The sequence below is a fragment of the Lepidochelys kempii genome, chromosome 5, assembly GCF_965140265.1.
Source record: "Lepidochelys kempii isolate rLepKem1 chromosome 5, rLepKem1.hap2, whole genome shotgun sequence".
Taxonomy (NCBI): Eukaryota; Metazoa; Chordata; order Testudines; family Cheloniidae; genus Lepidochelys; species Lepidochelys kempii.
Window position 1 is genome coordinate 136,453,555 of NC_133260.1, and position 123,746 is coordinate 136,577,300.

At 51.3% G+C, this 123,746-nt stretch overlaps 2 protein-coding genes and 1 non-coding gene across 6 annotated transcripts; all 3 read left to right on the forward strand.

The window, feature by feature from the left end:
* The first annotated feature begins 5,875 nt into the window (after window positions 1-5,875).
* On the forward strand, window positions 5,876-38,996 carry LOC140911917 (class I histocompatibility antigen, F10 alpha chain-like). 4 transcript variants are annotated; one of them, XM_073346075.1, is made up of 9 exons: window positions 5,876-6,019; window positions 15,637-15,732; window positions 19,535-19,798; window positions 30,276-30,551; window positions 31,758-32,033; window positions 33,694-33,795; window positions 34,210-34,242; window positions 37,182-37,223; window positions 37,768-38,996. In XM_073346075.1, exons 1-9 carry the CDS (start codon window positions 5,956-5,958, stop codon window positions 37,770-37,772), a joined length of 1,158 nt encoding a protein of 385 aa, XP_073202176.1. In that variant the 5' UTR covers window positions 5,876-5,955; the 3' UTR covers window positions 37,773-38,996. The 4 variants fall into 4 exon arrangements, with proteins under 4 accessions (XP_073202176.1, XP_073202177.1, XP_073202178.1 ...); XM_073346076.1 differs by lacking the exon at window positions 37,182-37,223 and having other exon boundaries at window positions 5,877-6,019; XM_073346079.1 differs by lacking the exon at window positions 15,637-15,732 and having other exon boundaries at window positions 5,878-6,019.
* Window positions 38,997-47,272: 8,276 nt separating this feature from the next.
* LOC140911986 (uncharacterized) lies at window positions 47,273-116,652 on the forward strand. Its single transcript, XM_073346141.1, has 6 exons — window positions 47,273-47,623; window positions 74,220-74,363; window positions 74,746-74,922; window positions 76,329-76,451; window positions 80,323-80,374; window positions 113,880-116,652. The coding sequence occupies exons 1-6, from the start codon at window positions 47,273-47,275 to the stop codon at window positions 115,148-115,150; spliced, it is 2,118 nt and encodes a 705-aa protein (XP_073202242.1). The 3' UTR covers window positions 115,151-116,652.
* Window positions 95,387-95,460, forward strand: TRNAV-AAC (transfer RNA valine (anticodon AAC)). The gene has a single exon. It is a non-coding gene; the product is annotated as a tRNA-Val (tRNA).
* Window positions 116,653-123,746: the final 7,094 nt, after the last annotated feature.

Consider the following 123,746-nt stretch of genomic DNA (forward strand, 5'->3'; position numbering starts at 1 on the left):
AGAGAGATGCACTGAGGGGGATGGGGGTGGGACAAGGAGACATGCAGTGAGGGGGATGGGAGTGAGGCGATGCAATGACGGGGGTGTGAGGGAGGTGAGACGGGAGGGATGCAGTGGGGGATGGGAGTGAGGCGATGCAATGACGGGGGTGCGGGGGAGGTGAGATGGGAGGGATGCAGTGAGGGGGATGGGAGTGAGGCGATGCAATGACGGGGGTGCGGGGGAGGTGAGACGGGAGGGATGCAGTGAGGGGGATGGGAGTGAGGAGATGCAAAGATGGGGGTGCGGGGGAGGTGAGACGGGAGGGATGCAGTGAGGGGGATGGGGGTGCGGGGGAGGTGAGACGGGAGGGATGCAGTGAGGGGGATGGGAGTGAGGCGATGCAATGACGGGGGTGCGAGGGAGGTGAGACGGGAGGGATGCAGTGAGGGGGATGGGAGTGAGGCGATGCAATGACGGGGGTGCGAGGGAGGTGAGACGGGAGGGATGCAGTGAGGGGGATGGGAGTGAGGCGATGCAATGATGGGGGTGCGAGGGAGGTGAGACGGGAGGGATGCAGTGAGGGGGATGGGAGTGAGGCGATGCAATGACGGGGGTGCGAGGGAGGTGAGACGGGAGGGATGCAGTGAGGGGGATGGGAGTGAGGCGATGCAATGACGGGGGTGCGAGGGAGGTGAGACGGGAGGGATGCAGTGAGGGGGATGGGAGTGAGGCGATGCAATGACGGGGGTGCGGGGGAGGTGAGACGGGAGGGATGCAGAGAGGGGGATGGGAGTGAGGCGATGCAATGACGGGGGTTCGAGGGAGGTGAGACGGGAGGGATGCAGTGAGGGGGATGGGAGTGAGACGATGCAATGACGGGGGTTCGAGGGAGGTGAGACGGGAGGGATGCAGTGAGGGGGATGGGAGTGAGGAGATACAAAGATGGGGGTGCGGGGGAGGTGAGACGGGAGGGATGCAGTGAGGGGGATGGGAGTGAGGCGATGCAATGACGGGGGTGCGAGGGAGGTGAGACGGGAGGGATGCAGTGAGGGGGATGGGAGTGAGACGATGCAATGACGGGGGTGCGGGGGAGGTGAGACGGGAGGGATGCAGTGAGGGGGATGGGAGTGAGACGAGGCGATGCAATGCCGGGGGTGCGGGGGAGGTGAGACGGGAGGGATGCAGTGAGGGGGATGGGAGTGAGGCGATGCAATGACGAGGGCGTGGGGGAGGTGAGACGGGAGGGATGCAGTGAGCGGGATGGGAGTGAGGCGATGCAATGACGGGGGTGCGGGGGAGGTGAGACGGGAGGGATGCAGTGAGGGGGATGGGAGTGAGACGATGCAATGACGGGGGTGCCGGGGAGGTGAGACGGGAGGGATGCAGTGAGCGGGATGGGAGTGAGGCGATGCAATGACGGGGGTGCCGGGGAGGTGAGACGGGAGGGATGCAGTGAGGGGGATGGGAGTGAGACGATGCAATGACGGGGGTGCGGGGGAGGTGAGACGGGAGGGATGCAGTGGGGGATGGGGGTGAGACGATGCAATGACGGGGGTGCGGGGGAGGTGAGACGGGAGGGATGCAGTGAGGGGGATCGGAGTGAGGTGATGCAATGACGGGGGTGCGGGGGAGGTGAGACGGGAGGGATGCAGAGAGGGGGATGGGAGTGAGGTGATGCAATGACGGGGGTGCGGGGGAGGTGAGACGGGAGGGATGCAGAGAGGGGGATGGGAGTGAGGTGATGCAATGACGGGGGTGCGGGGGAGGTGAGACGGGAGGGATGCAGAGAGGGGGATGGGAGTGAGGTGATGCAATGACGGGGGTGCGGGGGAGGTGAGACGGGAGGGATGCAGTGGGGGATGGGGGTGAGGCGATGCAATGCCGGGGGTGCGGGGGAGGTGAGACGGTAGGGATGCAGAGAGGGGGATGGGAGTGAGACGATGCAATGATGGGGGTTCGAGGGAGGTGAGACGGGAGGGATGCAGTGAGGGGGATGGGAGTGAGACGATGCAATGACGGGGGTGCCGGGGAGGTGAGACGGGAGGGATGCAGTGAGCGGGATGGGAGTGAGGCAATGCAATGACGGGGGTGCCGGGGAGGTGAGACGGGAGGGATGCAGTGAGGGGGATGGGAGTGAGACGATGCAATGACGGGGGTGCGGGGGAGGTGAGACGGGAGGGATGCAGTGGGGGATGGGGGTGAGACGATGCAATGACGGGGGTGCGGGGGAGGTGAGACGGGAGGGATGCAGTGAGGGGGATCGGAGTGAGGTGATGCAATGACGGGGGTGCGGGGGAGGTGAGACGGGAGGGATGCAGAGAGGGGGATGGGAGTGAGGTGATGCAATGACGGGGGTGCGGGGGAGGTGAGACGGGAGGGATGCAGTGGGGGATGGGGGTGAGGCGATGCAATGCCGGGGGTGCGGGGGAGGTGAGATGGGAGGGATGCAGAGAGGGGGATGGGAGTGAGACGATGCAATGATGGGGGTTCGAGGGAGGTGAGACGGGAGGGATGCAGTGAGGGGGATGGGAGTGAGGCGATGCAATGACGGGGGTGCGGGGGAGGTGAGACGGGAGGGATGCAGTGAGCGGGATGGGGGTGAGGCGATGCAATGACGGGGGTGCGGGGGAGGTGAGACGGGAGGGATGCAGTGAGGGGGATGGGAGTGAGACGATGCAATGACGGGGGTTCGAGGGAGGTGAGACGGGAGGGATGCAGTGGGGGATGGGGGTGAGGCGATGCAATGACGGGGGTGCGGGAGAGGTGCGCACCACGGGACCCTTCAACAGCCACCTGCTGAGTGCTTGAGTGGCGCTAATTCCTCCCCTGCCCTGACCCAGCCAATGGGACCTGTGCCTGAGGGCGGGCGGAGGGAGGGAGGGAGGGCCGCATGCCTCCCACCCCCAGCAGCCTGAAGGCTAGGAGCCGGACGTGCTCCTTGGTGCGGTGGCTCGCGGGGAGCCTGCCAGCCCAGCTGTGGTGCTGTGCGAACCGGACATTTAACTGCCCAGTCAGCCGTGCTGACTGGAGCCACCAGGATCCCTTTTGGACTGGGTGTTCCAGTCCGACCAAAACCAGGCACCCTAACTAACACCCACAGTGACTGTAATCGCAAAAGGAAACGGAGGACTTGTGGCACCCTAGAGACTAACCAATTTATTTGAGCATGAGCTTTCATGAGCTACAGCTCACTTCAGAGGCTCGTTCACCTGCACATCCACCCATGTGATCTATGCCATCATGTGCCAGCAATGCCCCTCTGCCATGTACATTGGACAAACTGGACAGTTTCTACGTAAAAGAATAAATGGACACGAATCAGATGTCAAGAATTATAACATTCAAAAACCAGTCAGAGAACACTGCAATCTCTCTGGTCACTCGATTACAGTCCTAAAAGTTGTAATTCTTCAACAAAAAAACTTCAAAAACAGACTCCAACGAGAGACTGCTGAGCCTTGGTACCTCCTCTCCCCGCAAGAGGAGGAGACATACCAAAAATAGTTCCCAGAAATGATGTAAACAGCCGAGTGACTTGCAAAAGCAGAGAACATAAAGGGGTTAGGTCATCCTCTGCCTGTGCGTAGATCAGGGGGTGGAGCCAGGACTCCTGGGTTCTCTCCCTTGCTCTGGCAGAGAAGTAGGGCCTAGTGGGTTAGAGCTGGGGGCTGGAGCCAGGACTCCTGGGTTCTAGCCCTTACTCTGGGAGGGAAGTGGGGTCGAGTGAGGTAGAGCAGGGGTCTGGAGCCAGGACTCCTGGGTTCTCTCCCTTGCTCTGGGAGAGAAGTGGGGCCTAGTGGGTTAGAGCCGGGGGTTGGAGCCAGGACTCCTGGATTCTCTCCCTTACTCTGGGAGGGAAGTGGGGTCGAGTGGGGTAGAGCAGGGGGCTGGAGCCAGGACTCCTGGGTTCTCTCCCTTGCTCTGGGAGGGAAGTGGGGTTGAGTGGGGAGAGCAGGGGGTGGAGCCAGGACTCCTGGGTTCTCTCCCTTGCTCTGGGAGGGAAGTGGGGTTGAGTGGGGAGAGCAGGGGGCTGGAGCCAGGACTCCTGGGTTCTCTCCCTTGCTCCGGGAGAGAAGTGGGGTTGAGTGGGTTAGAGCTGGGGGCTGGAGCCAGGACTCCTGGGTTCTAGCCCTTGCTCTGGGAGAGAAGTGGGGTGTACTGGGTTAGAGCAGGAGGCTGGAGCCAGGACTCCTGGGTTCTCTCCCTTGCTCCGGGAGAGAAGTGGGGTCGAGTGGGGTAGAGCAGGGGGCTGGAGCCAGGACTCCTGGGTTCTCTCCCTTGCTCTGGGAGGGAAGTGGGGTTGAGTGGGGAGAGCAGGGGGCTGGAGCCAGGACTCCTGGGTTCTCTCCCTTGCTCTGGGAGGGAAGTGGGGTCTAGTGGGGTAGAGCAGGGGGTTGGAGCCAGGACTCCTGGGTTCTCTCCCTTGCTCTGGGAGGGAAGTGGGGTTGAGTGGGGAGAGCAGGGGGCTGGAGCCAGGACTCCTGGGTTCTCTCCCTTGCTCTGGGAGGGAAGTGGGGTCTAGTGGGGTAGAGCAGGGGGTTGGAGCCAGGACTCCTGGGTTCTCTCCCTTGCTCTGGGAGGGAAGTGGGGTTGAGTGGGGTAGAGCAGGGGGCTGGAGCCAGGACTCCTGGGTTCTCTCCCTTGCTCTGGGAGGGAAGTGGGGTTGAGTGTGGAGAGCAGGGGGCTGGAGCCAGGACTCCTGGGTTCTCTCCCTTGCTCCGGGAGAGAAGTGGGGTCGAGTGGGGTAGAGCAGGGGGCTGGAGCCAGGACTCCTGGGTTCTCTCTCTTGCTCCGGGAGAAAAGTGGGGCCTAGTGGGTTAGAGCAGGGGGCTGGAGCCAGGACTCCTGGGTTCTCTCCCTTGCTCTGGGAGAGAAGTGGGGTCTAGTGGGTAGATCGGGGGCTGGAGCCAGGACTCCTGGGTTCTCTCTCTTGCTCCGGGAGAGAAGTGGGGTCGAGTGGGTAGATCGGGGGCTGGAGCCAGGACTCCTGGGTTCTCTCCCTTGCTCTGGGAGGGAAGTGGGGTCGAGTGGGGTAGAGCAGGGGGCTGGAGCCAATACTCCTGGGTTCTCTCCCTTGCTCCGGGAGAGAAGTGGGGTCTAGTGGGTAGATCGGGGGCTGGAGCCTGGACTCCTGGGTTCTCTCCCTTGCTCTGGGAGGGAAGTGGGGTCGAGTGGGGTAGAGCAGGGGGCTGGAGCCAGGACTCCTGGGTTCTCTCCCTTGCTCTGGGAGAGAAGTGGGGCCTAGTGGGTTAGAGCCGGGGGTTGGAGCCTGGACTCCTGGGTTCTCTCCCTTGCTCTGGGAGGGAAGTGGGGTCGAGTGGGTTAGAGCAGGGGGCTGGAGCCCGGACTCCTGGGTTCTCTCCCTATACTTATGGCTTCCATGGCAAATCACCGGCCTCTCTTTGTGCCTCTCTCCCGGGCCCCAGGCTGGGGGCAGGACGCTGTGGCGGGGCCGGGGGCACTGGGGGGTCACCCAGCGCCAGGGAAGGGCTCAGTTCAGGCCGTGCCGAAGTCCCTCCTGCGAGAGACAAGGTCCCAGCAGTGGCGGGGAGGTCTCAGGCCGGGGGCTGCGGGGGTCAGAGTAGAGGGGCGCACGGGGCTGGGGTGCACAGGAGCAATGGGAGGGGGGCTGAGAGCCCCTGGGCCGCGCTGTGACCCCTGTGTGATGGGCCGGCTGGCCCCAGGACCCCTCCCGGAGAGGATCCTGCAGAGCAGGGCCCGGCCACGGGCCGAGCATCACTGGGCTGGGCCGTAATTGCCGCTCCGGTCGTTACAGCCCCGGGGCCCAGTTCTCCGCGGCGCCAACCCAGCGACCGGTGACGCAGGCGGGTCTCCGCCACGCTATTGGTGGGATGTTCCCCTCTCAGCCAATCCCTGCGGACTGGAGGCTCTCACGGCCAGGAGCTGGCTCAGCGCCCGGGGAGCTCCCGGGTCCCGGCGCCGCGTCCGGCCGCGCAGCTCGGGGGGTCCGGGATGGCCCTGGCGCTGCGCCTGCTGCTGCTGCTGGGGGCCGCCGCCCTGCCGGGGGCCCGCTCCCGTGAGTGTCGGGGGGGGGCAGCCGGGCCGGGAGGGGGGAGCTGGGTGTCGGGGGGGGGGCAGCCGGGCCGGGGGGGCGGGGAGGGGGGAGCTGGGTGCTGGGTGTCGGGGGGGCAGCCGGGCCGGGGGGGTGCGGGGAGGGGGGAGCTGGGTGTCGGGGGGGGGCAGCCGGGCCGGGGGGGGTGCGGGGAGGGGGGAGCTGGGTGTCGGGGGGGGGCAGCCGGGCCGGGGGGGCGGGGAGGGGGGAGCTGGGTGTCGGGGGGGGCAGCCGGGCGGGGAGGGGGGAGCTGGGTGTCGGGGGGGGCAGCCGGGCCGGGGGGGCAGTTCTGGGCTCTGCGTTCAGAGGTGTTGGGAGACCCCCCCGCGTCCCCCCCCCCGGCACTGAGCGGTCGCTGACAGGGATCGGTGACGTTGCTATAGTGACCGGGGGGGGGTCCTGGCCCCCTTGTGCCCGGCGCTGCCGGGGGCTGTGGGGACAATGTGCCGTGGGGGGCGGAGCGCCCCTGACCCGAGCGGTGACCCCGGCATCCAACACCGACCGCCCCCAGCCGGTGGTGCGGCCCCGCTCGGACCGGCACCCATGGGTGCTGCACCCGCTGACAAGCCCCTCCCGGCCCCGTGAGGCTCCCGGGCTGCGGGGAGTCCCCGGGGCCAGGCGCTGCCCAGGCCGGGTCTGTGCCACGTCTCCGGGCCGGCGGGGCTCTCAGACCCGAGCCCTGTGGGCAGAGCCGGGCTGACAGAGGGGGGTAAATTGACCCCCCGTGGCCCAGGGTTCAGTGACGGGACTCTCGGGCCGTTCACGGCTCCCAGAAGGTGCTTCAGTTTGACCCCCGGGGCCTGGACTCCTGAGCCTGGCTTGTCCTCGGCTACGTGGGGCTGAGCTGTGTCCGCCCCCCTCTCCTCGCACCCCCAGTCAGCCATGGGCCTGGGCAGCGGGTGGGTGGGTGTGGGACCCCCTCTCTAGGGGAGGCGAGCCCCCAGCCTGCTCCTTCTGCTTGTGTCCCTCTCCCAGCGGCCGGGGCCACGAGTCCCCCTCGGCCGGAGGAGTCCGGGGCCAGCCCACGCCCTGAGTGTCCGCCTTGTCCCCCACCCCACCTGCCTGGAGCTGCCCCGGGCCAGCCAAGCAGCAACTCCCCTCCCCAGACCCCAACCGCTGAAGCCCCTCGCTCTCCTCCGGCAGAAGCATTTGCTGTGCCCCATGCAGGTTCCCGGGCAGCCGAGGAGGCTGGGTTTGCTGCTCGGCTTCCGGGAGTCCAGGGAGGTCACTGATGAACCCAGGAAGCTGAAGAGCACATCCAGCCTCCTCAGCCCCCCGGCATTGCAGGGGGGATAATAAAGCAAAAACTTCCCTCCACAATCGTGCAACTGGGGGTCTGGTGGCAGCGGCAGGGGAAGACGGGGCCTCCACTGGCCTGATCTACCCGCCACGCCTGCCCATGGCAATGGGTCTCATCTGTCCTGGAAGCACATCTTTAGAGGTGTCATCCTAGGGAAGAGATGTTAACCCCCTTTCTGTCTCTGGCTGTGTGTTGGTGCCATGGGGGGGGACACGACTTTGGAGCCCCTGGAAACGTGCATTAATCAGGTCTTAGTTTGAGCGTGAGCTCCCGTTGCAGAGAACAGAACAGGTGCTGCGTTTGTGCCGTTAGGATGTCCTGTAGCTGCCGGATAAAGAGCTTCCGGATCCCATTGAGGGTGGGATGAGGAGAGGGGAAGGCACATCCTGCTTTTCCAGGCATGGATTTGAATCTTCTTTGTTCTCCATGAGGCAGGGACAACAACTCCAACCTCCACAGAGGCTGGGCAGGGGCAGGACATCAGCTTGGAGGGGAGGGGTGGGTGGGGCAGTGACATCACAAAGGCCTTTTGCAGGAACTCAGCCCATTGGGCAAAGGTGGTGGGGAGGGGGTGACCTCACAGAGAGACCCCGACATCAGCCGGGCAGGGCCGATTGAGCTGGGTGAGGCTGTGGGGTGGGGTTGGGGTATGTTCGAAGTGGTTTAAGGTGCATTGGTGCCCTCGTGTCACCTCAGTAACAGGCTTGGTTTGACGTAAACTGGATTAGGCCCCAGTGCAGCCTGGCCCTACAGGGTCAAGTCATGTCAGGGACCAGGAGGGAAAGCAGAGAAGTGGGGGTGTATGTGTCGGGTTATCCCTGCAGCAATGAGGCAGGAGGCCGTCGTGTCAGGAGGTCACACCCAGAACTGGTGTAACTCCAGTGGTGCAGAGGTTTGGCCTGGGGCCTGCAGGGCTGGGTGTGTGTGCGTGGGCAGAGGAGGACGTTGATGAGGATCAGAGAGAGTCTGGGCCAAGCTGACATTCTCACTGGCTGGTTTGGCTTTTTTAATGCGTTACATCCAGCACCAACTGCCGTGGGTGCCTGGCTGGGCCTTCGCTGAAAGAAAAATCCTCTGTGCCCATTACATTAGAGGTGACCTGACAAGGGGGAAATAGGGTGTCCATTTCTGTTGCTGCCTAAGGGATAGCAAAGGCCCGAAAGGGTTTTTTCCCCTCCTTGTTTTCTTGTAAGCATCATCTGCCCTGTTTTGCTGGAGGTCTGCTTGGAGCAGCAGAGACCTGGGGTGGGAACTCTCAGCCCTCAAATGGAGGGCCACTGGGTGTAGAATCTTTACCAAGGACAGCTTTTCTTTCTTCTGCTCGACAGGTGTTTGGTTGGGTAGGGCCTTTTCTACACTTCAAACTTGCTCTGGTTTAATTAAACTGGTGCAGATAAATCAGTGCCAACCCCTTTGTGGGCCCTCTTATTTTGGTATCACCGTGGCCTTTTTTAGATTAGCTTAAACTGATTCCCAGCAACTTAACCTGAACTGAAAAAAGCTTCTGTTACATCAGAATACAAGTGTCCACGTGGGGCTTTGTGCCAGTTTAGCTGAATCAGTTGTGTTTAGTTACACTGGTGCAACTCTCCATGTGGACAAGGCCCAACCGACGTAAGGTAAACAGAAAAAAAGCCACTCTTAGGCTAAGTCTACAGTAGATGGCGCAAAGTGCTGCCATGGGAGCTCTCCTGCGGCCGCGCTTTGAACTGTCAGTGTGGTGATCCGCGAGCGCTGTGGAGAGAGCTCTCCCAGCGCTCCTGGTAAACCAGGTTGACGAGGGGAATAGCTCCGAGCGCTGGGAGCCTGTCTACATTGGCGCTTTACAGCGCTCTAACTTGCTGTGCTCTGTGGGGGGGGCGGTAATTTTTCACACACACACACACCGCCGAGCCAGCAAGTTAGAGCGCTGTGAATTGCCAGTGTAGACAAGCCCTTAAACTGGAAAAGGAGGGTCCACAGAGCCTCTTGCACTGGTTTAACTAAACCAGTTTAACTCACACCTTAACTTAAACTGGTGTGAATTTGTGGGTAGAGAAGTCCACGGTTTGAACAATGAAGTTTAAACAGTTGGAATAAACTTTTTAGGGCTGTTTTACATGCAGGGTTTGTACTCTTTTTACACCAATCACTTAGGCTGTGTCTATGGTGCACACCTTACAGCGGCCCAGCTGTGCCGCTACGGCCATGCCGCGGCAAGGCACGCAGTGTGGCTGCTCTTTGTTGGCAGGAAAGAGCTCTCCCGCTGACAAAATAAAACCACCCCCAATGAGGGGCAATAGCTTTGTTGTTGGGAGAGCGTCTCCCTCCCACAAAGCGCTGTCCCTACCGGTGCTTTTCATCGGTAAAACTTTTGTGGGTTGGGGTGTGTGTTTTTTCACACCCACCGATGAAAGTGCAGTTGGACATAGCCTTAGTGTGGACACAGTTGTACTCAAGGCTTAAATTGTCATAGGAGTATTTCCCGGAGCCCCCAGGCCTCCCCCATGTTCAACAGCATCAGGCTGGAGTCAAGGTTTGAAATTATTTACTGGCGCTCCGCTCCTGCTGAATGTAAACCCTGGTTATACAGATTATTCCCCTACATTTACTGGTGTAAAGCATGGCTGTACCGATAGCACTGCACTTGCCGTAGGGATTTTAATTATTTTGAGGAACTAAAACTCTTTTGGTATTGAACCGATTTAACTATTTGGGTGAAAAGAAACAAACAACCAAATTCAATAGTTAAAGCCAAAGAAAAACGGTGTGGAGCTGACCTTGGCATAGGGTTGCCAACCCTCCAGGAATGTCCTGGTGTCTCCAGGAATTAAAGGATAATCTGCAATTAAAGAGTGTGTCCTGTGATGAAACCTCCAGGAATGTGTCCAACCAGAACTGACCATTACGATGAGTGTAATGTGTTCGGGGCAGGGACTGTCCCTTGCTCTGTCTGCACAGCCCCAGCCCCAGCATGGTTAAAGCTGGGTTGTGCTACCATGACATGAAATAATAATTCCTTCCCCTCTCATGTTCTCGGGTTACACGCCCGCCCCTCAAGTTCTCCAGCTCACTGTCGAGTCTTTCACGAAAAACAGGGCCAACAAGACGGGCCTTTCTAGTGGGAAAAGCAAGCCAATTTAAAAAGTAAAGCTCCCTGCTATCCTCATCCTCAGCGTTATTTATTATTGTTTTATGGCGGCACCCAGGCACCCGAGTCCTGGACCCCACCGTGCCAGGCGCTGTACAGATACAAAACAAAATATGGTCCCATTGGAGTGTAAGGCAGATGGGGGATTATAAGGAGACTGCACTGACCAGAGTGACAGGCTGTGGTTTCAGAGCACCAGTGGTCTAATGGTTATCCGGGTTTTTAGGCATCCTGCCAGAGGAGAGTGTTGAGAAGGGCGTGGAGGATAATGAGATAGTTTTGCAGACATTTACCAGGAGCTCCTCCGAGGCATGAGGGGGTAGCATGGGACACGGCACAAAGGGGCTTGTGTGAAAATTTAACAAGTGGGTGATGGAGGCTGGGATCATGTGGCGTTGAGAGTTGACATTTCGGTAGCGAATGAGAGATGACAGGTCTGTTGGGGATAGGCTATGAAGGGCCTCACAGCTGAAAATAGGCAGCTTCTATTTGATGAGAAGGAGGAGCCAGTGGAGAGAGGCAAAGAGAGAAATGACATGGTCAGATCAAGGAGCTGGGAAACGATCTTTTCAGCATCTTCTGAAGGGATCTGAGTGGGCTAAGTCTGCGTTTGTCAAGGCCAGAGAAAAGGATGTTGTAGCAGTTGAGACACGAGATGCTGAGAGCCTGAACGAGAGGTTTAGCTGTGGGGGTGGATAGGAAAGGCAGTGTCTTAAAGATGCTCTGCTGAAAGAGTCAGCAAGATTTAGACATAACCTGGATGTGAGGACCTAGAGAGAGCTCCAAGTCAAAGATGACACCCAAGTTACAGTCTTGAGTGGCAGGCAGGATGATGGCGTCGTCCACAGTGACTGACAAAGGAGGTAGAAGTGAGGTCTTGGGAGGAAGATTGGGAACTCTGGTTTAACCACATTGAGCTTGAGCTGATGACGAGAAAGCCACAAGGAGATGTCAGAGAGACAGGCCAAGATTTTAGTTTGTGCTGAAAGAGACAGATCTGAAGTGGATAGGTAGATCTGTGAGTCATCAGCATTGAGATGGTAGTTGAATTTGTGTTTGCAGATGGCTTTGGTATAAGGTGTAGAGGGAGAAGAGAAGGGACCATGACAGAACCCCACAGAAAGCTGGAGGGGGATGAGGAAGATCCTCTGACGGACATGGTGAAGGAGTGATTAGAGAGGTCAGAGTAGACCCAGGAGGGGACAGAGATAAAAAAGCCAAGGGGGACAAGGTATCAAGAAGAGCCTGGTAAATGGTGTCAGAGGCGGCTGGCAAGCCAAAGAGGGTGAGGATGGAGCACTGATTTTGAGTGTTAGTTAGGAAGAGTCATTAGAGACTTTGGCAGGAGCGATTTCCCTGAAGTGCAAGGGGTGGAAGCCGGGGTGGGGAGGGTCTTGGAGGGAATGGAGGACAGGAACTCCAGACAGTGATTGCTGAGGCACATTCAATGAGTTGAGAGATGAAAGGGAGGTGGGGCTGTAGCTGGAGAGGCAAACCGAGTCAAGGGTCTTTACAATGGAAGGTGCTGAAGTGTGTTCATATTGTGAGGGGGAAAGAGCCAGAGGAGAGTGAGAGGTTAAAGAGAAGAGTAAGGGAGGGAGGAGAGCGGGTGTGAGGGAGATCAGGAGATGGGATGGGGTCTGTGGGGTGAGTGGAGGGGTTAGGAGGAGAGCAGATGGAAAAATGTCCACATCTGCAAGGGAGAGGGAGGTAGGAATTGAAGGAAGGGAAGGAGAGGGGAGGAGGACTGTCATGTTTTATTGTCATGGATCCACGTGACTGGTGTTGTCACACATAAGAACAGCCATACTGGGTCAGACCAAAGGTCCGTTTAGCTCAGTATCCTGTCTTCCGACAGTGGCCAATGCCAGGTGCCCCAGAGGGAATGAACAGAGCATGTAATCATCAAGTCATCCATCCCCTGTTGCCCATAGGGACACCATTCCTGCCCATCCTGGCTAATAGCCATCGATGGACCTGTCCTCCCTGAATTAATCTAGTTCTCTTCTGAACCCTGTTAAACCCTGTTTAAACCCTGGGCCTTCACGACATCCTCTGGGAAGGAGTTCCACAGGTTGACACTGTGTTGTTTGAAGAAATACTTTCTTTTGTTTCAGAGTAACAGCCGTGTTAGTCTGTATTCGCAAAAAGAAAAGGAGTACTTGTGGCACCTTAGAGACTAACCAATTTATTTGAGCATGAGCTTTCCTGAGCTACAGCTCACTTCATCGGATGCATACCGTGGATCCGATGAAGTGAGCTGTAGCTCACGAAAGCTCATGCTCAAATAAATTGGTTAGTCTCTAAGGTGCCGCAAGTACTCCTTTTCTTTCTTTTGTTTGTTTTAAACCTGCTGCCTATTACTTTCATTTGGTGACCGCTAGTTCCTATGTTATAAGAAGGAGTAAATAACACTTCCTTATTTACTTTCTCCACATCAGTCATGATTTTATAGACCTTTATTATATCCTCCCTTAGTTGTCTCTTTTCCAAGCTGAAAAGTTCCAGTCTCATTAATCTCTCCTCATACAGAAGCCATTCCATATCCCTAATTATTTTTGTTGCCCTTTTCCAATTCCGATATGTCTTTTTTGAGATGGGGCGGCCACATCTGCACGCAGTATGCAAAATTTACCATGGATTTATTACTCCTATTGGAATTCTGCAGTTGTTGCATTTGGAGCCGTAGTAAAATTGCAGAATTCCAACAGGAGTAAAAATTTATGTAGAGGCAATATGATATTTTCTGTCTTATTATCTATCCCTTTCTTAATGATTCCCAACCTTCCGTTCGCTTTTTTGACTGTCGCTGCACATTGAGTGGATGTTTTCAGAGAACTATCCACAATGGCTCCAAGATCTCTTTCTTGTGTGGTAACAGCTAATTTAGACCCCGTCGTTTGATATGTATAGTTGGGATTATGTTTTCCAATGTGCATTACTTTGCAATTCCCAGCACTGATCTTCATCTGCCATTTTGTTGCCCAGTCACCCAGTTTTGAGAGATCCTTTTGTAGTTCTTTGCAGTCTGCCTGGGACTTAACTTTCTTGAGTAGTTTTGTATCATCTGCAAATTTTGCCACCTCAGCGTTTACCCCTTTTCCCAGATCATTTATGAATATGTTGAATAGAACTCGTCCCAGTACAGGCTCCTGGTGGGGCACCACTATTTACCTCTCTCCATTCTGAAAACTGACCATTTATTCCTGCCCTTTGTTTCCTATCTTTTAAGCAGTTACTGGTCGGTGAGAGGACCTTCCCTCTTATCCCATGACAGCTTACTTTGCTTAAGAACCTTTGCTGAGGGACCTTGTCAAAGACTTTCTGAAAATCCAAGTACACTATATCCACTGGATCCCCCTTGTCCACATGCTTGTTGACCCGCTCAATGAATTATAGTAGATTGGTGAGGCATGATTTCCCTTTACAAAAACCGTGTTGACTCTTTCCCAACAAATTATGTTCATCTATGCGTTTTACAATTTTGCTCTTTACTGGAGTTTCAACCAGTTTGCCCTGTTCTGAAGTAAGGCGTACTGGCCTGGAATTGCCAGGATCACCTCAGGAGCCCTTTTTGAAAGTTGGCGTCCCGTTAGCTATCCTCTAGTCATTTGGTACAGAAGCTGATTTAAATGATAGGTTACAGACTAGGGTTAGTAGTTCTGCAATTTCACATTTGAGTTCCTTCAGAACTCTTGGATGAATGTCAGCTGGTCCTGGTGACTTATTGCTGTTTAGTTTATCAATTTGTTCCAAATGACACCTCAATCTGGGACAGTTCCTCAGATTTGTCACCTAAAAAGAATGGCTCAAGTTTGGGAATCTCCCTCACATCCTCAGCTGTGAAGACTGATGGAAAGAATTCATTTTGTTTCTCCGCAATGGCCTTATCGTCCTTGAGTGCTCCTTTAGCATCTTGACCGTCCAGTGGCCCCACTGGTTGTTTAACCGGCTTCCTGCTTCCGATGTACTTAAAACAAGAAATGCTTTTAGTTTTGGAGTCTTTGGCCAGCTGTTCCTCGAATTCTGTTTTGGCCTTCCTCATTGTATTTTACTCTTCCTTTGCCAGAGTTTATGCTTCTTTCTATTTTCCACACTGGGATTTAACTTCCACTTTTTAAAGGATGCCTTTTTGCCTCTCACTGCTTCTTTTGCTGTGTTGTTTAGCCAGGTTGGCACTACTTGGTTCTCTTACTATGTTTTTTTAAATTAATTTGGGGTATACATTTAAGTGGAGCTTCTATTATGGTGTCTTTAAAAAGTTTCCATGCAGCTTGCAGGGGTTTTACTTTTGGCGCTGTGTCTTTTAATTTCTGTTTAACTAACACAGCTCTGGAACAGTTCCTGGGGGTGGATTTGATTTAAATCCTGATTTAAATCACTAGTCAGGAGGACTCAATTTAATCATGGTTTTCCACATAAAAGTGCATTCTTGTTGTTTGTTATAACCTTAATACATATTCCACAAGACTCAGAGGTAGATGTAGGTTTCATCTTTAGAAGGTACACACTATACATTTTTAAACAGTGATTTATTTTGAAAACGTTTCAGATTAGTTTTACAGCAGTTAAGGTTTGACCCTGGTACTGAGTATTGAGACTATTTGGAAGAAAATGAGCGAGAGACAGTGCTTGTCCCATTCGTGTTTTTTAATGTTTGTAATTTAACTCTGTCACTGCATATTTCTCTGTTTAAGATCTCGCTCAGTTTAGCCCACTAAAGCTAATGCCAAAATAAATTTGTTAGTCTCTGAGGTGCCACAAGGACTCCTCGTTGTTTTTGCTGATACAGACTAACACGGCTACAACTCTGAAACAGGATCAGTGTGGACATTGCTCCACCCATCAAGACTCAGGTTAACAATTTTACCCTCTAGACTTTTTGCACACGGCTCAATTTCCCTTTCATACACTATCCAGGAATTTGCCTGCAACATCTGCTCTGTTGGGTGGACTGTATCCTGGTCTTAATGACTGAACCATGTTAATGAAGTGTGGGTTCTCAATCATGTGGAAAGGAGAGTTTGTTGCATAAACAAACTGGGTAATGTTTTCATCAATTACCTCTTTTTGTAATCTACTGGTTCTTCTCACAAATTTATGTATGGTGGTTTCTGGATGATGGAGATCTTTTTTTCCTTTTTGCTACAGGTGATACACTGTGGCTATATGACATACATGATGTGACTGAAACACTGTCGTTGGCAGATAACTCTGAAACTATAGAAAATGATGGTGATCTTGAAGGTGGATAGTGTTCAGAATCCTGTATGTTGAGGATGGAGGAACCATCTAGGGCGGGGGCGGGCAAACTTTTTGGCCTGAGGGCCGCATCGGGTTTCGGAAATTCTATGGAGGGCTGGTTAAGGGAGGCTGTGTGTCCCCAAACAGCCAGGTGTGGGCCGGCCCCTGTCCCCCGGTACCGCTGCCCCATCCAAACCCCCTGTTCCCTGCTGGCCACCCCGGGACCCCTCCCCATTCAATCACCCCTTCTCCCTGTTCCCTGACTGCCCTGGAACCCCTGCCCCCAACTGCCCCCCGCTGCCCCGTCCAACCCCCCGCTCCTTCCTGACTGCCCCCCCAGGACCTCTGCCTCCATTCAACTCCCCTCTTCCCCACCCTCTGACCGCCCCAGCCACAGCCCCGAACTTCCCTGCCCTCTATCCAGCGCCCACCCTGCCTGCCCCCTTGCCGCACTGCCTGGAGCACCAGTGGCTGGCGGTACTACAGCTGAGCTGCCCGGCTGGAGCCAGCCACGCACTGCACAGCACGAGCCCCAGGTCCAGCCGGGCTCTGCAGCTGCACTGCCCCCGGAGCTCACAGCCCCGCCGCCCAGAGCATTGATCAGCGGCAGAGTGAGCTGCGGCTGCGGGGCAGGGGGAAGAGCAGGGGAGGGCCAGGGGCTAGTCTCTCGGGCCAGGAGCTCAGGGGCCGGGCAGGAGGGTCCCGCAGGCCGGATTTGGCCCGCGGGCCATAGTTTGCCCACCTCCGATCTAGGGGCTGTGCCCCTCTTACCTGCTGCTTACAAACAGGGAAGAATTGGCAGGGGAAGTAGAAGTGGGTGGCAACCTGGGCAGCAGTGACCATGAGATGGTCGAGTTCAGGACCCTCACAAAAGGAAGAAAGGAGAGCAGCAGAATACGGACCCTGGACTTCAGAAAAGCAGACTTTGACTCCCTCAGGGAACTGATAGGCAGGATCCCCTGGAAGGCTAAGATGAGGGGGAAAGGAGTCCAGGAGAGCTGGCTGTATTTTAAAGAAGCCTTATTGAGGGTGCAGGAACAAACCATCCCGATGTGCAGAAAGAATAGCAAATATGGCAGATGACCAGCTTGGCTTAACAGTGAAATTCAGTGAGCTTGAACTCAAAAAGGAAGCTTACAAGAAGTGGAAATTTGGACAGATGACTTGGGAGGAGTATTAAAAAAAAAAAAAAGCTCAAGCATTCAGGGGTGTAATCAGGAAGACCAAAACACAATTGGAGTTGCAGTTAGCAAGGGATGTGAAGAGTAACAAGAAGGGTTCCTACAGGTATGTTAGTAACAAGAAAAAGGTCAGGGCAAGCGTGGAACCCTTACTGAATGGGGAAGGCAACACAGTGGCAGGTGATATGGAAAAAGCTGAAGTACTCAATGCTTTTTTTGCCTCGGTCTTCACAGACAAGGTCAGCTCCCAGACTGCTGTACCGGGCAACACAGTATGGGGAGGAGGTGAGCAGCCCTCAGTGGTGAAAGAACAGGTTAAGGACAATTTAGAAAAGCTGGACATGCACGAGTGCATGGGTCCAGATCTAATGCATCCAAGGGTGCTTAGTGAGTTGGCTGATGTGATTACAGAGCCATTGGCCGTTATCTTTGAAAACTTGTGGCAATAAGCTGGATCTGAGTCAGCAGTGTGCCCTTGTTGCCAAGAAGGCCAACGGCATATTGGGCTATATTAGTAGGAGCATTGTCAGCAGATGGAGGGAAGTGATTATTCCCCTCTATTCGGCACTGGTGATCTTACAAAACTGGTTGATTGGGCAACAAAATGGTAGGTGAAATTCAGTGTGGATAAATGCAAAGTAATGCACATTGGAAAACATAATCCCAACTATACATATAAAGTGATGAGGTCTAAATTAGTTGTTACCACTCAAGAGAGATCTTGGAATCATTGTGGATAGTTCTCTGAAAACATGCACTCAATGTGCAGTTTCAGAGGGTTAGCTGTGTTAGTTTGTTTCAGCAAAAACAACGAGGAGTCCTGTGGCACCTTCAAGACTAACAAATTTATATGGGCATAAACTCTCGTGGGCTGGAACCCACTTCGTCAGATGCATACACAAAAGCTTATGCTCAAATAAACGCGTTGGTCTTTAAGGTGCCACAGGACTCCTTGTTTTTTCAATGTGCAGTGGCAATCAAAGAAGCTAACAGAATGTTGGGAACCATTAGGAAAGGGATTAATAAGACAGACAATATCATATTATCCTCTATATAAATCCATGGTACGCCCACATCTTGAATACTGCATGCAGATGTAGTCACTCCATCTGAAAAAAGATATATTTGAATTGGAAAAGGTACAGAAAAGGGCAACAAACATGATTGGGGTATGGGACGGCTGCTACATGAGGAGAGATGAATAAGATTGGAACTTTTCAACTTGGAAAAGAGACGACTAAGGGGGATATGATCAAAGTCTATAAAATCAAGACTAAGGCTATGTTTTTTTCACGAAGGTCACGGAATCTGTGACTTCCAGCTAACTCCATAACTTCAGCCCACGGCGGCCAGAAGCTGTGGGGTCCCCCTGCCACCTATAGCAGCTGGGAGTGGTGGGGTGGGCTCCGTGGGCTGTGGGGGGAACCAACCGCTCCCAGTTGCCGTGGCAGCAGAGGGGACCCCGGACCTCTGAGTGGCCCGCAGTTGCCTGGCCCCTGCAGGCAGTGTGTGTGTCACGCAGCTGAGCTCCCCATTTTGCCATGGATATTTTTAGTAAAAGTCACAGATAGGTCATGGGCTTCCATGAGCTTTTCTTTGTTGCCCGTGACCTGTCTGGGACTTTTACTAAAAATATCCATGACCAAATCAAAGTCTTCGTCATGGCTGGTATGGAGAAAGTGAAAACCGAAGTGTTATTTACCCCTTCACGTCACACAAGAACTAGGGGTCACCCAAGAAAATTAAAAGGCAGCAGGTCTAAAACAAACAAAAGGAAGTATTTCTTCACACATTACACAGTCGACCAGTGGAACTCCTTGCCAGAGGATGTTGTGAAGGTCAAGACTATAACATGATTCAAAAAAGAACTAGCTAAGTTCATGGAGGATAGGTCCGTCAGTGGCTATTAGCCAGGATGGGCAGGGATGGTGTCCCTAGCCTCTGTTTGCCAGAAGCTGGGAATGGGCGACGGGATGGATCACTTGATGATGACCTGTTCTGTTCATTTCCTCTGGGGCACCCGGCATTGGCCACTGTCGGCAGACAGGATACTGGGCTAAATGGACCTTTGGTCTGACCCAGTATGGTCGTTCTTATGTTCTGAATAAATGACAGTAAATTGTGTGCACAGCTGGTGTCCTGGCTCCCACCTTTCCCTTGGACACATCCTGCTGCCCAACTTGCCTTCCCCAGCATCAGCTCCTGCATCCCCCATCTCCTATCCCCCAGTCCTCCTGCTCCACCCTCTCCCATAACACCGCCTTCCTTTTCCCCACACCGCACTCCAGCCCTGCCCCTCCTCCTGGGCCTCCTTTCCTTTGTCACACTCCCCTGAATCCTAAATACACTCTCCCTATATGCTCTCCTACTCCTCACACACGCTTCAGCCCCCCTATATCTCCCGACCCCTTCCCCTTCTCACTCCCCCTCCAGCCCTGCCTCCCTTTCTCCTTCTACCCCACGATCTCTCTCCCCGGTCAGGCCGTTTTGTGAGCTCTTTCCCAGGTCTCCCTCCCATAGGAGCGCTCCTGAGGGCTGGCGCCGCCTCTTGTGTATTGCCAGGGGCTCCCTGGCAGGGTCTGGTTGGGTCTGACCTCCCTGCCCCCAATCTTCCCCCCTCCCAGGCCTGCACTCCAGGCGCATATTGGACACGGTGGTGTCGGAGCCCGGCCCGGGGCTGCCCTGGTACAGCCGTGTTGTGTACGTGGACGATCAGGTCATCTACGTCTACACCAGCGAGATGCAGGGGGCGAAGCCTGGCCCAGCGTGGATGGCGGAGAACGAGGGTCCGGAGTTCTGGGACGAGATGACCTGGTGGGCACAGCGCCACCAGAAATGGTTTGGAGCGAGTCTGAACACCCTGAGTCAGCTCTACAACCAGAGCGAGGGTGAGTGCGGGACACGACCCAACCTAGGGACGCAGGGACATGGGGTCGGGGGGCGCGGTTGATGTAAACAGGGTGAAGGGACACAGGGATGCATGTTGGGGATGGGGGGAAGGGACCACCCTCAGGGACATTTTCTCACTAGAGTCAGTGTAGGGGAGGTTTAGATTGGATATTAGGAAAAACTTTTTCACTAAGAGGGTGGTGAAACACTGGAATGCGTTACCTAGGGAGGTGGTAGAATCTCCTTCCTTAGAGGTTTTTAAGGTCAGGCTTGACAAAGCCCTGGCTGGGATGATTTAACTGGGAATTGGTCCTGCTTTGAGCAGGGGGTTGGACTAGATGACCTTCTGGGGTCCCTTCCAACCCTGATATTCTATGATTCTATGAATGTGGGGGACAAAGGGACATGGGGTGGGGAGGGGCTGCAGGATGGAGGGTTCATGCAAAAGATATTTTTTGACACCCTCCAACGTGGGACACTCATACTGTCCCCTCCCCAAACACCCCAGATTTCTGCTACCAGTCCCACTTGCAGCTGCCCCTGCTGCCCCTCGGGGGACCCCCCCACCCCTTGTGTTCAGAGCTCACAAGTCAGGCCCCAAAAATCCTGAGTTTGACTTAAATGTCATGAGTATTTTGGGATTAATATTGGAGTTTATTTTTCTTTGAGCTGTTAAGGAACAAATTTCCAGGGTTTTCCCTGCTGCTAGAAAGGCTAGAAGTTACTGCTGTAAAAAAACAAAACAAAACTCAGACTCTCCCCTAATCCCATGAGTCCAGGAACTGGGGATTTAACGCCCCCCCACCCCATCATGAGAGACACAGTAAAGTCACAAGATCAGGTACGCTGCATTCACCCCAGCCCTGGGGAAAAGCTGCTCACCAGTGAGTCTCCTTCATTGTTCGCTTTGTCTTATTTCCCAAGTGAGTTTATCGAAGGTCAGACTCCACAGAGCGAGGGTCTGACATTGACTTGGGCTGGAGAGTTAGTGAGAGAATCAGCCCCTGCAACGTGCAGAGACTCCCGGGCTTCCAAACCCCAGCACATGTCCCCGGGTTGGAGCCTCCAGGGTCAGCCAGGTTCCCCTGCACATTATCGATAGATGTGTAAAGAGCCGTTCTTCCTGCTCAGTCCCTAATGTGGGGGGGTGTAGCCATGTGGCCAGGCTCCCGATTGTTCTGTCTCACTTAAGACTGTGATGATCCATCCATAAGCATTCAGTGCCGGGCGCTGCTGAACTGTCCCTGGCAGGTGAGGGTCTCTCTGATAAAAAGAACAGGAGGGCTTGTGGCACCTTAGAGACTAACCAATTTATTTGAGCATGAGCTTTCGTGAGCTACAGCTCACTTCATCGGATGTAGCTCACAAAAGCTCATGCTCAAATAAATTGGTTAGTCTCTAAGGTGCCACAAGTCCTCCTGTTCTTTCTGCGAATACAGACTAACACGGCTGCTACTCTGAAATCAGTCTGTCTGATGTAATTGCTCTGCCCTTCCTGACGAGATTGGCGAGTGAAAATCCCTGATTCCCCCATCTCAGTAATACTGGCCTGTCGCATTGGTCCTCACCCAGGAGTGTCCCCAACCCCTTGTTGTAATCACCCCATCACCCCCCCGCCCCCCGCAATCCCTCCTGGCTCCCGGCACTGAGACAGCAGCAATGAGAACTAATTCCCATCCTGCCCTGGACACCTGAGTTTCTGGTGGCCCTGCCCCAGGACTAGGCAACAGGGAGGAGGGTTGCCAAGTGTCTACCCCCCTAGCCCGCCCCCTCTGTAGCTAGTTTAACCCTCTCCTGACTAGTCTCGACCATTGGTCTCCAGCTGCTGAGCCTGTCCAGCCTGACCTGCTCACACGGACACCGGCCTCCCCAGTGCTGAGAGAGGGGCTCCGCTCGCCTGCCCCTAACCCTGCCAGGGCTGGGCAAGCTGCTGTTGTGTCCCCTCTGTCCCTTCCCCAACCACTGTCCTGGCTGCCCCTTCCTTCCCCCATTTACCCCCTCCTCGCAGTCCTGGGGCTGCCAGCTCGCCAGAGACTGTCCTGAGTCCTGCATTTTGTCCACCAACAGTGTTCCCCTCTCTAGCTGCATCTGCCCCCAACACGCACATGGGGGAATTCGGGGTCTGGTCCCCCTGAGACCCCATCGGTGCCCCCACCCTGCTCATCCCTGTGGAGTGCAGCACAGAGGAGAAGAGGGATAGGTGGGGAGGTCTGACCCACCCCACTTCTCTCGGGTGCCTGGCTTGGGATCTCTGTGTGTCTGACCAGCCGCCCTGCACCTCTCAAGATTCTCAGTGGTTCTTTCCCTGTTACTCCATCCCTTTTCCCCTCCGTTGTTTTCTCACCTTTTGACTTTAGTTGGTGTAAATAGTTAGTTGGACTCTCGTAGCAGAGTTTCTTTGGCTCCTGAAACTGGGCAAGCCTCGGTCTCCGGGCTTCAAACCCAGGTCCTCCTGCAGCGAGCCCATGCCTTTGAGTGACCTGCACTCTAGCTGTCTAAAGTGCTTGGATGAGACTCCTCTTGCGGATCGCTGTGAGCTCTGCCACCAGTTCAGGCCACATGTGAAACAGGACAGGGAGGCCAGGCTGAAGTCCCTCCTGATGGAAGCGGCATTCAAACCTTCTTCGGAGCCGAGCCAGTCAAACTTGGCACCATGTACTTCTGTGTTGGTATGAAGAGCTGCTGCAGAGAGAGTCCATACAGGACTCTCGGCACCGTTCCCCAAGCCCAGGGCCAAGAAAGAAACATAAGCAGCAGCTGTCTGAGAGGTTCCCCATTTGTAAGAATGGCCAAGCATGGGGAGTGCCGGGGGACCAGCATCTGGCCAGTCCTCTGCCCCTGCTCCGCAGGCGGTACCGTCGACTCCGCCCTGTCCACAGGCTCTGTGGCGTCCAGTGCCCGACCAGCCGCCGGCACCAGAGGGACCGCGAGGCAGCAGCAGGGTCGCGGTGCCGGCCACCCCGGAGGGGTTTGCGGTGGCCAGGGACTGGCTGGCAGTGCAGCAGTTGGTGCCAGCAGTGGGGCAGGCAGAAGGGAGCGTGTTGGCCCGAGCTCCCGTCTGGTACCAGGCCCTTGCTCTCTGCTTATGTCAAAGCAGCTTCCCCATCTCGGCCCGATCCCTGGATCCTGAGCACCGTCCCAGGGAGCCGACGGGTACCACACCCCCCTCGTCCCCACAAGATGACTCATCATCCAAGTTGGCGTTTGAATCTTGCACTCAGCTGAGGGACCTAGTACCAGTACCCCACCAGTCAGCCCTACGCAATGGTGGATCCCAGGGTGGGGGATCCTCTGAGCACCTGGCCCAGTGGGCAATGGCCCATGCAGATACAGTGGCCTTTTTGGAACCCCTGGGGTTTTCCTCTGCTTCCTGCCCCCCCCATCTCCCATGTAGATGCTCCTACTCAGTGGTGTCTGAGAGAGGGATTCCTCTGTCACACTGAACAGCAGCTGATCCGACTAAGATATTGAGCCAGGTACTGACTCTCAGAACCTGGAGCTACAGGATCTGGTTGGTGCAGAAGGAGAGAAGGAAGGTCCCATGCTGATGCAGGCTGCCTCCTCCCCAGAAGAGGCAGGGATGGGTGTTTCCCCTTCCCAGGACACTTCAGGGCTCTCCAGGAGTTAGAATCATAGAATATCAGGGTTGGAAGGGACCCCAGGAGGCCATCCACTCCAACCCCCTGCTCAAAGCAGGACCAATCCCCAATTAAATCATCCCAGCCAGGGCTTTGTCAAGCCTGACCTTAAAAACTTCTAAGGAAGGAGATTCTACCACCTCCCTAGGTAACGCATTCCAGTGTTTCACCACCCTCCTAGTGAAAAAGTTTTTCCTAATATCCAACCTAAACCTCCCCCACCATTACTCCTTGTCCTGTCCTCTTCCACCACTGAAAATAGTCTAGAACCATCCTCTCTGGAACTACCTCTCAGGTAGTTGAAAGCAGCTATCAAATCTCCCCTCATTTTTCTCTTCTGCAGACTAAACAATCCCAGTTCCCTCAGCCTCTCCTCATAAGTCATGTGTTCCAGACCCCTAATCATTTTTGTTGCCCTTCGCTGGACTCTTTCCAATTTATCCACATCCTTCTTGTAGTGTGGGGCCCAAAACTGGACACAGTACTCCAGATGAGGCCTCACCAATGTCGAATAGAGGGGGACGATCACGTCCCTCGATCTGCTTGCTATGCCCCTACTTATACATCCCAAAATGCCATTGGCCTTCTTGGCAACAAGGGCACACTGCTGACTCGGATCCAGCTTCTCATCCACTGTCACCCCTAGGTCCTTTTCCGCAGAACTGCTGCCTAGCCATTCAGTCCCTAGTCTGTAGCGGTGCATTGGGTTCTTCCATCCTAAGTGCAGGACCCTGCACTTATCCTTATTGAACCTCATCAGATTTCTTTTGGCCCAATCCTCCAATTTGTCTAGGTCCCTCTGTATCCTATCCCTGCCCTCCAGCGTATCTACCACTACTCCCAGTTTAGTATCATCCACAAATTTGCTGAGAGTGCAATCCACACCATCCTCCAGATCATTTATGAAGATATTGAACAAAACCGGCCCCAGGACCGACCCCTGGGGCACTCCACTTGACACCGGCTGTCAACTAGACATGGAGCCATTGATCACTACCCGTTGAGCCCGACAATCTAGCCAACTTTCTACCCAACTTATAGTGCATTCATCCAGCCCATACTTCTTTAACTTGCTGACAAGAATACTGTGGGAGACCGTGTCAAAAGCTTTGCTAAAGTCAAGAATCAATACATCCACTGCTTTCCCTTCATCCACAGAACCAGTAATCTCATCATAGAAGGCGATTAGATTAGTCAGGCATGACTTGCCCTTGGTGAATCCATGCTGACTGTTCCTGATCACTTTCCTCTCATGCAAGTGCTTCAGGATTGATTCTTTGAGGACCTGCTCCATGATTTTTCCAGGGACTGAAGTGAGGCTGACTGGCCTGTAGTTCCCAGGATCCTCCTTCTTCCCTTTTTTTTTTTTTTTTTGGCACCTTCCCACGGCCAAATGCTCCATCTGCCTGACAGCCCCATGGTTAAACCTGCAGAACGGGCCTGTTCAGAGCAGGTCGGCTAGGTCTTGCTAGGCAGTAGGAAACCTTCTAGCAGTGCTACTTACCTCACCGAGTGGAAGCGTTTCTCCATTTGGTCGACCCAGCAAGGCCTCTCACCGGGGTGCCAGAACCTCCCTATGAGTGGTGAGACCGGTGCTGAAACTGTGACTCCGCCTCTTCCCCGACGCTCCCCCCCCGCCCCCGCTCCACCTCTTCTCCTGAGTTTCTGCCCCCTCCCCCCTGCTCTCACCTGCTGCTGAAGTGGCAGGGCCATGGCCCCTTGGTCCCCCTGTTCCGGCACCCTTGCCTCTCGCCCACTGAGTCATCTCTCAGATGAAGCAGATACTCCAGAACAGTCTGGAAACAGCGGACACAATATGGACAAGAGTACACAGAAATTACAAGAGCAACTTGCTGGAAGCGCCAACAGTTGGACACACTTACAATACACACTGCAGGATGGCACTAACAAAATTTTAACCCTATCAAAGGAGGAGAAGCTGTGTTTTTGGTGGTGGCCAGGATGTTGGACCATACTGCAGTGGTCAGGACTCTCAGTATTGCTGTGGATTATCATAGCAGCTGGTGTATTGATAACTCTATCCGTGTTATGTTGCATATGGAAACAATCAAGGGGGGCACAACCCCCTAGAGAACAGCCACTAATTATAACCTATAAGTAATGTAGTAAGCCTTCCCCCTCAGTGTACTAGACAGCCTGGACCCAACGTTCTCAGGCCCACTATAATGGGAAGTCTGGAACACTAATTAGAATAGGTGTGGTATGCCTGTACGAGAGAAGTTGCAGGGTATTGTACTACACAAGGGGCAGTGGGACAGGTGGAATATCGACACCTTCCAACTTGATGGCTGGCCCTATCAGGAAGTGTGTCGCCATATGTCCTGGGGGGGAGGGATAGCTCAGTGGTTTGAGCATTGGCCTGCTAAACCCAGGGTTGTGAGCTCAATCCTTGAGGGGGCCATTTAGGGATCTGGGAGTTGGGGATTGGTCCTGCTTTGAGCAGGGGGTTGGACTAGATGACGTCCTGAGGTCTCTTCCAACCCTGATATTCTATGCTTTTCCAGGGATACCTGGGCAGGAGGATCCCAAAAGGGGGAGGGGTATGGAGTGCTAGGATATAGATATTCAGTCCAGTCTGTAAAGGCCTGTACTTTAAGAATTTAGGTATATGTTTATCATTTAGCTAGTTATAGAGGTACAAAAGAAAGAATCACTGTCTGCCAGTGTAAGGGCCTTCTCTCACTGTGACGGTCTGGGGCCCTGTTTTTAAGCTAAGGCCTCTGGCTAAGCAGTGAGAGCAGCCATAAGCTGGAAAGCATACAGTCATGTCGTCACACATTTCAAACCAGTCCTATTGAAATAAGGCAATCTGGGGCTGTTAAAAAGGTGATCACCTCCAGATAAAGGGAAGAGCCTAGAGGATGTACAAGAAAATTTAGTTTGATAGTTTTCTGTTTGATAAGAAAAGGAGTACTTGTGGCACCTTAGAGAGTAACCAATTTATTTGAGCATAAGCTTTCGTGAGCTACAGCTCACTTTATCGAAAGCGTATGCTCAAATAAATTGGTTAGTCTCTAAGGTGCCACAAGTCCTCCTTTTCTTTTTGCGAATCCAGAGTAACACGGCTGCTACTCTGAAACCTGTTTGATAAGAACTCACTTATCAATAGACACACCTGGGAAACCCTTATGTCTTTATAGATGTAGTTGTAAAATCCTCACTTCTGTATTGTTTTGTCATTATAGTTCCCACTTTGCTGTTGTTTATTTGCATGGTCTCTGTCTGGTTTTGTGATTAATTATACAGCAGGCAGAAACAATTTTGCTGGGTGTAAACTAATTAAGGTGGTGGCAGATAATTGCTTATCTAATCATGTTACAATATGTTAGGATTGGTTAGATAAATTTCAGTAAAATGATTGGTTAAGGTATAGCTTAAAATATTACTTTATAAATTAGGGGCAAACAGGAAGTAAGTTGGGATTCGAAAATGAGGAAAAAGGAACTTGGATTTAAGCTTGCTGGAAGTTCACCCCAATAAACATTGAATTGTTTGCACCTTTGGATTTTGGGTATTGTTGCTCTCTGTTCATGCGAGAAGGACCAGGGAAGTGGGAGGGTGAAGGAATAAGCCCTCTAATAAGCAAGATTTAGCAGTTTCATCTGTTAAGGTACACCTACCAGCAATCTCAGCATTCTAACCCCTGCTGGGTGGGTGGTCAGTTTTTTCACATGAAATGTCCATTCACTTCCTCAAGGGCTTTGAAAGGCTATATCCGCTGTCATAACCGTACAGCTAAGGATAGCCTAGAATTCCTCCTTACCTGTAAGGGTAAATAACCTGGTTGGCACCTGACCAAATGGACCAATGGGGAAAGAAGATACTTTGAAATCTTGGGTGGGGGAAGGCTTTTTTTGTGTATGTTCTCTTGGGAAGCAGAGAAGCATCAAGTCAGAAAACTCCTTCTCCTATAAACCATCCTAAAAGTCTCTCATATTACAAAAATTAAAGGAGACTTGTGGCACCTTAGAGACGAACCAATTTATTTGAGCATAAGCTTTCATGAGCTACAGCTCACTTCATCGGATGCATCAAAAATTGTAAGTAAAAGCCAGGCAAGGCGTGTTAGATTATATTTTGTGAATTTTTCCTTTGCTGGAGAGAGGTTTATTCCTGTTTTCTGTAACTTTGAAACTAAGCTTAGAGGAAGTTCTGCTGTGTTTTTGAATCTTTTGTTACCTTGTAAAGTTATTTTCCATCCTGATTTTACAGAGGTGATTTTTACCTTCTTTTTTAAATAAAATCCTTCTTTTAAGAACCTGACTGATTTCTCTATTGTCCTAAGACCTGGGGGTTTGGGTTTGTGATCACTTTGTAACCAACTGGTTAGAATATTATTCTCAAGCCTCCCCAGGGAAGCGGGTGTAAGGGCTTGGGGGGATATTTTGGGGGTATAGGAACTCCAAGTGGTCCTTTTCCTGATTCTTTGTTAAATCACTTGGTGGTGGCAGCATACCTTCCAAGGGCAAAGTATTTTTGCCTTGGGGAAGTTTTAACCTAAGCTGGTAGAAATAAGCTTAGGGGGTCTTTCATGGGGGTCCCCACATCTGTATCCTAGAGTTCAGCGTGGGGAGGGAACCCTGACACCCACAAATCTTGGAACCCATCCCCCTGGGGGACTTAAAACTGGTCCTGTCAGAGCTCACGGGGCCTCCCTTTGAGCCACTGGCATTGTGCCCTCTGTTGTTCCTTTCCTGGAAGGTCGCCTTTCTGGTAGCAATTACCTCAGTCAGGAGGGTCTCGGAGATTAGAGCTCTTCTGTCAAAACCTCTGTATACAGTGTTCTTTAACAACAAGGTACAACGTCGCTTCCACCCCATGTTCCTCTCAAAGGTAGTCTCGCAGTTCATGTAATCAGGCTATTGTCCTTCCTATTTTCTTCCCGAAGCCACACAAGAATAGGGAGGAATGACATCTCCATACTCTGGATGTTAGGCACGCCCTAGTGTTCTGTATAGAAAGGACTATATAGAAAGTCGATCCGTCAATCCACGCAGCTCTTTGTGGCAGTAGCTGATAGGATGAAAGGCTCAGAGAATTTCATCCTGGATCACATTGTGCAGTCACATGTGGTACGAGGAGGCAGGTGTCCCACCACCCGCCTTCCTGACGGCCCGTTCTGTGAGAGCACAAGCTTCCTCAGTGGTGTTTGTGGCCCAGGCCCGATCCAGGACATTTGCAGAGCAGCCACCTGAGCGTCAGTACGTACTTTTTCTTCCATCTACGTCATCGCTCAGCAAGCTAGAGATGACACTGGGCTTGGTTGGGCAGTGTTGTAATCCACGTGTCCATGAACTCCGAGCCCACCTCTTAAAGTACTGCTTGGTAGACACCGAACGTGGAATGGACGTTTTTGAAGCAGTTGAAGAAGAAAAAATGGTTACTAACCTTTCTGTAACTGTTCTTCTTTGGGACATGTTGCACACGTCCATTCCCCGAGCCACCCTCCTACCCCTCTGTTGGAGTTGCTGGCAAGAAGGAACTGAGAAGGTGCGGGGGGGTCAACCGGTCCCCTCGCCCTGCGACATGAGTGCATCGTACCAGGGGGCGCTAGAGCCGGCCTGAGGGGTATCACGGAGGGAAAATTCCCGGGGACTGTGGGTGGGGCCCACACACCTAGCGTGGAATGGACGTGTGCAGCACAGCTCTGAGAACAGCCGTCACAGGAAGGTTTTTGTCCAAACCTGGGGCATGGTTCAGGGATGCAGCTTAGTAGGCTTGGCTCTCACCTGTGGCTGTGACACCAAATTTTATTTGTATTTTAATCCCTTGGCCGACATTTTTCCAGAAGTGATTAGTGATTTTTGGGTGTCTGAGATTCAGAGGCCAAGTGCTTCCACATTCTGATAAGGTCCCTTTAAAAGGTCTCAGTTGGGCACCCAAAATCACTAGTCATTGCTGAAAATCCAGGCATTTACCTCGATGTATCTAATGCAGGGTGGGGGAGGGGTGAAAATATTTGGGACCCTGTTTGGGTTATTTTTGTGCCCCCACATTCTGTCCTGTTTGCCAAGCGAGGGCTCTGATCCGTTCCTCACACGTTTCAGTCTTCCTTGTGATCCCCACAGTGATCTCTGTTCACCACAGCCTCCCTCCCTCTCCCCTAAATTCTCCTTCCTGTCCCCATCCTCACCTCCCACCCCCCAGTCTCCCTCCCTGTCTCCTGTCAGCCCAGGGGTGGCTGTATTAACTGAGTCTGCTCTTGGTGGTGTGCGAGATGGGGGCCGTTGTGAAGATTCGTCTGGCTGTAGGAAAATGGTGGCCAGCTGTACTAAAGGCCGTCAATGGCCTGATCCTTACAGGGAATCACCTTGAGACAGTGGCCATGTGAAAAAGAGGCCAAGCGCATCCGAAGCTGGTGCTTTGCCATTCCTAGATTGAGTTGGGAGGACGGGGAAGAGGGGGCAGGGAAACAGAGGGACCCTGGGGATTCTGTGAGGTCATGAAACCAGAGCAGAGGTTAGTGTCGGGGACAGACCTCCTGTACCCCGTCCTCACGGGGACATGGGGGTACTGTGAATGGAGGAGGTGGGGGACCAAGTGACCCCGAGGACCTGCAAAATTAATACAACCAGAGCAGAAGAGAGTGGGGAACAGACCCTCTGCACGCTCTCTTTCCCTAAAATGACCCTGACGACAACAGGCTCCCTCCTGAAAGGAGCTGGGAGGGTTTAGGACCCCACAGCATAAGTGGGAACCCCATTTCTCAGGGGAGGGAGGGCCCAATAACAAGGGGAGGATCCACTGGGCTACCTGCAGTGGTGTCTTGGTGAGATTTTCAGAGAGAGGCTGCTGCTGACCCTCAGCTGTGTTTTAGGGTTTCACATTATTCAGGTGATAAGCGGCTGTGATCTCCAGGAAGACGACGTCATTCAGGGGTTCTACCAGGATTCATATGACGGACAAGACTTCCTTACCTTCGATAAGGAGACCATGACTTGGGTAGCAGCAGACATTGGGGCTCAGATCACCAAGAGGAGATGGGATACTGAAGTACTTGACAATCAGCAGTGGAAACGCTACCTGGAGGAGAAATGTATTCCCTGGCTAAGGAGTGCTCTAGAGTACGGGAAGGAGACTCTGCAGAGGAAAGGTAAAATGGGGGACAAGCCCCACCCAAGAGGTCACTACAGGTTACATCTCCATTCCCCAGCCCCAGTTCCAAAATGGAGCAGGGGGGTAGGGGGCCGTTCAACTAACCTCGCATCAGGGATGGGTGGGGAAACAACCCCCCCCCCCCCCCGCCCACCCTCTGCCCGCTCTGGTGGAAAAAGATATAAGAAATTGATAAATGATAAAAGCAGCTCACTGTAGAGGAGCTGTATCTCCAGAGCCACTTGACCAAATGAGCCGAAATTCACAGCACAAATTCCTCCTCTTCCCCTGGTGTGATGCAGCAGTTATCAAGGCAATCTGCCTGTGCCTGTGCATTTTAGAGCACTCTGAAAAATAGACTCTGTAGAGAAAGCTCCACTGAACTTTAATTATGGAAGTGCCACCACTTCTCTGGACACCAGCTTCAAACACCATATAACTCTTCCTCATTCACTGTCGCACCATCATATTTGTTGTGTTACCCCCAGCCCCTCTGTTCCACCAATGACGGTAGTTTTGTCCTTGTTGCCTCTTTGTCCAACTTCTCCCACGGTCATCTATGTGCTTCCTTCCATGCCATCCCCTACATTGGAATTGCCCTCCCCATACTAATGTAGAAGAAGGCTCCCCTTGTCCTTGAAGTCTTCCTTCTCAAGACCTACCTTTGCTGCAACACTTCCTTACTTATTACTTGATTCTTTTATCAATAAGACCTCAGATAATCACACTCAGTCACATTTATTACCAAAGCTTTTTAGTTAAAGATTAATCAGCACAAACATAGAAGGGAAGAGGATAAATGCTTTACCACTCCGACTCAGGAGGACAGTTGCAGGATAGGATAGGAGATGACCACAAACGTAGCGTGTGATTAAGGATTGACATCTGTGACACCTGTATCTGGAGCTTAGTGAGGCCTTTTAAGGTACTTGTGTCACTCTGGCTGGGAGCAGAGGCTTCTGGTTTCCACACTCATAAAATCTGGTCAGGGACCTGGATTCGGGGTTCACCGTTGCTGATGCTGTGAATTGGGCACAGAAATCCTCTAACACGGTGGTTCTCTCTCATCAGAGGGATTCCGTCTCATGGACTTTCATCCTCTCCCCCTGCTCGGGTCTGAAAATTTCATGCTGCAAAGCTCCAGCAAAGGCTGCCTGGATTAGAGCTTGGAAACAACTAACTTCAATTTCTTCTTTTTTCCCAGTGCGCCCAACAGCTAGAGTGAGTGACAGGTCATCTCATGACGGCCTCATCACCCTCTCCTGTAAGGTCAGTGGGTTCTACCCCCGGGACATCACCGTGACCTGGCTGAAAAATGGGGAGAGCAGACAGCAAGAGACCTACTCTGAGGGCATCCTACCCAGTGGGGACGGGACCTACCAGACCTGGGTGACAATGGAGATTGATCCCAAGATCAAAGCCCATTATTCATGCCATGTAGAGCATGAAAGCCTGTTGGAGCCACTCTCTGTCTCCTGGGGTAAGGCATTTGTGTGTTTGTCTGTTTTTCTAGTGGGAGAGAGGGAATCCATTAAACTCAAACCCTGAAAATTCTCATTCGGATTTCTAGGCTGAAGCTGGAATTTCCTCAGGGTCTGTGAGGCCCTGTCCCCTTTGGCCCTGTCCCTCTGCAGTCAAGTTCTTGTGCTAGAGTTGGGACCCACAGTGCTTGGGGCTCATGTCTGCTCTCCAGTTTTCTGCCTCTGGGGCTGTTGGATACATCTCAGCAATACAGTGTCTCCGAAGGGAGAAGATTAGTCATGAGGCATTAATGCTGGAAGAGAGCAGTCTGAGCTCCTGCATAGGCCAGGGCAGGGAATCACACCAGGGACCAAGCTGGTAGCCTGTGGGCAAGCTAGAACTGATCCTTCAGAAAGAGATGCCCATTCCAGATGTAAAGTCTCTAAGGGATGGAGAATTTACCACATCCCAAGGGGAGCTCAAATCTGCCCCTTACTTGCAGTCAAAATTCGTCTTGCTTCAGCTTCCAGCCTGTTCTCAACTTCAGCAGGTTCTCAGAAACACGGCTCTGGGGGCCCTTCATCCTTGCCCATGTGGCCAGAGAGAGAGGTTTAATTTTGGGAGCAGCTTGTTTCTGTGTGCAGTGATGCTGGAAGGGGGGGTATGGCCTTGGAATGGAGCGAGGAGGCAGATAAGAGCCCTGCATCAGGAGGGAGAGTCTGCTAGTTCCCTAGCACAAGAAAGTCTTGGAAGAATTTTTTACCCATGGAGCTGCCTTCCAGCCATCTTTTTGCGTGTTAATTGGGATGTGGAAAAATGCAGCATTTGGAAGTGAAAACAATTTCTGAGAGGGCAGCCTGCACCGGGACTCTCATCAGCAGATGGTTTCGCATCATAATCTTGTTACCACACCCCCTGCCAATTTTTGTGTCATAAACCACATTTCCTTATTCTCTTAGAAATATTTTTCTTTTTGCTGTTTTATTACGTGCCTCTTTCTGACAACAGGAGAAGCTGATTAGTGAAACTGAATGTGTATGGAGAACTCGGGGTTTAACGGGCTTATATAAACCAAGAACAGTATTAAAATATCTCTGTCTTCTCCTGTTCAATTCCTGCCTCCTCTAAAAACACGCATTGTGTCTGTAACTCCATTCTTGGCAGGGAAATCCAGAACTTTGAGGTCAGTTTCCAGTTTGTCACCAGAATCACACAATGGGACTTTCCATTAGTCATTAAAGTCAGCGTGGTCAAGGGCGGGGGGGTGAGGGGCTGGGAGCCAGGACTCCTGGGTTCAGTTCTTGGCTCTTGCACTGACTCGCTGTGTGACCTTCAGCAAGTCTTTCCCCCCTCCAATTTAGGGACGATACTGACATCCATCCTCCCCCACACAGAGGTTTATGAGGATTGGTTAATGTTATAAAAGTCTTCTAGTTTAAGTGCTACATATGTATTATGATTTGAAGGGGTAGAGGCTGTGTCCAGGACTTTGTATGGTGGGGTGCAATGCATGGTAGGTGTATGGTGGCTGCGTGGAGCTCACTGGAAGGGGTGGAGGGTTGCAGGACTTAGCCCTAACCTGGGGAGCTGACTGACGGATCCCTGCAGTGGGATGGAAAGGGGGTTCAGTGGGGGGAGGGGATTTTTCCCCATTGATCATTCTCTCTATTCCATTTCAGAACGAAATAACAATCTGTTTCCCGTTTTGGCTGGCGTTATCACTGCAGTTTTCCTGATTGGTGTTATAATCGGAGTAGTCATCTGGAAAAAGAAACGCCCGGGTAAAGAATTGGAATGTGGGAACTCCCTGGACTTGCTGGGCCCTGCACACCCACCTAAGGACAACAGCAGTACAGGAACCAGTGTCAGTCTGGTGTAACTGCCCCACTGTGGTACTGAGCTAATGACCCCCAATGGGAGCTGCTGGAGAGAGAGACCCAGAAACTGGGTGCAGGTTACAGTTTATATGAGGCTAGATTTTTCCAAAGAGCACCCAGTGGGCTGAGTTCTTTGGAAACTCTGTCTCATTGTGTCTTTCCCTCCTGCCGATCATGAGTGCCTCGGACCTTGAGTCCATTACTGAGCGCCAGGGGTCTGTGCTGGGCCAGGGGCCCGGTTTCTAAGGTGCGGACACAGATCAGAGTCGGTTCCTGCCTTGGGAGCTGCATTCACTGAAATTTGCCTTTTCTCTGCAGGGAGGAAGGGAGACGGCTATGCTGTAGCTCAGGGTAAGTGACGAGAGACCCATCGCCTCTTTTCAAGTGGCCATCCCTGAACAGCGATCAGTGTTTGCTTGTGGATTTTAGCCTAGAGGCTCTGACAGGAGATCCTCACTCCCACTCATAGGCCTTGTCTACACTGAGGATTTTAAGGAAATCTCCAACTATTGCTCTAGTACCATAGAATCATAGGACTGGAAAGAACCTCAAGAGGACATCTAGTCTGGTTCCCTGCACTCAGGGCACGACTGTTTCATCTCTAGACCATCCTTGACAGGTGTTTGTCTAACCTGCTCTTAAAAACCTCCAATGATGGAGATTCCACAACTTCCCTAGGCAATTTGTTCCAGGGCTCAACCACCCTGGCAGGAAGTTTTTCCTAATGTCCAACCTAAACCGCCCTTGCTGCAATTTAAGCCCATTCCTTCTTGTCCTGTTCTCAGATGTTGACGAAAACAATTTTTCTCCCTCCTCCTTGTCACAACCTTTTATGCACTTGAAAACTGTTATCACATCTCCCCCTCAGTCTTCTCTTCTACAGACTAAACAAACCCAATTCTTTCAATCTTCTCTCATAGCTCATGTTTTGTAGACTGTTAATTATTTTAGATGCTCTTCTCTGGACTTCCTCCAATTTGTCCACTATCCTTCCTGAAATATGGTGCCCAGAACTGGACACAATACTCCAGCTAAGGTCTTATCAGCGCAGAATAGAGTGAAAGAATTACTTCTCATGTCTTGCTTTCAACACTCCTGCTGATACATCCCAGAAGGATGTTTGCTTTTTTTGCAACAATGTTACACTGTTGACTCATATTTAGCTTGTGATCCACCATGACCTCTAGATCCCTTTCCTCAGTACTGCTTCCTAGGCAGTCATTTCCCATTTTGTATGTGTGCATGTGATTGTTCCTTCCTAAGTGGAGTACTTTGCATTTGTCCTTATTGAATTTCATCCTATTTACTTCAGACCTCTTCTCCAGTTTGTCCAGATCATTTTGAATTAGAATCCTGTCCTCCAAAGCACTTGCAACCCCTTCCTGCTTAATCACGTCAGCCACAATCACATCAGCCACAATATCAGAGGCTCGTTCACCTGCGCATCTACCCATGTGATATGTGCCAGCAGTGCCCCTCTGCCATGTACATTGGTCAAACTGGACAGTCTCTATGTAAAAGAATAAATGGACACGAATCCAGACGTCAAGAATTATAACATTCATAAACTAGTTGGAGAACACTTCAATCTCTCTGGTCACTCCATTACAGACCTAAAAGTGACAATTCTTCAAGAAAAAAACTTCAAAAACAGACTCCAAGGAGAGACTGCTGAATTGGAATTAATTTGCAAAATGGATACAGTTAACTTAGGCTTGAATAGGGACTGGGAGTGGATGGGTCATTACACAAAGCAAAACTATTTCCCCCCACTCCCTCACCCCCCACTGTTCCTCAGATGTTCTTGTCAACTGCTGGAAACGGCCCACCTTGATTATCACTACAAAAGGTCCCCTCCCTCCCCGCTCTCCTGCTGGTAATAGCTCACCTTAAGTGATCACTCTGGTTACAGTGTGTATGGTAACACCCATTGTTTCATGTTCTCTAGGTATATAAATCTCTCCACTGTATTTTCCACTGAATGCATCCGATGAAGTGAGCTGTAGCTCACGAAAGCTTATGCTCAAATAAATTGGTTAGTCTCTAAGGTGCCACAAGTCCTCCTTTTCTTCCTGCTTAGTATCTCCACAAACTTTATCAGTGTGCTCTCTATGCCATCATCTAAATCATTGCTGAAGATATGGAATAGAAGTGGACCCAGAACTGATCTCTGTGGGACCCCACTTGTGATGCCCTTCCAGTCTGACTGTGAACCATTGATAACTACTCTCTGGGAGCGGTTTTCCAACCAGTTCTGCACCCACCTTACAGTAGCTCCACCTAGGCTGTATTTCCCTACTTTATGAGACGGCCATGTGAGACCGTAGCCGAAGTCTTAGGCTTCGTCTACATTAGCAACGTAAAAGCGCTGCCATGACACCAGCGTGTAATCGTGGCACCGTCGCTAGGAGACAGCTCTCCCAGCGCTCTAAAAAAGCCACCCCCCACGAGGGGCGTAGCTGAAAGCGCTGGGAGAGCGGCTCCCCGCGCCGGTGCTGTGACCTCACGGGCACTTTAGAGCACTGAAACTTGCATTGCTCAGGGGCGTGTTTTTTCCCACCCTGAGCAAGGAAATTTCAGCGCTCTAAAGTGCCAATGTAGACAAGGCCATACTAAAGTCTAGAGATACCGTATCTATCGCTTCTCCCCCATCCACAAGGCTTGTTACCCTGTCACAGAAAGCTATCAGGTTGGTGTGACACCATTTGATCTTGACAAATCCATGCCGACTGTTACTTATCACCTTGTTATCTTTTAGGTGTTTGCAAAGTGATTGCTTAATTATTTGCTCCATTTTCTTTCTGGGTACTGAAGTTAATCTGACTGGTCTGTAATTCCCCAGGTTGTCCTTATCCCCTTTTCAAGAGGCGGGAATTGCTGTTCATTGGCAGGGGGCGAGGGTGACGTCTGTGGTCTGCATGAGGGACCCCTCTGGGAACAGACCAAAGGGGGCAGAGTTGAGGTTGTTTGGCCTGAGTATCCTTAGCCCAGCATCTCCTACTTTGCCAGCCGTTGAATGTTGAGTGTTCCGGGCTCCCGTTCTGACGAGGCATGAAGAGCACAGAGCAGTGCTGACCCCCTGCAGTGGTGACATTTTTTGCGTGGGAATAATGGAAATCCTGGGCAGCTGCCCTGTAGACTGGTCTGTGCACCAACCAGCTCACTGCTAGGGAAGAGTGAGGTGATGACTGTTCCCTTCGGATAGGAGTCCCCGTATCTACTAACTCCGCTGAAACCCTGCCTTGTGAGAGACGCTAATATCCTCTCTCTTCTCCTCCTCCTCTGCACAGAAAATGACCAAGGCTCTAGTGGCTCTGACCTATCTGCCAAGGGTAAGTGATGGAGGCTGTAGCCTAGGGGTTCACTGCTCTCACTGAGGCCTCTGGAGAGAGACACCTAGTCCAAGTCATTGGACCCTCTAGCAAACCAGCCCCAAGGAGCAGGACAGGGGGGTTCTGGATCTCTTATTTCCCTTTTATTCACATGAGGGTGCAGGAACAGGTTTGTAGCCAAATCCCCCTTGTTTTATCTGTGATGAATTTAGGTGTGAAAGACTCTAGTGAGAGGGATTTCTCTGTGGCTGCTGACACAGCGTGGGCTGAGCTCAGCTTTTGCAAGGATAACTCCAGCTGCTTCAGAGAACAGTCTCCAGTGAAACTGCAGGGAGGAAGCAGGAGGGACAGAGCCCGGCACTTGGGGCTCCAGGAACCCGGGTCTGTGACCCTGGAGCTACAAGCTTTGTCAGTGGGGTTCGAGATTTTGTCCACTGAACCCTGCAGCCACTAGGGCGACCGTCCCACAGCAGCGTGCACTGTCATTGCAAAACATTCTGGCAGGTTCCCTTTAATAGACGTTGCCTGTGTTTAACTTCTGCAGCTTAACTGAGCCTGTTGGAGTCTGTGCCACGACGTGAGGGGAGCCCAGAGAGGAAGACGGATGAGCTCTGCTCTGTCTCCCTGCAAGAACCAGTCAACCCCTCCCTAGCTTTTCTCTGGCACTTGGAGTGTCCTGTGTGGGATTTCCGGCCTCATCTGTCTGCTCACTGAACCACTTTTTGCTTTTCAGATGTCATAGTTTTTTGTAATAATGTTTTATTTGCACAGAATAATTTCCAAAATGTGAATGGATAAAAACTCTGTTAGTCCGAGTTCAGTGTTTGCTAGCGTTCAGTGATGCACTCAGTGCTCTGGCTGCGCAGTGCTGTCTGCACACCCTGGGCGGTGCGCGAGATCTGTGAGCAGTAGCTGGTGTGTGTCTATGGTGGGGACGTCTGTCTTTTCTGTAGAATTTCATGATTATAACATGGTAAATGGCCGGGTCTACTCGCAGCTGGCAGCGCTATTGCTCTCATCGGCTGAGGCATTTTGCTGGACAGGAATAAGTGTCTGTGTTTAGTTTATAAGTGCCTCTAATGTCCTTTTCACCATTGATAGAGCCATAGAAATGCTGGGCTAAAAGGGCCCTCAAGGTCATCAAGTCCAGCCCCAATCTCAGGTAGCACCAAGTTAACCTAGACCATCCCTGACAGATGTTTGTCCAACCTGTTGTTAAAAACTTCCAATGACGGGGATTCCATATCCTCTCTAAGCAACCTGTGTGGTGAAGTGGAACATTTTCCTAATGTTGCGTGTGTATACTGTGTGTGCCTCAGTTTCCCCCATGTGCTGCATGTCTACCCAAGGTGGGGGGGGTGTCTGTTGTTGTAGAGGACCAGGTACCCAGTCTAGCAGCCTGGACCCCAGACCATGGCCTGGACACTTTGTAACTCAGCGACTGATGACCCGAAGGCCCATCCGAACTTGGAGCCAGCCAGTTATGGGCAGCGGAGAGAACAAAGAGCTGAAGAGAGAGTCACCTGGAAACCTGTTTGCCCGGGAAAGAAGACAAAGATGGAGGCGGGGCCTTAGAGGTGAGATGGGGTGGGCCACAGAAAGGAGGAGTCACTTCTGGGCTGGGAACAAAGAGTGGCCTGATTCCACCTAGGCGGGGACAGACCCAGATGGACGCCCCTGAGAACGTCTTGTAATCTGCTCCAGACGTACAATAAACCCGTCGGTGGGCCCACAAAAGCTTATGCGCAAATAAATCTGTTAGTCTTTAAGGTGCCACCGGACTCCTCGTTGTTTTTGGGGATACAGACTAACACGGCTACCCCCTGATACTTGTCTCCAAGAAAGATGTAATTTATCTGAAACGTTGAGAAAGTATTTAGAAAAACGTCAAGTAGATGCAAGTATTAGCATTAAAAATACTTTCAGGAAACAGGTTTAAGTTTGCGTGTGAGTTTTGTCAAATACGGTTATTGTAGGTGTATCTGCATAGAGAGAGAGAAACAGATTCAAAACTTTTTCAGCCTTTTGTGGTTTATTTACCATAAGTATCAGAGTTTGAAAGAAACACTTAGTACACCTGAACTCTTCATCTTTTATGATTCAAGCCTTTCCACTAACAAACACCCACCCACCACCACTCCCAGATCCTTCTCAGCAGCGCTGCTGCCGAGCCAGTTTGCCTCATTCTGTATTTGTGCATTTGGTTTTCTTTCCCTACGTGGTGCACCCACATTTCTTTGTCGAATTTCATTTTGTTGCCTATTGCCCAGTTCTCCAATTTATCCAAATCCCTCTGAATTTTAGCTCTGTCCTCTGAAGTGTTGGCAACCTCCTTCCCCACACCCCGCAGCTTTGTGTCATCTGCAGCATTGATCAGTCTGCTCTCCGTACATACATCCAGGTCATTAATAACGATGTTAAACACTGGACCCAGAACAGATCCCTGTGGAACCCCACTTAAGACCTCCTCTTTTGCCCTCACAATTTACAGCTCTCTCCTCCCCCTCGGGGTGCAATGACCCTCTACGGGTTAACAGGACCTTTTTCCAGTGAAAGAGCCTTTATCACACGGTGAATATTCTTAAGCATGTACATGTATTTATTAGCAATCAACAACTGATCAGCAGACTACTAATGCTCACCACTCCCAATAAAGCAGACAGACGTCTCCTTATGGCCAGTCAGCGTTGTGTCATCTGGGGCTCTGGCTTCTCCACAGTCTGGTCATGCAAGAGTTAAAAATCCTAGCAGTTCTGGTCTTGAGCCGTATCCCCGAGTTACGTTCCAATGAGCTTGTTTTCTCACCCTCATATAGTTAAAATGAGAATTCTTCTTATAATGCCTTCGCCACTTATTTTACTCAAATCATGACTATACCCTGCATCAGACCAATCATAACCCCTAATGGGCTATAACAATTTCTCTAGCAACAGCAAAACCTTCTAATTTCCGCTTATCAGCAAAAGCAGCTTTTAACTAAAACTCTCACGGGCGCCCAGTAAGAACCTTGCAGATACTCCAGGTTAGCGTGTCCATACTCCCTTCTGTTCCAGTGAATCTGTGACGTTCCTGGATCTGTCCCTGTGAGTGATGCTGCAGCTGCACCTGGCACTAGTTGTCCAGTGTGCTCAGGAGCACAGCAGGGGAGCTGCCTCATTCCTTCCCCCGTGGTGGGCTGCATGGACCCACCACAGGCTGGTGAGAGCTGCAGGTGAGAGACAGAGATGGTCTGGAGACCCCTCCCTGACCAGCTTCCGCAGACTGGGCCAAGCCCCTCTGCCTGTCCCATGGAGCCTGCAGGGCTTGCTGGGTTAACGCTAACCTCCTGGGTGAGTCTGTATCACACCACAGTGTAACCGGGACGTGTTGGTGGCTCCTCCCTGGGGAATTTGGGTGCTTGGTGCCCAGGGTTCGTCTCTGCTAGTGGCAGAGAGTACAGGAGCAGCCAGTGCAAACTTTTTGCCTTCCCCTCTGCTCATGGGTGGCCGGTCTTAAAGATGCCTCTGAACCAGGCACCTTCACCCAAAAGGCAGCTGATTCCTGGCCCATCGCAGGGCGTGAGCTGGCATCAAAAAGCTCACTCTGGGCAGGGCCTTGTACCCTTACTACCCCTATTTCTCCAGAGTTGAAAGGTCAAAATCCTCCTCAACTCTTCCTTTGAGATGAATAGCGTCTGAGCTGCGTGAACAGTGATTTGCACTAGTTGGTGTGGGGATGGGGGAGCTTGGTGTTGGTTGGGGTTGGGAAGCTCCCTGTGCATATCCCCCATCCCAGAGCTGGGGCTGCCTCCTCTCTGTGTGATGAGTTCCCTTCTTGATGGAAGGCTCTTGCAGCTGCTGTGATCTGGTGTAGTTTCACTCTGTTGTGGCTGTGATGATGACTGTGCTGGTTTCAGGCAGCCCAGTGGCTGTGTGTGAGGGAGCAGTTAATGGGCTGTTTTGATCTAGAACAGGGGTTCTCCAAATTCATTGCACCATGGCCCCTTTCTGACAACAAAACTTACTACATGTCCACAGGAAGGGGACTGAAGTCCAAGCTTGCCTGAGCCCCACTGCTCTGGGTTGGGGGGTTGAAGCCCAAGGGCTTCAGCCCCAGGAAGAGGGCCTGTAACCTGAGCCTCATTGCCTACCAGGCAAGTCTAAGCCAGCCTGGTGACCCCATTAAAGTGGGTTCACAGCCCACTCTGGGGGCCCGACCCACAGTTTGAGAACAGCTGATCTAGAAAGTTAAAAAGTTTCAACTGGTACCTAAGTAGCAGCTGCCCTTAATGACTTTATAAAAGAGAATGTTTTACATAGTCTATTCTGATATGCCAGTAGTAGCCGTGAAATACAAGAAATCATGTAAAAATAATCTTCTAAAATAACTAAATGAAATTTCAAAATTGTTATATTTTCTAAAATGATTTTTTTTCTTTTTTTAAAAATTCTCTCTCATTGGCAGTTTAAAAAAAATTATTTTCATTCTGAATTGGATCAAAAGCAAATATAAATATGTTTAAAATTCCCCATAAAATAGAAATTCCAGGTTCTGACTAGCTCTCCCCATAATTCCTGCCTCCCAACCCTCATTATAACAGCCAATGCTGGTCAAACTATAATGCAATTAAGACACTTTAATAGAGCTTGATGAAGAAACCAGGGATAGTCTGTTCTCTGTTTGTACAGCGCCTAGCGCAATGGGACCCTGGTTCATGCCCATGGCCACGATGGTAAACATAGGATAAAGGACAGTTCTGTGGGCAGAGGGATCTGGAATGTGGGGAGTGGGGTGTGACGCATCCTGGAGCCAGCAGAGGGCAGCAACGACCTCCTAGCAGACCTGTACTCCGGCTCCTGTCTCCGGGGTCCTTAGTCCTGGTTCTGTCCCCAGCCTGTGTTGGGAAATGCACAAAGAGCAGGACTGACCTGCCTCTCCCGCCGTGTGATCCTCACACAGAGACTCCAGCTCCGGCACAACACTTCACAGGGCAGCTGAATTTTCTGGGGGAAAATTAGCTAAATATAGGGTTAAAAACCAATCATTTCTTAAAACGTCCCCTTGTGTCTGACTTTCCTAATCTAGCCTTTCTGAAAGGCCAGATGAGATGATCAGAATGGGGCCTTCTGTCCTTAACATCTTTGAATTGGGGGAAAGGTGCAAAGCTGAAATGTTAGTAGCCACTTAAAAGCGTCAAAGAGTCCCGTGGCACCTCGTAGTCTAACAGACGTCTTGGAGCATGAGCTTTCGTGGGCGAATCCCCCCGTCGTCGGAGGCACGGAGTGCAAATTTCCAGAGGGGGGTGTAAATGTGCAAGCAAGAATCAGGCTAGGGATAACGAGGCTGCACTTGTGCAAGTCTGTTCATGAGGTTGATGGAGTTCCGCTCCATACAGCTAAATGCAGTGCCTTGCATGGTGTCAAGTATCGTACTTTAGCTGTATGGAGCAGAACTCCTCAACCTCATGAAGAGACTTGCGCAAGTGCAGCCTCGTTATCCCTAGCCTGATTCTTGCTTGCACATTTACACCCCCCTCTGGAAATTTCCACTCCGTGCCTCCGACGACGGGGGGATTCGCCCACGAAAGCTCATGCTCCAAGACGTCTGTTAGACTACGAGGTGCCACGGGACTCTTTGACGCTTTTACAGATCCAGACTAAAACGGCTATCCCTCTGAGAGTGACCATTTTTTGTTCATTCTAACCGTAATTTGCCCACATTGATTTGTATTTATTTATTTAAATATGCTGCTAAATCGTGTGAAGGGGGCAACCTGCATTCATCACCTGCTCCATACTAAGTGGCCATCAAGGTCAGCAGTGAGAATATTTGGAGCTGGCCCCAGCAATCACTTCCGTCAGCACTGGTTTGGTTTTGGCCGTTTTCTAGTAGGGATCTATGAGGAGAGAGGACCAATGACTCCCAAAGCGTGTTTACAAAGGACCCCTGGCACTACACAGAGCGGCCAAAGGCTTCAGGGGTCTGATAAGATCGCCAGCAAAGAACATAGACTGAACTTCCTGTGGAACCATCTGCAGGACTGAGCTGGAGATCGATACGGCTGGTGCTCAGTCTGCAAGGAGGCTACAGCCCTGTGGGATTTGTCTTGGGGAAGATTAGGATGATTTAGTGGGAAATTGATCCAAGACAGTAATTCATTATTCTACACAGAGGGAAGCCAATAGCTATTGCATGGCTGGCTACTTCCATTTTCTGGTGCGCTCAGCCTGGCTCAGCACAGCCAGTCTGCTGGTGTAGGGTGTGTCCACACTAGACAACAGGTGTTTCTCACAGTGTGTCAGGGAACATGGGCTAAAATCCTAGTGAAGACAAGGCCATGTGTAATCTCCACTCACGTTAACAGGTCAAGGGACAGCCTAGCGGGGAGCCTTGTCTTTAACTTGACCTGCTAACTCGTGTTAAACTGACACCTACCTCATCTTCACTCAGATGTTAGCTCCTGTTAGTCACTGTGTTTGGTGTAAGACATGGCAGGAAAACAGCTCTTCTCCTGGTACAGACAAGGCCCTAGGGAGGCAGGCTCAGCACCATGGGAGGGGGAACTGGGACACAGGGGTCCATGGGCTGTGAGATGGGGAGAAGGGGGAGCTGTCTGAGGCCAGTGAGAGGAACCCGTGAGCTGGGTGGTTTCCTGGCGGGGAAGCTGTGGGAACCTCTCAGCCGGCAATTACTCTCCCCATGTAGGTTTCCGTACGCTCCCCCTCCCCCACACATCGGGGGAGGGGAAGTCATGCAGCTGACGCTGTGTGGGTGCAGCAGTGAACAGCTCTGCACCCCCCTTTGGCTCCCCCAGACAGGGAACTAGCTACAGCTCTCCAGGGGCTCCCCCAGCGCAGGGCACTGGAGGCTGTGATGGCGGGTGGGGGGAAGGGGGACATGAATGGGGGCATGGATGGATGAGGGGGCTGACCGTCTTGTCCGTCACAGATTGACAGGCTCTGTGCTCTGCTCAGCCTTTAAACAGGCTCCTGGGAGTGACCAGGCCCCAAGGTTCACACTGACCCACAAGGACAGGCCTTGTAGCCTGAATGACTCTGGGACTGGGCCTTTGTCCTCCAGCACCTCCTGCTTCCCACCGTTCACACCTACAGAGAATCCACTTATGTTTAGATTCCTGCACAGACTTTACCACCCAGATCCTCAGTGATGTTTCAGCTCCCAGCTCCTGCTCATTTCAATGGGAACGAGGCACCTAAATCCCTTTGAGGTTCTGGCCCCACTGTCTTAGGAACCCAGTCAGTATTCTGCAAAACAGCCTTTGAGAACAAAGGAGCATTTATTAATCCCCTGGAATCCAGCAGGAGAAGGTATGTAGGTTAGTGTGGCAAAGGGACGCTCAAGGCAGAGTCCATATGGGTAGGAGCAAGGCCCCAAGAGACCAGGCAGTTCTCAGCTCCATCTTCACTCTCTTTGTGTGTCTGCAACAGCCGCATTAAGACTTGTCTCCTCACACCTGCCCTTCCTTTAGCTCCAGGTGCAGCCTTTTCACTTTGCTTCTCTGCAGAGTTGGGGGAAGTCACCTGCTCTGAGACCGCGTCTACACCTAAAATTTAGATCAACCTAAGCTTCTGAAGCATTCATGGCCTGTGTGACAGACAGGCTGACCTAACCCCCACTGAAGGCACCTAGGTGGATGAAAGAAAAAACCCTGTAAACCTGTAGCTGCTAATGGTGTAGACATGCCCTTAGTTCCAGTAGCTCTTAAATACAATCATACCCTGGGCTGCTCCCCTTGCCCAGGCATTGCCCAGCTCTGTCCCAGCAGTGACCCGAGTTTCTTTGAAAAGGCAGAGACCTGTCTCCTTCTCTTCAGATGAAAATCTTGGCCTGTGTCTCTGTCTCCTTGTAGATGTCTCACCATCAGTTCAAGTTAAATGTGGCTAAAACAGAGCTCCTAATTTACACCACCCCGCCCCCAGTTCTCCCTGCTACCGCCTTTCTCAATCACTGTGGACACCACCAGCCTCTTGCCTGTCACTCAGGCCCATAACTTGGGTGTCATTTTGGTCTCGGACCTCTCTGTAGGTTCTCACATCGACGCTCTGTCGAAATCTTGCTGAGTCAGAATTCTCAGCTCACCCGCCCAGCTGTAACTCCCACCCCCCATGCTGCCCCCCACACTTGGCAGAAGCCCCCATCAGCACCCGCACGGCTACCTTATTAGCCTCCTTCAAATCCCTCCAAGGTGTTTGCAAAAAACCTGACTATGGTGAGTTGCTGGTGTCCTGTTATCACAGCTGATCGTGCTGACCAGTGTTGTCCCATTGCTTCCTTGTGCTCCTCTGTCTGTCTCCATCTATTGTTTCTTGAATTAGTGTCGTGCCCCCTCCCCACCCGGTTACCTTCTTTCATGCTAATCTGCGAACAGGTTTTGATGGACAGGTCTGGGCTCTCCTGGATCCCGCCACCCACCCAGCAGGGTGCATCTTCTTTATGTTTCCCTGTGAATGTATTTGTTGGTGCCTCCAGCACCCTCACTCCTTCCTGGCAGGGTCCCCAGGGCGGCTTGGGAGGAAAATGCCAACCACAGGGTAACCCCCACTTACCTGCCAGAAAGTCGGAGACTTCCAAGAAATCACACAATATACTCAACACAGTAATTATATTAAACGGGAGACGAATATAACATAACCGGGTAAAACACTATTCTTCGTGCCCACGCTGACACTATCCGTGACTTTCCCCAGTCACGTGACCTGATGTAGCAAATGTAAGATCAGTGTCCCGTTGGTACGTGTACTTTGTTGGGGCCCTTGATGACCTATGACCGCGATATCTTCTCTGCAGTGGTTTAGCAGGATGGGTGACTGGGCTCAGTACACCACAAAGGACTCACAAGTGGGAGGAGGTGGTCAGTCCCTGCACAGGTTTAATATGCAGTTGGTGATAAAATCCCCAAACCCGTACTCCCTGGCTTGAGGCCACAGTTCAAGGAGTAGGGGGTCCCCAAAACAAATTCCCGGACTGACTAACTAAAAGATGGTGCATTCACAAACTCCATGAATGATCCTCGGATTCAGAGATGACTCTGGACCCCTCGGTCACGGCAGAGGGGCTGATCTCTGCTGGCAGGGCCTCTTCAGGCCCGAATCAGGCGGCTTTGTCCCAGGATTTCCCCTCACCACCCAGGGGTGCAGGGCTCAAGGTGCAGATTACAGAACTGGACTAAACTCCAAACTGTCGTCTCCTAGCCCAGCGTCCAGACACACTCCCAGCCGGCCAGCCCTGGACTAGCAGCCGGAGCAGAGCTGGCCATGTGGTGACTGGTCTCCCCTAGGGAGCTGGGGGTGAACTCAGCCTGGCTGGGGAAGTTTCCCAGCAAAACTCTACGAACTGGGAGTAATCAGTGGGGAAGGAAAAGCCCAGCGGAGGGATCTGCTGTCAGGTCCCTAGAGGCCAGTTGTCAGGGGAACCTTGCATGCTGGCCTGGGACTCCCCAGCTCCCCACACAGCCAGGCCTGCCCTTGCCCTGCCTGGCTCCAGACTGACTCAAAAATGGATTCTCCCCTTTCCTGAGCTCCCTGGCAGGGCATCTCACTCCCTAGTGGTTGTCAGGCAGACTCTGAATCTGCTTTGGCTTTGCCTCCCTGCCAGGGACAGTGCCCCTCCCTCAGCTGCCTGCAGACAGAGCCCCAGGTCAGCTCCTTGGGGGTTACACTGGTAAAAAAAACAAAACAAACAACAACAAAGCAGAAAGCAAACCCGTGACCGAGAGGGGAAGTGAAAGCAGCTGTATAAAATCACTTTGTCACTGGGAGTCCTGAGGAAGTGGAACCACACAGGACAGTTTGGGAAGAGCCAAAGGGGATGTTTGCTGGAGACGAGGGATGGGAAGAACTTGGAAGACTCAGCCCACAACACGGGGCAACAGGGAAACAGCCAGGGCAGAGACAGGGTGAATCCACTCACCGGAGCAGAGGGGTTGGAAAAATCAAAGAAACTGCTCAGCAGAGAATCCCCACTGGAGACAGATCCGGTATGCTTGGTGTCTGTGGGAAAAGCTTTGCTGGGACTTCAGCCCACATTACTCCGCACAGCAAACAATCCACATGGGAGAAAAACGCTATCGATGTGCCGAGTGCAGGGAAAGCTTCAGTCGGAGCTCCCAGCTTATTTCACATCAGAGACAGCACACCAGAGGGAGACCCTGTGGATGCCCTGCCTGTAGGAAATGCTTCTCTCGCAGCACTGCCCTCATTAACCATCAGAGAATCCATATAGGATTGAAGCCCTACAAATGCCCCCGGTATGGGACGAGCTTTGCTCGGCACTCACACCTTGTTGTACGTCAGAGAATCCACACGGTGAACAACGCTGTGGAGAAAGCTTCCAGTACAGTTCAAAGCTTCTCACACATAAGAGAAAACACATGGGAGAGAACCCTTATAAGTGCCCTGAGTGTGGGGAAAGCTACAGTGACAGCTTTAATAGGCATTGGAGGGTGACACTGGAGAGAAGCCCTTCAAATGCTGTGATATTTGGAAAAGCTTCAGTAAGAGCTCAGACTTTATTGCACATCAGAGAATACACACAGGTGAGAAACGCTATAAATACCTCCCTGATCTGGGGTGGGATAGGGTGGGATCTGAGTTACTACAGAGAATTCTTTCCTGGGTATCTGGCTGGTGAATCTTGCCCAGACGCTCAGGGTTCAGCTGATCGCCATATTTGGAGCCGGGAAGGAATTTTCCTCCAGGGCAGATTGGAAGAGGCCCTGGGGTTTTTTCGCCTTTCTCTGTAGCATGGGGCACGGGTCACTTGCTGGAGGATTCTCTGCACCTTGAAGTCTTTAAACCAGGATTGGAGGACTTCAATAGCTCAGACATAGGTGAGAAGTTTATTGCAGGAGTGGGTGGGTGAGATTCTGTGGCCTGCATTGTGCAGGAGGTCAGACTAGATGATCATAATGATCCCTTCTGACCTTAATATCTATGAATCTATGAAACTATGGTAAGAAATTCCATTATAGCTCAGACGCGACTGAACATCAGAATAATAGACTCATAGAATATCCGGGTTGGAAGAGACCTCAGGAGGTCATCTAGTCCGACCCCCTGCTCAATGCAGGACCAACACCAACTAAATCATCCCAACCAGGGCTTTGTCAAGACAGGCCTTAAAAACCTCTAAGGATGGAGATTCCACCATCTCCCTAGGTAACGCGTTCCAGTGCTTCACCACCCTCCTAGTGAAATAGGGTTTCCTAATATCCAACCTAGACCTCCCCCACTACAACTTGAGACCATTGCTCCCTGTTCTGTCATCTGGTACCACTGAGAACAGCCGAGCTCCATCCTCTTTGGAACCCCCCTTCAGGTAGTTGAAGGCTGCTATCAAATTCCCCCTTACTCTTCTCTTCTGAAGACTAAATTAAACCCAGTTCCCTCAGCCTCTCTTCCTAAGTCATGTGCCCCAGCCCCTAGGCATTTTCGTTGGTGTCTGCTGGATTCTCTCCAATTTATCCACATCCTTTCTGCAGTGGGGTCCCAAAAAACGGGGCACAACAGACGTGGCCTCACCAGTGCTGAATAGAGGAGCATAATCATTTCCCTCCATCTGCTGGCAATGCTCCTACTAATGCAGCCCAATATGCTGTTGTCCTTCTTGGCAACAAGGGCACACTGCTGACGCATATCCAGCTTCTCATCCACTGTAATCCCCAGCTGCTTTTCTGCAGAACTGCTGCTTAGCCAGTCGGCCCCCAGCCTGTAGCAGTGCATGGGATTCTTCTGTCCTAAGTGCAGAACTCTGCACTTGTCCTTATTGAATCTCATCAGATTTCTTTCGGCCCAATCCTCCAATGTGCCTAGGTCACTCTGGACCCTACTCCTACCCTCCAGTGTATCTACCTCTCCCCCCAGTTCAGTGTCATCCACAAACTTGCTGAGGGTGCAGTGCAACCCAGCATCCAGATCATTAATAAAAATGCTGAACAAAACCAGCCCCAGGACCAACGCCTGGAGAACTCTGCTTGATACCGGCTGCCAACTAGACATGGAGCCCTTGATCACTACCCGTTGAGCCCGACAATCTAGCCAGCTTTCTATCCACCTTATAGTCCATTCATCCAGCCCATACTTCTTTAATTTGTTGGCAGGAATACTGTGGGAGACCGTATCAAAAGCTTTGCGAAATTCAAGGTATATCACGTTCACCGCTTTCCCCATATCCACAGAGCCAGTTATCTCATCATAGAAGACAATCAGGTTGGTCAGGATGATTTGCTCTTGGTGAATCCATGTTCACTATTCCTGATCACCTTCCTCTCCTCCAAGTGCTTCAAAATGGAGTCCTTGAGGACCTGCTCCATGATTTTTCCAGGGACTGAGGTGAGGCTGACCAGTCTGTAGTTCCCCAGATTCACCTTCTTCCCTTTTAAAAAGATGGGCACTATATTTGCCTTTTTCCAATCATCCACGACCTCCCCTGATCAACATGAGTTTTCAGAGATAATGGCCAATGGCTCTGCAATCACATCAACCAACTCCTTTAGCACTCTCGGATGCATTGCATCTGGCCCCATGGACTTGTGAATGTCCAGCGTTTCTAAGTAGTCCTTAACCTGTTCTTTCTGTAACCCTTCTGCCTGTCAGAGTTGGCAGCAACAAGGGCTGGGTTCAGTGTCTAGGGGTTCCATTCCAATAACACAATGCAAACCGGCTCGAGCCCCCACCCAGTGACCCGGGACAAATATATACCACCCCCGCTGGGCGCCTCCAAGAGGCAATACGTCCCCTCTCGCAAGCACATAGTCTGAGTGTAGCAAAAAGCCTTTTAATAATAGAGAGAAACAATGTGACATTATGTTGGGGAAACACCCCCAACCGGATTCCTAACACAACCCATGAGCAAAAAACCCACCCCAAGCAAATTGGGGCGTGTCCTTTCCCTTGGGTTCTTGAGTCCAGCAACCCAAAATCACCCGAAGTCCCAAAAGTCCAACGACCCAAAAGTCTCTGTCCCTGGTCAGGGCAGCCCCAGAGTTCGAAAGTTTATCTGCAGAGTTTTACCTCCCAAGCTGGGTGGAGATGGGGGGGTGTGTGTGTTAAGGGGCACCTTACATGGTCCAACGCTGATGGCCCCACCTCTCCATGGGGCTCCGCTCTGCCAGCCGCCCCATGAGCTGCTCTAGGCATCCGACAAACTGCTCTGCTCTGCTCCACCAGCCGCTCTGCTTACCCCTCCGCAAACTGCTCCACCATAGATCTTCAGGATCCGCAAGTAATGGTAATCCGCAAGTAATTACAGCATCCGCAAGTAATGGTCTATATAATCTCCCCTTAGCTAGGAGATGCTGTTCCTTCCTGGCAGACAAACATCTGGCCTCAGTTACTTACAGCTTTGTCACCCCTCAGCGGGGCTGCAGGAATGTGATCTGCGTGGCCATGAAACCATCAGTGCCGGGGGACCTTCAGCTAGTGCAGAATGCTGCAGTGCATCTTCTCTGCAACACAAGCTCCTGTGAGCATATCACGCCTGTCCTCCACTCCCTGCATGGCCTGCCCACCGAATATCAAATTGTGTTCAAGATCTTGGGCCTTGTCTTCTGGGTGCTCCATGGCCTCAGCCGAGGTTATATAAAAACTTCCTAAAGCTCTGTGATGAAGACCACACACAGCAACTTTCATTGCTACTCAAGCACAATGAAACAGGCCACAATAAGTGTAATGTTTATTTGTGCGGGAGAGAGAACTGTCTTTGTGGCTGGTCTCAGGTGGTGGAATGAACTCCCCCAGGAACTAAGGATCGTCACCAACCTGACCATCATTTACTCCTAGTGCTTGGACTTTGCTTTCTCTAGTATAAATACTTATCAACACGCTCACTTATCACAACAAACATAGCAGAACTGTTCCACTGCACACGCTTCTCCCCCAGAAAGGATGAAAGAACAAAAAACATGGGACAGAAGGTTGCTTATCACACTACTAAAAGGTGCTCAGACACTGTAGGGAGGAACATGGTATGAGCACCAATAGAGAACAGAAGAGACTTTTGCTGCCACTCAGCTACAACCTTATTATCTTATTCTCTGTGACTTTTCATTTATACTTGACAGTAAATTATTTAATGAAATGGATATATTCAGAAGCAATAATGGTCTCCACTAGGTTTGAAATGCAATGCCCTGACCAAGGCTTAGTGGGGATGATGGTTTATTTGTGATTTTCTTGCTTTGCACGAGGAGGAATAATATGGGTCTGAGTTTCTCAGAATCATTCATCTGCAGAGGAGAAGAATGCAAAAATAGGCCTTCATGGGGTGAGACGGGACCTTCAGAAAAGTCTCTTGACATGTTTCTTTTAAATTACAGAGTCTAGGAGGGCTCTGCTGTTTATTCCCTACAGGTACCATGCATTCCTAGATCTAGACGGGTTATCTAGATGACTGAGGTTCTGATTGTTCTCTTTAGAGTTACACACTGCCACTGTCATGGGTCTGTAGTTCTCCTTCATGATACATGTCTCCTCTACAAAGCCCTGGACTAAGAATGTGAAATCCATGACCACATTTCTTGTACCTACTCCACAGGGTTGGGGGATTAATCCGCAGACATTTAGAATCCAGATGCATTAACTACAGTATGTTTCGTTTCTGATTAGCTTTCTACTTCATTTTTTTATACAGGCACTTATCAGAAAAAATATCAAAATGTTCACTTCAGAGTCATGACAGAGAAAAGATATTGAATCTAATTCCCTGGTATCTCAAAATACCTGATCAACCTAGAATGGAACAAAAATGATCATTAGAGATTCTGTTAGACAGTTAACTGGCTGCTTTTATGAACTCGTGGTAATGTCGAGTGAAAGGAACTTCACAGTGTACTTACAGCCCCTGGGCTACAAAGGGAATCCAGGTGGTTTCATCTAAAGGGGAATAGGAAAGAAACTCTGATCTTAGGCCTTGTCTGCACAGGACAGGTTTTCCTGTCTATGTTTTTCTACCACACCTGTGTGAGTCCAGAGGCAGGGCACAAGCAAACAACTTCCCTTCTGAACCAGTGCGTCTGGTGTTGTGATGTTGTTAAATTACTTTGCCGCATTCTGAGCAGGTATCCCATGATGCAATGTTCTACCCACCCCCCTGCACCTGGACCACCCCGCCAAGCTCCCCCAGGGCCCGGATCCCTCCACTGAGTCCCCCGTACCCAGACATGCCTGCCAAGCCCCAACCATCTTCCCCGGACCTCCCTGAAGAGTCCCCTTCCCCCTGCACCCAGATGCCCCCCACACCCACATTGAGGCAACTGCACTCACAGTGCCCCACACAGAACCTTTTCCCTGCACATCTGCATCACCCCGTCTGAAGCCCCTCCCCACTTGGATCCTGCCAGACTGAGCCTGCCTGCCCACACCTGGATTGGGGGGCAGGGCTGGGCATGTGTGCGAGACTCTGTCCCTCTCATTTGCTATCTCGGTGCACCCAGCACGGAGGGGAAGGCAGGGTCCAAAGGTGTTTCTGGGGCAGGCCTGGCCCTTGTGCTGTTTCACTGCTGTGCAGATTGCTGGATTGGGGCTGGAGCCCGGGCTCTAGGACCTTACAGGGTGCGAGTTTCTCCGAGCTCTGGCTCTAGTCTGAGCCCAGGAGTCTGCACAGCAATGAAACAGCCCCATAGCCAAGCCCCAGAAGCCTAACTCAACTCAGCTGGCATGGGCCAGCCTGTTGTATCAACCAGGCAAGGTACGAACAAGCTTCAACAGGACTTTATTTTCAAAGTGGAAACCTCTTTACCAAGCTGCTGCTGCACCCTCTGTAGCTCTCTCCCAGCCTCTCAACTCCTCCCCTCTCCTTCCTGTTTCCTGTCCTTTCAGACTCCCAACAGCCAGAGCTCCAAATTCTAATAATTACAAGCAACATCTAAACACCACACAGCCACAGGGTTTTCTTTGCTTGGTAAACATATCCTTCTGTGCTTGACATACATGGAAATATATTAATATTGCCATCTGCCCTGTGGAGCCCTAGAGATGTGCCTGGTAAGCAATCTATTTATCAAAACCCATTTCCTGAATCTGCTTTGTTGTCTGTATTGTTGACAGCTATTTTGAAATAAATTACCAAAACAACTGAAAATGGTATGATTATATTGTGCTGCTTTGACAAATGAAAGATGCAGAATTTTACAATATCGTGCACTGAATTTTTATTTTGGGGGGCACAGAATCCCCTCAGGGGTAGCATATGAATGTTAACACTATGCTATATGCTACAAATGGTAATGCTATGTTAATAAGTTTTGGTTTTGTTATGTAGCACATGCTTTACTCTTCTATTACTTCATTCTAGTGTTCTTCATTCTGACAATGTTAGTTGTGCTTGTTCTGCAAAACCAATAAACTTTTTTAAAAATTAAAGATTTCATGACTCCTTTGCATTGATCTCAGAAAATATAATTATTTTGCTATCTCACAGGTTTTTCAAACGTGTGTCTACAATCAATCTGTGATGGGTTGGATCCCCCCATGTACTGGGGGGTTCTCCTGCTCCACCAGCCTACATTCCCTCTCCCTGTTTTGCTGAATTCGGCTCTCCGGTCTCTTGCAGCACACACACACAGGTAGGGCCACACCCCACTGCAGCCACAGACTGAAGTCAGCTCTGTGTGAGAGGATTCACCCAGCACTCACCTGCACACCTCTGCTGGGGGATAAACCCAAAATAATATTTTCTTGCACTTGTCATAAATATAAAGGGAAGGGTAAACCCCTTTAAAATTCCTCCTGGCCAGAGGGAAAATCCTCTCACCTGTAAAGGGTTAAGAAGCTAAAGGTAACCTCGCTGGCACCTGACCAAAATGACCAATGAGGAGACAAGATACTTTCAAAAGCTGGGAGGAGGGAGAGAAACAAAGGGTCTGTGTCTGTCGGTATGCTGCTTTTGTTGGGGATAGAACAGGAATGGAGTCTTAGAACTTTTGGTAAGTAATCTAGCTAGGTATGTGTTAGATTTTGATTTCTTTAAATGGCTGAGAAAAGAGCTGTGCTGAATAGAATGACTATTCCTGTCTGTGTGTCTTTTTTGTAACTTAAGGTTTTGCCTAGAGGGATTCTCTATGTTTTGAATCTAATTACCCTGTAAGGTATCTACCATCCTGATTTTACAGAGGTGATTCCTTTACTTCTATTTACTTCTATTTCTACTAAAAGTCTTCTTGTAAGAAAACTGAATGCTTTTTCATTGTTCTCAGATCCAAGGGTTTGGGTCTGTGATCACCTATGCAAATTGGTGAGGATTTTTACCAAACCTTTCCCAGGAAGTGGGGTGCAAGGGTTGGGAGGATTTTGGGGGGAAAGATGTGTCCAAACTATGTTTTCCAGTAAACCCAGTTAGAGTTTGGTGGTGGCAGTGGATATTCCAAGGGCAAAGGATAAAATTAATGTGTACCTTGGGGAAGTTTTAACCTAAGCTGGTAGAAGTAAGCTTAGGAGGCTTTCATGCAGGTCCCCACATCTGTACCCTAGAGTTCAAAGGGAGGAACCTGACAGCACTGTATAGAAATATCTGTACAGCACAAGCTCATAAAATGTCGCCCTCCTCCTCAATGTGAAGAGAGATGTGGACCCCCCTGACCCCGTTAGAAATTACATAAACTGGGTTTAATAATAAACAAAATAAATTGTATTAACTATAAAAGGCAGATTTTTGGTGGCTAAAGAGATAGCAAACAGAACAAAGCAGACTACTAAGCAAATAAGACAAAACACACTAACTAAGCTTAGAGACTAACACATTTATTTGAGCATAAGCTTTCGTGAGCTACAGTTCACTTCATCGGATGCATGTAGTGGAAAATACGGAGGGGAGATTTTATATACACAAAAAGAAAAGGAGTAGTTGTGGCACCTTAGAGATTAACCAGTCCTCCTTTTCTTTTTGCGAATACAGACTAACACGGCTGTTACTCTGAAACCTGTCTTTATATACACAGAAAACATGAAACAATGGGTGTTACCATACAGACTGTAACAGGAATGACCAGGTAAGGTGAGCTATGACCAGCAGGAGAGCGGGGGCAGGGGGGGAACCTTTTGTAGTGATAATCAAGGTGGGCCATTTCCAGCAGCATTTCCAGGGCTGAGGGTTCCCCAGATGGCCCAGGGATGGCTCAGGTCACCAGTGAGGAGCACTCTCAGAGCACGCTTCCTGTCCCATCTCTTTGGGAGGCCTTCCACCATGAGGGCTAGAGAGCAGCCCCCTCCTCGCCAGTGGAGGGAGGGAAGCAGGAAAAGGGAAACCAAAAAAGACAAACCCCAATGACTCTAAGGGACAAAGACCGAGCTGGAGGAAAATTGTCCCACCTTAACCTAGTGTTTTCCGTGCCTAAAATTTGGCCAGCACCGGGTGGATCAGGCTGCCTAGGTACCAAACCTCTCTGGGGCTCTTACCTTCTCCACAGGGACGTCTGTCTTCTCGCTCAATGAGCAGTGGAAAAGGAGAAAACTCCAGAGAGGCTCCACCTCGCGCTCACGTACGAGACCCTGAATTCTCTCTCAGTCCTCAAGGAGACACCTCAAGAAGGAGACTCCCTGCAGCAAAGCCCCAGGGGTCTCTGAGATCCCCCTGCCCTGCAGCCTGTCCTCCCTGGCCATTGTCGTGGACTCTCTGTGAGGTCACCGCCTCCCACCTCCTTTGACCAATCAGCTGAGTGCTGCAAAAGGCCCTTGTGATGTCACTGCCACACCCACCCCTGCCCTGCGCGAAGTATGTACACGTGACCTTAACTCTCATGTTTCCTAACGTTTAAAGGCCTGGTCTCCATGGTGTTCTTTGTGCTTATAGATCTATTTTGGGGAGAGATGCAATCCTTTATTTCAGAGCAGTAGCCGTGTTAGTCTATATCAGCAAAAAAACCAAGGAGTACTTGTGGCACCTTAGAGACTAGCAAGTGTATTTGGGCATAATCTTTCCTGGGCTAAAACCCACTTCATCGGATGCATCCAGTGGAAAATACAGTAGGAAGATACATATTCACAGAGAACATGATAAGATGGGTGTTGCCATACCAACTCGAACAGACTAATCAATTAAGGTGGGCTGTTATCAGCAGGAGGAAAAAAACTTTTGTAGTGATAATCAGGATGGCCCATTTCAAAAAGTTGACAGGAAGATGTGAGTAACAGTAGCGGGGAACTTAGCATGGGGAAATAGCTTTTACTTAGTGTAATAACCCATCCACTCCCAGTCTTTACTCAAGCCTAATTTAATAGTGTCCAGTTTGCAAATTAATTCCAATTCTGCAGTTTCTCATTGGAGTCTGGTTTTGTAGATTTTTTTTGTTGGAGAATTGCAACTTTTAGCTCTGAAATTGAGTGACCAGGGAGGTTGAAGTGTTCTCCGACTGGTTTTTGAATGTTATAATTCTTGACGTCTGATTTATGTCCATTTATTCTTTTGCATAGAGACGGTCCAGTTTGGCCAATGCACATGGCAGAGGGGCATTGCTGGCACATGATGGCATATATCACATTGGTAGATGTTCAGGAGAACGAGCCTGATGTGATTAGGTCATATAATGGTGTCCCTAGAATAGATATGTGGACAGAGCTGGCAACAGGCTTTGTTGCAAGGATATGTTCCTGGGGTAGTGTTTTTGTTGTGTGGTTGTTGGTGAGTATTCGCTTCACGTTGGGGGGCTGTCTGTAAGAGAGGACTGGCCTGTCTCCCAAGGTCTGTGAGAGTGAGGGATCATCCTTCAGAATATGTTGTAGAACCTTGATGATGCGCTGGAGAGGTTTTAGTTGGGGACTGAGGGTGACGGCTGGTGGCATGCTGTTCCTTTCTTTATTGGGCTTCTCCTGGAGAAGGTGACTTCTGGGTATTCTTCCCTTCAGCAGGTGGGTATTGTAGTTTTAAGAACGCTTGATAAAGACCCTGTAGGTGTTTGTCTCTGTCTGAGGGATTGGAGCAAATGTGGTTGTATCGTAGAGCTTGGCTGTAGACAATGGATCATGTGGTGTGGTCTGGATGAAAGCTGGAGGCATGTAGGTAAGTATAACGGTCCGGTATAGGGTGGTGTTTAAGTGACCATTGCTTATTAGCACTGTAGTGTCCAGGAAGTGGGTCTCTTGTGTGGCCTCTCCTTCTGCCCCTCCACCCCCACGAACATGATACAGTTCTGCAGTGACCTGGAATCCTACTTTCGACATCTCCAAGGGAAGGAATATTTCCAACACACCTCTGAACAACACACTAATCCACAGAGACCTTCCTACCAACACTACAAAAAGAAGGATTCTGCGTGGACTCCTCCTGAAGGTCGAAACAGCAGACTGGACTTCTACATAGAGTGCTTCCGCCGACGAGCACGGGCTGAAGTGGTAGAAAAGCAGCATCACTTGGCCCATAACCTCAGCCGTGCAGAACACAACACCATCCACAGCCTCAGGAACAAGTCTGACATCAGAATCAAAAAGGGTGACAAAAGAGGTGCTGTCGTCATCATGAATAGGTTGGAATATGAACAAGAGGTGGCTAGGCAGCTCTCCAACACCACATCCTACAGCTCATTCTCCTCTGATCCCACTCAGGGTTACCAAGAGAAACGACTCCATGTGCTGAAGAAACTCCCTGAAAAAGCACAAGAACAAATCTGCACAGACATGCCCCTGGAACCCCGAGCAAGCGTCTTCTATCTGCTACCCAAGATCCATAAACCAGGAAATCCTGGACGCCCCATCATCTCAGGCATTGGCTAGGGGTGCTGGTCGTGTAGGGCCTGAGGAGAGAGTCGACACAGCCAGTTAATCCTGCTGTCTGGATGCCAATGCCTGAGAGGATTTCATCGCAGTCTCTGACTAGGGGGTTCAGGCTCCAGTGCTCTGCTCTGTTTTCCCAGCCCTGTCCAGGGGGTTGTTTCCAGTTTCAGAAATGGGGCAATGTTCACACACTCCCAATGGGACTTTGCATAAACCAGGCCCTAAGCCAGGGGCAGGCAAACTTTTGGCTTGAGGGCCGGATCCGGTTTCAGAAATTGTATGGAGGGCCAGTTAGGGGAGGCTGTGCCTCCCCAAACAGCAAGGCATGGCCCGGCCCCTGCCCCCATCTGCCTCCCACCCCGCTTCTTGCCCCCTGACGGCCGCCCCGGGCCTCCTGCCCCATCCAACCCCTCTGTTCCCTGAGCAGCCCCCCAGCACCCTTTCCCCATCCACCACCCCTGCTCTCTGTCCCCTGACCGCACCTGGATCCCCTCAGCCCCTAACTGCCCCTGCTGCCCCATCCAACCCCTCCATCTCCTTACTGACTGCCCCCCTGGGAACCCTGCCTCATGCAACCACCCCTTCTCCCTGTCCTCTGACCGGAACTCCCTGGGACTCCTACCCTGACTGCCCCCACCGCCCCATCCACCCCCTCCTCTGCTTCCTGACTGACCCCCGGACCCATCCAACCACCCTTTCTCCCTGACCGCCCTGGGAACTCCTGCCCCCATTCAACCCCCTGTTCCCCGCCCTCTGACCGCCCCGACCCCATCCGCCCCCCGCCCTCTGACCACCCCCGAACTCCCCTCCCCCACTCCCTGCCCCCTGACCGCGCTGCCTGGAGCCCCGGGGGCTGGGGGCGGCTGCCCCAGGACCGGCTGCCGGGCCGCGCCGACAGAGCCCCGGGGCCGGCCCGGCTGCGCTGCCCGGAGCATGGCTGCGCTGCCGGGAGCGGAGGCTGGGGGGCGGGGAGACAGCAGGGGTGGGGCCGGGGGCTCTCCGGAGCTCGGGGCCGGGCGGAGCGGATCAGAGCCCCCGGCCCCCCTTCTGCTCCCCATGTGTTGCTGCCCCCCAACCCTGGGGAACTGCAGCAGCTTCCCTCTGCCCATGGCAGGGACTCGCAGCCCCCGCTGGGAGCAGCCTAGGGCCACCCGCCCCGCAGAGGCTGCCCTGGGAGCTGCTCCCTGGGGGGCAGGTCTCCCCTTCTCTCCGCGGGGGCACTGCCAGACCCCAGGCCCCACTGTGGCCGAGCCTCTCCCCAGTCCCCCCCGACTGCCCTCCTCGCCCCAAGCCAGGGTGCAGCCGCCCCACCCAGCTGTGCCACCCCTCCACACCCCCCTCCACAGCCCCCCACAGCCATGCTGTGTCCCCCTGGGGCCATGGTGCTGCCCCTCACTACCTCCCAACCCAACCGCCACAGCCATGCCATTGACCCAAGTCCCCTATAGCCTCTCCCTCCCCCAGATCCCTCCCAGACCCAGTCCCCATCCCTACAACCCAATCGCCCCCTGCCAACAACCCCCCTCTCGTCCTCCCACAGCACCAATCCATCCCCTACCCTCCCACAGCTCCCACCACACAGACCCCTCCACCTCCCAGCTCTGCCACCTCCCCCCACCCGCCACCCCACCCACCCTGTCAGACACCCTCCCCCGCTGGTGCACCAGGGTTTCCCCAAGAACCACCAACAGCTATGGATTAAAAACCCCATAGTGTTGGTTGGGGCCTCCTGGAGCCATGGTCCCTACCTGGAGACGCTGAAATCTCACTCTTGTCTCTCTCCTCCTGCCTCCAGCTCCGAGTCAGGCTCTGGACAGTTATGTGGTGAAGTGATGAATTGATGATATCAGAAGAAAAAAATCAAAACCCAAAAGTGAAGCCAAAAGCGCAAGCCGGGCAGGCAAGGCAAATCGCAGGCTGCTGCCATAGACTAGTCCTCCCCCTCCTCCAATAACCCACCCAAACCGGGACACCACAGACCCCATGGACCTCAAACCAACCACCTGGAAGCAGCAGCAAAAAGGCAGCAAGGACACAGGCCGGCAGAGCGTGGAAGGAAAATCAAAACGGAAAGAGCCCAGTCTTTGAAAGCTTTTTTAGTTCTCTGCACATGCTCCCAGAAGAGGATGGGGCAACCGACAGCCAATCATGCTTTCTAAGCAGGGGAAAAAAGCTACTTCTGGACCAACAACAAAGAAAAAGGAGAAGGAACGGGACAGTGAGCGGGACAGAGAGATTTATTCAAGTGAGATGGTAATTCATTAATTCCCTGTGTTACTTCCTGGCCATTTGTGTTACTTTAGTGCCATTATGGAAACTGTTCTCAAAATCTCTGGGTCTCCTTGCCCTACGCTGTGGTTATGAAAGCTCCTTCTCAGCTCCTTTTACTTTCCTGCTTTCCAGTTACTGTAAATATACCATTAACAAAATTCTTCCTATTTCTTCCACATTCATGTCCTAGTTCCAGTTGTTGGGGGCAGAGTCATGGGATGTGTTTGTGACACTCTATGCCTTGGGGGAGCGTTATGCTTATAAAAAGCACACGGGATCTTTTCAGGGGAAAAGGCAATATGCCACATTTCTTGAAAATACAACTCTTAGCGTGTGCATTTATTCACACACACACACACACCCTGCAGATGGTCTTACAGTTACCAGTTTGCTGCAGCTCTTGTCAATCTCATGGCCAGTTAGATGGAACACAAGCGAGGAGCTGGGCTCCATAGGTTGCGATCTGATGCTCAGAGGCGTTCCAGGACTGAACCCTGAATCTTATGGCAAAACACCCCAGCTTTATACTTGTCAATTCCCACTTTATGGATTTTGCAATGTCATTCTGTAATCGTTAGTCCTTAAATGGGGTTAATCTCCGGGTTTTCTGCTGTTATCATTTGGTGGTTTTGTTGGCTTCCCATCGTAAGCTCTTGTTTGTTGTCTTGCATTCAGGGGTGCCTGCCTCGCCTGTGAGGTCATCAATGCTGCCACCATGTTTAGCGTTGGATACAATGGATGTTTTCTAATTGTCTCCTGGTGTTTTCAAGTCTCTCACTTCTTCTTGACCATCTGGACATTTGTGATGGCTTTTCACACTTATTCTGAACTATGCACACATTTCTCACTCACACCAAACAATTTGACGGAGACTTTCAGACAGGATAACATTTTAGAAAGGATGATACGGTTACTAAAGGGATTACAAAAGAACCTTACGCAACTTAGTTTGCAATGCAGACAAGAAACACAACTTAATTTGTAATGCAGATAAGAACAAGACCTTCTAGCAAATCCTGTAATGAAACCTTGTCCTAAAACAAAAGGTGACCAGGACAGTTCTGGTCTATTGCTGCCTGAAATCAGCTTCAGACACCAGAACCTGGCTGATGCCTCTTTACCAATGGCACATGAGGCCGTTTCTTCCTGCTCTCAGAAAGGGTGACTGGCAGAATATGGTCAAATCCTATCATACATCAATCCATTTAATACATGATTATCCCTTATCTTTCATTATGCCAAATGCAAACATAAAATCCTACTCCTCTAGGTGCCCTGTAACCCCCATATTCCTCATCTTGGATTGAATTATGATATTACACGTAAACCATGCCATACAAGGGATCAGGGGAAAGGTTAGGAGCTGCCAAAAGTCACTCTTCTCTCTGTCTAGATATGTGTCTCCTCAATGCCTATGAAATGACAAGAATTGTATGGTTTTCACTGAAACATGCTGTAAGTTGTGAAATCAGCCAAAAATTAGCTTCCCCAGAGGTACCAGCAAGGAAGGTCAGCAACCCCCGGGTGGGGTGTGAAACAACCCATCAATAGCCATTGTCCAGCAAGGAAGCTCCCATTCAATGATTCACCTGCATGAGACCACAGAAAGGGAATTGCTCTGAGGAAGTGAGCTGTAGCTCACGAAAGCTTATGCTCTAATAAATTGGTTAGTCTCTAAGGTGCCACAAGTACTCCTTTTCTTTCCACCTTGCTGGGAGATTGAGCAATGCCCCCCCCCCCCAACATGCCTGGATTGGTGCTTCCCAAGCACATGGACTGAGGGTATAAAAACCAAACCCAAACACAGGGGCCCATGCTTGGCCTTTCTCCTTCACCCACCTACACTGCAAGCAAGAAGGACACTGAAGAATTGAGACTCCAACTGAGGGGTCTGGCCCAGATTTCAAGGGAGAAATCTGGATGCTATGGACTGCAAAATCCAGGAGAGGGATAAAAACTGCTTAGTCTTGTTGTTGCCCAGTCTATGAGGGTTGAGAGTTCAGACTGTGAGCTTAGGTGTTTACTTCTTTTGGTAACTAACTCGGATGTTTTGCCTATCAGTTAATACCACTGAAAATCTCCATTTTGTAGCCAATAACTTTGTTGACCTGTTTAACTTTACCAAAAAGAACAGGAGGACTTGTGGCACCTTAGAGACTAACAAATTTATTTGAGCGTAAGCTTTCGTGAGCTACAGCTCACTTCATTGGATGCATCTGAAAGCTTATGCTCAAATAAATTTGTTAGTTTCTAAGGTGACACAAGTACTCCTTTTCTTTTTGCGATTACAGACTAAGACGGCTGCTACTCTGAAAGCTGCCCAGCGTAGCTCAGGGTGTGAGTACTAACCTCAGGGCAGAGTGTTACACACCAGGGCACACACCCCATGGGGATTGGGAGCTCGATATTTTGATTTCACCCACCAAGAGCCAACTCCCCAGGCACGGGTAACAGCCTGAAGAGGGAGTCCCAGACACTCCCCTTGGGTACTCTGCTCTGTTGCTACCTAGGCAAGCCTGCCTTTGTGCTCGATCTGTGGTTCAGTGAGGCCTGAGCATGAGCTGGTGCTGCCAGCATCACCCCCCACTGTCTGCAAGGGAGGAAGGATTGAACCAGGGTCCCCGTGTTCCAGGTCAGCGTGTGAAGCACGGTGCTGTGGTGGGGCTCTCTCCAGCGCTCCTTTTGAAGTTGTTTCCCTGAGGCTAAATAATGAAAGAGCTTGGGTGTAAACTATTTCCCTGAATGAAGTTTCCTGTGGCAGCTCAGTCCACCATTTCAGCTAGCGAAGAGTTGCGGTCCCTGGGCATTGGGCCACCCGGGGCCTTTAACACCACAGCCCTGGGAAGGGGGTGCTGAGATGGACCATCCAGTGAGGAACACAAGTCCTTCAACCATCCACCACACCCTGTTTTGGAACTGCTGCTGATGGCTCACCCCATCTGTGGTAACTGTTATCCCCTCTGCCACCCTCAATCTGGGGGTTTCCCCTTCTGCATCTACCTGGCAGGGCAGCCCCCCCCATCTGAACCCCTGATCCTGTCCCTGTTTTGTCCCTTTGCCCATCCCTCCCCTCCAATTTCCCCCTTCAGGGGGAGTTTCCCTGCCTTTGGTTGCAGGGAGCAGATGCTTGTGGTGAGTGACGGCAGCAACTTGCAGATGTTACTGAGCATGTGATAAGAACATTAGAACATAAGAAAGGCCAGACAGGGTCAGACCAAAGGTCCATCTAGCCCAGTGTCCGTCTGCCGACAGTGGCCAGTGCCAGGTGCCCCAGAGGGAATGAACAGACAGGAATCATCCCGTGATCTATCCCTTGTCACCCTATTCACAGCTTCTGACAAACAGAGGTTAGGGACACCATCTCTGCCCATCCTGGCTAATCGCCATTAATGGACCAAGCCGCCATGAATCTATCTCATTCCCTGTTGAACCGTTTGGTCCCAGGACCCTGTTCAGGAACAGTGAAGTAGCAAGTTCTAATAAAGAAGCAGCTTCTGATACCAGGGGAGCTGCTGTTCCCCCTCCCCTCCCGTGGGGATGAGAAGCCCCCCAGCTGTCTCTCTGCCTCTGGCCCCCTTCACCTCATCACCCCTTCAGCCTCCCTCCAAATGTCCCCTTCCCCCCCATCACCTCTTCAGCCCCCCATCACTCCCTTCAGTCTCTCCCAACTGCCCCGGTCCCCCTCCCATCATCGCCCCCCTCAACCTTCCCCCTGCCTCCCAGGCTCTTCCCCAGCTGCCTTTCAGTCTTCCCCCCCTACAACCAACTGCCCTCCTTCAGCCTTCCCCCCAATCCTCTCACCCAGCTGCCCCATCTGACCCCCTTTAGCCTCCCTCCCACGCAACTGCCCCTTCACCCCCTCACCCACTCCCCTCCCTCTGCCTCTCCCCAAATTCCCAGCTCCACCACGTTGAGGTTCCCTTCCCCTCAACCATCTGCTTCCTTCCCCTGGGGAACAGGGGCAGGAAATGCTTTTGAAAAAAACTTTTGTAAAGTAAAAAGTAAAAGAAACCAAGCAAGCCCCTCCCTTGCTTTGTGCTGGGCGCCCAGCTGTGGGCTTGTGTGTGTTCGGGTGAGGAGGGGTTGTTCTGAGCACTCTCCCTTCAGAGAACGGGTGGAGTTGACCAAAGGGGCATGCTGAAACTTTAGCAGAGAATTCCTTTCTCCATTATGTTAGCTAAGCGTTGCTGTTAAATGTCAGCCGACGAATGCAGCATTTGAAACAATCTGACTGTACATCCCTTGCCCTCTCAGTTGCTGTAGTTCTCACACCCTCTGCTCTTGTGAGCTCACCACATGACACGGTGTCTTATTACCATAGCATCTTGGAGATTACACGGGACCTAAGTTTATGAGGTAAAAAATGAAGCATAACTCCTTCCCTTCCCCTTTTTGACTTAGGAAAAATAAATCCTGTCCCCTCCCCCAGTCCCAACCCAGCCCCACCAGAGCTGCTGCGGCCAGGAGAGAGGTGCCTCTAACCTGGCCCTGAGCTGCTGTGGTGAGAGAGGGCTGGGGGGAGCCCTCTCTCCCTGGGGCAACCTGCACCCTAAACCCCTCATCCCCAGCCCCACCCCAGAGCCCGCACCCCCAGCCGGACCCCTCACACTCTTGCACCCCAACCCTCTGCCCTAGCCCTCAGCCCCTTGTCCCTGTCCCCGCCCCACAGCCCACACCCCAACCCTCTGCCCCACCTGAGCCCCCTCCCACACTCCGAACCCTTCAGCTTCACCCCTACCACACACTGTCCATGTGCAGAATGAATTTTGGAATCTGCACCAAGAGACAGGTGAGGGGTCACACCTCACTTCCCTATTGGTGCACATAACAAAATTCATTCCCTACACGGACGTAACAAATTAGAGGAAACACTGCTCCTGACTTTCAACCTGTCTGTCACATCTTGAATCTCATACATTGACCGATGGGAATAAAGTGCTCTCAGGTGACCTACAGACCAACAGTTGTTCATAGGAATTATTCAGCAAGTATTTTAGAAGACCTAGAACAAGAGAGGAGATCACGAACTGCTCAGAGACAATTAATGGAGAGAAGCAGCAAGATTAATCCCATACATTGGATTGGTTGTGACGCATTTGCCTGATTTGAAAAGAGACTAAAAGGACCTGAGTCTCCTCGCTGTCGATAGCCCCCTGCTCGGCCAGTCAGCATTGAGACGCTGAGCGGTGGGAGGCTGAGAGGTCTCACCAGATGTCTCAAAGGATGGCCCAGGTCACCATCAGAGGGGATCACTCTCAGATCCGGACCCACCTCTTTGTGAGGACCTCCCGCAAGGAGAGCAACTCCCCCTCCCTTGCCCACACGCCACACACACCCCTCCTTGGTAGAGGGAGGGAAACTGGGAAAAGGGAAAAAAGAAGCAAGAGAAGAGGAGAAAGGAGGAAGGAAAGAGGAAAAGGGAAACCAAAAAGGATAAACTCTAAGGTCCCCAGTGATGCCAAGTGTCAAAGTCCTAGGTAGGAAATCAAATTCTGCCCCCTTAAGCCAGTGTTTTCTGTGCCGAGAAATTCTGCCTGCAGCAGGTGGATCAGACCCAACAGGTTCCAAACCTCTCGGAGCCTCTGCCCTTGTCCAAGGGAAGTTCGTTTTCTGGCACAACCAGTGGTGGGAAAGGAGAAAACTCCACAGAGGCTCCTCCTCATGCTCACAGACGTGAATCCTAATTCTCTCCCCGTCCTCGAGGGGAGACCTGGAGAAGGAGACGTGCGGCTGCAAAGCCGGGGGGGTCTCAGAGACTGCCCTGGCCCTGCACCTCGGCCCTGCCCGGCTGATGTCGGGGTCTCTCTGTGAGGTCACCCCCTCCCCACCACCTTTGCCCAATGGGCTGAGTTCCTGCAAAAGGCCTTTGTGATGTCACTGCCCCACCCACCCCTCCCCTCCAAGCTGATGTCCTGCCCCTGCCCAGCCTCTGTGGAGGTTGGAGTTGTTGCCCCTGGATCTAGGGTTGCCAACTTTCGCACCCCACAAAACTGAACACCCTTGTGCCGCCCTTCACCGAGGTCCCAGCCCGCTCACGCCATCTCCCTCCCCTCCGTCGCTCCCTCTCCCCCACGCTCACTCACTCGCTCATTGTCACCGCGCTGAGGAGGGCTGGGGAGGGTCCCTTTTCAACTGGGTGTTGTCGGGACGGACCTGGGAAGGAGGGCTGCCTGCCAAGCACCTTTAGGAGGAGGCATCCCTCCCTCAGCTCAGTGATGGCCTGAATTGCTCCTTCTCCCGGCAGAGCCAGAGGATTGAAAGCAGCAACATCAAACCCCTGTGTAGCTCGCAGGAATGAACACAGAGACACCCTTGTATCTCAACAGATGGTTACTTTTACCCTTGGGAAACTACAAGCCTAAAGGAAACAAGCAAAGAGAACTGGAGGTCCTGGTGATGTCAAGGAACTATGACGTGATCGGAATAACAGAGACTTGGTGGGATAACTCACATGACTGGAGTACTGTCATGGATGGTTATAAACTGTTCAGGAAGGACAGGCAGGGCAGAAAAGGCGGGGGAGTAGCACTGTATGTAAGGGAGCAGTATGACTGCTCAGAGCTCCGGTACGAAACTGCAGAAAAACCTGAGTGTCTCTGGATTAAGTTTAGAAGTGTGTGCAACAAGAGTGATGTAGTGGTGGGAGTCTGCTATAGACCACCGGACCAGGGGGATGAGGTGGATGAGGCTTTCTTCCGGCAGCTCACGGAAGCTACTAGATCGCATGCCCTGATTCTCATGGGTGACTTTAATTTTCCTGATATCTGCTGGGAGAGCAATACAGCGGTGCATAGACAATCCAGGAAGTTTTTGGAAAGCGTAGGGGACAATTTCCTGGCGCAAGTGCTAGAGGAGCCAACTAGGGGGGGCACTTTTCTTGACCTGCTGCTCACAAATCGGGTAGAATTAGTGCGGGAAGCAAAAGTGGATGGGAATCTGGGAGGCAGTGACCATGAGTTGGTTGAGTTCAGGATCCTGACGCAGGGAAGAAAGGTAAGCAGCAGGATACGGACCCTGGACTTCAGGAAAGCAGACTTCGACTCCCTCAGGGAACGGATGGCCAGGATCCCCTGGGGGACTAACTTGAAGGGGAAAGGAGTCCAGGAGAGCTGGCTGTATTTCAAGGAATCCCTGTTGAGGTTACAGGGACAAACCATCCCGATGAGTCGAAAGAATAGTAAATATGGCAGGCGACCAGCTTGGCTTAATGGTGAAATCCTAGCGGATCTTAAACATGAAAAAGAAGCTTACAAGAAGTGGAAGGTTGGACATATGACCAGGGAAGAGTATAAAAATATTGCTCGGGCATGTAGGAATGTTATCAGGAGGGCCAAATCGCACCTGGAGCTGCAGCTAGCCAGAGATGTCAAGAGTAACAAGAAGGGTTTCTTCAGGTATGTTGGCAACAAGAAGAAAGCCAAGGACTGTGTGGGCCCCTTACTGAATGAGGGAGGCAACCTAGTGACAGAGGATGTGGAAAAAGCTAATGTACTCAATGCTTTTTTTGCCTCTGTTTTCACTAACAAGGTCAGCTCCCAGACTGCTGCGCTGGGCATCACAAAATGGGGAGTAGATGGCCAGCCCTCTGTGGAGATAGAGGTGGTTAGGGACTATTTAGAAAAGCTGGACATGCATAAGTCCATGGGGCCGGACGAGTTGCATCCGAGAGTGCTGAAGGAATTGGCGGCTGTGATTGCAGAGCCACTGGCCATTATCTTTGAAAACTCGTGGCGAACCGGGGAAGTCCCGGATGACTGGAAAAAGGCTAATGTAGTGCCAATCTTTAAAAAAGGGAAGAAGGAAGATCCTGGGAACTACAGGCCAGTCAGCCTCACTTCAGTCCCCGGAAAAATCATGGAGCAGGTCCTCAAAGAATCAATCCTGAAGCACTTGCATGAGAGGAAAGTGATCAGGAACAGTCAGCATGGATTCACCAAGGGCAAGTCATGCCTGACTAATCTAATCGCCTTCTATGATGAGATTACTGGTTCTGTGGATGAAGGGAAAGCAGTGGATGTATTGATTCTTGACTTTAGCAAAGCTTTTGACACGGTCTCCCACAGTATTCTTGTCAGCAAGTTAAAGAAGTATGGGCTGGATGAATGCACTATAAGTTGGGTAGAAAGTTGGCTAGATTGTCGGGCTCAACGGGTAGTGATCAATGGTTTCATGTCTAGTTGACAGCCGGTGTCAAGTGGAGTGCCCCAGGGGTCGGTCCTGGGGCCGGTTTTGTTCAATATCTTCATAAATGATCTGGAGGATGGTGTGGATTGCACTCTCAGCAAATTTGTGGATGATACTAAACTGGGAGTAGTGGTAGATACGCTGGAGGGCAGGGATAGGATACAGAGGGACCTAGACAAATTGGAGGATTGGGCCAAAAGAAATCTGATGAGGGTCAATAAGGATAAGTGCAGGGTCCTGCACTTAGGATGGAAGAACCCAATGCACCGCTACAGACTAGGGACCGAATGGCTAGGCAGCAGTTCTGCGGAAAAGGACCTAGGGGTGACAGTGGATGAGAAGCTGGATCCGAGTCAGCAGTGTGCCCTTGTTGCCAAGAAGGCCAATGGCATTTTGGGATGTATAAGTAGGGGCATAGCGAGCAGATCGAGGGACGTGATCGTTCCCCTCTATTCGACATTGGTGAGGCCTCATCTGGAGTACTGTGTCCAGTTTTGGGCCCCACACTTCAAGAAGGATGTGGATAAATTGGAGAGAGTCCAGCGAAGGGCAACAAAAATGATTAGGGGACTGGAACACATGACTTATGAGGAGAGGCTGAGGGAGCTGGGATTGTTTAGCCTGCAGAAGAGAAGAATGAGGGGGGATTTGATAGCTGCTTTCAACTACCTGAAAGGGGGTTCCAAAGAGGATGGATCTAGACTGTTCTCAATGGTAGCAGATGACAGAACGAGGAGTAATGGTCTCAAGTTGCAGTGGGGGAGGTTTAGATTGGATATTAGGAAAAACTTTTTCACTAAGAGGGTGGTGAAACACTGGAATGCGTTACCTAGGGAGGTGGTAGAATCTCCTTCCTTTGAGGTTTTTAAGGTCAGGCTTGACAAAGCCCTGGCTGGGATGATTTAACTGGGAATTGGTCCTGCTTTGAGCAGGGGGTTGGACTAGATGACCTTCTGGGGTCCCTTCCAACCCTGATATTCTATGATTCTATGAAAGGAAAAGGCGGTGGCACCAGATCTGAGGAATAAACACAACACAATCATCATCGTTATGCCCATTGTGACTGCAACATCTTTTTATACACATCTCATTATCATTCGTGCATTCTTTTCTCTGGAGCCCAGACCTTGACTAGACCTTGATCAAGAAATCTGGATCTTGATGAAAATAATCGCCCGCCCCTGGTTAATGCAATGGAGTTGACACCCAGGGGGTGTCCCTACGTAGGTTCAAGTAGGAACAACAATGGCTGCCTTTTAGCCATAGTTTTTAAACAGGGCAATACATCGATACAGACCCCGGGTAAATCATTTCTCAGCCTGAGGCCTTCACCCACATGCCTTCGGGCATTGTGCTACCATGGGGATGTTTCATTTCCCTCCTCAATTTCACACAGAGACACAATTTCCTTTCCTTTCCTTTGGATGATCTATGAACAGTAAAACCTCCCTGTGTCTCTTGTCTGAGCCAGGGCATTCAATTCCTTTGACACTTTCTCCCCTGCAATAGCAAAGGGCAAACGGGGGACGTGGCCACCTTCAGCCCTAACACTGAGATATCGGCTCGGCTCTTTCTTTATACTGCTGTTGTTAGTCCATGAAACATCAAGGATGGAATGCAAGGCTGAGTTCACTCACCAACCCCCTGACAAATGTCAGTGCCCCAGAGAAACCCTGACCCCTGCTATTGGAATGATATGCTGGAGATCTGAAGGGGAAAGGGACTGTCTGAATTGTCAAGGTGGGGAATGAACAACGATCTACAGCAATGTCATTAACACAAACACACTCTAATCATGCTCCAGATGGAAGGGAAATGGGCAGGAATTCCTGCTGTCCAGCAATGGACACACTTACACCCCCGCACAGCAGTGAGTATGCCGGGGAGGCTGGTCTGAGCAAACAATTTGAAGTGATAATTCAGTGAGAAGAGAATCATAGTGTAGTGAGACAAATGTCCATCAGGTACTTGTGGCTGAGTGGTTAAGGGGATGGACTAGAAATTCCCTGGGGCATTCCCATGTAGGTTTGAATCCTGGCACCCATGGAAACATCGAACTTTTGTCATTGCTGTAGTCTTCGTGCCGGAGCATCCAGGTGCCAACTGGAGGTAGATCTGGTCTCACTCTTAGGCTGGCTACACTTAAAAAGCTCCTATAGCACTTTGGAGTAGAGAGTTGCTACAGTGACTGGAGGGGATTTCCCTCTGCTCTAGCTACACTGACAGAATACAGAGACTGAATTCCCACCCCACCTCCATAGGAGCTCTCTGCAGTTGAATTGTTCTGCAGCCAGCTTCCCATTAGAAATGCTGTTGTGGGACATTCCCAGACCTGGACGTTTACGAACGAGAGAATTTGAAGAGCAAACCTGGCTCCTCCCACCAGGAGGGATTTGAGTGTTTTGTCCCTGTCACTTAATCTTTTTCAGTAGTACAGACCTCCCATGTCAAGCCAGGAAATAAACTTGGGGAAAGATTACAGGACTCAGAGACCTTAGAAGCAGTGAAATGACAGCAAGCACATCACTCAAGTTGGCCTAGTAATTAAAGCAAAGGTCTGCTAATCTGATGCCATTCTTGTTGCCCCTTTATTCTTCTGCTGTCTCTCTCCGACCACCGTCACCCTCAGTCAGTTCAGTGAGAGTGCCACACTCATTGCTTCCTACACACAAAGACTCACTCACACACCTTGCAAGGAAAACCTCACCAAGGAATCAGATGTACCTGTTGGTTCCCTGCACCCCTGCAGAGAAATAATGGGAAATAATGTCATCCAGACTCTTCTGATCTTTCCATCCTGCTTCCGTTCCAGGAATGGGTGAAGGTTCAGGAGCCTCCAAATGTCTCCACCCCTCTCAGGAGCCAATACTGTTTTTTAATACACTGGAGAGGAAATGACACATGACAAAAGGACAATAGCGAATGGCAATGGGGGCAGGTGGCAGATTGGGAGAGCTGAGTGGAATTCTTTCCCCCCTCCAGGCAATTAAGACCATTTACGAGGTCCTTGTCCTATGGAGATACCGAGAAGCCATCCTGGAAATGTATCCCCAGATGCTCATCCTCTGCGTCAGGCAAGTGCAGTATGTGATGGATCTGCACTTGCCAGGGGCCTACATGGCCAGGCAGACATCCAGCCCCAAGGACGGATCCAACTGCCTCAGCCCCCTAAGGTAATGACTGAAAGGAAAAGGAAGAACAGATTTGTTCGGTTAAACACATGGGGTCTGTTCATGGCCATCAGTTGTTCGGGTGCTGTCGTTAGCCCAGGCTCAGTCGGGTGCAGGTCTCTCTTGAGGGAAAAGGGTTGAGAGCCGTGCATTCTTGTGAGTCACACTCGCTCATCTGACGCTGTCCACAGGCCAGCTGCTTTCCCTAGAAAGTCAGGCAGCAGTCATGTTTGTGCATCCATCCACGTCTGCCACCCACCAAAGGGTCAGTGCTTTCATCAGTGCCTGCTGAGCAAATCTGTGGGCCTCTGTCCCCGAACGCGGACAGAGCCACACCGGCAGCACATGGGGCCAGGCACGGCAGAACGTCAGCCTCACAGGCAGACAGGAGGAAGAGGGACCAGTTCATCTGGTTCTGTGGGCACAGTCTAGGGGCTTCCATCTACACGGGAAAGACAGAGTGCCAGAAGACACCTCAGGTGGCATAAACTGATAGAGCTTTGCTCGATTACACCAACTAAGGATCTGGACCCACATGCCCGCTTGAGTCCTGTTACCTATCACAGTAAAGTATCAGCAAAAAGAAAAGGAGTACTTGTGGCACCTTAGAGACTAACAAATTTATTTAAGCATAAGGTTTTGTGAGCTACAGCTCACTTCATCGGATGCATGCAGTGGAAAATACAGTGGGGAGATTTTATATGCACAGAGAACATGAAACAATGGGTGTTACCATACACACTGTACCGGGAGTGATCAGGTAAGGTGAGCTATTATCAGCAGGAGAGAAAAAAAACCTTTTGTAGTGATAATCAAGGTGGGCCACTTCCAGCAGTTGACAAGAACGTGTGAGGAACAGTGGCGTGGGGGAGGGTGGGGGAATAAACATGGGGAAATAGTTTTACTTTGTGTAATGACACATCCACTCCCAGTCTTTATTCAAGCCTAAGTTAATGGTGTCCAGTTTGCAAATTATTCCAATTCAGCAGTCTCTCGTTGGAGTCTGTTTTTGAAGTTTTTTTGTTGAAGAATTGCCACTTTTAGGTGTGTAATCGAGTGACCAGAGAGATTGAAGTGTTCTCCGACTGGTTTTTGAATGTTATAATTCTTGATTTGTGTCCATTTATTCTTTTACGTACAGACTGTCCAGTTTGGCCAATGTACATGGCAGAGGGGCATTGCTGGCACAGGATGGCATATATCACATTGGTAGATGTGCAGGTGAATGAGCCTGATAGTGTGGCTGATGTGATTAGGCCCTATGATGGTGTCCCCTGAATAGATATGTGGACACAGTTGGCAATGGGGTTTCTTGCAAGGATAGGTTCCTGGGTTAGTGTTTTGTTGAGTGGTGTGTGGTTGCTGGTGAGTATTTGCTTCAGGTTGGGGGGCTGTCTGTAAGCAAGGACTGGCCTGTCTCCCAAGACCTGTGAGAGTGATGGGTCGTCCTTCAGGATAGGTTGTAGATCCTGTATCAAGTATTCAACCATAGTGAGTGATGACACCAACCATCTTAAGAAGCTACAGTGTCACTAATTGGTTACAAACTCAATGAAACTGCAGTGTAGACAGGGTATCACACTGGATCTATCCTTGGGGAGGCTAGCTACTGCTGACCATGCTATGTGTCCCAGGACTTGTGCAGATTTGCCATGCTTGGGGCTGATCTCGTTGCTTGACAATGGGGTTTTTTTTTTGCTTTTTTTTTTTTTTTTGGTCTTTAGCACCTCAGTGGAGGCTGTGAAGACTCTTTTCTCCATGCCTGGCTACTGGAAGGAATTTGCCAGCCTCCAGTTTCAACGGGGTTGGAACATGATAGCCTCCCGATATTACTACTCACAGGGTGTCGGCCTGATTGCAAGGTGGGAGCCCAAAGTTTCCTCTTCATTGGGTCTCTCTTGGGAATGGAATTTCCGTGTGAAATATTCCTCTGTTCCAGGCTGCCAGCTCAGCCCAGCAACTAGAAAGGAACTCTCTCTCCCCCTTGATAATCACACGGGACTTTCTGTTCCATGTTCCAGAGCCATGATCGAGTTTGAGAAGCCTCAGCTCCCTGCAGTTTTCAGACAGGCAATCACCATCGTCCAGAGTGAGAAGGAGGAGGAGCAGAGAAATATTGCAATGGCTTTCTGCACTGAGGTGAGATTCATTAGTTGGCAGGCACAAGTGGGCTTTCTGGAGAGCAGCTCAGGCCAGTAAGTTCTGGGCTACATTGTCAGCAGCTTAGCAGCCTTTCCGCCAGCTGGCTCCTCTCTGCACAGGGATGGTTTTGGAGCATGGCAAAGAGAGGGAGGGAGAGACAGAGTGAGATTGCTCCTGGCTGGATGTGCTAGATGGGGTTATGGGACAAGAAGCCATGTTTCTCCAGTGCCCCAAGGCCATACTTCTCGCCTCACCTTTTCCTGGGGTTCTGCTTTTCTTCTGCCCCACGGCTCTCTACATGGTGCTCAATGAGGCCTGGAGAGTCCCCTTTCCCTGGGGGCTTATTTGTGATGTGTGCATTAGTTTAACTTTGAGGAATGAACCAACTGAAACAGCAGCTACTGGCTCCCTACACACCAGAGACTTTGCATAGGAGTAAGTGGCCCTTTGGTAAAGACGACTGTCCAGGGAACAGGCCCCCACAGGAAGACCTCTGCCCCTCAATCTGATGTTGATTTGACTCTTTCCAGTTTCTCCAGAGTCCTTCCATTGACACCATCCTGACAAGATCAGACCTCCAGGCACAGCTCATGGAATGGACTAAAGACGCAAATCCCATCATACGGTGGCTCAGTCTGCGATGCCATGGCAGTATTGTGTTCCAGCCAGGAAAGGTGAGAGCCGTGGATTGCCCAGGGGACCCAGGAAGCCGATGTCGATCAAATAGCTCAGAAATGAGAGCGAGATCCCCACACAAGCCTTATTGTTTAACACACAACCCTCAAATGGTGGAGGTGCTTTCCTGAGCAAATCAAGGCATGATGTGGTCCCTGCTCCTGTGAGCTTACCCTTGATTGCAGATGTGATGCAATGGGGGAAGCAGGGTGAGCAAAGACAAAGGTTTCAGAGAGCAGCTGGCACAGAGTGACAGGAGAATGACTTTCTGCCCTGTTGGGAGGCTGTGCCATCCAAGATTTCTCATAGGTGTGAGTGGTCCAGCATGTGCTCCAGGCTGTCACCCAGGATAGTAATGAGCTGCCTTCTTCATTCCTGCAGGTGGAATTGTTACGGGCCCAGCTGCCAGCAATTGTGGCCATGTTTTGTGACCAGGATGGAGGGAGTGTCATGGAGGCCATGCATAAAGCTGCAGACATCATCTACCTTCTCAACAGGGAGGGGCTTGGCTCCATCTCCCAGGACATTGCAGTCAGCCTTCACCCCTTCATTGATGATGTAAGGCTTGGAACCCCAAAAGAAGCCCATTCCCCCCCCCTCCACCTGTCTCTGATACCCTTGTCTCTCCCGCCCCATCCCCTTCCTCCTGCCCCTCCGGCCTGCCATGGAGCCTCCAAGGAGTGCCCCTGCCATGGGTAGAGAATCTCCTACTGAGCCACCCCCTGTCACAGCTCTTCTTGGCAAAGCTCAGCCTCAGCGCCATGCTCCCAGCCCCTGCTGCAGCCTGGCCTGGGGGAGAGGGGGCCTGGCACTGGGCAGATGACCAGCTGTCTGGAGAACACAGGCCCCCAAAGAGGTGGAGATTCTCAGCAGGAAAGAGGTGGGTTGGGAATGGCCCAGCTCTCAGGAGCACCAAAGAGCAAAAGAAATGCTGTGCTTTGTAGCAGCGCATCCCTGCCAGGCTCCAGCAGCTGCTTCTCCCCTTCCCCAGACCAGTCTCCAGCAGCCTTCCCTCCCTCTCCCCTCATCTTCTCGGGTTCTAGGATTCTGTGCTCTCCAGACAGAAACTGCCTCTGGGACACCCTGGGGCTGCACTGTCCCGCACAGGGTCTCAGGCCCTGCACAAGATGTCCATGGCGCTGGCCTGGTGGCCTCCCTGTTCCCACCAGCCAAGTCAGTTCACACAGGGGGAACTGGAGCAGCAGTGACTGGTCCAGTTATTATGACTCTGTCGCGTTCTGCTCTGATACTGCCTGGCTTTAACCGGGGGTCCCCACCCCTGTGTGTCATTGCCAGGAGAAGGGCAGTGTGCGCTCAGCTGCCATTTTACTGCTTGGCAACGTGGTGAGCAGGGTGCAGGACCCCGACAAACCCATCGTGCAGCAGGAAATCATCAACTGCTTGCTCCCACTGCTGCTGCATCTTGAAGACCAGGATAAGAGTGTGACACTGGTAAGCGCCACGGTCATTATTTCCTTAAGAGCAAAGAGCCAGAATCTCCTGGGGCCCCCACTCCATTCATCGCCAAAGCACCTTGCCCAAGCAGAGTCTTCTCCTCCCTGCTTCATTCCATGCTGGAGCCTAGTGCCTCATCCATCCTCACAGCACACAGCACAATTTGGAAGAAAGCCTTCTTCTGGGAAAGAGATGGGGCATAGAGTAGCAGGGCCGGGAGTATTGCTGCTGGCCCCAGTACGGCCCAGGTCCTGTGTCCCCCTGAAGTGCGGGGCCCCCCAAAGCACGGGGCCCTGGGCAACCGCCCCAAACCATCCAAAGGATGGGATAGCTCTGGCTTTCTCCAGCCAAGTCTCAGTTTCCTCTCCTGAGCACAGTCCTGTGTAGAACAAATTACAGGAATCTCCACTAGCAGGAAAAGCAGGAGAACAAGGGACGGGGAAGGTTCGATGTCCCCCAGACTATCCCTCTCTCAGGGAGAACCCTCTTGGTCTCCCCTTCTCTTGCAGCCATGTAAACTGATGCTCTTCCGCTGCGCAGTATTCCTCAGGTGGGCTCATTTGAAGACGCTGTTCCGCAGCATGGCCTGGGATGGCTCCTCACAGCTCTTGAAGTGTGTCTGGATCTGCTTGGTAGATGAATTCCTTGTGCCTTGAGAATGGTGAATGGGGACCTGAGGGAGACCTTTCTAACCCCACACCCTGAGTACCCATCCGCTTCGGTCGGGCTGCAGGACTCCGTTCCAGGCTCTCTGCTGGGTCATTTCTGCAGGAGTTACAATCCGTTCACATTCTTGAAATTTTTCTCCACAACTGTCTGACCTCCAAATGTTTGTCTTTTCCAATGAAAGCTGAGGTTCTGGAGAACACAATAGTAACTTCAGAGAGGTGCTACTATGGTGTATGGGTTCATATTGGCGGTTGCCATGGCCTGGCTATATGCTTTGGCTTTCCTGGACTATTCACTGTGGGAAGAACATGTCATTTGTATATTGTGCATTTCTTCCTTCTTTCTTCCTAGATGCAGAACAAGGAGAGCCACATCCCCAAATTCCTGTTCCAGGCCTTACAGTACCTGGAAAGCTCACAGACAACAATAAGACATTCAGCAGCCCTATTCATTGGTAAGCAAAGCAAATTCACTTGATCTTTTCTAGATGCTTCCTTCAGAGCCCTTTTCTAGACTGCTGCTCTGTTCCCTCCAACAGCACCAGAATCTCAAAACGGAGTGTGTGTGTGTGTGTGTGAATTAACATGTATTCCAAGATGAAGGGAGCAACTTAGCTGTATCGACTGCACCAACTTCCCCTACCCACAACAACTCTTTGGCTGCGCCTAGGGGAAACCAGAATGATGTGAATTCAATCTCCTTTGCAAATCAGCCTCTCAGTAACTTCTGGCCATCTGATGCTTTCTCTAATGTGCTTTGTGAACAGATATAAGGAATGTATTGAATTTCCCAAGGGTGTCTTGGGGGAATGGCTGCATTTTTAGCAGTTTTCAACAAAGGATTTGAAAAGCAATGAGAGCCACTGTATTCATTGTATGTCTAGGAAATACTATCCATCATTATTGCGCTTTGTTGTCTGAAACAGTGAATGAAGATGGCATCTCCCGCCTGTATGAAGGGAAGGAAATACCTCTGTGTGTTTGTGCCTCCATGGGAAGTACAGGGGTGCAGCACAGGGCTTGAACACAGGTTTGAATGTGTCCCTCTCAATCTAAGGACAGCGTTTACAGAAGAAGGATGGTCATGCGAGCTTTCATTGAGGTACCACAATATATGTATGGGAGCAGGGGAATTCCATCCCTAGCTCCTAGTGTAGACATAGCCTTACAGCTGTGTGGGAAGACCTTCTTCATAAAGGTCAGAAAGTCTCTAAAGGAAGGCCTGACTGAATTGAAAAGGGCTGTTGTTATTAAGGTTGATGATGATGATGACGACGATTACCCTCTGTAGGGTAAAGATTACTTTGTGTAATGACACATCCACTCCCAGTCTCTATTCAAGCCTTAGTTAATTGTATCCAATTTGCAAATTAATTCCAATTCAGCAGTCTCTCGTTGGAGTCTGTTTTTAAAGTTTTTTTGTTGATGAATGTTATAAACCAGTCAGAGAACTCTTCAATCTCTTTGGTCACTCGATTTCAGACCTCAAAGTGACTATCCTTCAACAAAAAAACTTCAAAAACAGACTCCAAGGAGAGACTGCTGAATTGGAATTAATTTGCAAATTGGATACAATTAACTTAGGCTTGAATAGAGACTGGGAGTGGATGTGTCATTACACAAAGTAAAACTATTTCCCCATGTTTATTTCCCCCACCCCCCACTGCTCCTCGGACGTTCCTGTTAACTGCTGGAAATGGCCCACCTTGATTATCACTACAGAAGGTTTTCTCCCCCTCCCTCTCCTGCTGGTGATAGCTCATCTTAAGTGATCACTCCACTTACAGTGTGTATGATAACACCCATTTTTTCATGTTCTGGGTGTATATAAATCTCCTCACTGTATTTTCCACTGAATGCATCCGATGAAGTGAGCTGTAGCTCACGAAAGCTTATGCTCAAATAAATTGGTTAGTCTCTAAGGTGTCACAAGTCCTCCTTTTCTTTTTGTAATGGAATGGTTGCAGGCCAGGGAACTTCACTCAGAGATTGGTTATAAGCTCATAGGAAATCCCATGAGGGCACATGGGAAACACTTTTCCCTGTGAGCTCTTAGGGAATGAAGGCACAGGGCCACAAAGGATTTCAGTAGACATTAGGAGCCTAAATCCCTTTGTGGATCTCAGCCTAAATGTTTGATGGTTTAACGTCACTGCTGTTGTCACTTTACTGTTCCATCCAAAGAACAAGTGCCCCCAACCGTCTGTGTGTACGTGTGTGTGTACGAGTGTCTGCCAGCGGAGGGGGAAGTTATGCAGGAATGGGGTCTCTTCTCTGTCCAGGGCTATCTTGGGAGTAGCTGAGATGTTGTTGTTGTGCCCTTAGACTCTTGGGGAGCTAATAGTAGGGGGCAATGGCCATCGGAAGTGGAGGTTTCCTAGGTACCAGTCACATCAGCATCACGGGGTTTTCAACCCATTTCCTCTTTGTTTCAGCTTTTCACGAAGTGCCTTTGAAATCGGACAGGACCACGTGGTACATCCTCAACAGATATTATAAATGGTTGCAGAAGCTTGGAAATCTCATGTCGGGTTCTGCATTCGACTAGGGAACTGGGACTGACACTGAAGAGCTTTGTCCTGCTATGGTAAATACAACAGACGCTTCTCAACTTTTTGGTGTCCCTAGCCTCTGTTTGCCAGAAGCTGGGAATGGGGAACAGGGGACTGATCACTAGATGATTGCCTGTCTGTTCATTCCCTCTGGGGTACCCGGCATTGGCCATTGTTGGAAGACAGGATACTGGGCTAGATGGACCTTTGGGCTGACCCAGTATGGCCTTTCTTATGTTCGGAACTGGGGCTGAACTACGAGGTGGCTATCAGCAGATGACCCAAAATTATGTAGATTAGTCGGGCCTAGAGAAGACTTTGAAGAAGTTCAAAGGGATATAAGAAAGCCATGTCACTGGGCAGCACCATGGCAGATGAAAACCAGCGCTGACCAAGGCACATGGAAAGCAGTGAGGTGAACGACTCCTCCATATCGCTGGTGTCAGAAGCCAAAGCACGGCTGGTTGGGCCCAGTGGTTGGAGCAGGGGCGCTGGGGCCTAGTGGTCAGAGTGGTGGAGGCCGAGCCGAGGGGAGCCAAGGGTTGGAGCCAGAGTCAGGCGTCAAGAGCAGGATTGGAACAGGCTGGGGAGTAGGGCAAGGGCCAGAATAACAATTCCCGAACAATGGGAGCTGCGGGGGGGCAGAGCCTACAGGTAAGATCAGCCCCCGGGACAGAGGTTCCCGGTGTGGTGCTCGTCGTGGTGACGTGGCTGGCGGGGATGAGGAACAGCAGCGTGTGGAGCCGCCTCGCCCCCACCCCAGCCAGGCAGAGCCGGCCCGGCCGCAACGCAGCACGCAGGGGTTTAGTGGCTGCAGCCTGGGCCCCCCTTAGCCCTACTCCTTTCCTGAGTGCACCATTGCCCCACTTCTGCCCCATTCCCACGCAGGGTTACAGGGTGGAACCCTGTAGCTGATCTCTGAAATCTCTCTCACTAGAAGGAAGTCACTGCAAAGGCAGGACAACCCCACCTTTGGGCACCATGTAGGACATCTCACCCCACCGCACAGAGCCCGACATTCACACAGCTTCTCGCATGTGATTCCCTCACTCATCAGAGCCAGGCGGAGAGAGGAGAAATTCTCCCCGACTCCCTTTTACCATTGCCAGCCCACAGGGTAGCGGAGGTTGCGGGGGGTGGGTGCTCTCTTTAAGAAATGCCAGCTCTCAGGGAAGTTGCAAATAAGCATTAGCAAAGTGGGGTGGTGTTGTGCCATGGAAAACTACTCTGCTTGAAGGTTTTGTTCTTCTCATTTGTGTCCCTGCCCTTTCTCCCTCTTCCAGACATCGAGAGGCGAACAGGAGCCAATTGAGCTCACCACTGATCCCATCTCTTGTGAGACAGCAAAGCAACTTTGCATGGGAAGGAGGAGACAGAAGAGGCCGAGCAGCATGTGCCAGGCTGAACCAGCCACACATAACCCCATAGTCTAGGTGGAGAAAGCCAAGCCCCTCCCCAGCCCTGCCGGACATGCTCCAACTGGAGCACCAGTGTGAAAGGGAGCAGCTCAGCTCACGCTAGGCAGACCGCTGAAAATGGAGGATGCACACTGTAGGCTCCAGTCCAGAAGCAGCTGAAACCCTTGACTGCAGAGCCCCAAGGCGCTGAGACCCAGCCGCATCCCCGGGTGCTTGCAGACATGCAAAGGAGATTGGAGAATCTGGGAGTTTCCCACGCCGGGAACCCAGAGACCCCCAGACCATAGCCGAGAGACATCTCATAGGAAGTAACCTGGATGAACTAGCCATTGTCATGCTGAGTGACATTAGCATGTTCTGGTTGGATCCCCACTGACTCAATGGCAAACACATTTTCCATGGATGAGGCCCTAGGCTAGGACCTGGTGGAGTAATGAGGGCCTGGGTCCCCCTGCCCTGGCCGCCATCCATCCTTGGGTGGCAGCCCACCTCCCCAGTGTGCCACTAGACTGCACAGCCCCAAGAGGAGGGCAACCATCTTGCCTCTGAACTCTCTGCACTGAAGGGCAGCTATATTGATTCTGGCCGTTGGGCCACACAGCACTGAGGGAGAGAGCAGCCATATTGTCTGTTGCCATCAGGCCACACAGGCGTGAGAGACAGGATAGCCGTATGGACTCTGGTCGTTGGGCCACACAGCCCCGACGGGGAGGACAGCCGCATGGACCCTGGTTGTTGGGCCACACAGCCCCAATGGAGAGGGCGGCCGCATGGACTCCGGACGTTGGGCCACAGAGCCCCGACAGAGAGGGCAGCTGAATGGACTCTGGGCATTGGGCCACACAGCGCTGAGTGGGAGGGCAGCCATTTTGACTCTGATCCTTAGGCCAAACCACCCTGAGGCTAAGGGCAGTTATTTGATTTCAGCCATGGAACCTCGTCTCTTCACCCCTAAGGCATCACTCATCTGTCACCATGAGACCGACCCCATGACATAAGACTTTTGTGATCAAGATGCAAACAGGAGTAGAAGCAAGGAGTGGCATGTGACCCCTCTAAGAGATCCTCCCACTCCTCTACCAATCTGGGGGTGTTTTATCTCCATCGATCTGCCTCAGGAATGGATTTGAGCAATTGGGGAAAGTTCTGGGGCAGAGTGACCCATCTGGAAGTGGGTCATGTGACCCTCCGAGAGCTCCTCCCACTTGGGGTGAGCCTCAGCCCCTTAGGACCCACCAGAGAGGGGATTTCACCAAATAAGGTAAGTGCCCTGGTGGGGTGACCTGCCCGCAAGAGGGGTCCATCACCCCTCCATGAAATCCCCACACCGTCCACTGCTAATCAGTCAGGGTTTCGCACACACCCCTTAGGCCATCCCAGAAGGGAAACGTAACGATCAGAATAGGCAGTGCCCGAAGGTCTAGGCCAGAAGCCGCCGATATCTGGAGCTCCATGTTTGCGTGGCTGGCAGCATCGCCCTGGAAGTCGCAACACAACACTGCGGGGAAGAGGCTGTCTCATTCCAAGGATGTCTTTTGAAGACCTTCGGGCTATACCTGTTCTGATTGGTATGTTTCCTTTCTGAGATGGCTTAAGGTGGGAGTGAAACCCTCGCTAACTGGTAGAGGGTGGTGTGGGGACGTTTTAGAGGGACCACGGGATCCTGTTGTGGGCAGGTCACTCCACTGCAGCATTTCCCTTAATTGGTCAAATCCCCTCTTGGGGTGGTCCTACAGGGCTGATGCCCACTTCAATTGGTAGAGGACACAGGGAGGAGTTCTCAGAGGGGATATACAACCCCCTTCTGGATGGGTCACCCTGCCCCGGAACATCTTCCGATTGGTCAAATCCAGTCTCCGGGTGTGTAAAATGCTGGTTGCCCTTGCCAAATTTTCATAAAAGAAGGGAAGAAAGGTATATACGTTTTGGGTTATCTGTAAGGTAGCCATCTTGGACTTGGGAAAAGAGTATGGTGACCTTTTGCCACTTGCTGTATTATTTTGGGTTGGGAAGCACACTCCCATGCACGGATTGAATCCGCGTAGATAGGGTCTAACATCCAGGCAGAGACAATGCAAAGAGGGATAGGGAGGGTTTTTAGTTAGGTCTACTCACCCATTCCTGTGTCCATCATGAAGTCCGTCCCTGACGTCCAATGTCAAGAGAGCAGCAGCCGTCCATCGCTGTCCCTGCAAGAGAAGGGAGCGAGAACATCAACATTACCTCCTGAGTGTAATTGTTTGTGAGAGTGGAGCATTTCCCGAGTTAAAGTTTTGTTAATCCATCCCTTTATCCTATCCTAGTCCTTTTCCCTCTAGTAAATAAAGTCTTGTTTGTGTGGTTACCACTGCGTGGTGTTATTTTCTTGTGCTAAGGCAAACTCTGACAGACGGGCTTTATGAAGGGGACCATGTGGGAAGAATTTACTGTAAGATTTCCTGCATCTTCTGAATGGGGTTTGGGTTCTGCCCTCTTTAAAGGAAGGAAAAATCCTTACAGGTGATCATACAGGGCTGAAACCCACTGTGATTACCACAATGTTTGTGACCCTGTGTATCATAGGGAAGTAGCCAATGGGTCATTATGCATCTTTTGATTTAAAATGGACACTTGTGGTGTACAGACGAAGAAGGACAACTTTTCAAGTCCAATGTGCACAGAAATTGTATGGACACTTAAAGGATTGAATACAATGCTTTTATCTTTCATCTGTTCATTAAACAAAGTCAAAGGTCAGAGTTGGGACGCTAGGCACTGACTTCCCCAGGATCATTCCTCTCCTAGTAATTCGCATGATAAATCTGCTGTCAAGGAAGAGCCTGAGGAAGCGTGATCAGTGGAACTACCCAGAGCACCAGACAAATCAGGGCCCTGAGCTGAGAAAAACCAAGCCTCAGCCAGTTCACACTAATTCAGCTGTCCCCAGCACCGACACCTCTGAAGCACCCGAAGATTACTTGAAAGGCTTTGAGAGGCTTGGCTCTGCAGAGCTGGAGATGAAGCCTATTACTGCAGGGAAATCAATGACAGAGTAGACATGGGATGGAAAGATACAGGGACACAAATTTCTCTGGTTAAGTCGAGTGTGTTTCCAAAATCTGACCCGTTGCCTGGCGCAATGGCAGAGGTTGTGTTAAGAAGACAATCTACGAGTATTGTACCTTGAACCATGGTGCACAAAGAAGAAGATGGTTTACAAAGCGATTGACAAGTGGGGGCAGTGGACGACATCCCCGCTGAGATGCTTATTGGGAATTATTTTTTTATGTGACTAAGGGTGTGGATGTGGTCACTTGCAGCAAAAGTGCATCTTTGTGTTGAGATCCCAGAGAGAAGGGGGGAAATCCCAGGAGCTACTCAGAGCGACAGAGAAAGTCTCTTTGACACCCCAGCTGTAGAGAGAAGCAGCGTGTCTCCAGCAGCAAAGGGAGGTGGGGAGATGAACTCCTGCAGCGCAGCAGAAGTCAGCCTGCCCCGTGCCCTCAGAGACAAAGGGATGGAAGAGGTGCCTGACACTGAACAAGCTGTTCCAATTGTTCACAGCCAGAGTTTTGCAGTTGAGGAAAGCATACACCTGGCCCAAGAAAGCACCAGGGATGGTGGCTTAGAGGGGGCCCCAGGAAAGGAAAACAGGGAAAGGCCTTTTGAAGAAGATGGAAAATTGTCTAGGAAAGCTCCAGTGGGAGAGAACCAAAGCCCTGACCAACCCTCTCAGCAAGTGAGTGTGCCCAGCCAGCACCCTGGCAAGTGATGTTGTGATCACAGGAATGTCCTCCTGTTGGTCACTTGGGGATGGACGCCCCACACAGAGGGGCTGACTCAGCCTCTACCTCCCCCCCCCCCGGCCCCGGCCCCACTCCACCAGGCAAGCAGCCTGGAACTCAGACTCAGAGAGTGAATGGTGTAGTTGACCGTTCAGAGGAAAGCAATCACACAGCCAACCCCTTGGGGACATTGGGTGGGGGCAGACGGGCTCTCTCTCCGGGCCCCAGTGCCTATGTCCTGTTTTACCCTGCTGTGCTCAGGCACATCTGATCCCCAGGGGGAGCGGGAGTTGCGATTCACCAGGACATCCATTTTGACGTACTTGTGGAAAAGGACGGTATCTCTTTAAGGCAAAATTCAGTCCCTGCCTCTGTAACAGCCAAGGATTTGAATCCAAGGAGCCTTCAGGCTGAATATGCATCTGTGTGAAGATGGAAATGACCCGGCTGGCTGGGGCTGGGGGGTGTCTTCCCCTTTCCTTCGCATCACAAAGGAAGCAGCAGAAAGAATGGTTTCAGAGTAACAGCCGTGTTAGTCTGTATTCACAAAAAGAAAAGGAGTACTTGTGGCACCTTAGAGACTAACCAATTTATTTGAGCATAAGCTTTCGTGAGATACAGCTCACTTCATCGGATGCATACTGTGGAAACTGCAGCAGACTTTATATCCACACAGAGATCATAAAACAATACCTCCTCCCACCCCACTGTCCTGCTGGTAATAGCTTATCTAAAGTGATCATCAAGTTGGGCCATTTCCAGCACAAATCCAGGTTTTCTCACCCTCCACCCCCTCACACACAAACTCACTCTCCTGCTGGTAATAGCCCATCCAAAGTGACAACTCTCTACACAATGTGCATGATAATCAAGGTGGGCCATTTCCTGCACAAATCCAGGTTCTCTCACCCCCTCACCCCCCTCCAAAAAACACACACACAAACTCACTCTCCTGCTGGTAATAGCTCATCCAAAGTGACCACTCTCCCTACAATGTGCATGATAATCAAGGTGGGCCATGTCCAGCACAAATCCAGGCTTTCTCACCCCACCCCCCCCTTTTTTCCCGGGGACACACACACACAAACTCACTCTCCTGCTGGCAATAGCTCATCCAAACTGACCACTCTCCAAGTTTAAATCCAAGTTTAACCAGAACGTCTGGGGGGGGCGGGCGGGCGGGCGGGGGGGGAGGAAAAAAACAAGGGGAAATAGGCTACCTTGCATAATGATTTAGCCACTCCCAGTCTCTATTTAAGCCTAAATTAATAGTATCCAATTTGCAAATGAATTCCAATTCAGCAGTTTCTCGCTGGAGTCTGGATTTGAAGTTTTTTTGTTTTAAGATAGTGACCTTCATGTCTGTGATTGCGTGACCAGAGAGATTGAAGTGTTCTCCGACTGGTTTATGAATGTTATAATTCTTGACATCTGATTTGTGTCCATTTATTCTTTTACGTAGAGACTGTCCAGTTTGACCAATGTAAATGGCAGAGGGGCATTGCTGGCACATGATGGCATATATCACATTGGTGGATGTGCAGGTGAACGAGCCTCTGATAGTGTGATTAGGCCCTGTGATGGTGTCCCCTGAATAGATATGTGGGCACAGTTGGCAACGGGCATTGTTGCAAGGATAAGTTCCTGGGTTAGTGGTTCTGTTATGTGGTATGTGGTTGTTGGTGAGTATTTGCTTCAGGTTGCGGGGATGTCTGTAGGCAAGGACTGGCCTGTCTCCCAAGATTTGTGAGAGTGTTGGGTCATCCTTTAGGATAGGTTGTAGATCCTTAATAATGCGTTGGAGGGTTTTAGCTGGGGGCTGAAGGTGACGGCTAGTGGCGTTCTGTTATTTTCTTTGTTAGGCCTGTCCTGTAGTAGGTGACTTCTGGGAACTCTTCTGGCTCTATCAATCTGTTTCTTCACTTCCGCAGGTGGGTATTGTAGTTGTAAGAAAGCTTGACAGAGATCTTGTAGGTGTTTGTCTCTGTCTGAGGGGTTGGAGCAAATGCGGTTGTATCGCAGAGCTTGGCTGTAGACGATGGATCGTGTGGTGTGGTCAGGGTGAAAGCTGGAGGCATGTAGGTAGGAATAGCGGTCAGTAGGTTTCCGGTATAGGGTGGTGTTTATGTGACCATTGTTTATTAGCACTGTAGTGTCCAGGAAGTGGATCTCTTGTGTGGACTGGACCAGGCTGAGGTTGGTGGTGGGATGGAAGTTGTTGAAATGATGAATTCAATTCGGATGAAGTGAGCTGTAGCTCACAAAAGCTTATGCTCAGATAAATTGGTTAGTCTCTAAGATGCTACAAGTACTCCTTTTCTTTTAGCTCTTAGTCAGCTCAGCTCTTTGGCAAGTTCAGCTTGTAGGGGAGCCTCAGTGCTGGTGCACCATTAGCCCAAAGTGAATTCAGCTCAGCAGCCTGTAACTAGACTCCTAATAGAATCAAAATTAGCTCTGACATTCTACAGTGGAGAGAGGAGGAAGTGCAATTAGCATGTAAGGCCCTCACCAAGAGGTCCATACCACCAAGTATCAATACTTATCCCCAGCCTTTTCTCAATTCACAGAGTTTTGGAACCTATGACCCTTGCCTAGCGAGTGCTACTTAGTTGATGGCGAGTCCCTCCATCATAACAAAAGGCCAAGTACAGTTCCAAGCACAGTTCCCATAATCAGGGTAATAACAATTTATTCTTCCTGCCCCAATAACAGAGACACTGGGGATCCCACAGCAGCCAAAGTGACCATTTGGGCAGCTATGGTCTCATTCTAGGCAGGGTGGGTGCATCTATGCAAATGAGATCAGCTCTTGAAGTTCTTTTCCACAACTTGCCACACCTCACCACCAGATGTCAGGGTGGAGCTCAGCCTGGCACTGCTTACAAATGCACCTAAATTCTTAAAGTGTAGGCCTTTACAGACAGGCCTGAGTATCTATATCCAAACATGTCCCCTCCACTAGTTCTGTTGAACCCCAGTCTGTGGCTCACAACAGCCTCATGGGCCCCACAGTGTCCAACTCCCATATGCCTGCTGACCTGGCCCGAAAGGCAGGGGCACTGTGAGGACCCCAGCCTCTTCTCTTCCCTCTCTGCAGCAGAAACCATGTGGGCTTGAGCACGGCTGCTCCCTGCTCTGATGCAGCACCAGTGGCTGGTGGCTAACGGTAGAGCTGCAGCACATTTCCGGCAGGACGTGTTTTCTGCAGAGAAAACACATTCTGTGCAGCACATGAACCTGGCCCGTCTGAAGGAGGGTCCCTCCAATTTTGCCCACACATGTGCAGGAAGAATTTTATGTGCCCCCAGATGGAGGTGATGTGTCACACAAAATGCATGTGGTGGGGATCGGACCGAGGCAGAGGGGTTTAGATGTTTAGATGTGGGAGGGGTCTCAGGACCGGGGCAGAGGGTTTGGGGCAAGGTGTGAGGGCTCTGGCTGGGGGTGCAGGCTCTGGGGTGGGGCTGGGGATAAGGGGTTTCGGGTACAGGAGGGTGCTCTGGGGCTACAGCGGGGAGAGAGGACTCTTCCCAGCTCTCTCTCTCCACAGCAGCACCTGGGCCGGGGGCGGTGGGGGGGAGAGGTGCCTCTCCCTGCTGTGGCAGGTCCAGGGTTGAGTTGGGGCCTAGGGAGGGTTGCCCCAGGGCTGGAGCACCCACAGAGAAGAATTACTGGGTGCTGCTCAGAGACACCAAGACAGCCAAGCTCCCTCTGGCCCCCAGTGCCTCTCACTTGCTGGGGGCCCCACTGCCAACTCCTCCCCCTCCTGCCCACCAAGAACAGCTCCAGGAAGGAGGGGGAGGAGCAGGGACTGGGAGCTCTCAGGGGAGGAGGTGGGATGGGGTGGACCAAGGGCAGGAATAGGCGGGGTGGGGACTTGAGGGAATGTGGGCAGGGCCGGGGGTGGAGGGAAGGGGATCAGGGGGGCGGCTGCAGCAAGTCCAGGGCTAAGTTGGGGTTGGGGTCGGGGTCGGGCATCCCTCCCCCAGCCGCAGCAGGTCCCGGCTTGGCGGGTTTCCTGAGTGGCTGCATGGCGCTAAATAGGCTGCGGCCACACTGCTTACAGGGAACTGAGGTTCACAGTGGGGCAGAATTCCCCCAGGAGTAGATGGAGGGGGGGCCAGGGGGTCAAGACTCACAGGATGGGCCGTGCTCTAGACTCTCCTTGAGCCATGGTGAACAGAGGGTTGGTGGTCAGCAGAGTATCACAGAACTGTAGATGCTGCCCGGCACTCTGGGTTCTCAGCCTGGGGCCCACGGGCCGCTTGCGGCCCAGTCAGCACAGGTGCAGCCCACGTGACATCCTCAGAGACATACACGTAGTATATAGATTGTGTGGATGCGGCCCACGTAACACACAGAGAGCTGCATAGGTGGCCCACAATGGCAAATAGGTTGAGAACCGCTGCTGCAGACAAAGTAACAAGTGAAGGGGACTGACCTTGATGTCTCCCTTTCTCAGTGTCTTCTGAGCGGGAATTGTATTTTCCACAGACAGTGCTTCAGGTAAAGCTTAAACTCACAACCTCAGCATCCCTCCCCTCAGCCCTGCTCTATCAGGGCCATGCGCTAGCCCCTTGCACCCCTGGAGCACACATTGAAGTGCTGGCCTCCTTGTCTCAAGGATGGATTTGGGGTGGGGAGGGTTGAGTGAACAGCACAAAATCCATGTTAAAGTCCCCAGGAAGGCAGGAACAGGTGGCCATCCTTCAGTAATAAAGCTGGTTCCTGCCACCAGCTGTTAATGGGAAGGTGGCTGGTTTAAATCACCTAGGGCTGGAACTTCTCAAGGGTGAGCTTAAGGTGTCTCTTAAGAAGAGGAGGAGGAGGAGGAAGTGTCCAGGGCCAGCTCTAGGTGATTTAAACCCAGCAAACCAAGCACGGGCTTGGGGCAGCACTTTTCAAGGGGCAGCATTCCGCCCCCCCCCTTTTGTTTTTGCTTTGGTGTCACTCCACTTGGGGCGGCAAAAAACCTAGAGCCGGCCCTGGAAGTATCTCTTCCATTCCTGTCTAGCCCCACCTGTTTCTTTTCCTCCTTCAGCCTCTCTCCTTCCCTGCTGGGGCAATGCAGAGACAAGCCCCCATCTGGGGGAGTCACAGAGAGGTTTTAGCCAATGGAGTGTGTGTGGGACACAGAGAGGGTTGTGACTCTGTGTGCGCGTGTGGACGGTCTGTTAGGGAATGAGTGATGGAAAACAAAGGGGAAGTGAAAGTGAGGCCCCTGTCTGAGTATTATGACCCTGTGTGGCACTGCCATTCCCCTTCCAGAACCTCCCCTGATCTCATCTGTCACTGCACCCAGCATTTGTAACCTGTCATCATCACAGATGTGCTGCATAGCTATGCCTCAGATAGTGTGTCCCTCTTAGACAGCAGAAGCAGATCACAAACTCACATAGGAGCTATGGGCAGATCTCCTGTCACTGCCGCATTCATCTGGAAGGTGCTTTACAAAACATAACACTTCCCCTATGTAAGAGAAACACCCTCCTCAGAAACACCCCTCATTGCCACCACCTTACTTTGCTCTCCGTGGGGGCTGTTTGTCCTGTGGGATCTGACTCTTTCTGGGAGTCTTAAAAGAGCATTTGGGGAGCAGGAGTCATCCCCATGGAAATCACTTCTTTCACGGGGCCGCCTTCTTAGCCCTGGCTTTGGGCCTGGTTTTAGCCTTGCTCTCTCCTGTCTTACTTTTAGGTGGGCTCTTGATCACCTTAGAATCATAGAATATCAGGGTTGGAAGGGACCTCAGTAGGTCATCTAGTCCAACCCCCTGCTCAAAGCAGGACCAATCCCCAACTAAATCATCCCAGCCAGGGCTTTGTCAAGCCTGACCTTAAAAACCTCAAAGGAAGGAGATTCCACCACCTCCCTGGGTAACGCATTCCAGTGTTTCACCACCCTCCTACTGAAAAAGTTTTTCCTAATATCCAACCAAAACCTCCCCCACTGCAACTTGAGACCATTACTCCTTGTTCTGTCATCAGCTACCACTGAGAACAGTCTAGATCCACCCTCTTTGGAACGCCCTTTCAGGTAGTTGAAAGCAGCTATCAAATCCCCCCTCATTCTTCTCTTCCGCAGACTAAACAATCCCAGTTCCCTTAGCCTCTCCTCATAAGTCATGTGTTCCAGTCCCCTAACCATTTTTGTTGCCCTCCGCTGGATGCTTTCCAATTTTTCCACATCCTTGTAGTTTGGGGCCCAAAACAGGACACAGTACTCCAGATGAGGCCTCACCAATGTCGAATAGAGGGGAACAATCACGACCCTCGATCTGCTAGCAATGCCCCTACTTATACTTCCCAAAATGCCATTAGCTTTCTTGGCAACAAGGGCACACTGCTGACTCATATCCAGCTTCTCGTCCACTGTAACCACTAGGTCCTTTTCTGCAGAACTGCTGCCTAGCCACTTGGTCCCTAGTCTGTAGCGGTGCATGGCATTCTTCCGTCCTAAGTGCAGGACTCTGCACTTCTCCTTGTTGAACCTCATCAGATTTCTTTTGGCCCAGTCCTCTAATTTGTCTAGGTCCCTCTGTATCCTATCCCTACCCTTCAGCATATCTACCACTCCTTCCAGTTTAGTGTCAACTGCAAACTTGCTGATACCGGCTGCCAAGTAGACATGGAGACATTGATCATTACCCTTTGAGCCCGACGATCTAGCCAGCTTTCTATCCACTTTATAGTCCATTCATCCAGCCCATACTTCTTTTACCTGCTGGCAAGAATAGTGTGGGAGACTGTATCAAAAGCTTTGCTAAAGTCAAGGAATAACACGTCCAGTGCTTTTCCCTCATCCAGAGCCAGTTATCTCATCACAGAAGGCAATTAGGTTAGTCAGGCATGATTTGCCCTTGGTGTATCCATGCTGACTGTTTCTGATCACTTTTCTCTTCTCTAAGTGCTTCAGAATTGATTCCTTGAGGACCTGCTCCATGATTTTTCCAGGGACTGACGTGAGGCTGATTGGTCTGTGGTTCCCCGGATCCTCCTTCTTCCCTTTTTTAAAGATGGGCACTACATTAGCCTTTTTCCAGTCATTCGGGACCTCCTCCGATCGCCATGAGTTTTCAAAGATAATGGCCAATGGCTCTGCAACTCCTTCAGCACTCTTGGATGCAGCGCATCTGGCCCCATGGACTTGTGCTCATCCAGCTTTTCTAAATAGTCCCAAACCACTTCTTTCTCCACAGAGGGCTGGTCACTTCCTCTCCATGCAGTGCTGCCCAGTGCAGTAGTCTGGGAGCTGACCTTGTTCGTGAAGATAGAGGCAAAAAAAACATTGAGTACATTACCTTTTTCCACATCCTCTGTCCCTAGGTAGCCTCCCCCATTCAGTAAGGGGCCCACACTTTCCTTGACCTTCTTCTTGTTGCTAACATACCTGAAGAAACCCTTCTTGTTACTCAGCAGTGACGCTTGTGGGGCTTTATTCTGCCTTTTTTTGTCCCTGCTGCAGCCACCACTTTCTTAGGACTATTCCTGGACATGGGCATGGAGGCCTTTCTGGGGATCCTGGCAGCTCTAGCCAGCTTCTTGGGGGCTATTTTCCTGCTTAGAGCCACTGGCTGGTTCTTGTGCCTTGTCCTGGGGCCCAGCTACTGCTGGCTGACTGTGAAGGAGTCAAGGTGCTGGTGATCTCTGTGAACTCCTGAGCCCCACCTGGACATGGTTCTTTTTCTTCTGCACAGCCGAGCTCGTGGAGAACAGGAGCCTGCACATGTACATTCATATTCTATCTTTGTTTGACCAAACAGAGTCCTGTAGCACCTTAAAGACTAACCAATTGATTTGGGCATAAGCTTTCATGGGCTAGAACCCACTTTGTCAGATTTGTTAGTCTTTAAGTTGCCACAGGACTCCTCTTTGTTTTTGCTGAAACAGACTAACACGGCTTCCGCACTGAAACTTAGCTTTGTTTAATCGATGAAAACAAACTAGAGCCTCAAAGGACAGGAACTGATTTCAGCTGGACAGGTTTGCTCGCTGTTTGTACATTTTAACAAGAAAAATGTTGAATGATTAAATTCATTTCACATCCCCATTCAGCGAAACTCCTGAAGACACAGGAGATGGATATGAAAATATATTTCAATTAAAATAGAGAACGTTTAAGAGAGCACCTGGATTTGAACCAGAGACCTCTTGATCTGCTGTCAAATACTCTACCACCGAGCTCCCTGAGGCAATATAGCCTTGGAGCCAGTGATCTTGGAGAGTGTGAAGGAGACACTTATTTCAAAGAGCTTCTCTTCCATTCCCAGACACTGGTGGTTTTAAAAATGGGGTTTCATTCAATTTTATATTTGCATGTAAACACCACAGCTTGCACAGTCCCCACAACTGCTCAGTTTCACTAGAGCACAACAACTTTGAGGGACCACACCCAGCTACCCAGCTCTGCATCCTTTAACCTCTTCAGCATTTCTCCAATCCCTTAAAGCCACAGGGCACATCATGTAACTTGAACCCATCAATCTCTATATCATTAATGACTTAATTCCCAAAGCATTCTGACCAGAAGCAGAGAGCTCCTGAGAGTGTCAGCCACACTCCTGTGCCCTGCAGCAGAGTGGTTGTGGCAGCGGGCAGGGTCTATTGTGCACAGGTCACTTTGTTATATTTTGCATACTTTCTGGTTCTGTGGGAGACTTCTTGTCTCCCATACAGTAGCCCTGGGCTTAATTTGTGGCCAGTGCAGACCTGAGTTTTATGCTTAGATGTAGAAATTGCAGAGTTTAAGCTTGAAACATGGGCCAGTTTCCTCCCCATCCCCGTACCATTTCATATCTTTACATTCAAACACGATGACTTTCTGAGTGATCTGTCTTAGTTCAACCATACAGTGTTGGGGTCCATGTAGGACTCTCTGGGTAAAATCCTCTGGACTGTTATGCAGCAGCTCAGACCAGATGTTCATAGAGATTTAGCCTGCCTTTAAAATCAATGAATAAAAACAAACTATGGTGTTAAATTAATCCTCAGAAGCTCCTTTCCCCTATCCAGATCCCCAGCAAAGTGCAATCCAAGGAAGAGGGCTGGTTCTGAAGGACAGAAAAAGGAACTCCTTCTCCCTCTGGAGGAATCAGACTCTAACTTTGTTACATACTGAGGTGGCTTCCTTTCTTCTGTTCAAAATGGTTGAGCCGTGCCTGGCAATATACTGATGTTGGAGACGTCCTTAGCCAAAATAGGTTTGAATCCCCTTTCTGACAACAGGCTGAGTTTTTCTTGAATTTGTTCCCAGACAAAATATTCTCCATTCATTTTAACAGAGTCAAATCTTTAATGAGATGTCACTTTTCCTCCTCAGTCTCGGTTTTTTCACCCTGAAGGTTCCTGTCCTCACAGCTTAGTGAGAGGATGTGATTTTGGGAAGGGGTTTTCACTCTGAAGTTTCCATGACGGGGCATTTCCAAGTCAGGCCAAGGAGTGCAGAATCTCAGATCTGTGTGAATGAAGAGAGAAAACGGAACAGTTCACCCACAAACCGCCCATCCACACACTCTGCTCCATGCAGTGTGAAAAGATCCTGCAGCATGAGAACGTGGAGTTTTACCTGATAGGAAGGTAGTTTTAAATGACCAATCAGCAGCCAGAAAACCTTTATACCAGTTGGCTCTAATTTGTCTCCTCAGGCTCCAGTGCTGTGGTGACTCTGCAGTGGAGAAGTTGTTGTTAGCAGATACAAGGACCAGGCCAAATTTGCTATTCAAATTCTCCACTTCATAGTTTTCCAAGTCTGGGAATATCCAGTAGCAACATTTCTAATAGGAAGGTGGATGCAAAGCAGTTCAATGGGAAATGCCTACACCTCCTGTGGGGGTGGAGTAGAAAGGAATAATGTTGTGAGCACTGTTTTGGAAATTTGCCTTTGCTAACAAGGTTTGTCTCAAGTCTTATTTTGTGTGATGGTGTTATTTGAAGGAATCGGGAATGATTTTTTATGATATTAATTCAAATCTAAAGTTTGTTTAATCAATCCTAAAAATTAGTGTCCCCTGATTTTTTGTTTCCCAGCAAGAATGAACAGGTGTTATTCCATCCGACCTTCCATGGAACAACAGCAGCACCCTAAAGAAAAAGGAAAGCGAATGTCTCACTGTCAGGGATGCAGGTGGCCACGTCCCCTCAGTGTGACCATTGCCCTTGCAGGAGAGAAGGTTTCAATGGAATTGAATGCCGTGGCTCAGACAAGAGCCACAGGGAGCAGCTGGGAGCATCCCCAGTAGCAGATTTGTAGGCACTTGGCAGATTTAAGTGAAAGAAATTTAGGTTCACAGGATCTTTAGACACCTGAGTTAAGGAACAGCTTGGGGGTGGGGTTGGGGGGGCAAGCTGAGGGTCAGTGGCATCGAAATGTCAGATTCAGGTACCTAAAATGAAAGTAGCAGCTGGGCATCTAAATCTTTTTGTGCATCTACCCCTGGTGCCTAACCCTCTTTGACAACTGCACGAGGCCCCTCTCTGCCTCCTCCGGTGCCTGATACCATTAAAAACCCAACCCCAAGTCATTTCTGAAAAGAGGCAAAATCAGTGTAATATAATCTGGGTCCACAAGCACTAAAATACCTTAATCAGAAGAGTATGTGTCCTTGAGAGGCACTCCCTCCTAGCCAATCAGCTTTGTGCAGAGGAGCATGGAGGAGGGGCAGAGGGCTGGTGCTGTAGCCTTAGGTCAGCAAGAAAGGGACCAATCCCTCACCCCAAGAGAGCAGACTGGAGAACATGGGGAGCGATCCCACTACTTCTCACATGTGAAGCCAGCACTTTTCCAGTTGAGCAAACTCTGCCCCCCTGGAGCCTGTCTCTCCAGTGCTCCTGCCACTGCCAGGCGAAGGAGGGCTGGGGCCAAGTAGTTTCTGCCTGCCAGGGCTGGCTTTTTGGGAGGCCAAGTAGGGGGCCACAGGAGGGACTTAGGCCCCTGGCTGGCAATGCCTTTGAAAAGAAAGGATAAGGACACCCCTGCCCCTGGAGAACATGGGCATCAATCCCACTACCTCTCACATGCAAAGCAAGCACTCTACCGCTTGAGCTAATTCCCCCACAGGTGAGCAGCTGCCCTCACCCCCCCTCCCATCTCGTTCCAGAGGCCACAAGGTCCCTGCAGCTGCCCGTGGCTCCTTTCCGAAAGGGCCGCTTGTCAGGCTGTTTCCTGTGGGCTGGCTAGCTCAGTTGGTTAGAGCGTGGTGCTAACAACACCAAGGTTGTGGGCTCAAGCCCCATGCCGGCCACTTGACAGTCCTAGGGAAGTGGTGTGTCTTCCTTGAGCTGACTGCTATGGGCAGGGAGGCCAAAAGAGAAACAGGCTGAGCAGCTTACAGGGAGCAGGCAAGAGTCCTGGTGGAGGAGGGTCCAGCGTGCACAAGGCCAGCCTGCAGGGAATAGGCGCTGGTCACCTCCTTCCCTCCCCTCTCTCAGCTAGTTCCTTCACCTGGGGGCTGAAAGGGACTTATGTCCCTGGCCAGTTGCCTTCCCCACTTGTAGAAGATGCTTATGGCAGGGCTCTCCTCTTGCCCCCTTTGTCCCCAACAGAAAGTTGCCAAAGGTGAGATGATGTGGAAAGGCAGAGATCCGCTCCTCACGCTCCTTGTCACGGTTGATGGACTTTCACATGCCTTTTTCCGCATCTGAGCCGACGCTGGCAGAACGCATTGCGGCGCTTCCCAGGGGCTGCCTGGTGCAGCTGGCCAGACCATAGTGCCAAAGAGGCTGAGCCTGTGGATTCGAGACCCTGCGTAGCTGAAGGCCTGGGGAGCACCATGTGACATTATCTGATTAAAATATGATCATGGACATGATTGTTGCCACCACTGTTATAGAATTGCAACCAATCTTATACAGGTGTGGCAAGTACGGTGTCGTTAGAAAAGCTATGATTTGCTGAATATGTTTGTGCTATTGATATGCCTGGATCGTTTTTGCATTTGAAGCTATGCACAGTGGCTCTATACCTGGATTTCAAATATGTTTGCATCTGAGTAGCACCCACAAGGTATTTAGCCTGCACATCTTGAAGTGACTATTCAAGTTAAATGGCTCACCAGGGAACACTGAACTCCCAGTGGACCATGGGAGACGCCGATCTACACCCAGTGGACTTTTCTGTGAACGTTCCATCTGGAGTCCAGGTCATGGCTGCTGCTGTGACTAAGCAAAATCATCTGTGGACGTGGGACTTGCCCATGGGACTCCAAACACCATCTTGTTACCTGTAATTTTCCACTGTCTCTGCTGAGGGCTTTGTCTGAAACCATGGAGGTTTCCATGCACATGGCAGAAGCTATAAAAGGCCCTGGAAACATCTCCATTTGACCCCTTTCCTGCTTAAACTGTTTGACTATGACCTTATACTAATGGGAGCAGTCTAACCAAAGGACTGAGGACCTTCCAGTAAAGGCCATCCCAAGAGATTGTGGTGCCCATGTGGGGGTGGGGAGGCTGGCCCCAGGGTTCCACAGGGGGGGCATCCCCAGGCCTCCGCGGAGGGGGTGCCCTCCCCCGCACTCACAGGGCAGTGGGAAGTGGAGCGACCCAGACACAGCCCGCTCTGCTCTGTTCCCCTGGCTCCGAGCCTTGGGGCTTGGGGGGGTAGGAGGGGAACCGCCCCCAGCACTCACCAGTGGCGCTGCTGGGAGCCGGCAGAGAGGAGCAGGCTGGGGCCAGGTCATTGCACTTCCTGCTGCCCAGTGATTGCAGGGCAGGCCCGACCCCTGCTGCAGTCCCACAGGATGCATAGCTCAGGGGAGGGGGGATGGGGGGGAAGGGGTGGAATGGAGGTGGGGCGGGGGCTTAGGGGAAGGGGTGGAGTGGGTGCGGGACGGGAGCGGGGGCAGCTTTTCTGGCCACGAGGGGCCAGCTTAGCCAGCCAGGGGATCGGGCTGGCCACTGGAGCAGCCCGCAGCTGTGTAGTTTGCATACGGGGAAGGACGACCCTGCTTCCAGTGATTCAGAAGCAACCAGGGACCTTATAAGCCAAGAGCTTATTCCATCACTGCCACAAGCCTGCTCCAAAGACTTTGCAATTATTGTATGTCTTTGATTCCTTTAGCGAATTTTAACTCTAGCCTTTCTTTCTTTCTTTCTTTCTTTCTTTCTTTCTTTCTTTTTCTTTCTTTCTTTCTTTCTTTCTTTCTTTCTTTCTTTCTTTCTCAGTAAACCTTTAGATTTTAGATACTAAAGGATTGGCAACAGCATGATTACTGGGCTAAGATCTGCGTTGTATATTGACCTGGGTATGTGGCTGGTCCTTTAGGATCTGAAGAACCCTTGCATTTGATTAAATTGGCTTCAAATAACCACTCATCAGCAAGTTCAGTGTTTTTGGTGGCAATAAAAGGACTGGAATGCCTAAGGAGACTGCTTTTCTGACTTCTTGTTAGCCAGTGTGGTGAAACAGAAGTTTACTTTTGTTGCTGGTTTGGTATGTCTTATCAGAGAATGACCACTGCTTTTCGGGTGTGCCTGCCCCATTTCTCAGCACTTTTCCCTGAATTGAGTATTCTCAGTTGTGACCCACTAAGGGCTTGTCTATACCACACAGCTTTTAGCAACAAGGCTGTGTCCTTGTCGCTAAAAGTCAGTGTGTTTGAACGCTCTTTTGCAGAATTTTGTTGGCACTTTTGCTGACAAAATTCTTCCAGCCCTGCAAGTGGCATAAGCTTTGTCGGCAGGAGAGTGTTCCTGCTGACAAAGCTGCGTTCACACTGCCGCTTGCATAGGCATCACCATCCCCAGAGGGGATCACTCTCAGATCCAGACCCACCTCTTTGTGAGGACCTCGCGTAATGAGAGCAACCGCCCTCCCTTGCCCACACGCCACATACACCCCTCCTTGGTAGAGGGAGGAAAGCTGGGAAAAGGGAAAAAAGAAGCAAGAGAAGAGGAGAAAGGAGGAAGGAAAGAGGAAAAGGGAAACCAAAAAGGATAAACTCTAAGGTCCCCAGTGATGCCAAGTGTCAAAGTCCTAGGTAGGAAATCAAATTCTGCCCCCTTAAGCCAGTGTTTTCTGTGCCGAGAATTCTGCCTGCAGCAGGTGGATCAGACCCAACAGGTTCCAAACCTCTCAGAGCCTCTGACCTTGTCCAAGGGACGTTCGTTTTCTGGCACAATCCATGGTGGGAAAGGAGAAAACTCCACAGAGGCTCCTCCTCATGTTCACAGACGTGAATCCTAATTCTCTCCCCGTCCTCGAGGGGAGACCTGGAGAAGGAGACGTGCGGCAGCAAAGCCGGGGGGGTCTCAGAGACTGCCCTGGCCCACCTGCACCTCGGCCCTGCCCGGCTGATGTCGGGGTCTCTCTGTGAGGTCACCCCCTCCCCACCACCTTTGCCCAATGGGCTGAGTTCCTGCAAAAGGCCTTTGTGATGTCACTGCCCCACCCACCCCTCCCCTCCAAGCTGATGTCCTGCCCCTGCCCAGCCTCTGTGGAGGTTGGAGTTGTTGCCCCTGGATCTAGGGTTGCCAACTTTCGCACCCCACAAAACTGAACACCCTTGTGCCGCCCTTCACCGAGGTCCCAGCCCGCTCACGCCATCTCCCTCCCCTCCGTCGCTCCCTCTCCCCCGCGCTCACTCACTCGCTCATTGTCACCGCGCTGAGGAGGGCTGGGGAGGGTCCCTTTTCAACTGGGTGTTGTCGGGACGGACCTGGGAAGGAGGGCTGCCTGCCAAGCACCTTTAGGAGGAGGCGTCCCTCCCCGTCAGAAAATCATCTCCCTCCCTCAGCTCAGTGATGGCCTGAATTGCTCCTTCTCCCGGCAGAGCCAGAGGATTGAAAGCAGCAACATCAAACCCCTGTGTAGCTCGCAGGAATGAACACGGAGACGCCCTTGTATCTCAACAGATGGTCACTTTTACCCTTGGGAAACTACAAGCCTAAAGGGAAAGGCGGTGGCACCAGATCTAAGGAATAAACACAACACAATCATCATCGTTACGCCCATTGTGACTGCAACATCTTTATACACATCTTATTATCATTCGTGCATTCTTTTCTCTGGAGCCCAGACCTTGACTAGACCTTGACCAAGAAATCTGGATCTTGATGAAAATAATCACCGCCCCTGGTTAATGCAATGGAGTTGACACCCAGGGGGTGTCCCTACGTAGGTTCAACAATGGCTGCCTTTTACCCATAGTTTTTAAACAGGGCAATACATCGATACAGACCCGGCACAGGGACCAGCGGGCTCCGGGGAGGCGGGGCCGGGCCGGGCGGAGCGAATCGCTGCCCCGGTCCCCGCAGCGCCCAACTCCCCGCCTCAGACTGTCCTGCCCCGCCGCGTTCTGCCCAGCGACCGGTGACGCAGGCGGGCCTGTGAGTCGCTATTGGCGGGATGTTCCCTCCCCCAGCCAATCCCTGGCGCGGGGCGGTTCCCTCGGGAGCGGGCGGGTCCCTGGGCCGAGTCCTGGTGCGCTGCAGGGGGGCGCTCCCGTGAGTGTCGGAGAGACCCCGGGCCGGGGGAGGGGGGAGCTGGGTGTTGGGGGGGGGCAGCCGGGCCGGGGGGGCGGGGAGGGGGGCAGCCGGGGCAGCCGGGCCGGTGGGGCGGGGAGGGGGGAGCTGGGTGTCGGGGGGGGCAGCCGGGCCGGGGGGGCGGGGAGGGGGGAGCTGGGTGTCGGGGGGGGGGCAGCCGGGCCGGGGAGGGGGGAGCTGGGTGTTGGGGGGGGCAGCCGGGCGGGGAGGGGGGAGCTGGGTGTCGGGGGGGGCAGCCGGGCCGGGGGGGCAGTTCTGGGCTCTGCGTTCAGAGGTGTTGGGAGACCCCCCCGCGTCCCCCCCCCCGGCACTGAGCGGTCGCTGACAGGGATCGGTGACGTTGCTATAGTGACCGGGGAGGGGGGGGTCCTGGCCCCCTTGTGCCCGGCGTTGCCGGGGGCTGCGGGGACAATGTGCCGTGGGGGGCTGAGCGCCCCTGACCCGAGCGGTGACCCCGGCATCCAACACCGACCGCCCCCAGCCGGGGGTGCGGCCCCGCTTGGACCGGCACCCATGGGTGCTGCACCTGCCGACAAGCCCCTCGCGGCCCCGTGAGGCTCCCGGGCTGCGGGGAGTCCCCGGGGCCAGGCGCTGCCCAGGCGTTGGGTCCCTGCCGCGTCTCCGGGCCGGCGGGGCTCTCAGACCCGAGCCCTGTGGGCAGAGCCGGGCTGAGGGTTAGTGGAGGGAGTAAATTAACCCCCCAGATAGACCAGGTTTAAATGAAGGAAAAAGGCTTCTTGGATCTCTCCGACCTTTAATGGCTCCCAGACGGTCTTCACACTGGGTTTAACCCCAGTGCCTGGAACTCCGGAGCGTGGCTTGTCCTTGGCTACCTACGGCTAACTTGTGTGAGCACCAGTCTAGTCACACCCACAGTCAGCAATGGCAATGGGTCATATCTGTAGTGGAAGCACATCTTTAGAGGTTTCAGAGTAGCAGCCGTGTTAGTCTGTATCCGCAAACAGGAAAGGAGGACTTGTGGCACCTTAGAGACTAACAAATTTATTAGAGCATAAGCTTTTGTGAGCTGCAGCATCCAATGAAGTGAGCTGTAGCTCACGAAAGCTTATGCTCAAATAAATCTTTAGAGGTGTCATCCTAGGGAGGAGATGTTAACCCCCGCTCTGTCTCTGGCCGTGTGTTGGCGCCCCAAGGCGGGGAGAGTTTGGAGCCCCTGGATCTGTGCATTAATCAGGTCTTAGTTTGGGCATGAGCTCCTGTTGCAGAACAGCTACTGCATTTGTGCTGTTAGGATCTCCTGTAGCTGCCGAATAAAGAGTTTCCGGATCCCAACAGGGTGGGGTTAGGAGAGGGGAAGGCACATCCTGCTTTTCCAGGCATGGACTTGAATCTTCCTTGTTTCCTATGAGGCAGCAGCTCAGACCCTGGGAAGCTCAGCAGCCTGTATTGAGCTGGGTGAGGCTGTGGGGTGGGGTTGGGGTTTGCTTGAAGTGGTTTAAGGAGCATTGGTGCCCTTGTGTCACGTCAGTAATAGGCTTGGTTTGACCTAATAGACCTGTTTGACCTAAACAGGGTTAGGCCCCAGTGCAGCCTGGCCTTATAGGGTCACAGAATCATAGAAGATTAGGGTTGGAAGAGACCTCAAGAGGTCATCTAGTCCGACCCCCTGCTCAAAGCAGGACAAACCGCAACTAAATCATCCCAGGCAAGGCTTTGTCAAGCCAGGCCTTAAAAACCTCTAAGGATGGAGATTCCTCCACCTCCCTAGGTGACCCGTTTCAGTGCCTCACCACCCTCCTAGTGAAATAGTGTTTTCTAATATCCAGCCTAGACCTCCCCCATTGCAACTTGAGACCACTGCTCCTTGTTCTTTCATCTGCCACCACTGAGTACAGCTGAGCTCCATCCTTTTTGGAACCCCCCTTCCGGTATTTGAAGGCTGCTATCAAATCCTCCCTTACTCGTCTCCTCTGCACACTAAATAAGCCCAGTTCCCTCAGCCTCTCCTCGTAAGTCATGTGCCTGAGCCCCCTAATCATTTTCAGTGCCCTCCACTGGACTCTTTGCAGTTTGTCCACATCCTTTCTGCAGTGGGGGGGACCAAAACTGGCCACAGTACTCCAGATGTGGTCTTACCAGTGCCGAATAGAGGGGAATAATCTCTTCCCTCGATCTGCTGGCAATGCTCCTACTAATGCAGCCCAGTATGCTGGTAGCCTTCTTGGCAACAAGGGCACACTGTTGACTCATACCCAGCTTCTCGTCCACTGTAATCCCCAGGTCCTTTTCTGCAGAACTGCTGCTTAGCCAGTCGGTCCCCAGCCTTTAGTAGTGCTTGGGATTCTTCTGTCCTAAGTGCAGGACCCTGCACTTGTCCTTGTTGAACCTCATCAGATTTCTTTTGGCCCAATCCTCCAATGTGCCTAGGTCACTCTGTATCCTTTCCCTACCCTCCAGCATATCTATCTCTCCCTATCTTAGTGTCATCCGCAAACTTTCTGAGGGTACAATTCATCCCATCATCCAGATTGTTAATAAAGATGTTGAACAAAACCGACCCCGGGGGCACTCTGCTTAATACCGGCTGCCAGCTAGACACTGAGCCATTGATCACTACCCATTGAGCCTGACAATCTAGCCAGCTTTCTATCCACCTTATAGTCCATTCATCCAATCCATACTTTTTAAACTTGCTGGCAAGAATACTGTGGGAGACCGTATCAAAAGGTTTGCTAAAGTCAAGATAGATCACATCCACCGCTTTCCCTATATCCACAGAGCCAGTTATCTCATCATAGAAGGCAATCAGGTTGGTCAGGCATGTCTTGCCCTTGGTGAATCCATGTTGACTGTTCCTGATCACCTTCCTCTCCTCCAAGTGCTTCAAAATGGAGTCCTGGAGGACTGAAGTGAGGCTGACTGGTCTGTAGTTCCCCATATGCTCTTTCTTCCCTTTTTTAAAGATGGGCACTGTATTTACCTTTTTCCAGTCATCTGGCATCTCCCCTGATGGCCACTAGTTTTCAAAGATAATGGCCAATGACTCTGCAATCACATCAGCCAACTCTCTCAGCACCCTCGGATGCATTCGATCCAGCTCCATGGACTTGAGCATGTCCAGCTTTTCTAAATAGTCCTGTTCTTTCACCACTGATGGCTGCCCACCTCCTCCCCATACAGTACTGCCTAGTGCAGCAGTCTGGGAGCTGAACTTGTCTGTGAAGACCAAGGCAGAAAAAGCATTGAGTACTCCAGCTTTTTCCTCATCATCTCTCACTAGGTTGCCTCCCCCATTCAGTCAGGGTCCCACACAGTCCCTGACCTTCTTCTTGTTGCTAACATACTTGAAGAAACCCTCCTTGTTATCCTTCATATTCCCTGCTAGCTGCATCTCCAATTGTGCTTTGGCCTTCCTGATTACATCCCTGCGTGCTTGAGAGTATTGTTATACTCCTCTTTAGTGATCTGTCCAAGTTTCTACTTCTTGTAAGCTTCCTTTTTGTATTTAAACTCACCAAAGATTTTCACTGTTAAGCCATGCTGGTCACCTGCCATATTTTGCCATTCTTTCTGCACATCAGGCTGGTTTGTTCTTGTGCCCTCAATAAGAACAAACAGCCAGCCAGCTCTCCTTGACTCCTTTCCCCCTCGTATTAGCCTCTCAGGGGATCCTGCCCATCAGTTCTCTGAGGGCGTCAAAGTCTCCTTTTCTCAAGTCCAGGGTCTGTATTTTGCTGCTTTCCTTTCTTCCTTTTGTCAGGAGCCTGAACTCGACCATCTCATGGTCACTGCTGCCCAGGTTGCCACCCACTTCTACTTCCCCTATGAATTCTTCCCTGTTTGTGAGCAGGTCAAGAGGAGCATGGCCCCTGGTTGGTTCCTACAGCACTTGTACCAGGAAGTTGTCCTCAACACTCTTCAGAAACTTCCTGGATTGTCTGTGCACTGCTGTATTGATCTCCCAGCAGATGTCAGGGTGACTGAAATCTCTCATGAGAACCAGGGCCTGTGATCTGGAAACTTGTTAGTTGTCTACCTCATCCTCCTGGGCTGCGGGAAGGGTGGCCAGCACATCCCTCTGCCCGCACCGTTTCCCGCAGCCCCCATTGGCCTGGAGCAGCAAACTGCGGCCAGTGGGAGCAACGATTGGCCGAATCTGCGGACGCGGCAGGTAAACAAATCAGCCCGGCCCGCCAGGGGCTTTCTCTGAACAAGTGGTGGACTGGCTTTGAGAACCACTTGTCCATAGCACACACCCACCACGACATCACCCTTGTCGCTCTCTTCTCTAAACTTAACCTAAAGACTCTCAGCAGGCTTTCCATTAGAGAATGGAAAGTTACAGCAAAGTCTATCTGGGTCTCTCCAGAATCCAGAACTTTCTCTTTTGTCCCAGTCCAGAAGCTTCTCCTCCCTCCAACAGCCCACACTTAGCCCCCAGGGGCTCCTCCTTAGTCTTTTGTTCTTGTTCCTGCCAAACATTGTCACCTGGCCTCATCCTCAGCTCTTTGTTTTCCATCTGGTCACAGCTGGCTGGCTTCCTGCAGAGGATGGGTCATCCATGGTCATTAGTTGCTAGGTGCCAAATGTCTGGGCAGTTGTCTTCTGGGACTCCCCATCAGCATGGGACCCACACCCCAGTTAGTGAGGCATCAGTCACACCTGGATCTTTGCCGAGCAATTAATCCTTTCCCCCACCTGTTAATCATGCAGCTCATAGGGGAAACTGAGGCACACACAATATTCATTATAAAATATGGGGAGATGTAGCTGATGAGTGATGCTGAGAGAGACCCAGTGATAGCTGGAGAAGGGGAATCAGCACTGGAGAGCTCAGAGAGCAGGGCCTGATGAACCCAAGTCCAGTGCATGGCCCTTTTGGAAAGTGGGAGAGCTGACCCAGGGCTGCTGGGTGAATGCAGAGGGGAGGGTGAGGAGACGGGGAGCAGAGGGTCGGATAGGCCATCGCTTTGGAAGCTGAAGTTACCGAGGATGAGTGTGTGAGGCTGGAAGGGAGAACCAGTTGTGGGGATCAGAGTGGCAGTGTATAATTCCCCTGAGCAGTGTCTGACGTCAGTGGGATGCTCACCGGTGTGAAGGGATCAGGGGTTCAGTCACTGAAGCACCAGGCCATTTGTCTGGGAGCTATCGCCCTTCCCCACCCCCTGCTTTGGCCCTGATTCTGCCTGTGGATCTGTGGGGTGAACCCGACTATAGGGATGGGTGATCAGCTTGTGAGCTCCATGGAGGAAGAGCCCGTGCAGTGACTGGCACAAGAGGGGGCCTGGTCCCTACAGGGGACATAACTTATTCACGCTGTGGCTGCACCGAAGTCCAAAGCAGACCGCAAAGAGTTACAAAGGGATCTCACAAAACTTGGTGACTGAGCAACAAAATGGCAGGTGAAAATCAGTGGGATAAATGCAAAGTAATGCACATTGGAAAACATAATCTCAACTATACATATCAAATGATGGGATCTAAATTAGCTGGTACCACTCAAGAAAGAGATCTTGGAATCATTGTGGATAGTTCTCTGAAAACATCCATTCAATGTGCTGTGGCAGTCACAAAAGCAAACAGAATGTTGGGAATCATTAGGAAAGGGATAGATAATAAGAAAATACCATATTACCTCTGTATAAATCCATCGGATGCCCACATCGTGGATGCTCTGTGCAGATGTGGTCACCCAATCAGGAAAATATCTATTGGAACTGGAAAAGGTACCAAAAAGGGCAACAAACATGATATGGGGTATAGAACAGCTTCCACAGGAGGAGAGATTAATAAGACTGGAACTTTTCAGCTTGGAAAAGAGGCGACTAAGGGGGCTCTGATTGGGGTCGATAAAGTCATGACGGTTGTGGAGAAAGTGAATAAGGAAGTGTTATTTACCCCCTTAACATAACACAAGAACTAGGGGTCACCAGATGAAATTAATAGGCACCAGGTTTAAAACAAATAAAAGGAAGTATTTCTTCATACAATGCACAGTCAACCTGTGGAACTCCTTGCCAGAGGATGTTGTAAAGGCCAAGAGTATAACAGGGTTCAAAAAAGAACTAGATAAGTTCATGGAGGACAGGTCCATCAATGGCTATTAGGATGTGCAGGGATGGTGTCCCTAGCCTCTGTTTGCCATAAGCTGGGAGTGGACAACAGGGGATGATCACTTGATGTTTGCCTGTTCTGTTCATTCCTTCTGGGGCACCTGGCATAGGCCAATGTCAGAAGACAGGAGACTGAGCTAGATGGACCTTTGGTCTGACCCACTATGGCCGTTCTTATGTTCTTAATAAATTATGGTAAATTGTGTGCATAGCGCAGGCCCTCGCTCCCACCTGCAGCTTGGACACATCCCCCCTGCCCTCCCCTTGTATCCCTTGCTTCAGCTTCTGCATCTTCTACAGCCCCAGCCCTTCTCCTGCTCCACCCTCCCACTCCTGCTCCTCACACCCCCCTCCAGCTCTGCTCTTCCTCCTGGGCCCCCTTTCCTTCTTCATACTCCCCTTCAGCCCCCCTGTGCCCACAGTACACTCTCCCTGTCTGCTCCCCTACTCCTCACAAGCTCCAGCCCCCCTCCCCTCTCTCCCTCATGCCCCCCCTCCAGCCTTGCCTCCCTTCTCCTCCTACCTCAATCCCTCTTTCTCCCTGGTCAGGCTGATCTGTGAGTCCTTTCCCAGGTCTCCCTCCCACAGGAGCGCTCCTGAGGGCTGGCGCCACCTCGTGTGTATTGCCAGGGACTCCCTGGCAGGGTCTGGTTGGGTCTGACCTCCCTGCCCCCAGTCTTTCCCACCAGGCCTGCACTCCAGGCGCGCATTCCAGACAGTGCTGTCGGAGCCCGGCCCGGGGCTGCCCTGGTACAGCCGTGTTGGGCACGTGGACGATCAGGTCATCTATGTCTACAGCAGCGAGCAGGGCTGGCTCTAGGCACCAGCAAAACAAGCAGGTGCTCGGGGCGGCACATTTCGAGGGGCGGCATTCCGGCGCCGGCCATGCCGCCCCTCGAAATGTGCCCCCTCCGCCCCGCCTCCGCCTGCTCCCCTGAGCGCACCGCCGCCACTCCGCTTCTCCCCCCTCCCTTCCAGGTTTGCCGCACGCCAAACAGCTGTTAAGGTGGGGGCGGGGGGGGGGGCACGAAACAAAGCAGGGGTGGCCAACAATTTTTTTGCTTGGGGCGGCAAAAATCTTAGAGCCGGCCTTGCCCCCCAGCGCCTGCAGGAGCCAAGCCAGCCCCGGGAGAGCCACCGCCCCGGACTGGGCCAGGTCTTGAGTCTCCCAGCCCGAGGGGGCATGAGGGAGCTGGGGCAGAGACTGGCAGGGGCAGCAGGAGCAATGGGGGGAGGGCAGGGGGGTTCCCAGTTCCCAGCCTTGCCCAGCCCCATTCCTGCAACCCTCCGCCCTGGGGCAGTGACCCTCCTGGGGAGCAGAGGAGGGGCAGGGAGAGGAAAAGCCAGTTCCTGTCTCTGTCTGGTGCCCGTGCTGCTGGGGGGATGCGCTGCCCTGGGGACAGGGTTGGGGGGGTCCCCCAGAGTGGCTCCCCCAATTCTGGGGCCGAATGGCTAGGCAGCAGTTCTGCGGAAAAGAACCTAGGGGTGACAGTGGATGAGAAGCTGGATATGAGTCAGCAGTGTGCCCTTGTTGCCAAGAAGGCCAATGGCATTTTTGGATGTATAAGTAGGGGCATAGCGAGCAGATCGAGGGACGTGATCGTTCCCCTCTGTTCGACATTGGTGAGGCCTCATCTTGAGTACTGTGTCCAGTTTTGGGCCCCACACTACAAGAAGGATGTGGATAGATTGGAGAGAGTCCAGCGAAGGGCAACAAAAATGATTAGGGGTCTAGAACACATGACTTACGAGGAGAGGCTGAGGGAGTTGGGATTGTTTAGTCTGCAGAAGAGAAGAATGAGGGGGGATTTGATAGCTGCTTTCAACTACCTGAAAGGGGTTTCCAAAGAGGATGGCTCTAGACTGTTCTCAATGGTAGCAGATGACAGAACGAGGAGTAATGGTCTCAAGTTGCAGTGGGGGAGGTTTAGATTGGATATTAGGAAAAACTTTTTCACTATGAGGGTGGTGAAACACTGGAATGCGTTACCTAGGGAGGTGGTGGAATCTCCTTCCTTTGAGGTTTTTAAGGTCAGGCTTGACAAAGCCCTGGCTGGGATGATTTAACTGGGAATTGGTCCTGCTTTGAGCAGGGGGTTGGACTAGATGACCTTCTGGGGTCCCTTCCAACCCTGATATTCTATGCTTCTATGATTCTGCTCTTTGGCTGCACAATTTCATTCTTTTCAGTTCTTTATAAAGTGCTGAAATTACCAGATTGACCTTGCGTCTGAGCCAGCCTGGCAGTGCCTATGTTCATCTACAGGGTAGAAAGTCTCTGTCCAGAGTGAAAAAGTGTTATCAACTTTTGAACTAATTCGGTAGCAGAAGGATTTAGGCTGGTAACTTCACATTTGACACAGAGAGAATTACTAGGTCAGACATGCTCGTCTCTCAGCTCTGGTTAAAAATGACCTGTGATGTGTGTGTTTTCTGAGGGTTGAATAACTCCATTCTGCACACACACTGATTTCTTCTTCCATTTGATAAGTTTTGTTTGTTGACTTATTTCAGAGTAGCAGCCATGTTAGTCTGTATTTGCAAAAACAGAAGGAGGACTTGTGGCACCTTAGAGACTAACCAATTTATTTGAGCATAAGCTTTCGTGAGCTACAGCTCACTTCATCGGATGCATAAAGCGGAAAGTACAGTGAGGAGATTTTATATACACACAGACCATGAAAAAATATACATTGTAAGGAGAGTGATCACTTAAGATGAGATATTACCAGCAGGAGAGTGGGGTGGAGGGAGAGAAAAACTTTTGAAGTGATAATCAAGGTCGGCCATTTCCAGCACATTTCCAGAAGTTAACAAGAACATCTGAGGAACGGGGGGGGGGGGGGGGGGGAGAGGGAATAAACAAGGGGAAATAGTTTCGCTTAGTATAATGACTCAACCACTCCCAGTCTCTATTCAAGCCTAAGTTAATTGTATCCAATTTGCAAATTAATTCCAATTCAGCAGTCTCTCCTTGGAGTCTGTTTTCGAAGTTTTTTTATTGAAGGATAGTCACTCTGAGGTCAGAAATCGAGTGACCAGAGAGATCGAAGTGTTCTCCGACTGGTTTATGAATGTTATAATTCTTGACATCTGATTTGTGTCCATTTATTCTTTTACGTAGAGACTGTCCAGTTTGTCCAATGTACATGGCAGAGGGGCATTGCTGGCACATGATGGCATATATCACATTGGTAGATGTGCAGGTGAACGAGCCTCTGATAGTGTGGCTGATGTGATTAGGCCCTGTGATGGTGTCCCCTGAATAGATATGTGGACACAGTTGGCAATGGGCTTTGTTGCAAGGATAGGTTCCTGGGTCAGTGGTTCTGTTGTGTGGTGTGTGGTTGCTGGTGAGTATTTGCTTCAGGTTGGGGGGCTGTCTGTAGGCAAGGACTGGCCTGTCTCCCAAGATTTGTGAGAGTGATGGACCGTCCTTCAGGATAGGTTGTAGATCCTTGATAATGCATTGGAGAGGTTTTAGTTGGGGGCTGAAGGTGACGGCTAGTGGCATTCTGTTATTTTCTTTGTTGGGCCTGTCCTGTAGTAGGTGACTTCTGGGTACTCTTCTGGCTCTGTCAATCTGTTTCTTCACTTTAGCAGGTGGGTATTGTAGTTGTAAGAATGCTTGATAGGGATCTTGTAGGTGTTTGTCTCTGCCTGAGGGGTTGGAGCAAATGCAGTTGTATCGCAGAGCTTGGCTAAAAGAAAAGGAGTACTTGTGGCACCTTAGAGACTAACCATTTTATTTGAGCATGAGCTTTCGTGAGCTACAGCTCACTTCATCGGATTCATCTACAGCTTGGCTGTAGACAGTGGATCGTGTGGTGTGGTCTGGGTGAAAGCTAGAGGCATGTAGGTAGGAATAGCGGTCAGTAGGTTTCCGGTATAGGATAGTGTTTATGTGACCATCGCTTATTAGCACTGTAGTGTCCAGGAAGTGGATCTCTTGTGTGGACTGGACCAGGCTGAGGTTGGTGGTGGGATGGAAATTGTTGAAATCATGGTGGAATTCCTCAAGGGCTTCTTTTCCATGGGTCCAGATGATGAAGATGTCATCAATATAGCCCAAGTAGAGTAGGGGCATTAGGGGACGAGAGCTGAGGAAGCGTTGTTCTAAGTCAGCCATAAAAATGTTGGCATACTGTGGGGCCATGCGGGTACCCATAGCAGTGCCGCTGATTTGAAGGTATACATTGTCCCCAAATGTGAAATAGTTATGGGTGAGGACAAAGTCACAAAGTTCAACCACCAGGTTTGCCGTGACATTATTGGGGATAGTGTTCCTGATGGCTTGTAGTCCATCTGTGTGTGGAATGTTGGTGTAGAGGGCTTCTACATCCATAGTGGGCAGGATGGTGTTTTCAGGAAGGTCACCGATGGATTGTAGTTTCCCCAGGAAGTCAGTGGTGTCTCGAAGATAGCTGCGAGTGCTGGTAGCGTAGGGCCTGAGGAGGGAGTCTACATAGCCAGACAATCCTGCTGTCAGGGTGCCAATGTCTGAGATGATGGGGCGCCCAGGATTTCCAGGTTTATGGATCTTGGGTAGCAGATAGAATACCTCTGATCGGGGTTCTAGGAGTGTGTCTGTGCGGATTTGCTCCTGTGTTGCTTCAAGGTGTTTCTTGAGCAGATGGTGTAGTTTCTTTTGGTAACCCTCAGTGGGATCAGAGGGTAATGGCTTGTAGAAAGTGGTGTTGGAGAGCTGCTAAGCAGCCTCTTGTTCATATTCTGACCTATTCATGATGACAACAGCACCTCCTTTGTCAGTCTTTTTGATTATGATGTCAGAGTTGTTTCTGAGGCTGAGGATGGCATTGTGTTCTGCACGGCTGAGGTTATGGGGCAAGTGATGCTGCTTTTCCACAATTTCAGCCCGTACACGTCGGTGGAAGCACTCTTTGTAGAAGTCCAGTCTGCTGTTTCGACCTTCAGTAGGAGTCCACGCAGAATCCTTCTTTTTGTAGTGTTGGTAGGAAGGTCTCTGTGGATTAGTATGTTGTTCAGAGGTGTGTTGGAAATATTCCTTCAGCCCCCAACTAAAACCTCTCCAACGCATTATCAAGGATCTACAACCTATCCTGAAGGACGGTCCATCACTCTCACAAATCTTGGGAGACAGGCCAGTCCTTGCCTACAGACAGCCCCACAACCTGAAGCAAATACTCACCAGCAACCACACACCACACAACAGAACCACTAACCCAGGATCCTATCCTTGGAACAAAGCCTGTTGCCAACTGTGTCCACATATCTATTCAGGGGACACCAGGGCCTAATCACATCAGCCACACTATCAGAGGCTCGTTCACCTGCACATCCACCAATGTGATATATGCCATCATGTGCCAGCAATGCCCCCCTGCCATGTACATTGGACAAACTGGACAGTCTCTACTTAAAAGAATAAATGGACACAAATCAGATGTCAAAAATTATAACATTCATAAACTAGGTTTCAGAGTAGCAGCCGTGTTAGTCTGTATTCGCAAAAAGAAAAGGAGGACTTGTGGCACCTTGGAGACTAACCAATTTATTTGAGCATAAGCTTTCGTGAGCTACAGCTCACTTCATCGGATGCATAAAAGTTGAAAATGCAGTGAGGATGTTTTTATACCCACAGACCATAAAAAATGAGTGTCTATCACTTCAAAAGGTTTTCTCTCCCCCCACCCCACTCTCCTGCTGGTAATAGCTTATCTAAAGTGATCAGTCTCCTTACAATGTGTATGATAATCAAGGTGGGCCATTTCCAGCACAAATCCAGGGTTTAACAAGAACGTCTGAGGAACAAGGGGGGGGGCGGGACGGGACGGGGACGGTGTAGGAAAAAACAGGGGGAAATAGGTTACCTTGCATAATGACTTAGCCACTCCCAGTCTCTCAGAGAACACTTCAATCTCTCTGATCACTCGATTTCTGACCTCAAAGTGACTATCCTTCAACAAAAAAACTTTGAAAACAGACTCCAATGAGAGACTGCTGAATTGGAATTAACTTAGGCTTGAATAGAGACTGGGAGTGGTTGAGTCATTGAGTTCCTCAGATGTTCTTGTTAACTCCTGGAAATGTGCTGGAAATGGCCCACCTTGATTATCACTTCAAAAGGTTTTCTCTCCCTCCACCCCACTCTCCTGCTGGTCATAGCTCATCTTAAGTGATCACTCTCCTTACAATGTATATTTTTTCATGGTCTGTGTGTATATAAAATCTCCTCACTGTACTTTCCACTTTATGCATCCGATGAAGTGAGCTATAGCTTACGAAAGCTTATGCTCAAATAAATTGGTTAGTCTCTAAGGTGCCACAAGTACTCCTTTTCTTTTTGTTGACTTAGGATCTGATTTTGCCAAACACTTCCTTTCTTTAGCCATCTGAGTGGTCTCATTGACTTTATTAAATCAGTGTTTCTGGCCAGGTTCATAAATGTCTCACAGATTTATTCCTGGTGACGGGGCAGAGTCTGTTCTATAATCAAATGACCAAACCCTGGAACTTTAATTACAAGACCCTAAAAGTACATTCCTAAATCCATATTGAAGCAGCGGAATAAGTGGCCTGGTTATCGATAGCTCTGGACACTCGGAACCAAACCCCATTGTTGCAGGCTCAGCATTTTTGAAACTCAGGCCACTTACTGAGATAACTGAATGTTGGGCCCTAACTTGATGCTCATTTGTTTGCTTGACCCCAAGTAGGAGTTCCAATTTCCAGACCTGACATGATCTCCTGGCTCAAGTGAAGGGAGAAGCTGTGGGTCTCCAATCTCCAGGGAGAGGAGGAAACAGAGATACTGACAGATGCCCACAGAAGTAAGGAATTGGCAAAAGTGGCTCAGAAACCTTTTTACATTCTCATGACAAATGCCACTCCTGAGTTTTCACCGGTTCTGTGTGCCTATGTAGAAACAAAAAGAAAAGGAGTACTTGTGGCACCTTAGAGACTAACCAATTTATTTGACCATAAGCTTTTGTGAGCTAGAGCTCACTTCATCGGATGCATTCATTGGAAAATGCATCCGATGAAGTGAGCTGTAGCTCACGAAAGCTTATGCTCAAATAAATTGGTTAGTCTCTAAGATGCCACAAGTACTCCTTTTCTTTTTGCGAATACAGACTAACATGGCTGCTACTCTGAAACCTATGTAGAATCATAGAATATCAGGGTTGGAAGGGACCCCAGAAGGTCATCTAGTCCAACCCCCTGCTCGAAGCAGGACCAATTCCCAGTTAAATCATCCCAGCCAGGGCTTTGTCAAGCCTGACCTTAAAAACCTCTAAGGAAGGAGATTCTACCACCTCCCTAGGTAACGCATTCCAGTGTTTCACCACCCTCTTAGTGAAAAAGTTTCTCCTAATATCCAATCTAAACCTCCCCCACTGCAACTTGAGACCATTACTCCTCGTTCTGTCATCTGCTACCCCTGAGAACAGTCTAGATCCATCCTCTTTGGAACCCCCTTTCAGGTAGTTGAAAGCAGCTATCAAATCCCCCCTCATTCTTCTCTTCTGCAGGCTAAACAATCCCAGTTCCCTCAGCCTCTCCTCATAACTCATGTGTTCCAGTCCCCTAATCATTTTTGTTGCCCTTCGCTGGACTCTCTCCAATTTATCCACATCCTTCTTGAAGTGTGGGGCCCAAAACTGGACACAGTATTCCAGATGAGGCCTCACCAATGTCGAATAGAGGGGAACGATCACGTCCCTCGATCTGCTGGCTATGCCCCTACTTATACATCCCAAAATGCCATTGGCCTTCTTGGCAACAAGGGCACACAGCTGACTCATATCCAGCTTCTCATCCACTGTCACCCCTAGGTCCTTTTCCGCAGAACTGCTGCCGAGCCATTCGGTCCCTAGTCTGTAGCGGTGCATTGGGTTCTTTCAAACACAGAAACAAGCCCTCTCCTCCATATTCAGATGGGAATGAGGTGGCAGAATTGGTTCCCTTCTTTCTCTCCTCTGGGAAAGGATTTGGGGGCAGTTGTTTGGTTTGTTTCTCCTTTCCTACTCCCCTTTGTGATGTCCCCTTTTTTCTGCATCTCAGTGGGTGACTCCAAACGGGATTCTCTCTCTGTCCCCGCAGGTGATGGGACGGTGAGTGAGACCGAGGAGGAGACCCTCAGCTGGGAGTCCTGAGACGGTGGAACCACACAGGACAGTTTGGGAAGATCCAAGGTGAATATTTCCCAGTGACCACGGATGGGAAAAACATTAAGACTCAGCCCAGGCCACAGAGGCAACAGGGAAAAGAGCCAAGGCCGAGACAGGGTGAACCAGCTCACCGGAGCAGAGGAGTTGGAAAAATCAAAGAAACTGCTCAGCTGACAATCCCCACTGGAGACAGACCCAATAAGTTTGGTGACTCTGGGAAAAGCTTCCCTGGGAGTTCAGCCCATATTACTCCGCAGACAGTCCACATGGGGAAAAAACCCTACAGATGTGCTGAGTGCGGGAAAAGCTTCTCTCAGAGTACTACGCTCATTAACCATCAGAGAATCCACACCGGAGAAACACCCTATACATGTCTGATCTGTGGGAAAAGCTTCCGATACAGTTCAGTCCTTGCTACGCATCAGAGAAAACACACTGGAGAGAAACCTTATAAATGTCCTGAGTGTCAAAAAACATTCAGTGGCAGCGGAAACTTTAACAGGCATCGGAAGATGCACACAGGAGAGAAGCCCTTCAAATGCACCGAGTGCGGGAAAAGCTTCAGAGAGGGCTACCACCTTGTTTCACATCAGAGAATGCACATGGGAGAGAGACCCTATGGATGCCCTGACTGTGGGAAACACTTCTCTGACACTGCTGGACTCATTATCCATCAGAGAATCCACACAGGAGAGAAGCCCTATACATGCCCCAAGTGTGGGATCAGCTTTGTTCAGCCCTCACAACTTGTTAGACACCAGAGAATCCACACAGGAGAAAAGCCCTATAAATGCCTGACCTGTGGGAAAAGCTTCAGTGATAAATCACTTTTAAATCAACACCAGAGAATCCACACAGGAGAAAAACCCTATACATGTCTGACCTGTGGGAAAAGCTTCCGATACAGTTCAGCTTTTACCACACATCAGAGAAAACACACTGGAGAGAAACCTTATAAATGTCCTGAGTGCGGGAAAAGCTTCAGTAACATCACGACCTTTAACGGTCATCGGAAGATACACACAGGAGAGAAGCCCTTCAAATGCTGTGATTGTGGGAAAAGCTTCAGGAGGCGCCCAGACCTTAATACACATCAGAGAACTCACACAGGAGAGAAACCCTATAAATGCCTGACGTGTGGGAAAACATACCGGTGTAGCTCACACCTTTCTAAACATCAGAGAATCCACACAAACAAGAAATCTTTGAAGTGCCCTGACTAGGGAAGGGCCAAGTGAATAACGTCTTTGCCAATTCCCATGAACCTCAGAGCGTCCGGCGAGGCTGGAGTGGCTGTGTAATGGGGATATGCAATGGTTATAAAGCAGAGAATAAAATCACATTCCTGGAACAGAGTCGGCTAGAGCAAGAGGCTGGGATAAAGTTCCCATATTGTGATGGGATTTGATTATGATTTTTCAAGATGCTCTGAACATCGTCTGATCAACTCCTGCATTTAAGTTAATTCCCCACAATTTGTCAGTTCAGGCCATAGTCTAGGAGCAGGTTGGATTCCTCATTGATGCTAAGCTCTCACATAGCAGGATCTGCAATGGTCTCTATCATCTCCCCTTGGCTAGGAGATGCTGTTCCTTCCTGGCAGACAAAAATCCAGTTACTTACAGCTTTGTCACTCCTCAGTAGGGCTGCAGCAATGTGATCTGCCTGGCCATGAAACCATCGGTGTGGGGGGATCTTCAGCTAGTGCAGAATGCTGCAGTGCATCTTCTCTGCAACACAAGCTCCTGTGAGCATATCACGCCTGTCTTCCACTCCCTGCATGGCCTGCCCACCAAATACCAAATTGTGTTCAAGATCTTGGTCCTTATCTTCAAGGTGCTCCATGGCCTGGGCCTGGTTTATTTAAAACACTTCCTAAAGCTCTGTGAAGAAGACCATAGACAGCAACTTTGCATCTCTAGGACATTGAAACTGTCCAAAATAAGGGTAAAGTTTATTTGTGCGGAGACAAAACTGCCTTGATGGAAAGACTCAGACAGTGGAATGAACTCCCCCAGGAGCTAAAGACCATCACCAACCTGACCACCTTCTGCTCCTGATGTAAGCCACATTTCTTTGACTTTGCCTTCTGTAGTATAAATATATATCAACACATATACTTACTGCCACAAACAAAAGCTACCATAACAGAACTCTTCACTGTACAACTTCTCCCCCAGGAAATGATGAGAGAATGAACATATGACAGAAGGCTGCTTACTGCACTACTGAAAGGTGCTCACATACTGTGGGGATGAGCCTGGTGTAAGCATCCACACAGAACAGAATTCTGCTGCCATGCAGCTACAGTCTTATTCTCTGTAATTTAGCATCACACACTCATCGAGGCTTAGGGCTGAAGAGACCTCAGGAGGTATCTAGTCCAAGTTCCAGTGTTCCCTCTAATTTTCCGCACTCATGTGCAGAATGAATCTTGTTTTGTGACACCAACATGGAAGTGATGTGTGACAGATCACCTCCATATTGGTGCACACACAGGCGCCAACTTTCGTTGGCACTGGTGGGTGCTCACGCGCTCTGCCCCCTCCCTGCCCCTATTGGATCCCTCCCCAAATCCCTGTCCTGGCCTTGCCTCTTCCCCAAGCACACCACGTTCCTCCTCCTTCCTCCCAGCGCTTGCGCCGCGAAACAGCTGGTTCCCAGCGCAAGCACTGGGAGGGTGTGGGGAGAAGCAGGATGCGGTGGCCCTCTCAGGGGAGGAGGCGGAGGCTGGGGGGGGGGCGGGGGGACTGGAGCTGGGGGAGGGGCAGGTTGGGGAGCTGCAGATGGGTGCTCTGCACCCACCAATTTTTCCCCGTGGGTGCTTCAGCCCCGGATCGCACAGAGAGTCGGCATCTATGGGTGCACTTTTCAAAATTAATGGGGTGGGCCTGAGGGGTTTATTTGGTGTGTGGGAAGGGACTCCAGGCTAGGGCAGAGGGTTGGAGTGTGGGGGTGAGGGCTCTGGCTGGGAGCGAGGGCTCTGGGGTAGGGCTGGGGATGAGGGATTCAGGGTGCAGGAGGGGGGCTCAGGGCTGGGGCAGAGGGTTGATGTGAGGTGAAGGCTCTGGCTATAACAAAAATATATAACTACACCAGCCAAATAAGATTTACCAGAAACTATAAACTGTTCAGCCCCAGTTTCAAAATGTGAGTTAAATTGTCTTGCTTTCAGACCCTATTTGTATAGAAATTGCATTAAAGCACAAGTGTACGTGAATTGAAAATTTATACGTTTTATATAGGATCAAAGAGACTGTTGTATTGGGACCAGTTGGCTTTTACCATTTACTTTCCCAACTTCTCTATCCCTTGCAGTCTGTCTTTCACCTACTCTTTCTGCTCAGGTTGCTTTCAACAAAAGGGAAGAGTAATTTTCTCTTAATTCGGTTGCCTTGAGTGATGTCACTTTCTCGTTTGAAAACACAAGGTAAAGAACAGTTCTTGGTTTTGTTTTGGTGTTTCTCCTACCTGTCCACATTTTCATCAGCACCCTTTGGGAGCTCCTCTTCTTAGGGTGGATAAAAATCACAACTTTAAAATTTTTATTTAAATTATGACATTTAAATGTAGGATTTTTTTGAAAATTTAAATCAAATTTCTTATTTACATATTGCTAGTTCTTCTCTTCCATTTTATGGTCTTAAATTGTCAAAGTGGATGTTTTCTACTTGTTTGTTTTTTTAGTTTCCTAAGTGTTAATAACCCCACCCCAGCCTCCTGCCCTGAGCCCCCTCCTGCATTCCAGCCCCCTCATCGCCAGCCGTATCCCAGCGCCCGCACCCCCAGTCAGCCCCCTCACCACCTGCAGCCCCCTCCTTCACTCTGAACCCTGTATTTTTCACCATACCCTGGAGCCTAGGAGGCCCACAAAATCTAATAGCTCTGGGACCCCAGAAGAGTTAATCTGGCCCTGGGTGCAGACAGGCTGCATTGGGGCTAAGGCCAGAGGACTCCCCCAAGCCCTCTCCCCGCCAGCAGCATGGTGCTCCAGGGGAAGAGGCCTCTCCGTCATCGCTGGCAGCAACGAGGTCTGAGGGAAGGGGCCTGTCTCTCCCTGCCAGGCGCTGGCAACATGGAGCTCCAGGGGAAGGGGCCTCTCTCCCTGCCAGGCGCTGGCAACATGGAGCTCCAGGGGAAGGGGCCTCTCTCCCTGCCAGGCGCTGGCAACATGGATCTCTGGGGGAAGGGGCCTCTCTCCCCCTGCCGGCAGCAGTGAGCTCTGGGGCCGGGAGAGAGGCCTGCAGCAGCCCTTCAAGCCCCAACTGGCTCCCCTCTCACCTCCCTCTCTCCAGGCCCCTGCTGCGTGTCCCTTTATAGCTGCTGCGTGACCATGCGGCTGAGAGGGAACTTAGACTCCAACCCTCTGCTCAAAGCAAGACCAACCCCAACTAAATCATCCCAGCCAGGGCTTTGTCAAGCCGGGCCTTAAGAACCTTAAAGGAAGGAGATTCCACCACCTCCCTAAGGAACCCATTCCAGTGCTTCACCACCCTCATGCTGAAATAGTGTTTCCTGATATCCAACCGAGAACTCCCACCACTGCAACTTGAGACCATTACTCCATGTTCTCTCATGTGCAGCCACTAAAAACAGCTGAGCTCCATCCTCTTCAGGTAGTTGAAGGCTACTATCAAATCCTCCCGCATTCTTCTCCTCTGCAGACTAAATAAGCCCAGATCCCTCAGCCTCTCCTCATAAATCATGTGCCCCAGCCCCCTAATAATTTTTGTTGCCCTCCGTTGGACTCTCTCCAATTTGTCCAAATCCTTTCTGTAGTGGGGGGGACGGACCAAAATTGGACTCAATACTCCAGGTGTGGTCTCACCAGTGCCGAATAGAGAGGAATAATCACTTCCCTCGACCTGCTGGCAGTGCTCCTACTAATTCAGCCCAGTATGCTGGTAGCCTTTGTGGCAACAAGGACACGCTGTTGACTCAATTCCAGCTTCTCGTCCACTGTAATCCCCAGGTCCCTTTGTGCAGAACTGCTGCTTAGCCAGTCGGTCGCCAGCCTGTAGCAGTGCATGGGATTCTTTCGTCCTAAGTACAGGACTCTGCACTTGTTCTTGTTGAACCTCATCAGATTTCTTTTGGCCCAAACCTCCAATTTGTCTAGGTCACTCTGGACCCTATCCCTATCTTCCAGCATAGGGAGAGGGTCCAACTTTTCATTTCTACTTGATAGTACGTTATTTAAAAAAATGGATACATTCAGGAGCAATAATGGTCTCCGTGAGGTTTGAAATGCAATGTCCTGAGCTTGGCCTTGGGATGACTATTTATTTGTGACTTTCCTGCTGTGCAGGAGGAGGAATAACATGGGTCTGAGATTCTCAGATTCATTCATCTGCAAAGGAGAAGAATGTGAGAATGGGCCTTCATGGGGTGAGATAGGACCTTCAGGAAAGTCTCTTTACGTGTTTCTTTTAAATTATAGAGTCTAGCAGGGCTCTGCTGTTTATTCCCTGCAGGTACCATGAATTCACGGATTGAGAAGGTTTAGCTCAGTGGTTCTGAACCCATGGGCCACTTGCAGCCCAATCAGCCCACAGCTGTGACTCATGTGACATCCTGAGGGGCATTCAGGTAGTATAGATGTTGTGTGGATGCAGCCCACATAACACAGAGAAAGCTGCATTGTGGCCCACAATGGTAAATAGGTTGAGAACCACCAGTTTAGCTAGATGACTTTGCTTATGCAATGTTCCCTCTAATTTTTTACATCCATATGCGGAATAAATGTTATGTGCACCAATAAGGAGGTGATGTGTGGTAGGGGTGGGGCCGAGGTGTTCAGAGTATGGGGGGTTGAGGGCTGGGGCAGAGGGTTGGAGTGTTGGGGGTGAGAGCTCTAGCTGGGGGTGCGTTCTCTGGGTTGAGGTCGGGGCTGAAGGGTTTGGGGTGCAGGAGGGGCCTCAGGATTGGGGCAGAGGGTTGGAGTGCAGGGAGCGAGGGCTCCTCCTAGGGGTGCAGGCTTTGAGGTGGGGCCAGGGATGAGGGGGTACAGGCTGAAGCAGGGAGTGAGGAGTCCCCCCAGCCCTCTCTGTGCAGCAGCACGGGGCCAAGGGAGAGGCACCTCTCCCCACCTGCATGGCCTTGATAGCCTGCTGCACAGCTGCGCGGCTTAGAGGGAACTTAGATTGCTGCCAGGCACTATGAAGGAAACACCCCTGAATGGTGCGATCCCCACAATCATTGATACAAACAGGCTGCTCCACGTGTCATGGCAGTCACACAGCCAGACAGCTTTGGACGGGTTGGGAGACACCCACAGTGATGCCCTGCATGTATGGCTGGAGGAGGAGGAGGAAATTGGGCAGTTACCTCTGCATGACATTTTCCCGGAGTGGCTTCCCTGGGTGGAGTGCCATGTCTGGGCTTGGCCAACTAGCATGGGCTGGTGGGGCAGGAGAGTGCTGCAGAGCTGGGAGGAACGGCAGTGGGAACAGAACGTGGGGAGGTTGAAGTGTAGGTTCCTAGAGAACTGTGCAGCGATCACCCCAGAGCTGCAGGGGTGGAGTCCTGACACGAGAGTTCCCCTCGGCATGAAGAAGTATGTGGCCAGGGCCAGTCTTAGGGCAGGGCAGTGTGGTCCCCTGTCTAGAGTGCTGTAGCCAGGGGGCGCCGTGGTGCAGAGGCTGCCTGCGGGCTGCAGCCTGGCGTGCCAAGAGGGTCTGCTTCCCTGCTCCAGAGTAGAGCCCCCCTGCTCCCCACCCACAAGGTGTCCCTCCCAGCCTGGCCCCAAGTTCTGCCCCTGCACTCTGCCACTGCGAGCTGGGTCTCCCTGTGACGTTGCACTCCGTATTCTTTATGGAAATATGCTTCTGAATATGACATAACTGGAATATGCTTTATGCAAACTGTCTCTTGTAACACTGAAAAAGTTATAATCAACTGAATGTGCTCATCCTATTTGTATGCATGTATCATTTCTATGTCTGAAGTTAGAAATATTTGGTATAAACTTGTATTACTAATGTAGTCATAAGAAGGGAGGGCCATTAATGGTATTTCAGGAACTGGATGGCTCCATTTAACTAGAACTAGTTGTGAATGGTTTTGTTTTCCTGTAAGTCTTCCTGCGGATGTGTGGGCTAGCCCATAAAGTATGGAGACTGGGGTCTCACAGGGACATGTGACCATGTCACCTGTTACTGGAATCCATCGTAAACCAGGTACTTTTCCATAAGGAACTGGGACGGTCAAGCTGAAATAAAGGACTCCTGCCTTTTGCCAAATTTATATAAGGGGGTGAAACAGGAGAGAAGCTGCGGCCAGTCAGGAGAAAGTCCCTGCTCACCATTCAGGATGTCTGCTGGAACTAACATAAACTAAACAGGGGGAAGGATTGGGCCCAGACTAGAAATGAGTCTAGTCTGTGAAAAAAAGCTTATTGGAACATCTTTGAGGGTGAGATATGACATGTAACTAGTTTCTTAGTGTATTAAGCTTAGCCTTGCGTTTTGTTTTATTTTACTTAGTAACATACTTTGTTCTGTCTGTTATCTCTTATAATCACTGAAATCCTACCTTTTGTACTTAATAAAATCACTTTTGTTCATTAATAAAACCAGTGTAAGTAATTGTTCCCTGGGGGGAGAATAGTCTGTGCATATCTCTCTTTACAAGGAGAAAGAGGGCGAATGATATGAACTCTCACTATGTACAACTTATACAGGGTGAGACGAGTTTATCTGGGGTTCAGGCTCCCAGGAAGGCTGTGCACTGGGTGTTGGGGCAAGATCCTGTTAACTGAGCTGCCCCAGGGCTGAGGGAATCTCCGTGTGTGTATTCGGCAGAGGGTGTGGCCCTATCTCTGGGTCTGTGCTGGAGGGGGCCTGCAGGGTCTGGCTCAGCAAGGCAGAGTCAAGGGGTGCCCAGGCTGGCAGAAGGGTTAGGCTCCATGGTATCTCAGGACATCAAGTGACAGTCCCAAGGGGGGGCTCTACAAGTGAACCCGCCACACTCTCCTTCCCCTCCCCGCACCACCCCAGATTGTCCCAGCCCTGCTGCTCCTCTTTCCATGGGCCCAATGGAAGATGAATATGGACAGCCAATGGGAGCTGGAATTTGCCAGACTCTTCCAGGGTGGGAGGGGAGGGGAAGGGAAGGGACTGGGAATTAAAACTGCAGGGCAGAGAGCCAAGGAAGTGTTGGGGTCCCGATCCAGTTCCCCAGCTTCTAGTCGCCTCAGCTCCCAGGGGACTTTCCCTGTGCTCCCAGCTCACACACCTTCTGGGGCACTCCCTATGCCCAGAGCTCCCAGCCCCCCTCCATGTCGACACAGTTCCCAGGTGGCCCCCCACATCTGACCGTACAGGTCCCCAAGCCTCCCAGTTCCCAGCCCCCTGCTGCCATTCTCCCCAGCTCTCAGGAGCTCCCCCTTTTTCTTACTCAGCCCAAAGGGACATGCTAGTGCAGGGGGTTGGGGAGATTTCAGGAGCAACCTTCCACCCTCACCACCCACCCTAGCTCCCTCCATTGCGCTGGAGCGTGTTACCGCCCCCTCCCCCAATCACCCCCTGCTCTGGGCCGGGGGAGGGGCACTTGAAGATTGGTGATGCTCAGTATTGGGGTGGGAGAAATCTGCCCTTCTGGAGCCCGCATGTCATTGCCCCCTCCCGGTATCCCCACACCAGTGTGAGTCTATCCAGCCACGTCCGGTTCCTTCCCCCCTGTTCTGGGGCTCTCAGGTCACCGTGCGCCCCGGCCACCACAGCCCTCTGGTGCCCTCCTGTCACAGCGCCCCCCTTGGGCTGCGACCCTCTGGGCTCTGGCAGAGGAGCTGGATGCGGGGCTGAGTGGGAGAGGTTGGGAGGTGCAGGAGAGGGACGCCAGCCCCAGAGCCCCCTCGCCCTGTCGGAGCGCGGCCGAACACCTGCTCCATCGTCTTGGCTGTCCTGCTCAGCGACCAGACGAGGGGTCCCTGGGGCACTGGCTGGGGGAGTCAACGTGACCGCTGTGGGGTTTCCATGGGGCCCGTCACCGTGGCATCCAGACGTGAGTCACTGCGGGGCAAGACCGGCCCTCCGGGTGGGTGCCATGGTCAGGGAGGTGCTGTGGTTAAGAGGCAAGAAGCAGGGTGGGCCTGGAGTGCGAGGTCATGGAAGGGAGTTGGGGGCAACGGGGGGGGGGGGGGTAGAGGCAGGGTGGGCTGGGGGGAGAAGGGGAGCCTTGGAAGGCATCTACGGACAGGGGTGCCAAAATACAGGTTTGCCCAGGGTGCTGTTTTCCCTAAGGATGGCCCTGCATGTGGCCAGCGCCAGGCGGGAGCTCCCCACATGCGAGAGGCTCAGGCATGTAGCTAACCAGTGCAGTGCAGCTGGATCAACGGCTGGGGACGCATGTGCTGCTCCAGTGGGGTGCTGCTCGGCGGGGGTGTGAAACTTGGCCATGCACAGGAAGTTCCTGATGGCTTTGCATATTTGAGGTTCCTGAGTGGAATTGTGGGACTCATGTGCCTAATCATTGCCCCCCGCACCAGCTCTTACAGCTTATCAAAGGCCTGGGCTATTTCTTCGTGGTGCAGCAAGGCCTGGTTGGTCGCCCTGGCAAGGTCACCGGTATTCATGTGGGCTGGGCTGGACAGGTCAGTGGTGACAGGAGCTTCTGCTTTGTTTTCTGCAATGAAGATGGGAACCTTTGCTCCCAAGGCGAGTGTGGACACTCAGGTGTTTGTGGTTCCTCCTGTGGTTCTGAGAGACCCACCTTACCCTCTGCTTCCCTGGCATAGGAACCTTTCACTGGAGAGGCGACAGCAGCTTTGGACTATATGCTGGGGAGCTGCAGATGGACAGCTCTGTGCTAGGTGCTTTG

What these genes read in the sequence shown, in the direction of transcription:
- LOC140911917 (XM_073346075.1), top strand. Translation starts at nt 5,956, where the DNA reads ATGGCCCTGGCGCTGCGCCTGCTGCTGCTGCTGGGGGCCGCCGCCCTG. An exon ending in CCTGCCGGGGGCCCGCTCCC is followed by an intron (nt 6,020 to 15,636) that starts GTGAGTGTCGGG and finishes TTTTTGCTACAG; the next exon opens with GTGATACACTGTGGCTATAT. An exon ending in AAATGATGGTGATCTTGAAG is followed by an intron (nt 15,733 to 19,534) that starts GTGGATAGTGTT and finishes CCCCCCTCCCAG; the next exon opens with GCCTGCACTCCAGGCGCATA.
- LOC140911986 (XM_073346141.1), top strand. Translation starts at nt 47,273, where the DNA reads ATGGGAGAAAAACGCTATCGATGTGCCGAGTGCAGGGAAAGCTTCAGT. An exon ending in CCCTTATAAGTGCCCTGAGT is followed by an intron (nt 47,624 to 74,219) that starts GTGGGGAAAGCT and finishes GACTCTTTCCAG; the next exon opens with TTTCTCCAGAGTCCTTCCAT. An exon ending in TTCACCCCTTCATTGATGAT is followed by an intron (nt 74,923 to 76,328) that starts GTAAGGCTTGGA and finishes CTTCTCTTGCAG; the next exon opens with CCATGTAAACTGATGCTCTT.